General features: G+C 35.6%; 1 pseudogene; it reads left to right on the top strand.

Annotated features, from left to right (window-relative positions):
- The first annotated feature begins 30,259 nt into the window (after window positions 1–30,259).
- Window positions 30,260–111,475, top strand: LOC130681817 (uncharacterized; annotated as a pseudogene).
- The last annotated feature ends 32,704 nt before the right edge of the window (window positions 111,476–144,179 follow it).

Below are 144,179 nucleotides of genomic sequence, written 5' to 3'. Positions count from 1 at the left end.
GTAACACCTGTTGGAGTTCAGCATGCATCTGCCATCTGACAGGAGAGGATGGTAGATCACCCAGATTGGGCCACACAGCACAAAGTTCAGCCATAAGCCAATCAAGGAGGGAGTGACTCCCTGGGGTCTGATGTGCATTTTGTAATTGCTGCCTCTAAGACAGTATGAACTGTCAGGGAAGACAGCTTTCCCATCTCTGATCCCGGAAGAACAATTCCATCCACCCCTAAGTCCTACAGATGCAGGAGCCAAGCTGATATTGACTCTGAGGGCTTCTGCCTAAACCAGGAGCCCAAATCCACCAGCTCAGCCTGAGGATAGGGGCGGACCATAGAGTGTTTCTTGACCTGGGGAGGGGCTGCTCCTCTCCTTGGGGAACTTTCAGGTGCTGAGTCTTTATTTTCTTTACAACCACCAGGCATGCTTTCAATACAGGAGGGGCCAGTGCCTCCAGCACCACCCCTTCATCCTTCCCCAGCTCCTCCATTTTTGGGGCTGATGGAACCTTTATATCCCCTCCCCAGAGTGCTTCCTCTGCTACAACCTTTACCTTTCCTACTGTGCCTTGCAGCAATGCTACCTCTGTCTTCAGAAGCTCTCTTACCTTCACGTCAATGCTTCGCAGCTGACATTCTCCTGACACCTCTGCCTGTGCTTCCCTCAGTAGTTCGTCTTTTTCCTTGATGGCCTCTTCCTCTGTCAGAACACCTGACAGTGCTGCCATCTCATTCTGTAAAGAATTTGTTACCTCTCCAATGGCACCTTGCTGCCGGTGTTCTGTGCTGCCTCCTCTTGCATCAATTCCATTTCCTTCTTGAGGGAATACACAGAAGTTTGCAGCTTGCATTCTCATGCCGCATTTCTTGTGTCTCTTCTGTAGACCTTTTAATACTGTGAGAACCAGTCAACCCACAGTCCCTGCTGCCTCATGAGCACTCTGTTTCTCAAAAGACCTACTTACTATACCAAGAGCCACCCCTACTGCCTCAAGTATCACCTCCATTTGCCTCCAGTTCTGGGGTGGGGCCCAGTCCTCTAGAGGCAAGCCACCTCAAACCACATACCCATTGGGGGACCATCCACGGTCTCTCCATTCACAGAGGCAGCCCACTGAAGCACCCCTTCCACAAGGGCAGCCTGTCTTTTCCCTTGGTCAACAATGAACTCTGCCGACTCTCGCCAATTGTTTTGCCAATGAGTTTCAGCCCCAGGCAAGTTCGCTATGCATTCAATGTAACCAAAGAAATTGACAGCAAAACGTTCTTTGGGGTAAAAGGGTTTATTACCTGGCTTGTTCTCCTGGCGGTAGGTCTAGCACTAGCTGGACCAAGCTCTCAATATAGTGCAAAAATAGCTTATTGCCTAAAGGTGTGGAAGCGGTAGCCTAGCAATAGGCCATTTACATCATCAGGTGGTTTACGTTCAGTGAGGACCCTGGCCATAGGATCCCCAACTTCCCCACATCTTTTAAAGAATACATAGAGAAAATAAGCTAAAATATTTTGTACATTTATTTAGAGTTAAATATTTGAATACTGTGTAAGAAAAAAAATTACTCAATTCTGAAAAAATATTTTGAACCAGTTTGTAAATCAGGTACAGATAATTCAAAGTTCTGTTTTCATTGACATAGCAACTCAAAATACTCTTCTTAGAATTAGAGTGAAACCTATAGTTCCTGGAGTACAGCATTAAATCTAGTAGTTGTTTTGATATTATATATAACCCAGGTCCCATGGTCTCCCATATGTTTTTACTTTACAAGAAAGCTATGCAGGTGTTGGCAACTATTTATTTTCTGCTCTGGCAAGAGAAAAATTTCCCTAGGAAAATGGAAGAGGAAAGGATGATTTTAATGTAGTAAAAGTTATTTAATCGAAACATACTGTAAGAGTGGCAAGCTTCCATTGTTTCACTTCTTAAAATATAATCATTTCAAATTTTCTTGCACCCTCAGTCATTATTTTTAACTACTTGAAAACAAGAACCATGTCAATTCATCTCTATATCCCAGCACCTTTTCACTTCTTGGGCTCTACATCAATAAATCTCCTGGGAACTTCAAGGAATGGGAAAATGATTAATGAATAGCAGTACTAATATTCTTGGTTAAACCCTTATATAGTCAAGCTCCCTTAAATTATTTCCAAAGAACTTAAACACCTACTATAATGTGGGGGAAAGTGTTTGATACAGACTTCTAACTTATTATGAGTCACTTCACAACCCCAGGTGATTCAGATTGGTTTGTCAGAAAGAAGTGTGTATTGTTGAGACTTGTTCATATTGAACATCATAGCAACATCTGCCTTACTGCTCTATAGGTACTGGCTAAACAATTGGCATCCATTTATTCATTTCATTGTTTCAACAGATACTTCTTGAATGCCTTATATTTACTGGAGTTTAGGATTACATAAATGAATAAGGCACAGCCTTTTTTTTTTGATGGTCTCAGATATGGCAGAGGATACTGACATGTAAAAAAACTACAGTACAAATAGTGTGTGTATAATAGATGTAAGCACAATGTGTTATGAGAGCTCAGAGGAAGGAGCAAATATTTTCTCATATTTCATTGAGAAAATCAGTTAAGGTTTACAGAAGTGACATTTTAGATGGCTTTTGAGGATGTAAAGTATTTAATAGCCATATGAAAGGATTAAGGATTACATTTCAGTTATTCATAACAGGAAATCCTAAAAAGCTTGAAGATATACAAGAACGTAGTGCATTCCAGGATTAGAAAGTACATTATGACAGAACAGTGGTGTGTACGGATGATAGATTGAGCCAGAAAGACAGAAGAGGTCAGTATGCCAATACTCAAGGGAGACATATCAAACGGTTTACATTTTAGTGTGTATGTGGCAGGGGAGACTAAAGGTTTCTACAGGTGAGTGATATCAATACACTTGTGTTTTAGCTATTTTAGATGAGAGTTTGAGGTAGATCAATGAATATGACTTTGTAGGTGGAAAATTTTTGCAGTTGTCTATGTGAAAGACAATGAGAGACAAAATTATAAGAGTGTTAGATGGAACAGATTAAATAGAAATGTAAGAAGAGTTTTAGTCATAGAGGTTTAAATAAAACTGAGGTCTAGATGGAATATATACGAGAACTGAGGTAGTGAGAATTGAAATAATTAAAGCAATGAGACCATCGCTGAAGTCAATCAGAACGATAAGTATAGCACCTTGAAAAATAGCATCAGCATGTAAGAAACAGTAGGAGTAAAGAGGAAAGGATCCAAGGAAGTGATGAATATTAAGTCATAGTGCTTAGAGATACTGAGATAGAGCTAGAATGAAATAGTTGTGTAGGAAGCCAAAAGGGGAAAGACTTCCACAAAAATGACAGCAATGTCAAATGTGAAAAAAATGTTATAAAAAATGAAGTCTGATAAAGTACCGTTGAATTTCACAAGTAAGAAGTCATTGACTGATGTCAGGGTGAGCAGTTTAAAGATCTAAGACCAAAACTAATTTGGAGTGGGTTGCAGAATGTTTAGTAGATGAGGAAGTGGAGACAAGGTGAGACGTCTGCTTTCTTAAGAAGTTTGTGTAAGGAAGGAACTGCATCAGTAAGTTAAAGAGAAACACAGTTGAGAGGTTTTTCTTCCTCCTCTTGCAATTGCTCATTCATTTCCTTCTTTTTCTTTTTTAATAGGAAAACCTAAGCATAATTATAGACTGAAGGGAAGGTACAACTGTAGAGTCACTGAAGATAGTGGGAGTGGTGGGAAACCCCATAACTGATGCTTCTAGGTCACAGAAAAAATAGGCAGGACAGAGATTGATAACACTATGATTTAGCTTTGAAGACCCCAAGCTCTGGAAACTGGAAGACCTAGGTTTATATTCTGGCTCCCCATTTAATATTTGTGTGAATTTAGAAAGTTATTAAATTTTTCAAGTCTCAGTTTCTTCATCTGTAAAATGGTAGCAATAGCAACCACATCATAGGGCTATTATGAGAAGAAAATGAGAAAATAGAAAAATCATGATATGCTCCCTGGTACATAATAGACTATTATTATTCTTATCATCATCATCATCATTATTTCATGATCAGAGGTTTATCTTTACAAAGGAGATAGTTTACCTATTTTTCTGAAATAGAATGAAGGAATATAAGAATGATTATAGACATAGATAATTTTGTAGGTAACCAAAGACAATGTCAAAATTGTTTAATTTCAGAGTTGTGTGTATGCATGTACACATGCTGTAGGGATAATATGCACATTATATACTTGGGAGTGAGTAGCTTGGAAGGCCAAATTAATTATCTGAGCCATCTTCTCTTTGACCAAATATTTAGGTCCTTGCCCAAATACTTCAGACATTTAGATTCAGATACAAAGTTTGGGGTTAACAAAGACTAATACAACACCCCATTTCTAGTTCTCACCTGACCCTCCCCATGATAGATAAACTAACATATTTTCTTCACATTTGTAGTAATAGTTATGGACTGTGCTATCTTAAACAAATTAATTCTATGCTAAATTAATCATAGATATGTGGCACCTACTACCCTGCAATTATATTTTGATTTTCTCTCCACCCATGTTTTGTTCACCAAATAATTATTTGTACAAATATTTCTCTCTAGTATTTGGCTACTTTTTCCAAGTGGTACCCTGATGCGAGCAGCCAGAGCTTCAGGACCACTCCTAAACCTACTGGAAGCAGTTACTGGCAAAGTGATTGCATGTCCACGTTCCACTAACAAACATGCATATTCACCAAATTGTAGTTTGGAAGCCACTTATGGATTTATCACCTGTTCTACTGTAAAACAGGTCAATGTCTTAATCTCCTGCCTATGCGGTAGATTAGCTACAAGTTGAAGCTGTTAATGTGTAATTTTGAGAATTAGTATTTTAGCATCCTATTTTATTTGCCCTATATTCATTCTGAAGCAACTGTGACAAAAATGGCTTTCCTTGCTATAAGGAGATCCTATTTTGTTACATTGCATCTGTTTCTGAGATCAGGGACACTTGGTGGCAGTTGAGGCAGATAAATCTGTCAGAGAAATACGCTCAAGGGTCCAGGGACCCAGATGATCTCTGTCCCCTGGGTCAGTGTCAATAATGATTACAATATTGATAAGCTCTAGTGAATTCACCTGCTCAGACCCTTCTCCCATATTAACTGTTCAGAATTGGACATCCATGATAAAATTTTCTACAACAACAAAAATTGTCATTCTGCCAGCTTGATAAATTGTAGCCCCAACTGGCAGAGTCATTTGCCTTGGAGTAAGCACAAAATGACAGATCTTTTATGAATACAAACTATAATGCTTGGGTCTTGCACAGCTAGTTTAGCTTGTAAACACAGCAGAAAAAAAGAATTTGATAAAAATTGATGGTTATGTACAAGTAAGTCCCCACAGGTACATTTTTTTTCCAGTTAAAGGGTATCACTTCTGTTATTGAAAGCTGGCCTAAATGAATACCCTAAAACAGTTGATGATGATGGTTCAGAAATTGCAACGGCACAGTAAACTGTTCATATCCCACACATTTTCAACTAGTTTAACTTTCAAAAATTTGCTATTTATTAATTGCAAAAAGGTCTCTTTTCATCTTTCATTACTTTTCACACAGAACTCGAGTATTTACTAGTACTTTATAACTATATAAACGCCATACCATTGCTGATATTGGTGTCTCTCCAATACCAAGTAATTGTAACATTATTTTATGCAAACAACCATCCTGTGTACTATCAAAAAAGAGAGAGGTATGGACGTATTTTTAAAAAATTAATCATGGCATTATGTGATACACCAGAGTAATCCCTAATCCTACTCTTTTTCCTCATTACTGACTGGATACCAAGATATTTGAGCTATAATTCTACAACATATCCAGAAAATACTGTTAATCTTCCCCTTTGAAGCCTATCTAAATCTATAAGCATGAGTTTAATACCTTCATCTATAAAAAGAAGAATTCCTTATTCATAAATTTAAGCTTTTTTAGCCAACAATTATCTTAAAATTCTAATTCAAACCAAATATATCAAAACCAAGAAACTTCCAAGTTACATGGTTGTTACTCTAATCAGTCCTTATCATCCTGGTCCCTTCTGACTTTAGTCAGAATTAATTGTTAAATAAACTTGAAGGAAAAGACTTAGCTGCTTTCACTCTGCTCTTTTGTAATTTTCATATTGAACTGATTTGTCTGAGGCCTCTTTGTTCTTTGGTCACCAACCATTCTCAGCCTTATATTTTTCAGAATTTTCAAATCTCAGCTGTTATAAGGAAGAAAAAATATTGTGAGAAAATAAGACTATGTTTTTCTTTAAGACACTGCTTTAAGAACTTTTTTTCATCCAATAAGATGGAAGTATATTTGCCAGAAGATGTCTCCTACTTTATTTTGTAAGTTTGAGTAAATTTACATAAAGGAGCTTAGATTCACTTAACTTAAAAGCCATTTTAAAGTTTAAAAAAGAGTCTTAGTAAAACAAACAAGTCAGGTAATAACAACAGCAATAATATTTTTGATTTATATATAAATACAGTAAAGGGTACTAATCTTAAGTGTACAGACTGGTGAATTTTTACATAGGCATATGCCTCATAACCACCACCCTATTCAATTTATTACATGTTAGAGTTCCCTTATGTTCCTTTTAAATCAATCTCCCTACCACAGAGCCAACCACTGTGCTTATTTCTCTCACCACAAATTTTCTTTGCTTCTTCTTAAATATTATGGAAAGTACTTACACAGTATGTATTAATTTGTACATAGTTTGAGTGTGGCTTCTAGCAAACAATTTAATGCCTGTGAGAGTCATTCACAGTGTTATGAAAATGCAGGTGTTTTCTCTTTATTATTGCTGTAGACACAGACCAAAATTTATTAATTCTACTCTTGATGGGCATATAGTTGTTTCTAATTTGGATGCATTATAAATAAATTTGCTACAAACTTTTTTAATTTGCATTTCAGAGCACACATGCACTGCTGCACACATTTGTCTTGAAGGTGGACTCATTTCTCTAGGAGTGGGATTGCTGAGTTGCAGCGTAAGTGGGAATATTGTTGGCTTTGGTAGATTCTGCCAAAATCATTTCCCCCCAAGAGGGTTGTACCATTTCCCATAACCAAAACAAAATATTGGAATTCTAGTGGTTCTGCATCTTTACCAAGCTTGGGATTGCCAGCCTTTTTCATTTTAGCTATTTTAGGATGAATATAAGATAGCTCAGTATGTTTTTATTTGCATTCCCCTAATGAAGAATAACATTGATCACCATTGGGAAAAATGGAACCAAACATAATTAGATATCACTGCACATCTATTAAAAAGGCTCAAATTGAGAACAAAATCCCAAAAATACCAAGTGTTGGAGAGGATGTAAAACAACTGGAATTCTTAAACATTCCTGGTGGGAATGTAAAATGTTATAGCCACTTTAGAAAACAGTTTGGCAGTTTCTTATGAAGTTAAATAATCACATACCATATGTCTAGCCATCCAAATTCTAAGCACTTATCCAAGAGAAATGTAAATTACATTCAGACAGAAACTTGGACATGAGTATGGAAGCTTAATTCAAAAACTGACCAAAACTGAAAGAACTCAGATGCCTTTCTAAAGGTGACTGGCTAGACAAACTGTGTTACATACATAGAATGGAGTGTTCCTCAGCAGGAACAAATAAGCAAACTAGTAATCCATTCATCAACTTGTATAATTCTTTAAATGCACTTTGCTAAAAGAGAGAATCCATATCCTAAAGACTATCTTTGATATGGTTCCGTTTATATGACATTCTGTAAAAGGAAAACTATAGGGACAGATAACAGTTCACTGATTGGAAGTGGTGGAAGGGTGATGAAATGTTAGACTGCAAAGGGACAGCTTGTGGAAATTTGGGAGGCAGAGAAACATTATGTAAGGGATTCTGGTGGTATTTACTCTGTATTTGTCAAGACCCATAGAACTCTACATCACAAAGAGTGAAATTTACTATATGCAAATTTAAAAAAATCTACCAGTATGTGGTAAGATACCAGGATAAATGCAGACTGTGACAAATGAATCTGTCTTACAACTGAGTCACATAATTACACGGACGGAATGGAGAGGGAAGGAGATGGCTTAAGTAACTTTGAAAAACAGTGTTTTTTACTTGGTAATGCAAGGTTATATGAAAATAATTATACACAAACACTTTACTCTTGTTTCTAACTTTGTTTCCCAGAAGGGTATGGGATAGAAATTTTAAAACTGTTTCATTCACACTCCAGCATTGAAAGAATAAGTGTATGTAGTGAAGATAAGAGCCAGTTTTCTTACTGTTGTAGAAATAAATTACAAATATAAAAAAGAGTAGGCTAGAAGGAAGCTGGTGATTCTCGATTAGAGTGAGAGGTATTAGTATGATTCTATGTATGTTTGTAAACACAGAGATAGATACAGAAATAAAAAAGAGATGTGTGTATGCATGAGATAATATCAATACTTATATTTTCTAGCTATACCCTTAGAAGATTACTAGAAGCAATAACTCTAATAGGAATGAGCACATCTAGCAATCAGATGTTAGTTTCTATATGTCATTTGTCACTAAAAGAAGCCTAGCCTCTTTGGAAAAGTTATTGATTCCAGGTTGAGGAGGGGATGTACAATCTGAATTTGGAGCATCTTTTAATTCCAGAAATAAAGATATGCCAAAAACCAAATATTAGTGAAGTTCTATCAAAAAGGCATAGAAATCAACCTAAAAGAGTTTACAAATGGCTAATTTGGAAAAACTTGAGCAACAAAATAAATAACACTATTATTGGATTATAACCCCTCCCAAATAAAATATTCATGAGGTCATGATATAATTAAATAATTGAGGAGGATGGGATAACTGCTTATTACAGAAGAATTCCAAGTAATATGTATAGAAAGAATGAAGGAAATAGAATTCACGATTAGAACACAATATCAGTAATTGCTGAGGCAAGATACACCAAATGATAAATTTGGTGAGCAAAACTTTAAGGAGAAACAGGATATTTGTGTGGCCTTAAATTACTTACCCCAACATATTCGTTAATTACAAAGAGAAACCTGCTCAGCACCAAGAAAATCAAGGGATCAAAGTTAATATCCTCAATAATAAGAAATATTCGCATCATATAATGCCTGATATTATGAACAGAGAAGGGTACATTACCTCTAGGATATTCTTACCAATAGTAACAGTAATGGAGTATCTCAATGTAATCATGGAAAAACATTATAAAGACACAAATTGAGGGGCATTGTACAAAATAACTGACCAATACTCTTCAAAAGTGTCAGAGTTATGACAACTACAGCAATATTGGATCTCTGATTAGATCTTGGAACAAAAAAAATACATTAGAGGAAACTAGTAAAATCCAAATGAAATCTGTTAATTTAGCTAATAGTTAAGATACCAATGCTTATTTATTAGTTTTAATAATTGGGGGAGATGGGTAAAAGATATGTGGGATTTCTTTGTACTATTTTTGCAGGTGTATGATTAAGTTTAAAATGGTATCAAAAAAGTTGAAAAGAAAAGAAATTAAAGAACAAATACCAAGATCACAGGTTTAAAACCAAAGAGACAATGCTTATAATTAATATAAATGAATAAAATATTTCATTTAAAAGACAGATTTTCAAAATGAATAAAAACAAGAGTTAACTAAATACTATTTACAACAAAGAAAATAAAGACCAATTGCTTAAGAGTTAAAAAGTGGAAAAGATAACACCATTCATACCATGAGCATAAGAATTTGAATGAAGTTCTATTAATAGCAGATGAATGAGATTTCAGAACAAAGAGTATCACCAGACAGAAATAGGAATACAGCATGTTGATATAGATGGTCAATTAAGAAAAGATAATGATATTTATCCAGTATGCACACAACTGCTGAGTTTCTTAATGCATGAAGCAAAAGCTGACATCAGTGAAAGGAGAAATAGAGAAATCAGCAATCATAGCTGATGTTTTTAATACTCCTCTCTTAGTAATTGGTGGATAAGGAGACAAAAAGTGAGAAAGGATAGAGAATATTGAGCAAACTCTCAAAATTGATGTAAATGACATTCATAAACTTCTACTCCAACAAACCCTGAGTACATTCTATTCCACAGAACATAGGACACTGAAAAATATCAGTATAGTCTATAGAGAGACTATGTACAGAGACTATACCATAACACATGTTTTAGTAAATTTAAAAGGATGGAAATTAACAAGTATATAGTGTGATTACAATGGAATTTAAATTGGCACCAGGAACAAAAAGATCTGGAAAATAGCCGACCGTCAAAAAGTAAGCACTGTACTTCTATATAACCCATCGATGAAGAAAGTAATCACAAGGGAAATTAGAAAATGTATTTAAGTGAATGACAATGAAAACAAGGATGGATATACAGGAAAATTTAAAATGTCTAAAATAAATTAAGTCCCCAATTTAAAAGACTATAAAAATAATTTCAAATAAATCCAAAGTAAGGAGATGGAAGAGAATAATAAACTACAATCAGAAATCAATGAAACAGGAAACAATATAAAAAATTATTGAAGCCAAAAGAAATTGTTCTTTGAAAAATTTAATGAAATTTATAAAATCTTAAAAGAAATAAAGACCAAAAGATGAGTGAAAGTGAGATTTCACTACAGTCTGGCAAATATTAACTGTAAGGGCAATCAGAAAAATGGGGAACTAGGAAGGTCCAGGCTCTAAATTCCCCACAGGAAAAAAAAAAAAACAAAGCAAGTAGGACTCTCCGAACCATCTTTGCCAGAGCTCTGGAGAGCAAAGGTTTACAGAAACCAAATGTTCCCCCGCCTTGAGCCAGAAGGAGTAGGCAGACCTTATTTGCAAAATACTGTGTACATCTGTTCTGGCATTTTTAGGGGATACACATGAAGCAAGGTACTCATCACTGTTTCTCCAAACTCAGACCACAGCTGGGGACAGCAGCAAGCACTTCTCTTAAAAGCTAGAAGATGACTATAGATTCACAGATATCTAAAGCAAGGGGTTTAGGGCAGAGACGTGCAATAGACTAGGTCTATTGCAATGGGCAAAACCATTCCACAATCCTTTGCCTGCAGAAGAAACTAGAATGAGACTTTTTAGGGAATTAGGATATTCAGAAGCAGCCATCTATATGGGAAATTTGTTTTCTTCAAAAATTAGTCTACAGTTTTAACCTCTGTTAATAAAAATGATTTTCATTTTGTAGCTACTCTCCATTAATTATCAACTTCAGTGTTAAAGCATTCTTATAACATCCCATCTTTATCTTTTTTATTTACTTTGTCAATTCTTTTACTTGATTTATAAATTGGACATTTACATCCCTACTTTTTTTTCTTTACTAACATGCATCTGATAGTATTTTTTTCAATCAAATTTTGTATAGTTTAATTTTAAGTATTTTTAAAAAATCCTTATTTATTTTCTATCCTGTGATTTATTTAGACGAGTGTTTTAAATTTTTGAATTTGGGAAAATTTCAGCTACACTTTGTTTCTAATTTAATGTATTGCTGTGGAAGAATGTGGTTAGTTTGAGTTTGATTTGCTCTGTGGCTACTTTTATGGCCATTTATGTAAGTGTTCCATAAATTCTAAATAAACATGAATTCTGTAAATGGTAGTTTCAGTCTACATATCTTGATTAGATTAAACATATTTATTGTGTTATTTGTATCTTCTATAAACCTTGCTACTTTTGACTCCTTGATGAATCAATTATTGGAAAGTATGTGTTAAATCACCTTAACATATTTGCAGGTTTATAACTTTCATAATTTTATCTTTTGTATTTTAAGTGTATATTATTGTTTATAAACAGTTTCATAATTTTAATAGCTTATTAGAAAATATGCTTCCTAACATTAAGTAATGACTAACATACTGGATAATGCCTCTTTCCTTCATGTTTATTTTATCTGGTATTAATATCAAGACCACATTGGTTTTTTATTTGTAATTATTTGTTATGTACTTCTTATATTTGTTTCCCTCAATATTTCTATGATTGCAGTTTAAGTATGTCTGTTTTAATGAATGTATATGGCTTTTAAAATCCAGTTTTATGTTTTCTTTCTGTTGTTGAGTTTAATATACTGATATTTATTATGATTATTGATTTATAACCATGCATTTATTTAATTAATCTCTTGTCTAATGTTTAATTCATTGGGGTAATTTTTTTAGAAATTTTACTTTATCTATTTAGATATTCTACATTCTACTTTAAGTTTTTTTTTTTTTTAAATAATTATTTTTTATTGAAGGGTAGTTGACGCACAGTATTACATTACATTAGTTTCAAGTGTACAGCACAGTGGTAGAACATTTATATACATAATTCTAGGTTCCAGCTATCACCCTACCAAGCTGTTACAATATCTTGACTATATTCCTTATGCTATACATTACATCCCGGTTACTTATTTATTTTACCATTGGAAGTCTGTCCTTTTTTTTTTTTTTTTTTTTGTGAGGGCATCTCTCATATTTATTGATCAAATGGTTGTTAATGACAATAAAATTCTGTATAGGGGAGTCAATGCTCAATGCACAATCATTAATCCACCCCAAGCCTAATTTTCGTCAGTCTCCAATCTTCTGAGGCATAACACACAAGTTCTTACATGTAGAACAAATTCTTACATAATGAATACGTTACATAGTGAACAGTACAAGGGCAGTCATCACAGAAACTTTCGGTTTTGCTCATGCATTATGAACTCTAAACAGTCAGTTCAAATATGAATACTCATTTGGTTTTTATACTTGATATATATGTGGATACCACATTTCTCTCTTTATTATTATTATTTTTAATAAAATGCTGAAGTGGTAGGTAGATACAAGATAAAGGTAGAAAACATAGTTTAGTGTTGTAAGAGAGCAAATGTAGATGATCAGGTGTGTGCCTGTAGACTATGTGTTAATCCAAGCTAGACCAGGGCAATAAAACATCCACGTATGCAGAAGATTTCTCTCAGAACAGGGGGGGTGAGGTTCTAAGCCTCACCTCTGTTGATCCCCAATTTCTCACCTGATGGCCCCCCTGCGACTGTGCCTGTCTTAGGTTGTTCCTCCCTTGAGGAATCTTACCCATTTCTGGCTAACCAGTCATCTTCCGGGGCCATACAGGGAAATGTGAAGTTGGTAAGTGAGAGGGAAGCCTTATTGTTTGAAAAGGTTAGCTTTTTACTTCTTTGCATATTTATGCCCTGTGGCTTCTATGCCCAGCATTTGTCTTGAGGTATCTTTACCACTTGGAGGAGTTATGATACTCGGTAAATTTGATATGAGGCACGAATTCTATTTAAGGGTTGTAATTAGGAAGGAAGAAGAAAAGCTATAGAAGTAGCAGGCGGAAGAAAACATGGGAAGATTGATTATTTCTTTGACATATCTTCTTGTAGAGTAACTTCAGCATATATAGGTTTTAAGCTACTACTTAAATTGCACACACACATTAACATAATAGGAGTATAGTTACATAACCAAAGCATATCTGTAATTACCAGCCATCTCCAGTGAAACCAAGAAAGCCAGTTAGGCACCTTAGGCATTTGTGAAAACTTATCTATGATATGGTGGATATTGTCCAACTGAACTTGAACAGTCTGAGAGAAATCAGACAAATTAAAACAACCCATTCCTGGGGACTGTTCACATGCCATATGTTCTTTTAACAGCAAATAGTCTGTAGTTGTAAGACTTTGGAGCGCTACAATTTGCACTTCTCCAAATTCTTGGTTGAGTTCCAACAGTATAGATCCAGTCAAATTTGTTGTTTTACTATATGCACAGGCCAGCTTAGATATCTCCTTCCTCATTCCCATGGCAAGTCCAGGAACTGGTGGGATGAGTGCATCTACAGCTGTAGCAGTGCGTGGATCTTTGTTGGGGTTTTTTGATGATCATCTTCTGGCATGAGTCTTCCAGAGAGTGCAGATGTTGGAAGTTCTTTTTCATATCGTATCTTAGTTCATTTTCGGGGTAGCCCAATTAGGCTTTGATCCTTTGTATAAACACAAACAGACCTTTTGCCTACACTTTTATATGCCCTTTATACCCTTGTGTAGAACTCGTTGGAGGTTACCACACAGGAACTGCCCTTTTTTTTTTTTTTTTGCTTTGTTTTTGGTATCACTAATCTATACTTACATGACGAATATTATGTTAACTAGGCTCTCCCCTATACCAGGTCTCCCCTATAAACCCTTTTATACTCACTGTCCATCAGCATAGCAAAATGTTGTAGAATCACTACTTGCCTTCTCTGTGTTGTACAGCCCTCCCTTTTCTCCTACCCCCCCCATGCATGTTAATCTTAATACCCCCCTACTTCTCCCCCCCTTATCCCTCCCTACCCACCCATCCTCCCCAGTCCCTTTCCCTTTGGTACCTGTTAGTCCATTCTTGAGTTCTGTGATTCTGCTGCTGTTTTGTTCCTTCAGTTTTTCCTTTGTTCTTATATTCCACAGATAAGTGAAATCATTTGGTATTTCTCTTTCTCCGCTTGGCTTGTTTCACTGAGCATAATACCCTCCAGCTCCATCCATGTTGCTGCAAATGATTGGATTTGCCCTTTTCTTATGGCTGAGTAGTATTCCATTGTGTATATGTACCACATCTTCTTTATCCATTCATCTATTGATGGACATTTAGGTTGCTTCCAATTCTTGGCTATTGTAAATAGTGCTGCAATAAACATAGGGGTGCATCTGTCTTTCTCAAACTTGATTGCTGTGTTCTTAGGGTAAATTCAAAGGAGTGGAATTCCTGGGTCAAATGGTAAGACTGTTTTGAGCATTTTGATATACCTCCATACTGCTTTCCACAATGGTTGAACTAACTTACATTCCCACCAGCAGTGTAGGAGGGTTCCCCTTTCTCCACAGCCTCGCCAACATTTGTTGTTGTTTGTGTTTTGGATGGCAGCCATCCTTACTGGTGTGAGGTGATACCTCATTGTAGTTTTAATTTGCATTTCTCTGATAATTAGCGATGTGGAGCATCTTTTCATGTGTCTGTTGGCCATCTGTATTTCTTTTTTGGAGAACTGTCTGTTCAGTTCCTCTGCCCATTTTTTAATTGGGTTATTTGTTTTTTGTTTGTTGAGGCATGTGAGCTCCTTATATATTCTGGACGTCAAGCCTTTATTGGATGTGTCATTTTCAAATATATTCTCCCATACTGTAGGGATCCTTCTTGTTCTATTGATGGTGTCTTTTGCTGTACAGAAGCTTTTCAGCTTAATATAGTCCCACTTACTCATTTTTGCTGTTGTTTTCCTTGCCCGGGGAGATATGCTCAAGAAGAGGTCACTCATGTTTATGTCTAAGAGGTTTTCGCCTATGTTTTCTTCCAAGAGTTTAATGGTTTCATGGCTTACATTCAGGTCTTTGATCCATTTTGAGTTTACTTTTGTATATGGGGTTAGACAATGGTCCAGTTACATTCTCCTACATGTAGCTGTCCAGTTTTGCCAGCACCACCTGTTGAAGAGACTGTCATTTCGCCATTGTATGTCCATGGCTCCTTTATCAAATATTAATTGACCATATATGTCTGGGTTAATGTCAGGATTCTCTAGTCTGTTCCATTGGTCTGTGGCTCTGCTCTTGTGCCAGCACCAAATTGTCTTGATTACTATGGCTTTATAGTAGAGCTTGAAGTTGGGGAGTGAGATCCCCCCTACTTTATTCTTCTTTCTCAGGATTGCTTTGGCTATTTGGGGTCATTGGTGTTTCCATATGAATTTTTGAATTATTTGTTGCAGTTCATTGAAGAATGTTGCTGGTAGTTTCATAGGGATTGCATCAAATCTGTATATTGCTTTGGGCAGGATGGCCATTTTGACGATATTAATTCTTCCTAGCGACGAGCATGGGATGAGTTTCCATCTGTTAGTGTCCCCTTTAATTTCTCTTAAGAGTGACTTGTAGTTTTCAGAGTATAAGTCTTTCACTTCTTTGGTTAGGTTTATTCCTAGGTATTTTATTTTTTTTGATGCAATTGTGAATGGAGTTGTTTTCCTGATTTCTCTTTCTGTTGGTTCATTGTTAGTATATAGGAAAGCCACAGATTTCTGTGTGTTGATTTTGTATCCTGCAACTTTGCTGTATTCCGATATCAGGTCTAGTAGTTTTGGGGTGGAGTCTTTAGGGTTTTTTATGTACAGTATCATGTCATCTGCAAATAGTGACAGTTTAACTTCTTCTTTACCAATCTGGATTCCTTGTATTTCTTTATTTTGTCTGATTGCCGTCGTTAGGACTTCCAGTACTATGTTAAATAACAGTGGAGAGAGTGGGCATCCCTGTCTAGTTCCCGATCTCAGAGGAAATGTTTTCAGCTTCTCGCTGTTCAATATAATGTTGGCTGTGGGTTTATCATAGATGGCCTTTATTATGTTGAGGTACTTGCCCTCTATTCCCATTTTGCTGAGAGTTTTTAACATGAATGGATGTTGAACTTTGTCAAATGCTTTTTCAGCATCTATGGAGATGATCATGTGGTTTTTGTCTTTCTTTTTTTTGATGTGATGGATGATGTTGATGGACTTTCGAATGTTGTATCATCCTTGCATCCCTGGGATGAATCCCACTTGGTCATGGTGTATGATCCTTTTGATGTATTTTTGAATTCGGTTTGCTAATATTTTGTTGAGTATTTTTGCATCTACGTTCATCAGGGATATTGGTCTGTAGTTTTCTTTTTTGGTGGGGTCTTTGTCTGGTTTTGGTATTAGGGTGATGTTAGCTTCATAGAATGAGTTTGGGAGTATCCCCTCCTCCTCTATTTTTTGGAAAACTTTAAGGAGAATGGGTATTATGTCTTCCCTGTATGTCTGATAAAATTCCGAGGTAAATCCATCTGGCCCGGGGGTTTTGTTCTTTGGTAGATTTTTGATTACCGCTTCAATTTCGTTGCTGGTAATTGGTCTGTTTAGATTTTTTGTTTCTTCCTGGGTCAATCTTGGAAGGTTATATTTTTCTAGGAAGTTGTCCATTTCTCCTAGGTTTCCCAGCATGTTAGCATATAGGTTTTCATAGTATTCTCCAATAATTCTTTGCATTTCCGTGGGGTCCGTCGTGATTTTTCCTTTCTCGTTTCTGATACTGTTGATTTGTGTTGACTCTCTTTTCTTCTTAATAAGTCTGGCTAGAGGCTTATCTATTTTGTTTATTTTCTCGAAGAACCAGCTCTTGGTTTCATTGATTTTTGCTATTGTTTTATTCTTCTCAATTTTATTTATTTCTTCTCTGATCTTTATTATGTCCCTCCTTCTGCTGACCTTAGGCCTCATCTGTTCTTCTTTTTCCAATTTCAATAATTGTGACATTAGACCATTCATTTGGGATTGCTCTTCCTTTTTTAAATATGCTTGGATTGCTATATACTTTCCTCTTAAGACTGCTTTTGCTGTGTCCCACAGAAGTTGGGGCTTAGTGTTGTTGTTGTCATTTGTTTCCATATATTGCTGGATCTCCATTTTGATTTGGTCATTGATCCATTGATTATTTAGGAGCGTGTTGTTAAGCCTCCATGTGTTTGTGAGCCTCTTTGCTTTCTTTGTACAGTTTATTTCTAGTTTTATGCCTTTGTGGTCTGAAAAGTTGGTTGGTAGGATTTCAATCTTTTGGAATTTTCTGAGGCTCTTTTTGTGGCCTAGTATGTGGTCTATTGTGGAGAATGTTCCATGTGCACTTGAGAAGAATGTATATCCCGCTGCTTTTGGATGTAGAGTTCTATAGATGTCTATTACATCCATCTGCTCTACTGTGTTGTTCAGTGCTTCCGTGTCCTTACTTATTTTCTGCCCAGTGGATCTATCCTTTGGGGTGAGTGGTGTGTTGAAGTCTCCTAGAATGAATGCATTGCAGTCTATATCCCCCTTTAGTTCTGTTAGTATTTGTTTCACATATGCTGGTGCTCCTGTGTTGGGTGCATATATATTTAGAATGGTTATATCCTCTTGTTTGACTGAGCCCTTTATCATTATGTAGTGTCCTTCTTTATCTCTTGTTACTTTCTTTGTTTTGAAGTCTATTTTGTCTGATATTAGTACTGCAACCCCTGCTTTCTTCTCACTGTTGTTTGCTTGAAATAAGTTTTTCCATCCCTTGACTTTTAGTCTGTACATGTGTTTGGGTTTGAGGTGAGTTTCTTGTAAGCAGCATATAGATGGGTCTTGCTTTTTTATCCATTCTGTTACTCTGTGTCTTTTGATTGGTGCATTCAACCCATTAACATTTAGGGTGACTATTGAAAGATATGTACTTATTGCCATTGCAGGCTTTAAATTTGTGGTTACCATAGGTTCAAGGTTAGCCTCTTTAGTATCTTACTGCCTAACTTAGCTCGCTTATTGAGCTGTTATATACACTATCTGGAGATTCTTTTCTTCTCTCCCTTCTTGTTCCTCCTCCTCGATTCTTCATATGTTGGGTGTTTTGTGCTGTGCTCTTTCTAGGAGTGCTCCCATCTAGAGCAGTCCCTGTAAGATGTTCTGTAGAGGTGGTTTGTGGAAAGCAAATTCCCTCAGCTTTTGTTTGTCTGGGAATTATTTAATCCCACCGTCATATTTGAATGATAGTCGTGCTGGATACAGTATCCTTGGTTCAAGGCCCTTCTGTTTCATTGTATTAAATATATCATGCCATTCTCTTCTGGCCTGTAGGGTTTCTGTTGAGAAATCTGACGTTAGCCTGATGGGTTTCCCTTTATAGGTGACCTTTTTCTCTCTAGCTGCCTTTAACACTCTTTCCTTGTCCTTGATCTTTGCCATTTTAATTATTATGTGTCTTGGTGTTGCCCTTCTTGGATCCTTTCTGTTGGGGGTTCTGTGTATTTCCGTGGTCTGTTCGATTACTTCCTCCCCCAGTGTGGGGAAGTTTTCAGCAATTATTTCTTCTAAGATACTTTCCATCTCTTTTCCTCTCTCTTCTTCTTCTGGGACCCCTATAATACGGATATTGTTCCTTTTGGATTGGTCACACAGTTCTCTTAATATTGTTTCATTCCTGGAGATCCTTTTGTCTCTCTCTATGTCAGCTTCTATGCGTTCCTGTTCTCTGATTTCAATTCCATCAATGGCCTCTTGCATTCTATTCATTCTGCTTATAAACCCTTCCAGAGTTTGTTTCATTTCTGCAATCTCCTTTCTGGCATCTGTGATCTCCTTCCGGACTTCATCCCATTTCTCTTGCGTATTTCTCTGCATCTCTGTCAGCATGTTTATGATTCTTATTTTGAATTCTTTTTCAGGGAGACTGGTTAGGTCTGTCTCCTTCTCTGGTGTTGTCTCTGTGATCTTTGTCTGCCTGTAGCTTTGCCTTTTCATGGTGATAGGAATAGTCTGCAGAACTGGGACGAGTGACGGCTGGAAGGACTTCCTTTCTTGTTGGTTTGTGGCCCTCCTCTCCTGGGAGAACAGCGACCTCTAGTGGCTTGTGCTGCGCAGCTGCGCGCAGACAGGGTTTCTGCTTCCTGCCCGGCTGCTATGGAGTTAATCTCCACTGTTGCTCTGGGCGTGGCCTAGCTCAGGCAGCTACTCCAAAATGGTGGAGTTGCGTTGGAGGAGGAGCTGCTGGGAGGCTATTTATCTCTGTAAGGGGCCTCCCTGCTCCCTGCAGCCCAGGGGTTAGGGTGCCCAGAGATCCCCGGATTCCCTGCCCCTTTAAGACTTCCAAAAAGCACCCGCCAAAACAAAACAACGCCCACCAAAAAAAAAAAGAAAAAAAAATTTTTTTAATAAAAAAAAAAAAGAAGTTTTTAATTAAAAAAAAAAGGTGGTCGTTCGTTTTTCTTTATTCTCCTGTGCCAGCCTTAGGCCTCTGCTCACCGGTCTTTCTGCCCTGTTTCCCTAGTATTGGTGTCCCTATCCCTTTAAGACTTCCAAAAAGCGCTCGCCAAAACAAAACAGCAAAAAAGCAAAAAAAAAAAATGGTCGCGCGCTTTTCTTATGTCCTCTGTCGCCCAGCCTCCAGTGCCTGCTCACTGTTCTTGCTGCCCTGTTTTCCCAGTATCGAGGTCCCTGCTCTCTGGCCCGGATGGCTGGGGCTGGGTGTTCGGCAGTCCTGGGCTCCGTCTCCCTCCCGCTCTGCCTGCTCTTCTCCCGCCGGGAGCTGGGGGGAGGGGCGCTCAGGTCCCGCGGGGCCGGGGCTTGTATCTTACCCCCTTCGCGAGGCGCTGAGTTCTCTCAGGTGCAGATGTGGTCTGGATATTGTCCTGTGTCCTCTGGTCTTTATTCCAGGAAGGGTTGTCTTTGTTATATTTTCATAGATATATGTTGTTTTGGGTGGAGATTTCCGCTGCTCTACTCACGCCGCCATCTTCCGCCCCTCCTTCCTACTTTAAGTTTTTGATCACTCCTTTAAATTTTTTAACAAGGATACTTAGTCAAGTCTAAATCTATTAATTACATCTACCATCACTTTCACAATAAAAGCACAATAGAATTTAACTCCAGACACTGTGTACCCTCATCTCTTTGGCTATTTTTGTCTAGAGCCGAGATTCTAAAATGCTGTAGTTGGCATACTGATATGGTGAGAAATTTATATAAGTGTGTTGAGAGATTAATCCTGTAGGTATTCAGGGAAGCTAGAAGAGACCAGGAGCAGTAAGACTCCCAGAGCCAGTCACCTCCAGTTATGAGAAATCTTGATGATCTACTAGAGCATGACACAGAAATCACTATCTACTTGCTCAGCTACATGCAAATTTGTGACCTAGAATTTTATTTCTCCCATTTTATTAAGTATTTATACCTAGATCTTATCATTACTCATTTGTATAGGCAACACAAACTCAAATCTGTTCATATGTTTATTAATTTCTTTGCATACCATTGCTTCTTGCACCTTAATATTTCTGGGCTCAATTTTCATCCACCTGAGATACATCTTTCAATAGTTTATTTAGTAGTTTATGAATCATAATTCTTTTATTCTTTATCTGTAAATGATCTTAATTGACCCTAAATATTTTTAATTACTTAGTTGTATATGAAATTATTGTTTAGTAGTTATTTACCCTCAAAATGTATTTTAAAAGTAATATTTCATTTTCTGTCATTTATTACTATTATTCTGTGATGAGTAGTTTGGAGATTTTTCAACATTTAGCTCTTACTATATTGCTTCTACCCATTATTTCAAGTTTCTTCTTATGCATCTCTTTTTTAAAAATGTTTATTAAGTTATTATTGATATACACTCTTATGAAGGCTTTCCATGAAAAAACAATGTGGTTACTACATTTACCCATATTATCAAGTCTCCACCCATACCCCAATGCAGTCACTGTCCATCAGTGTAGTAAGATGCCACAGAATCACTGTTTGCCTTCTCTGTGCTACACTGTTTTCCCCGTGATCCCCCACACCATGTGTACTAAACATAAAACCCCTCAGTCCCCATCTCCTTCCCTCCCGAATCGCCCTCCCAAACCCCTCCCCTTTGGTAACCACTAGTCCCTTCTTGAAGTGTGTGAGTCTGCTGCTATTTTGTTCCTTCAGTTTTGCTTCGTTGTTATACTGCACAAATGAGGGAAATCATTTGACACTTGTCTTTCTCTGCCTGGCTTATTTCACTGAGCATAATATCCTCCAGCTCCATTCATGTTATTGCAAATGGTAGGATTTGTTTCTTTCTTATGGCTGAATACTATTCCATTGTGTATATGTACCACTTCTTTATCCATTCATCTACTGATGGACACTTAGGTTGGTTCCATATCTTGGCTATTGTAAATAGTGTTGCAATAAACATAGGGGTGCATATGTCTTTTTGAGTCTGAGAGGTGGTATTCTTTGGGTAAATTCCAAGGTGTGGGATTCCCAGGTCAAATGGTATTTCCATTTTTAGTTTTTTGAGGACCCTCCATATGGCTTTCCACAATGGTTGGACTAGCATACATTCCCACCAGCAGTGTAGGAGGGTTCCCCTTTCTCCACATGCTCAACAGCATTTGTTGTTCTTAGTCTTTTCGATGCTGACCATCCTTACTGGCATGAGGTGATATCTCATTGTGGTTTTAATTTGCATTTCAATGACGATTAGTGAGGTGGAGCATCATTTCATGTGTCCATTGACTATCTGAATTTCTTCTTCGAAAAATTGTCTCTTCATATCCTCTACCCATTTTTTAATAGGGTTATTTGCTTTTGGGTGTTGAGGCATGTGAGTTCTTTATATATTTTGGATGTTAACCCCTTGTCGGATATGTCATTTACAAATATATTCTCTCATATTATAGGATGGCTTTTTGTTCTGTTGATGGTGTCTTTTGCCATACAGAAACTTCTTAGTTTGATGTAGTCCCATGTGTTCATCTTTGCTTTAGTTTCCCTTGTTCATGGAGATGAATTCAGGAAGAAGTTCTTAATGCTTATATTCAGGAGATTTTTACCTATATTGTCTTCTAAGAGTTTTATGGTTTCATGACTTACATTGAGGTCATTAATTCATTTTGAGTTTACTTTTATGTATGGTGTTAAACAATAACCAGTTTCATTCTCTTGCTTGTAGCTGTCCAGTTTTGCCAACACCAACTGTTGAAGAGGCTGTCATTTCTCCATTGTATGTCCATGGCTCCTTTATCCTGTATTAATTAACCATATATAGTTGGGTTTATATCAAGGCTCTCTAGTTTGTTCCATTGGTCTATGGGTCTGTTCTTGTGCCAGTACCACATTGTCTTGATTAATGTGGCTTTGTAGTAGAGCTTGAAATTAGAAAGCGAGATTCCCTCCTGCTTTATTCTTTCTTCTCAGGATTGCTTTGGCTATTTGGGGTCTTTTGTGGTTCCATATGAATTTTAAAATGATTTGCTCTAGTTCATAGAAGAATGCTGTTGGGATTTTGATAGGAATTGCATTGAATCTATAGATTGCTTTAGGCAGGATGGCCATTTTGGCAATATTAATTCTTCCTGTCCATGAGGACGGGATGTGTTTCCATTTATTGGTATCTTCTTTAATTTTTCTCATGGATGTCTAGTAGTTTTCAGAGTATATGTCTTTCCCTTCCTCGGTTAGGTTTATTTCTAGGTATTTTATTCTTTTTGATGCAACTGCGAATGGAATTGTTTTCCTGAATTCTCTTTCTGCTAACTCATCATTAGTGTACAGGAATGCAACAGATTTCTGTGTATTAATTTTATATCCTGCAGCTTCTCTGAATTCAGATAAGAGATCTAATAGTTTGGGAGTTGATTCTTTATGGATTTTTATGTACAATATCATGCCATCTGCAAACAGGGATAGTTTAAGTTCTTCCTTGCCAATCTGGATACCTTTTATTTCTTTGTGTTGGTTGAATCCCATGGCTAGAGCCTCCAGTAATATGTTGAATAGAAGTGGGGAGAGTGGTCATCCTTTTCTTGTTCTGGATATTAAGGAAAAGCTTTCAGCTTCTCAGTGTTACGTATACTGTTGGCTGTGGTTTTGTCATATATGGCCTTTATTATGTTGAGGTACTTGCCCTCTATACCCATTCTGTTGAGAGTTTTTATTATGAATGGCTGTTGAATCTGTCAAATGCTTTTTCAGCATCTATGGAGATGATCATGTGGTTTTTGTCCTTCTTTTTGTTGATGTGGTGGATGATGTTGATGGATTTTCTAATGTTGTACCATCCTTGCATCCCTGGAATAAATCCCACTTTATCATGATGGATGATTGTTTTGATGTATTTTTGAATTCGGTTTGCTAATATTTTGTTGAGTATTTTTGCATCTATGTTCATCAGGGATATTGGTCTGTAATTTTCTTTTTTTGTGGTGTCTTTGACTGGTTTTGGTATTAGAGTAATGCTGGCCTCGTAGAATGAGTTGGGAAGTATTCCCCCTTCTACTCTTTGGAAAACTTTAAGGAGGGTGGGTATTAGGTTTTCATTAAATGTTTGATAAAATTCGGCGGTGAAGCCATCTGGTCCAGGTGTTTTGTTCTTAGGTAGATTTTTGATTACCAATTCTATTTTACTGGTGGTAATTGGTCTGTTCAGATTTTCTGTTTCTTTCAGGTCAGCTTTGAAGGTTGTATTTTTCTAGAAAGTTGTCCCTTTCTTCTAGGTTATCCAGTTTGCTGGCATACAATTTTTCATAGAAGTCTCTAATAATTCTTGGTATTTCTGTGGGGTCCATAGTGAATTTTCCTTTCTGATTTCTGATTCTGTTTATGTGTATAGTCTCTCTTTTTTTCTTGATAAGTCTGGCTAGGGGTTTATCTGTTTTGTTTATTTTCTCAAAGAACCAACTCTTGCCTTCATTGATTCTTCCTATTGTTTTATTCTTCTCGATTTTATTTATTTCTGCTACAATCTTAATTATGTCCCTCCTTCTACAGACTTTGGGCCTCTTGTGTTCTTCATTTTCTAGTTTCATTCATTGTGAGTTTAGACTGCTTATATGGGATAGTTCTTCTTTCCTGAGGTAGGCCTGTATTGCAATATACTTTCCTCTTAGCACTGCTTTGGCTGTGTCCCACAGATTTGCATAGTTGAAATATTGTTGTGATTTCTCTCCATATATTGCTTGATCTCTGTTTATATTTGGTCGTTGATCCATTGGTTATTTAAGAGCATGTTGTTAAGCCTCCATGTGTTTGTGAGTGTTTATTTCCTTGCATAATTTATTTCTTGTTTCATACCTTTCTGGTCTAAGAAGCTTCTTGGTACAGTTTCAATCTTTTTTCATTTAAAGAGGCTCTTTTTGTGGCTTAGTATATGATCTATTCCTGAAAATGTTCCATATGCACTTGAGAAGAATATGTATTCTGCTGCTTTTGGGTGTAGAGTTCTGTGGATATCTATTAAGTCCATCTGTTTTAATGTGTTGTTCAGTGCCTCTGTCTCCTTACTTATTTCTGCCTTGTTGATCTGTCCTTCAGAGTGAGTGGAGTGTTGAAGTCTCCTAGAATGAACGCATTGCATTCTTTTCCCCCTATTAATTCAGTTAGTATTTGTTTTGCATATGTAGGTCCTCCTGTGTTGGGAGCATAGATATTTATAATGGTTATATCCTCTTGTTGGATTGACCCCTTAATCATTATATAATGTCCTTCTTTGTCTTTTGTGACTTTCTTTGTTTTGAAATCTGTTTTGTCTGATATAAGTATTGCAACTCCTCCTTTATCTCCCTATTAGTTGCATGAAATATTTTTTTCCAACCCTGCACTTTTAGACTGTGTATTTCTTTGGGTTTAAAGCAAGTCTCTTTTAGGCAGCATATAGATGGGTCTTGTTTTTTATCCATTCAGTGACTATGTCTTTTGATTTGTGTGTTCAGTCCATTTACATTTAGGGTGATTATCTATAGGTATGTACTTATTGCCATTGCAGGCTTTAGATTCATGGTTACCAAAGGTTCAAGGTTAACTTCCTTACTATCTAAGAGTCTAACTTAACTCACTTAACATGCTATTACAAACACAATCTAAAGGTTCCTTTTTACTCCTCCTTTTTCTTCTTCCTCCATTTTATATATATTAGGTATCATATTCTTTACTCTTTTTCTATCCCTTGATTGACTTTGGGGGTAGTTTATTTAATTTTGCATTTGCTTAGTAGTTAACTGTTCTACTTTCTTTACCGTGGTTTTATTACCTCTAGTGACAGCTATTAAGCCTTAGGAACACTTCCATTTATAGCAGTATCTCCAAAATATACTGTAGAGATGGTTTGTGGGACTTAAATTCTCTCAGCTTTTGCTTATCTGATAATTGTTTAATCCCTCCTTCAAATTTAAATGGTAATCTTGCTGGATAAAGCATTCTTGGTTTAAGGGCCTTCTGCTTCATTGCATTAAATACATTATGTGACTCCCTTCTGGCCTGTAAGGTTTCTGCTGAGAAGTCTGATGATAGCCTGATGGCCTTTCCTTTGTATGTGATCTTATTTCTCTCAGTGGCTGCTTTTCATAGTCTGTCCTTATCCTTGATATTTACCATTTTAATTGCTATATGCTTGGTGTTTTCTTCCCTGGGTCACTTGTGTTGGGAGATGTGTGCACCTCCATGGCCTGAGAGACTATCTCCTTCCCCAGATTGGGGAAGTTTTCAGCAATTACCAAAGGTTCAAGGTTAACTTCCTTACTCAAAGGAACTTTCTATCTTTTCTTCTCTCTCTTCTTCTTCTGGTACCCCTATAATGAGAATATGGTTCCATTGGGATTGGTCACACAGTTCTCTCAATATTCTTTTATTCTTTGAGATCCTTTTTTCTCTCTGTGCCTCAGCTTCTTTGTTTTCCTCTTCTCTAATTTCAATTTAGTTTATCATCTTCTCCACCATATCTAATCTTTTAATACCCTCCATTGTGCTCTTCAATGATTGGATCTCTGACTGGAATTAATTCCTGAGTTCTTGAATATTTTTCTGACCTCCATGAGCATGTTAGTGATTTTTATTTTGAAATCCCTCTCCAGAAAATTCATGAGATCAATTTCATTTGAATCTATCTCAGGTGTTGTATTCACAATTTTACTTTGAACCAGGTTTCTTTGGCCTTTCATATTTGTATATGGTGCCCTCTAGTACTCAGACGCTCTACTCTCTGGAGCTGCTCAGCCCCTGAAGCAATGTCAGGGTTTTCAGGGGTGCTTTATTGATGCCTGGGGGGAGGAAAGAGCTGTTTCCTCTTCCCAGCTGCTATGCATGCCTCCAGTGCCAGAACCAGTTTACTGAGCACACAGGTATATGCCTCTGTGCTTTGCATTTGTAGTTGCTGTAAATGGGGCTTCCCTCTGGCTCACCTAATGCCAGGGTAGGATTTTCCAGTTTGCAAACCAGGTGGAGTTGGCTGGGAGAAAGGCACAGTGGGCTGAGTATCACGGAGGGTGTCCTTGGATCTGTGTAGCCAGCCAGGGAGCTGGAGCACCTGAAGATCATGAAAGCTCTCAACCTGTTGGGCAGAGTGCAGCCAGATAATTTTGTCTACCTGTCCTTTCTCCTGAGCAGTAAGCTCTGTACAATCCTTGCTCCTTTGTAGCCCTCTTGCTAAGGGCTTCCTTGTTAAAAGGTCTCTTAGACTGCCCGCCTTTCTTTTGTCTCAGAGCAACCGGATATGGATCCCTGCTTTCCACAAGCAGCTGCAATCTCAGTCTCTCCAGGTATTCTGCCTGTCTTAGCTTTCCAATTCCCTAATCACGAGAGTACCATGCAAGCACCATGAAATGTAGGTTTGTGCTCCCAGAACAGATCTCCAGAGTTAGGTATTCAGCAGTCCCAGGCCTCCACTCCCTTCCTGCTCTGTTTCTCTTCCTCCCACCAGTGAGCTGGGTGGGGGAAGGGCTTGGGTCCCGCTGGGCCACGGCTTTGGTACATTACCCTGTTCCATGAGGTTTATTCTTTTCTCCAGGTGTATGCAGTTTGGCACAGCCCTCTTTCCTGTTGCTCTTTCAGAATTATTCATATTAATTATATTTTCATATTATATGCAGTTTTAGGAGGAAGCCTCTGTCTCACCTCTCACGCCACCATCTTTAATCCCAGAACCATCTGCATCTCCTTTCAATGTATTGAATTAATTATTATTCATTCATCTATATCTTGTCAAATTTGTTTTATATTATTTTTAAACTCTTTGATTCTATGTTCTGCATTCTGAGTAACTTTTTGTGTTTATTTTTTTCAGTGTAATGATCATACATTCAGATGTGTCTAATCTGATATTTGGTCAGCTTATTGTTTTGTATCAGCAATTAACTTTTTCAGTCCTAAAAGTTCTCTTTTTCTTGTTTTAAATCTTATCAATTAGTATTGCAGCCATTTGCTTCCTGATAATATTTTCAAAGCTTTTTTTTTCTTAAAAAATATTCACACACTGATTTTACTAACAATATCTAATAAGACTTGTGAAGTGTTGACAGGACTGATTCTGCTGTTTTTTTTTATGATTTCTCTAATTCATAGAACTTGTTTCCTTTTAGGGTTTTCCATTTTATCTATGAGCTCATGTTCATTATAACTTCATCTGAAGGTCTTTTTGAGTTCTGTGTTGAAGTTATGTCCCTCTAGAGGAAATTTGCCTTTGTTTCTACGAATTTTATGTGGGTATTATGAAACTTGCACTTTTTGAGAATAAGTTCTCTATAAGTGTTCTCAGACAAAATAAAACTAATTCAAGACTGCATATTGGCATATGTTCTTGTATTAATATCTCTTGCTGAACAACAAATTATCTGGTAACTTAGTTAATTAAAAAATCACCCACATTCTTTATCTCACAATGAACATGGGTTACTAATCCACACACTATGTAGATTGAGTCCTCTACTTCAGAGTGTGACACAAAGCTGCAATCAAGGTATCAGCAGAGATTCATTCTTATTTGAAGACTTGATCTAGCAAAGATCCACTTCTAAGCCCACTCATGTATTTCTTGGCTGGATTCAGTTCCTCAAAAGTTATATATATATATATATATATATATATATAGTTATATTGTATGTTTATGTGTGTGTATTATAAGAAGTAATGTTCTATTGGTGCTGTTTCTCTGAAGAATCCTGACTAATACAGTTTTTGGTTCTGAGAGTGGTTCAAGTTAGCAGAATTTTAAGAATGAGTTTTCTGAGTTGCCTCTGGAGTTTCTGGAATTGTCTCTCTAATATAAGTAGATTTATAGATGCTAATGACTCATTTTCCAGTAGTAAAGACAACACTAATTGTCTGTGGTGTGATCTAGCAATGTAGACATGAAAAATCAGTACTGAATAATCCTAATCAAGCACACATAAGAAGCAAGGAACTGGGTGACTATTAATATAATACTTTTAAGGGTTTTTTGACAAATAAATATAATGAGACTATCTGCTTGCTTCTACTGTCTGAGCAAAGTGGGAAAGGAAAAGGATAAGCTCAAGGACTGAATTCCCAGCTCAAATGCTGAATATGCAATCTGAAATCTCCAAATATACTCTGAAGGAGATATTGCCTGTACTCACAGGGCTTAGATTTCTGAAAATCATCCCCAGAATCTCATCCTGCATCTGACTAATTTATAACACAATTTGAACATCCAGCCTAGTAGGATGATTATGATTACAGTGAGAGCATTGACTGGGAAGGAATGGGATGCTGAAAGTTGGAATCAAGGCATGTAAAAGGACACTGATGAAGCTGGAAGCATTGAGCCACTAAGTCCCGATGTCTTCTTTGCCAGTGGGAACACCGCTAGTGGTGTCAGTTGCCCTGAAAAACAATGCCGATGATTCTCATGACCCACCCCCATCATCCCTCTTTTCTTTAAGACTTATAACTAGACTCAAGTTCCAGCAGGTCCTTAAAGGTGAAGTACAAAGTATGACCCATGAGAAGTTGTGCTACACTCCAAAAGAACTATTTGAATTTTCTAATTTATACAGACATAAATTCTGGTAACATGTACGGGAATGGATAGTAAGGAAGTGGGATAATGGTGGAAGGAACATAAAGGTGCATCAGGCAAATTTATCAGTATAGGTTCACTAAGCAGTGATTCTTCATTTAATGTTGCAGCTTGAATAGTTAGCGTTCTAACAGTTTGTTGGATTGATTGGTGGAGTCACGGATCAAAAGATGCCACACCATGAGTGAGTTGGAAATACTGGACATGCCTTAGTTGTGTCAGTAGCCCTGAAAAACAATGCTGGACTACAATTGCAGCTGTGTAGAGGAAGGGATTCAGTGGCATTTGGAGATTGGAATGTTAGAGTGGATTTGTCATGTAAGAACTGTTTATCCACTAAGGAGAGTCTTGAAGACACACATTCCACCACAATTGTGAGAAACAAATTTCTGATGGAATCTCTAGCATCCTTGAAAACCCTATGATCACTTTTCTCTATAATCCAGACCTTGTAGTGGGAACTTCAGTCATTGAATTGGGAAACCTAAGTGCAATGAGAGTAATTGGATCCCATGGTGACAGGGTCAAATGGCAGCATTGAATTACCAAAGGCAAGGTGGTGTTGTTACTATAGTGGACATTAGAGTCAAACCAACAATTCAAATCATCTGATTTGCACAGACCTATAGTACTGGCTAGATAATCATGATGTTTGTTGAATTGAAATAGGTAGGAAGTTTACTAAATTATTACTGGATCCTATAAGCAGAAAAGTTCTAGCTCAGGTGGACAAAGTCTAACTTGAATCATAAAAACAGTCAAGGCTCCTCAGTCAATTCCCACACTTGAGCCAATTTGTATTACTTTGAATGAAGGGGAGATTGGTCACCTTGAAGAAGGACCACAAAACACTGCCCAAAATTTATCCTCTTAACATTGTTTTTGTGAACATTCCTCAAAGGGATCTATGAGTGTTTACCAGGATAATTGTGTATCAAAGAAAAGGAACTAATAAGACCTTTTATGGACTACTAGGCAATGGCTCTAAACTGACACTAATTCCAAAAGACCCAAGACTTCACTGTGGTCCACCGTTAGAGTAGAGGATTATGGAGCCATAGAATCAACAGGATTATAGCTCATGTTCATCTCAGAGTGGGCCTAGTGGTTCCCTGAACCCATCCTGTGGTAATTTCCTCTATTCTAGAATACACAATTGGAATAAATATATTCAGCAACTGGCATAATCCCCACACTGGTTCCCTGACCTGTGGAGTGAAGGATATTATGGTGGGAAAGGCCAAATGGAAGCCATTAGAACTTCCTCTACCTAGCCAAATAGTAAACCAAAAGCAATACTGTATTCCTGGAGGATTGAAGAAATTAGTGTTACCATCAAGGACCTGAAAGTTGAAGGGGTGGTGATTTCCACCATATCCCCATTTTGCTTGCCCATTTGGCCTGTGAAGAAGACAGGTGGATCTCAGAGAATGACAGTGGATTATTGTAAGCTTAACTGGATGGTGACTACAATTGGAGCTGCTGTATGATAAGTGGTTTCATTGCTTGAGTAAATTATCATATCCCCTAGTATCTTGTATGTAGCTACTGATCTGGAAAATGCCTTTTTCTCCAACTATGGCAATAAAGATCAGCATAAGCAGTTTGCATTTAGCTGGCAAGTCCAGAAATACATCTTCTTTGTCCTATAGCAGAGTATATCGACTAGTCAACCATATGTCAAATTTAGTTCACAGGGATCTTGATTGCTTTTATCTTCCACAAGGTATAACACTGTTCCATTACATCAATGACATTATGCTGATGTGACCTAATAAGGAATAGCAAATACTCTAGTCTTACTGTTAAAACATTTGTGTGTTAAAGGGTAAGATATGAATCCCATGAAATTCAGGGTCCTTCTACCTTAGTAAAATTACTAGGGGTCCAGTGGTGTGGGGCATGTCACATATCCATTCTAAGGTGGAAAATAAGTTATTACATCTGACTCTCCCACAACCAGAAAAGAGGTGCAATGTCTAGTGGGCCTCTTTAGATTTTGAAGGCAAGAATCCTCATTTAGGTGTATTTCTCCACTTTGTTTATGTAATGACCATAAAAGCTGCTAGTTTTACATGGGGCCCAGGAAAAAAGGCTCTAAAAATAAGCCCAGGCTGTTATGCAAGTTGCTTTGCCACTTGGGCCAATGATGCCTCAAATCCAATGGTACTTGAAGTGTCAGTGGTAGATAGGGAGGCTATTAAGACCCTCTGGAATGCTCCTGTAGGTGAGATGCAGTGCAGGCTCTTAAGATTTTTGAGGAAAGCTCTGCCACTCTCTATGGATAACTATTTCCCTTTTGAAGAAAAAGTTATTGACCTACTCTTGGGCCTTCATAGAGAATGAACTCTCAACCATGGGCCACTAAATTACCACACAACCCTAGCTGCCCATATGAACTGGGTGTTATTTGACTCACTCAGCTGGAAGTTAGAGCATGCACAGCAGTACACCTTCATCAAATGGAAGTGCTATATACCACCTCAGCTCATACCATTACTCTGCATATTTCCTCATTTTGTTATGTGTTTGTGCATATCTATCTAGCAATAATCATTTATCTTCATTTTCTTTTCTCTCCTATCCTTTTATCATGTAATATATGATGTAAATACTTTTTGGCAAAGTACTTAAGTATTGTTTTCTTTACATTTTAACATTTAAGTTATGGGACATGAAGGATAATACAAAACATCACTTAAGGACTTTATCCCCTTCTTGAAAAGGATTTAGTATGTTTTCAGTTATATACTGGTTAGTTATATTATGTCAAGTGAAAGTATTACCTTGTTATTGTCTTTATTTGGACATTAAGTATGGTTTAAGTCTATATGAATGGGTGTCATATTGACAAGGGGTGTACTTGTGATGGTTAAGTTCATGGCTCAAGTCAACTGGACTGTAGGGTACCCACACATTAAGTCAAACATTATTATGTATTTGTCCATGAGGATATTTCTGGATGAGATTAAAATTTTAATCAATAAAGTTACTAAAGCACCTTGCCCTCCCTAATGTGTGTGAGCCTCATCCAATCAATTGAAGATCTGAATAGAACACAAAGTGTGAGTAACAGGGATCTCATCCTGCCTAACTTTGAGTTGGGACATTGGTCTTTTCTTGGCTGTCGACTAGAACTGAAAAACCAGCACTTTTGCAGGTACCCTGAAAAACTAACATAAGATACACACTGTGCAAGGGGATTCAAGATGGCGGCATGAGAGCTGAGACGGAGAATTCCTCCCAAAACGATAAATAGTATGAAAATATAGTTAATTTCTAACTCTAAAACAGCAACAAGAAAGAGGGCTGAACCAGACTGCATGCAGACCTCACGAACAGAGCAGACCTCATGAACACAGGGTAATGTAGGAAAGCCTTTATCAGGCAGGACCCAAGCCCTTCCCCCACCCCAGCTCGCTGGTGGGAGGAAGAGAAATGGAGCGGGGAGGTGGTGGAAGCCTAGAACTGCTGAATACCAAGCCCTGGAGGTCTGCTTTGGGAGCAGAAACCTACACTGTGTGGTGCTCTGGACGTTGGGGAGCTCAGACACGTGGAGTGCTTGAGAGACAGATTGAGGCCACTTGTGGAGGACGGGATCCACACCCAGGCATTCTGGGACAAAGGAAAGACAGGCAGTTTGAGAGGCTTCCTATCAGCAAGAGGGCTGCTGAAGGAGGGAGCGGAGTTTGCAAGCAGCTTGCTGAGTGGGGGAGGGGCGAGCTGGACAAAGTTGTCTGGACGTGCTCTTCCCAGTTGGCTGGGAACATTGAGGAGCTTCAGGTGCCCCATCCCCCTGGCTGCCTACTCACCTCTGAGGCCCCCCACTGTGACATGCAGCCTGCTGCACCTTCCTCCTAGCCTGCTGGCACCAGTTCACAAACCAGCAATCACTGCACTTGTGTCAGGCCAGCCAGAAGGAGGCTCAGCCTACAATAACTATAGATGCAACGCACAGAGGCTTACACCTGTGTGCTTGGCCCACTGGCTCTGATACTTGAGACAGGCATGAAAGATGGGAAACAGGAAGCTGATCTTTCTTGCCCCCAGGCACAGCTCCACACCCCTACAGCCCCCAACCTCACTCTAGAGGCTGAGCAGCTCCAGAGACTGGAATTTCTGGGCACTAGTGGGCACCACACAGAAATATGAAACATCAAAAGAACATAGTTCAGACCAAAATCTCACAAACCCCAGAAAAAGGACCTAATAAAACTGAACTCACCAATCTGCCAGAAAGAGAGTTCAAAATGAAAATCATAAACATGCTTATGGAGGTACAGAAAAATATTCAAGAACTCAGGAACAAATTTAAGTCAGAGATTCAGTCATTAAGAAATTCCATATCTAAAATGAAACATATAATGGAGGGATTTAAAAGAAGATTAGATGTAGTAGAAGAGATGGTAAATGGAATAGAAATTATAGAAGAGGAATACAAAGAAGCTGAGGCAAAAAGAGAAAAAAGAATCTCTAAGAATTAAAGAATATTGAGAGAGCTGTGTGACTAATCCAAATGGAACAATAGTCATATTATAGGGGTACCAGAAGAAGAAGAGAGAAAAAGGGATAGAAAGTGTCATTGAGTAAGTAATTACTGAAAACTTCCCCAATCTGGGGAAGGAGATAGTCTCTCAGTCCATGGAGGTGACAGATCTCCCAACACAAGGGACCAAAGGAAAACAATATCAAGACATATACTAATTAAAATGGCAAAGATCAAGGATAAAGACAGACTTTTAAAAGCAGCTAGAGAGAGAAAAAAGATCACCTACAAAGGAAAACCTATCAGGCTATCATCAGACTTTTCAACAGAAACCTTACAGGCCAGAAGGGAGTGGCATAATATATTTAATGCAATGAAACAGAAGGGCCTTGAACAAAGACTACTATACCAGACAAGATTATCATTTAAATTTGAAGGAGGGATTAAATAATTTTCAGATAAGAAAAAGTTGAGAGAATTTACCTCCCACAAACCACCTCTACAGTGCATTTTGGAGGGACTCCTATAGATGGAAGTATTCCTAAGGCTAAATAGATGTCACCAAAGGGATAGATAAAGAGCACAGAATATGATTCATAATATACAAAGAGTGGAGGAGGAAGGAAAAGGAGGAAAAAATAAAGAAGAACCTTTAGGTTGTGTTTGTAATAGCACATGAAGTGAGTTAAATTAGACTGTTAGATAGTAAGGGAGTTGCCCTTGTACCTTTGGTAAACACGAATCTATAGGCTCCAATGGCAATAAGTACATACCTGTTGAAAACCACCCTAAATGTAAGCGGTCTGAATGCACCAATCAAAAGACATAGAGTAACTGAATGGATTAAAAAACAAGACCCATTTATATGCTGCCTACAAGAGACTCACTTCAAACCCAAAGACTTACACAGACTAAAGTAAAGGAATGGAAAAAGATATTTCTTGCAATTAACAGGGAGAAAAAAGCACGAGTTGCAGTACTTGTATCAGACAAAAGAGAATTCAAAACAAAGAAATTCACAAGAGACAAAGAAGGACATTACATAATGATAAAGGGGTCAGTCCAACAAGAGGATATAACTATTATATATATATATGTGCACCCAATACAGGATCACCTACATATATGAAACAAATACTAACAGAATTAAAGGGGGTTATAGAATGCAATGCATTCATTTTAGGAGACTTCAACACACCACTCACTCCAAAGGACAGATCAACCAGATAGAAAATAAGTAAAGAGACAGAGGCACCAAACAACGTATTAGAACGGATGGACCTAACAACATCTACAGAACACTCCATCCAAAAGCAACAGGATGCACAGTCTTCTCAAGTGCACATGGAACATTTTCAGGAATAGATCATATAATAGACCACAAAAAGAGCCTCAGTAAATTCAAAAAGATTGAAATTGTACCAACAAGCTTCTCAGATCACAAAGGTATGACATTAGAAATAAATTACACAAAGAAAATGAAAAAGGCCACAAACACATGGAGGCTTAATAACATGCTCCTAAATAATCAAAGGATAAATGACCAAATAAAAACGGAGATTAAGCAATATATGGAGACAAATGACAACAATAATTCAAAAACACAAAATCTGTGGGAGGCAACGAAGGCCATGCTAAGAAGGAAATATACTGCAATACAGGCCTACCTAAGGAAAGAAGAACAATCCCAAATGAACAGTCTAAACTCACAATTAATGAAACTAGAAAAGGAAGAACAAATGAGGACCAAAGTCAGTAGAAGGAGGGACATAATAAATATTAAAGCAGAAATAAATAAAACTGAGAAGAATAAAACAATAGAAAGAATCAATGAAAACAAGAGCTATTTCTTTGAGAAAATAAACAAAACAGATAAACCCATAGCCAGACTATTCAAGAAAAAAAGAGTCTACACACATAAACAGAATCAGAAACGAGAAAGGGAAAATCACCATGGGCACCACAGAAATACAAAGAATTATGAGAGAATACTATGAAAAATTATATGGTAACAAACTGGATAACCTAGAAGAAATGGACAACTTTCTTGAAAAATACAACCTTCCAAGGCTGACCAAGGAAGAAACAGAAAATCTGCTTAGACCAATTACCAGGAAAGAAATTGAATTGGTATTCAAAAAACTACCAAAGAACAAAACACCTGGACTAGATGGTTTTATGCTGAATTTTATCAAACTTTTAGTGAAGACCTAATACCCATCCTCCTTAAAGTTTTCCAAAAAGTAGAAGAGGAGGAAGTACTCCCAAACTCATTCTATGAGGCCAACATCACTCTAATACCAAAACCAGGCAAAGACACCACAAAAAAAGAAAATTTCAGACCAATATCCCTGATGAACATAAATGCAAAAATACTCAACAAAATATTACCAAACCGAATTAAAAAATACATCAAGAGGATCATACACCATGATCAAGTGGGATTCATCTCAGGGATGCAAGGATAGCACAACATTCGAAAATCCATCAACATCATCCACTACATCAACAAAAAGAGGGACAAAAAGCACATGATCATCTCCATACATGCTGAAAAAGCATTTGCCAGAATTCAACATAAACTCATGATAAAAACTCTCAACAGAATGGGTATAGAGGGCAAGTACCTCAGCATAATAAAGGCTATATATGACAAGCCACAGCCAACATTATACTTAACAGCGAGAAGCTGAAAGGTTTTCCTTTAAGATTGGGAACAAGACAAGGATGCCCACTCTCCCCACTTTTATTCAACATAGTACTAGAGGTCCTAGCCATGGCAATCAGACAACACAAAGAAATAAAAGACATCCAGATTGGCAAGGAAGAAGTCAAACAGTCCCTGATTGCAGATGACATGATACTGTACATAAAAAACCATAAAGAATCAACTCCAAAACTATTAGATCTAATATCTGAATTCAGCAAAGTTGTGGGATACAAAATTAATACACAGAAATGTTTTGCATTCCTATATACTAACGATGCACTAGCCGAAGACAAATGAGGAAAACAATTCCATTCATAATTGCATCTAAAAGAATAAAATACTTAGGAATAAACCTAACCAAGGAAGTGATAGACTTATGCCCTGACAACTATGGGACACTCTTAAAAGAAATTAAAGAGGACACTAATAAATGGACATTCATCCCATGCTCGTGGATAGGGATAATTAATATTGGCAAAATGGCCATCTTGCCTAAAATAATCTACAGATTCAATGCAATCCCTATCAAAACACCTACAGCATTCTTCAATGAACTAGAGCAAATAGTTCTAAAATTCATATGGAACAACAAAAGGCCCCGAATAGCCAAAGCAATCCTGAGAAGGAAGAATAAAGCAGGGGGAATTATGCTCCCTGACTTCAAGCTCTACTACAAAGCCACAGTAATCAAGACAATTTGGTACTGGCACAAGAAGAGGCCCACAGACCAGTGGAACAGACTAGAGAGTTCAGATATAAACCCAAGCATATATGGTCAATTAATATATGATAAAGGAGCCATGGATAATCAATGGAGAAATGACAGCCTCTTCAACAGTTGGTGTTGGCAAAACTGGACAGCTACATGTAAGAGAATTAAACTGGATTACTTTTTAACCCCATACACAAAAGTAAACTCAAAATGGATCAAAGACCTGAAAGAAAGTCATGAAATCATAAAACTCTTAGAAAAAATATCGGCAAAAATCTCTTGCACATAAACATGAGCAACTTCTTCATGAACATATTTCCCCAGGCAAGGGAAACAAAAGCAAAAATGAACAAGCAGAACTATATCAAACTAAAAAGCTTCTGTACAGCAAAAGTTACCATCAGTAGAACATAAAGACATCCTACAGTATGGGAGAATACATTCATATATGACAGATCCAATAAAGGTTTGACGTCCAAAATATATAAAGATCTCACACACCTCAACAAACAAAAAGTAAATAATCCAATTAAAAAATGGGCACAGGATCTGAGCAGACATTCTCTAAAGAAGAAATTCACATGGCCAACAGACACATGTAAAGATGCTCCACATCCCTAGTCATCAGGGAAATGCAAATTAAAACCACAATGAGATATCACCTCACACCAGTCAGGATGGCTACCATCCAAAAGACAAACAACAACAAATGTTGGCAAGATGTGGAGAAAGGGGAACCTTCCTACACTGCTGGTGGGAATGTAAACTAGTTCAACCATTGTGGAATGTAGTATGGAGGTTCCTCAGAAAACTAAAAATAGAAATTCCTTTTGACCCAGGAATTCCACTATTAGGAATTTACCCTAAAAATACAGCAGCCCAGTTTGAAAAAGACAGATGCACCCCTATGTTTATCGCAGCACTATTTACAATAGCCAAGAAATGCAAGCATCCTAAGTGTCCATCAGTAGATGAATGGATAAAGAAGATGTGGTACATATACACAATGGAATATTATTCAGCCATAAGAAAGAAACAAATCCTACCATTTGCAGCACTATGGATGGAGCTAGAGGGTATTATGCTCAGTGAAATAAGCCAGGTGGAGAAAGACAAATATCAAATCACTTCACTCATCTGTGGAGTATAACAACAAAGAAAAACCTGAAGGAACAAAACAGCAGCAGACTCACAGAACCTAAGAATGGAGTAACAGTTACCAAAGGGAAAGGGACTGGGATAGTATGGGTTGGAATGGAGGGATAAGGGGGAAAAAGGGGCATTACAATTAGTACACATAATGTAGGGGGTTATGGACATGGGGTAGGCAGTATATACAGAGAAAACAAGTAATGATTGTATAGCATGTTACTACATTGATGGACTGTGACTGTAATGGGGTATGTGAGGGGGGTACTTTATAATAGGGGGAGTGTAGGAACCATAATGTTGTTCAAGTAATTGTACATTAATGATATCAAAAAAAAAGATACACACTGTGCATATCTTATATGAGCAGGGTAAAGTAGTAGCAATGAACTAGACATTAATGTTAGAGATTTGAGTTTGTTGTTTATTTTGTTTTTAAATCAACTTTAGGGATGTATCATTTTTATATAATAAAACCCTTGCACTGTTCACCATGTAAGAACTTATTCACTATGTAAGAACTTGTTCACCATGTAAAAACGTGTTCATTATGCTTCAGAAGATTGGAGACTGTTGAGAATTAGGCTTGGGGTTGATTAATGATTGTGATTGTGTATTGAGTCCCCTATACAGAATTTTATTGTTGTTAACAACCATATGATCAATAAACATGAGAGATGCCCACTCAAAAAAAAAAAAAGAATCATTCACTTCAAAATAAAAAAAATTTTAAAAATGCATTTATTATTAAAAAATCAATTATTGGGTGTTGAGCCTGCTGGCTTTCAAACTGGAATTTACGCCATCATCTTTTTTATTTCTCATGCCTTCCTACTTGGACTGCAATTGCACCATTGGCTCTCCTGGGTCTCCAGCTTGTGACAAATATATATATGTATGTATATATGTATGCGTGTGTGTGTGTGTGTGTGTGTGTGTGTGTGTGTGTGTGTGTCTGTAGCTGATTTTGTTGGTTCTATTTCTCTGGATAACCCTTTCTGAAACTTTTACCTTTAGAGTTAACCCACACAGAGTGAGAGAACTGGATTATTTATTCACAAATTCTAGTCCCAGTTATTGGTTGAGGGCTGCCACTTTGGACTGCTAACTTCTGACATGTTGGTGTATCCTATATGCACACAGAGAATTTTCTAGAGGTCCAAAGAGCTCTCAAATTGTTACCAGGTAATGGTTGTACAAAGTTGCACCCAAATTCAGAGTAATGGTAAGAGCTGAGGTGATATAGGTAGTGCACTAAAACCATCTGCTACAGAAAACAATAGGATAAATAGTTCTGCAGCTCAATAGGTATGGTTTGACTACAGGTATGCATTTGGAAATCATAAGCTCATTTTAAGTCATTAGAATGGATTGAATTTTGAGATAGGTTTTGTATAATGATTAGAAGGCTGAAGTCACATCTAAAATAAAACCAATATTTAAGAGATACAAGCAAGATACAAACTAACAAAAGGGACAGAAGAGGATCCAGAGATGAGAAAATCAAGTTAAAGTATGCTATCATGGAAGTCAAGTAACCATAGTGATTTTTCTCCCAAAGAGTGTGTTTTCAAGAATCAAATTCTGTCATAAAGGCAGGTAAGGTCTGAAAAATGTACATTGGGTTTAGTCACTTGAGGACATGTATGATTTGGAAAGTAGTGTTCCACAAAGCTAGATTTCAGTATATGTGGTGTACTCAGTAAAAGGAATTTTGTTTCACAATTTGTGAAGAGTGGAAAAATTAAGTTAAGCAGACAGATGGGACTGATGAAATATTTTATTTACTTGATTGTTTCTATGACAGGAGAGATATAAGCATGCTTAACTGTTGATTGTAAAGGCAGTACATAGACAGTGATAAAAGAGAAAGAATATGGACAGGATAATTAAAAGTGCCAGATATCCAGAAGGAAAGAAATCATGAGATTCAATACACATTGAGGTACACTATTTCCACCTTTAACAAATGGAAAGTTGGATATTTAGATCAAAATAGAAAAACATATGTATATATCAGAGGCCTGGATATTGAGAAAATGGTTGGATTGGGTTGGGATGTATTGGTAGTTATCTGGTTGTAGACTGGAGATATAATGTGGTTCAACTAAGCAATGAAAGGTATGTATTTTATAGATTCATACATATTATTGTTTGTATGAATAGCTTCTTTTTTGTTACTGAGGAGTATTCCATTATATTTTATGGAAATAACACAATTTGTTTAACCACATGTTGATGGATACTTGGATCCAGAATATCATAAATCAAGCTGTTATAAACATCCTGTTAATCAGGAAAAAAGATATGAGCAGGGTGGAGAGTGAATTAAGGCCGGTAAAGTCCACCACAAGGGACTCAGTGTTAAACCAGATAAAACTAGATACCCAGAAAAGACTCAGACTTAATGAGTTAATCAGGTAAAGCTCAAAAGGCTAGGAGCAACTTGTCCTGGAATGTTTGAATATTTATCAGTATCTGAGCCCAGCCCATGTCTTCATTGTATCAATTAGGTCATGCCATTGTAAGATTTACTTTAGCCTGCTAAAAGGCCCAGCTTATTTTTTTTTAACTTTACCTATATGCTGTTTTTCCTCCTTCAGCTCTAATCAAGTAATGCAACCTGGGCAGCCAATTCAGCAAGCAGGCCCAGCCATAAACAACATAGTAGAAGGCAGGAAGGATTCCATCTTAAAAATAAGATTGCATTTTTTAAAACCCAGGAAGTTAAGAAATAAGATTCTTAACATACTCTTTAGCAAACAGACAATAACGCAGCCCACCTTAGAGGCAGGACAGGCAGTCTTGATTGATATGCTCCCAGACCAGGAAGCTGCTATCTCAGGGAGAAATCAGAACAGTAAATTTCTTGTGTTAATTTTAAATATTTGGGGACCACTTAACAAGTCTGCACCCTGAGCCCTTTGTCACATTCCTGAAAAATCCTTAAAAGGGAGAACCCCCAACCTTTCATTGTGCAACTCTCTCTGAGGTTGCTCACACTTTCTAAGTGCATAGACATTTTCTCAGTCTTTTAGTACACACTTCTCTCTGAGGTTGCCCACAATTTTTAACTGTGTAGACTTTCTCTCCAACCTTTCAGGGCATACCTCTCTCTGAGGTCACCTGCACTTTCTAAGGGTGTAGCCTTAAATGTTCTCTCTCCAACTTTCCAGGGTGCCTCTCCTCCCTGAGGTAGCCTGTACTTTTTCTCTTTTTAAGTAACTTTAAATAAAACTTTTATTTTGCTTCTCTACTGTGTCTCTGCCTTTCAATTCTTTGTTGTGATGGTGACAAGAACCAAGGAGAATAAACAATGCCCCCCTAACAATCCCTGTATAAGTCTTTGTCCATGCATATGTTTTTATTGCTCTTAGTTAAATACCCAAGAGCATTATAAGAAACTGCCCAACTGTGCCATCAGTGGCAGAATTGTTATTGTTTCTGGAGGACTTTTTATGCTAGTCCCTGTTTTACAAGCTAAACACTTTACAAAAATATCTGGATTAAATCCCTAAAACAACTCTGTTTGGTGGATATTATTCTTTTTTACCAGTGAGTAAACTGAGAATCAGAGAAACAAAGTCATGTGTCTAAGGTTACACAGCTAGTAATTGTGAAGTGGGGATTTGATTCCAAGGTGTTCTGATTCTAGAATCTGTGTTGTGACAGGAACATTCAACTAGTGTCATTCTTCACTTTAACTTTTGAAGCTTTAAAGATTTATGAGTGAAACTAAATTTTTATTTTTCTGTGTGGCTACTAGCAGGAATCAATTACTTGGTCAGTTATTGAATTTAGAGAACTTCAACAGCTCTTATTTTTTTTTATTATTATCTCATTAACAATAGCATTAACAAAGTGATTAAGAAACAATAATGCACCTCAATATGCCAATTGCTTGTGGTTGATGTACATAAAGAGATACCTATAGTCATAAAACTGAAGTTTAAACTAATTAAAGAGGGGAATTCAAATTCGGTAGTGGATTACAACTGTTGGGGAGGACGAACTTTCCTCTGCCCCTCAAGGTTCTTCTAGCTGGTCTAAGAATCAAATTGATATGAGACAGATGAATAGAAAAAAAAGTTTAATTATATACCTAAAGGGACTCCACAGATGCAAAATTCCAAGGACAGACAGGAACAATGAGGTATATATATTATTCTGAACTAAGGAGAATGGGTAAGGAAGAAAGGCAATTTACAAAAATATAAAAGAGTAAGAGTTTAGTAAACAAATGTTTGCTGGACCATGCAAAAACAATGGGACACAGACAGGAATTTTAACAGAGTTTGCTATATATCTAATAATATACCTAGTTTATATTATTATGTAGTTACCCGTGATAGCTCTCTTCCTGGAGCAATCCTTCCATCTAAATTCATTTTTATGCACTTAGGGTGGGGGTGGTCAAAATTTCTTTCTGAATCTTTTGGGCCTTGACTGTTTTTAGCTCCATATAATCTGCATGTCAAAGTGGCACATCTTGGGATAGTCTCCCTTGGCCACCACCCAACTTTGATGTGAATGAGGTAATCATGGGAAGCAAACTGTGAAACTGTTTTAACAAATGCTGAATCCAGTGCAAAAACTATTACACAAGTGAGAAAAAAAATAGTGGAGTTTGAATGGGCAACATAAGCTCTTAATGTCAATATTATTCAGGAGAAAGATAGAAGCCTATATAAACATTGTCATATTTATAAATCTGGTGAATGATCTAGTGTTGCTACCAAACTGATCTTTATTCTTTACTGCATTTCATGAAAGAAATCACAATAAACTATAACATTACTCAAGAATTTGGGGATTTGTGAGGTTCTGTTTGTCACATCCTTCACTATTTTTCAGTAGTCAATTTGTTAAAACTTTACATTTAATAGAATGAATTATAATGATATGTTTATGTGCCTGTCTTCTTCATCCCACTGTGAGCTCTTTTTATGATTGAAAGCCTATCTAATTAATCTTTATTTCCTCAGCAGTTAACACAGTACCTGTTCAAAAACTTATGGCACGGACTCAAATGTTTATTTAGTGACCAGAATGAATGTATAAATAAGTGAACAAGATACTCAGAGAAGAGTCTTTGTTCAGCTGCAAGCACAGAAGATTGCTGCATAAGTTAAAAATATAAAAATGTAGAAGAGAAAGTGTTAAGGAAAAATTCTGAAATGTCCTAAATTAAGTGACATAAGGGATGGAGAATGAAGGAGAGAAACAAGGCAAGGTAATCAGTCAATAGCCATGGTCTGTAGCTAACCAGTAACTCCATGTTCCTTCATGAAGTCATTTCAATAATCATCTAGAAGGTCCCCAGAACCACCACATCCCCCTTGAACATGACCAGTGTCTGACCATCATCAACAACCAATATGTTTTCAGGCAGTCCCATATGGGGAGGTCACACTGTTGGCTGGGTGAGACCTCAGCCCAGAAGAGGATTCTTGACTCTAATTGGGAAAGAACCTGTGAACAAGTCAAACAAGTACAAGCCAGAAAGGAATTCATTAAAGCAAAAGTAGTAGCGAGTGTCAGAATTGTATAGTGTCAGGAAGAGTGGCCCTTTTATTTGTGCAGCCAGGCAGGTAGTAGAAAGCAAGAAAGAACAGAGAGAGAAAAGGAAAGTTCATTGAATTCCTGCTTGGCATAGGGAATCCCTTGCCAACAACTAAAGCCAAGGTCACCTGGTGTCCAATGTCTAGCTGGATCTGCACACCATGGGAACTACATCCTTACCACAGAGCACTTCATGGATTGAGTTTATGTTCTTGGAACTTTCCAAAACAAAGAAAAGGAGATGTTCAGGCAGTCTGCTAAAAAACATGACCATACAGCCACAGTCCCATCAAAGTCACCCAGGCAATGGGAATGTGCAAGCCCACATAGAGGTCCCTGAAGCCACTTCCTTACTTGTCTAAAATAAAATGGGGAGAGAGAAATGGCTTGTGCTTAAGACTAGAAGGCAGAATGAAATAGCAAAGTGACAGAGAAACTTACCACCAATGATGGATGTCAGAGGAGCTCCCTTTAACCTGATTAAGGTCCAGGTTGTAGTCTTTGTCCTAAGAAAGAATTCAGAGACAAAGCACAATAAGCTAAGCAGTAAGAAAGTTTTATTTAAAGCAATGCACACACTCTCTTAACAGGGGAGTGCAGGCAACTTCAGAGAAGAAGTGAATTTAAAGGGTGTGGGATGTGGATTTTTGTAAACGTTTTTGAATATGGGGCAGTACAGGGCATGATATATACAGGTAAATAATATTTCCTTTGAAGTTTTGTCATAAAAATAGGGTTATCTAGGTAACCATGTTGATTTGTATCTCAGCATTCCTTATCCATCAAGATTGAGATGTAGGTTCATTTACACTCTTGAGGTCTGTTTTCTGTCATCGATACAATGTTACTTAATTGATTAATGTGACTGGAAGAAGGGAGAACAACATATTAAAAATTAAGTTAAAGAATAAACTAGGCCTTTTTTCAAAGGCTAAGTAGATTTTATAATGGCATGACACTTGCCCTATATCTCTGCTCTACCTCAAATCCACAAGCCTTCTCTTCGGACTAACCACCTATCCCCAAACTTGCACTGCTTTGCTTTATCCCACATTCCTTATCTATAGTCAATGTGAATTTACACAACTTTCTTTCCTTGAGACCCCTCATAAATGTGCCCTGTTTTTTGAGTCTGGAAGACAAGTGGTTTCTGTTAATTGGCTTTGCTGCTGTTGAAGCAGAAACTTACTGTCTGAAGACTCAGCCCTTTATCTGCTAGCATCTGTAAAGGCTCAATAAACCCTTTTATTTAGGAGATCTCTCAGTCTTTAAAGTTATTGATTTGTCAAATGGTTGCTTTAAGAGCAAATCATTTTAGACTTTACTAGGAAATGATATTGGCTGTTTCCTAAATGAAAGAAGATATTTGTAGGAGACCTTTTTGGCAGTGTGGATTTCAATCAAATGAATGACTAAAATTCTACTTCTGACAAGATGTATGTTCATGAAAGAATAAGTCAAGGTAAATTTGTCTGATGTTCCTTGAAATACAAATGTCTCATATAAATATCTATCTCTGAAATGATTGAGTATAAAAGAGAATATATCAAAATATAGTCATTCCAGATTAAAAAATGAAGTATATTACATGCCATTGGTTTTTTATTTGCTTTTTAGTTTGGCATTTCATTTATTATTTGAAAACTGTAGTTATATCTAGTAAAGTAGAAATATAAAATATAAAAGTAGAAAAGGAGAAGAGTAAGTTTTAGAAAGACCCCAACAAGTTCCCTTATTATCAGCCCCAATACACAAATATACATAATGGGAAAATACCACAATCAAAGAAGTAAACTCAGATGTTACTGGTTTCATGAAGCCTGTCTCTAAATCTAAGATCAGCTCTCAATCCCTATGTGAAAGTCTTGACCTTGGAAGTTGATACTGGTCATGGGTGTCTTCTTGCTTGGATATTTCACTCTGCTTTCCAACTAAGGAAGAATAATAGACTCTAACAATTTTCTTTTTCCTGTCCCTACCCAATCTAAGGTTAACTGTTGGGGAGGAATTCTGTTTGGAGATACAGGGAAGTCAGAGTACAAGGTGAGGAAGGAATTCATTATAGTGAGAATAGTAGGGAATGGCTGCTGCCTTGCAGGCAGCAGAGCAAGGAAGAATGGTGTGAGGTAAAGGGCAGCTCATTGAGCTCCTGCTCGGCATTGGGCAGATCCCTTGCCAACTCCTAAAGTCAGCACACCTCATCCACTGTCTGGTTGAATCTGCATGGTGTACAAACTAAGCCCCTACAACCCCAGGATTTGGGATTGCCATAGAGCACTGGATGGAGTGAGATTATGTCCTGAGAACTTCCCAAAGGCAAAGAAAAGAGAATTTCAGGCAGGCTACTAGAGAGCTGCAGTTCTCTCTGGGTTACCAAGGCCATGGGAACTTGCAAGCCCAAATCAGAGCTTTCAAAAGTCCCTCTCTACTTATCTTAAGTAGAAAAGAGACAGAGTGAAGACTTGTGCTTAAGTCTGGGGAATAAAATGAAGTAGCAAAGTAGCAAAGACACTTGCCACTGGAAGAGCACAGAGACAAAACGTAGTAAGTTGAGCAGTGAGAAGTTTTTATTTAAGGCAAAAACATGTACACTCGAAGAAAGGGGTAACCTCATATAAGAGGCACCCATAAGGGTTTAGGGTCTGGGGTTTCATATGGCTTTTTGGGTAGGAGTCAGCATAAGGCATGATGTATACAGGTAGTTTATAATTTCTTTGAAATTCTGTCTAAGAATAGGGTTATTTAGCTGAGTGTGCTGGTTTGGACTTCAGCATTATTTCTCCATATAGGTTTATTTACAGTTTGGAGATCTTTTTCCTGCTGTGGTTACAAAGTTACTTGATTAAGGGGCTAGAAGAAGAGGAAAAACGGTGTATAGGTTAAGTTAAAGGATAACCCAGGCGTTTTTTCAGGCTAAGTAGATTTTACAATAGCATGATCTAGTTGGTACAATGAAGACATGGACTGCACTTGAATACTTTTCGTTTCTAGGAAGTATCCGGACATTCCAAGTTGTTTCTGGTTTTGGGAACTTTAACTAATTAACTCATTAAGTCTGTGAGTCCTTTCTGGCTCTCTGGTTTTACCTGATTAATTCTTTGTATCCCATTTAATGGGGTCCACTGGACTTATTCTCCTTCTACCTACTCATATCTATTTTTCTGCCTAAGAAAACTAAATTTTGATACCTCAGCAGCAGCCAACTCATGGGAATCTGCCACCATTAAAAAAAAAGTTACACTGTATTAAGAGCTACAAATGTAATTCTGTCCTCTTTAGAAATAGAGTTGCTGGTGTAGACATCATTAAATTTATCTTAATAATAATTTATTATTATTAATGATCTTCTATGTAGAGTTCAAGGAGTGACCTCGCATATTACCTTAGAAACAAATGCATTATACAGAATATATTTTTATCTTCCTCCAAGTGCCAGTAACTCATTTAACTAGAATATGAAGAATAGAAGTGAGATCCAATAAATAATGAATTCTATTTGGTGGTTTTCCCCAAAGATGTATATACTGATTAAATAAAGAAAAGGGGGTCACCTTCTTCTTAAGTCATCCATATACTTTGTCTTCAATAAAAAGCATAGAGGTCACAAGGGGATATCTTCGTAAATCAAAGAGAACACTTGTCTCCACAGTTAATTAACAGAACTTCATAAGTGAAAAGAGCCTTATATTTGCGTGATTTGTTCAATTGTTTACTGTGCTAGAATTTTTCCATCTACATTTTGAACATGTTAAGATGAAAAAGAATTTTGACTACTAAATGAAATATTGAGAAGGCTGCTTCTTAAATTAAATTATTTGTTGCATTAGCATTTTTACATTTTAATGAGAAAGCAGTCACAAAGGAAATGGCATATCAAGGCAATCTGCATTATTTGTGGGTTCCCAAGCCAAAAAACCATGAGTGTTTTTCCACCAAGTTTTACAATGTAATTATCATGTGAGACTCCGTATTTCTTCAGCCTAGTTCATAGACTTGGAGCATTCCAGATATGATAATGGTAATTATTTAATATGAACTAGAACCAATAGAGTGCTCAGAGATTTCTTTAGCATCACTGTTACCTGAAATAGCCAGAAAGAATATTGTTCTGCACCTCTCCTCAAGAAAATGACCTAGCTATTCTACAGAAATCTCTGCAAATGGTACTGCTAGTTCACAAACTAATTCCTACCTCTAGGTAAGTTAAAGAGAGAAAATGATCCATTCTTAAAAGTTTATCAGGTAGAATTATTTGAAAATTATAATCCTGCTTGTAGAAGAAATGTCCTCCCAAAGGACAGGCCTAAAGAAAAATATTGTATTTCATTTATTTATTCAGTTGTTATAAAAGTATTTACTAGACTGTATGATACACATGGTGATAAATAAAAGACAGATTGAAAAGAATCCATGCTATAGAGGAGCTCACTATTCAAAAGAGATAAACATATACACAGAAATTTATTGTGATGTATGTAATAATACAGGTATGTCCATTGCAAAATGGCAGGATAAAGAATGTTTCACCAAACTAAAAAATGAATATTAGTTTGCCAGATGTATATAGGATGAAAAGCTGTATGAATCAAGTGCATGGAGGTAAGAATGAAGATGGTTCATGTAGAAAATGTCCAAGAGTCTGTGATGGTTGGAGCATTGGGCAGAAATCAGTCAGAAAGCTGCGAGAGTTGATGTTGAAGTTAGATTGTCACATCGAGAATAACTTTGTTTACATGCTTATGAAGAAAACGTAATCTTGTAGTAAGTGTGGAGCCATTGAATATTTTTAAGTACTATTGATTAAGATGAAATGAGCAGCCACTAAAGGTGTATTGAAGAGAGTAGATAGAGATATAACTAGAGACAAAGTAACTGATATTATTCTATAATATCTGTTGAAAGCTAGTTATAGGGCAGTAGCTGTGGAGTTGGAAGGAAGATCTTGATACAAAAGATATGGAAAAAATGTAGAACTGGACTTTCAGATTAGTTGACATCTAAAAATGTGGTATGCAACCCTTCCTCTATTAGATCCATTGGACAAAGAACAACTGAGTTCAAAATTTCCTGAGTCAGCAGTACAGAACTGTCAAATCAACCTGTGTATTACTTTCATATTGCTAATGTATCAAATTAGCAGATTAGTGGCTTAAACAATACAAATTAGAGTTCTGAAAGTCAGAAGTTCAAAATGAATTCTATGGACCTAAAGTCAAAGGTTACATTCCTTCTGGAAGCATGAGGCTGAATCTATTCTTTGGCCTTTCCAGTTTCTAGAAGCTACTTGTATTTCTTTGTTCTTGCTCTCATCACTCCAAGCTTTACTTCTGTTGTCATGTCTATTTCTCTCTGCTTCAGTCATAATGTCACCTTCTCTAGCACAGAGCCTCCTGTCACTCTTTTATAAGGACTCTGATTATGTCAGGCCCAATAGGTAATGCAGGATAGCCTTCCCATCTTGGAGTCCTTAACTTATTCACATTTATAATTTCACAGTGTCCCTCTTGTCATTAAAGTAATATGTTCACAGATTCCAGGGATTAGAAAGTGTACATTTCATGGTGTGGGAGTTGGGAGGCACTATTATTCAGCCTATCACAACTTGTCACAAAACTTGAAATATTTATGATCAAGATAATGAAGATAGAATCAGGCCAAGGTTTTTACTAAGAGATTACTTGAAACTCTCCTTCTTGAGAAAATTACTATAATCAGCAGAAGTAAGCAGAGGTATCTTGGCACAATCTTATTTGCATACTCTCATTTTTGAGGAGCAATAGCTGAAAATGGGGGAAGGCCATGGGTCAGGTAAGGAGCATTCCATTTTAAACTATTTCACTGGTATAGATTAAATCATCAAGATATTCAAAAGTTAGCATTGGAATAACCTAGGAGGAGCAAATCTACAATCAACTAAATGATTGTCAGGGTTCATTAGTGTTGCTGTGGCTATCAGTAACAGAAATGAGACCAGACGCTATCATTCTGTTTAAGTAGTATGCAATTGGATGAAAAATAAAAGGAATTTAAAGAAAGAAAAGGAAGGAAGGAAGGAAGGGAGGGAAGGAGGGAGGGAGGGAGGAAGGAAGGAAGGAAGGAAAGAAGGAAGAGAGGAAAGGAAACTAGTTTCCAATGACAGCAAACAGAATCTCCAAATAGGAAAAATTAAATTAATCTGCAGAAATAAAGCTTCCCCACTGGGAATGACTGATGACATCTGTTTCCTCCCCACTCTCTTCAGCACTCCTCTTAGGCTGCTCAAACTTTTAGCTGATAATATAAAGTGACATCAGTCAGGTTCCTACTTACGTCTAAGAGAATTTTAAAAAATTGAAGGCTAAACCTGAGAGTAACTGAAGAGAATATATTCATACTGCCTTCAAGCAAATATCAGTCTTGCATTGACCACCATGGTTCCTGAAAAAATAATTTGTCATATGGAACAAGGCACAAAATATGAACTCTAAACCTCAAGCAACTGCATACATTCGGAACAAATTTACTACAATTAACAAAATAATATTTTACATACCATCTGTGCAGTGAGTCCAATTTAATTATGACTTGTCGAAAACAATTTCCTTCTTTTGAGAACAATCCCCTTTTCTGGAATCTACTCTGTTCCTCACTGCAATCATGTGTTCCAGGGTGTTTTGTTATCACATGACCCTACCTACTCTGTTTCCCCCAAAATAATGTAAGCATGGACACCTCACTAAATCCAGAGTGAGTCATTTATTGTTTCTTCCAAAGTGGAACTAAGAAAGGGAGTGAGCCCTAGCTCACTAGTGGGAGCACTAAAATTTTAACTTGATAGCTGATTAGATCTGTCTGCAGTGAGTAAGAATGAAGGCAATACACAATGACAAGCATAAGTGAGAGTTGTGAAGAAAAGGGGGAAAGGAAGAGGAAGTGGAGAAGAGAAGCAATAACAATTTCTGATTCTATTCAAGACCTGTGTTCAAGTTTGTAGAATACAGTTACATTGCTGGACTTTCAAATTTCTTACTGTAGCCACCCAAGAACTCTATGAATGAGATCAGTAAATGACCATTTTACTTACTACAGTGACTTCTGCCACTTCAAAGCAAAAAAGCCTTTATCATAAATACAATTGTTAATAAAATAACTTTATAGAACAATAGAAGAAAGTGAAGAGATTAATGAAGCAAATTATTATAAGGAAGGGTAAGAATATTCTCAAATTAATTCTATAAAATAAACTAAAATTATAATTAGAGAATTAAAATTGCATCAAGCCTGGAATTCAAATAGTGAGATGAAATGCAAGCTTCAGAAACTTACACAAAATTCAAAAGAATAAGGCAAACAGAGAAATGTGGTGCGAATGATGAGAGAAATAGAAGAGATCAGGAATACAAATTAAGACATTTGTTATTCTTCAAGAAGATATCAAAGAAATAATACAGAAATAAAAATTAACCTGCCAAACAGGAAATATTTGATAGGCAGAAGAGGTAAGAGAATATATTATAATTTTATCAACATATGATTAAACAGTGAATTAATTAAAGTCTTCCCAGAAGTGTGTAGAACACCATAAACTGAACTTATAGAATTTGGCTAAAGCTACACCTAAAACATATCAGTATCTTTGAAATGATTTCAATATTAAATTAGAGTGAGGAAATATAGATAAATAAGCATTCAACTATAGAAGTAAAATAAGAGACAAACTTAATAAAAGCAAATTATGTAGTGTAAAATAATAAAAGCAGCAATTCATATACAAGAAAGGGAATATTAGAATTTATTAATAAATGTAAGAGATGTTTATTTTTTATTTCCAAAACAGTAAAATTGAAAACAAATCCTATAAAGAAAAGTGGAAAAACCTAAATATTAAACAAAATGACTACGAAATAAAGCAAAACAGAAATGGTTACACTGGTAAATTCTACCAAATATTTAAAGAAGAATAAATGCCAATTATTTACAAAATCTTCTAGGAATTAGAATAGGAAGGAACACTTGCCAGCTCATTCTGTGAGGCTATAATTGCCCTGATACCAAAACTAGATATAGATATCAAAAAAAGTACAAAAAAGACTAATATCTCTTATTAATATAGTTGCAAAACCATCAACAATATACTAATAAACCAAATCTAGCAATATATGAAATAATTAAATAGGGGAGGAGGAGCCAAGATGGTGGCATGAGTAGGACAGTGGAAATCTCCTCCCAAAACCATATCTATTTTTGAAAATACAACAAATACAACTATTCCTAAAAGAGAGACCAGAAGATACAGTACAACAGTCAGGATACATCTACATCTGCGAGAACTCAGCACCTCACAAAGTGGGTAAGATACAAGCCACGGCCTGATGGGGCCTGAGAGCTCCCCCCTCCCCCAGCTCCTCAGTGTGAGAAAAGGAGTTGGAGCGGGGAGGGAGTGGGAACCCAGGACTGCTAAATACCCAGCCCTAGTCATCCGCAGTGGGAGGGCAGACACACAGTGTGTGGTGTGCTGGATACTAGGAAAATGGAACAGTAAAATCTGCGAGTAGGTCCCCGCAGCTGGCGCCACTGGAACAAAGGAAAAGCGAGTGCTTTTTGAAAGCCTTAAAGGGACAGGGGCCTTACAGCTGGATGGAAGCTTCCTGGCACACTCAGCTCAGCGGCTGGGAATCCCAGGGAACTCCGGGTGCCCTAACCGTCTGGGAGGCAGCGCAACTCTGAGGCCCCTCATGGCAATAAACAGCCTCCGATCCATTACTCCCCCTCCCCTCTGGCGTGGCCACGCCAGAGCAGGGGAGAAGCCTGAGAACGGCCGAGCCCACAGCAACCGCCCAGATCATCCTCCCCAGCCCCCCAGGTCAGACTCAGAGGATGCATAGGCATGCAGCTGCCCAGCACAAACCCCTAGGGGTCGCCGTTCTCGCAGGAGAGGAAGGCGACCAGCAAGTGGGAAGGGACATTGTTCTCCCAGCTGACACACGCACCAGCTGCCCATGAAAAGGCAGAAAAACTTGATCCAGACCTGAATCATACAGACAATGCCTGAGGAGCCTGGAGAGATAGATTTAACCAATCATTCCGAAAAAGAATTCAAAATAAAGGTCGTAACCATGCTGATGGACCTCCAGAGAAATACGCAAGAGCTAAAGGATCAAGTTAGGAGGCAGAATACAGAAATAAAACAATCTCTGGAAGGACTTAAAAGTAGACTGGATGAGGTGCAAGAGGCCGTTAATGGAATAGAAATCAGAGAAGCTAATGCAGAGAGAGATAAAAGGATGTCTAGGAATGATAATGATAAAGGGGCAAATAAGAGGATAAAACCATTATAAATATATATGCACCCAATAGAGAAGCACCAACATATGTGAAACAAATACTAACAGAATTACAGGAGGAAATAGAATGTAATGCATTCATTTTAGGAGACTTCAACACACCACTCACTCCAAAGGACATATCCACCAGACAGAAAATAAGTAAGGACACAGAGGCACTGCACAACACACTACAACACATGGAAGTAATAGACATCTACAGAACTCTACATCCCAAAGCAGCAGGATACACATTCTTCTCAACTGCACATGGAACATTTTCCAGAATAGACCACATACTAGGCCACAAAAAGAGCCTCAGTAAATTAAAAAAGATTGAAATTCTATCAACCAACTTCACAGACCACAAAGGCATAAAACTAAAATAAATTGTACAAAGAAAACAAAAAGGATCACAAACACATGGAGGCTTAACAACATGGTCCTAAATAATCAATGGATCAATGACCAAATTAAACTAGACATCAAGCAATATATGGAGACAAATGACAACAACACAAAGTCCCAACTTCTGTAGGATGCAAAAGCAGTTCTAAGAGGAAAGTATATAGCAATCCAGGCATATTTACAGAAGGAAGAACAATCCCAAATGAATAGTCTAAAGTCACAATTATTGAAATTGGAAAAAGAACAAATGAAGCCTAAAGTCAGCAGAAGGAGGGACATAACAAACATCAGAGAAGAAATAAATAAAATTGAGAAGTATAAAAGAATAGAAAAAATCAGTGAAACTAAGAGCTGGTGCTTTGAGAAAATAAACAAAATAGATAAGCCTCTAGCCAGACTTATTAAGAGAAAAAGAGTATCAACACACATCAACAGAATCAGAAACGAGAAAGGAAAAATCACGACAGACTCCACAGAAATACAAAGAATGATTAAAGACTACTATGAAAACCTATATGCTAACAAGCTGGAAAACCTAGAAGAAATAGACAACTTCCCAGAAAAATACAACCTTCCAAGACCAACCAAGGAAGAAACAGAAAATCTAAACAGAACAATTACCAGCAACAAAATTGAAGCGGTAATCAAAAAACCACCCAAGAGCAGAACCCCTGGCCAGATGGATTTACCTCTGAATTTTATCAGACATACAGAGAAGACATAATACCCATTCTCCTTAAAGTTTTCCAAAAAATAGAAGAGGAGGGAATACTCCCAAACTCATTCTATGAAGCCAGTATCACCTTAATACCAAAACCAGGCAAAGACCCCACCAAAAAAGAAAATTACAGACCAATATCCCTGATGAACATAGATGCAAAAATACTCAACAAAATATTAGCATATCGAATTCAAAAATACATCAAGAGGATGACACACAATGACCAAGTGGGACTCATCTCAGGGATGCAAGGATGGTATAACATTCGAAAATCCATCAACATTATCCACCACATCAACAAAAAGGACAAAAACCACATAATCATCTCCATAGATGCTGAAAGAGCATTTGACAATATTCAACAACCATTCATAATAAAAACTCTCAACAAAATGTGTATAGAGGACAAGTACCTCAACATACTAAAGGCCATATATGATAAACCCACAGCCAACATCATACTGAATAGCAAGAAGCTAAAAGCTTTTCCTCTAAAATTCAGAAGAAGACAGGGATGCCCACTCTCCCCACAGTTATTCAACATAGTACTGGAGGTCCTAGCCATGGCAATTAGACAAAACAAAGAAATACAAGGAATCCAGATTGGTGAGGAAGATGTCAAACGGGCACTATTTGCAGATGACATGATATTGCACATAAAAAACCCTAAAGACGCCAGTCCAAAACCACTAGAACTAATATCAGAATTCAGCAAAGTTGCAGGATACAAAATCAATAGACAGAAATATGTGGCTTTCCTATACACTAACAATGAACTAACAGAAAGAGAAATCAGGAAAACAATTCCAATCACAATTGTATCAAAAAGAATAAAATACCTAGGAATAATCCTAACCAAGGAAGTGAAAGACCTTTGTCCTGAAAACTACAAGACACCCTTAAGAGAAATTAAAGAGGACACTAACAAATGGAAACTCATCCCATGCTCCTGGCTAGGAAGAATTAATATCGTCAAAATGGCCATCCTGCCCAAAGCAATATACAGATTCGATGCAATCCCTATCAGACTACCAACAGCATTCTTCAATGAACTGGAACAAATAGTTCAAAAATTCATGTGGAAACACCAAAGACCCCGAATAGCTAAAGCAATCCTGAGAAGGAAGAATAAAGTGGGGGGGGGGATCTCGCTCCCCATCTTCAAGCTCTACTACAAAGCCACAGTAATCAAGACAATTTGGTACTGGCACAAGAACAGACCCACAGACCAGTGGAACAGAATAGAGACTCCGGACATTAACCCAAATGTATATGGGCAATTAATATACGATAAAGGAGCTATGGACATACAATGGGGAAATGAGAGCCTCTTCAACAGTTGGTGTTGGCAAAACTGGACAGCTAAATGTAAGAGAATGAAACTGGATCATTGTCTAACCCCATACATAAAAGTAAATTCGAAATGGATCAAAGACCTAAATGTAAGTCATGAAACCATAAAACTCTTATAAAAGAACATAGGCAAAAATCTCTTGGACATAAACATTAGCAACTTCTTCATGAACAATTCTCCTGGGCAAGGGAAACAAAAGGAAAAATAAACAAGTGGGACTACATCAAGCTGAAAAGCTTCTGTACAGCAAATGACACCATCAATAGAACAAAAAGGCATCCTACAGTATCGGAGAATATATTCATAATTGACAGATCTGATAAAGGGTTGACATTCAAAATACATAAAGAGCTCTTGAACCTCAATGAACAAAAAGCAAATAATCCACTTAAAAATGGGCAAAGGAGCTGAACAGACAGTTCTACAAAGAAGAAATTCAGATGGCCAACAGACACATGAAAAGATGCTCCACATCGCTAGTCATCAGAGAAATGCAAATTAAAACCACAATGAGCTATCACCTCGCACCAGTAAGGATCGCCACCATCCAAAAGACAAACAACAACAAATGTTGGCAAGGTTGTGGAGAAAGGGAAACCCTCCTACACTGCTGGTGGGAATGTAAATTAGTTCAACCATTGTGGAAAGCAATATGGAGGTTCCTCAAAAAGCTCAAAATAGAAATACCATTTGACCCAGGAATTCCACTTCTAGGAATTTACCCTAAGAATGCAGCAGCCCAGTTTGAGAAAGACAGATGCACCCCTATGTTTTTCACAGCACTATTTACAATAGTCAAGAAATGGAAGCAACCTAAGTGTCCATCAGTAGATGAATGGATAAAGAAGATGTGATACATGTACACAATGGAATATTATTCAGCCATAAGAAGAAAACAAATCCTACCATTTGCAACAACATGGATGGAACTACAGGGTATGATGCTCAGTGAAATAAGCCAGGCGGAGAAAGACAAGTACCAAATGATTTCACTCATATGTGGAGTATAAGAACAAAGAAAAACTGAAGGAACAAAACAGCAGCAGAATCACAGAACCCAAGAATGGACTTATAGTCACCAAAGGGAAAGGGACTGGGGAGGATGGGTGGAAATGGAGGGATACGGTGGGGGGAAGGGGCCATTAAGATTAGCATGTATAATGTGGGGGGGGCACGGGGAGTGCTTTGCAACACAGAGAAGACAAGTAGTGATCCTACAGCATCTTACTACTCTGATGGACAGTGACTGTAATGGGGTTTGTCAGGGGGACTTGGTGAAGGGGGGAGTCTAGTAAACATAATGTTCCTCATGTAATTGTAGATTAATGATACCAAAAAAAAACTAAATATGATGACCAAGTGGAATTTATCTCAAGAATGCAAAGTTAAGTATTACACTAAATAAAAATAATATGGGCCAAAACCACATAATCATCGAAATAGAAACAGAAAAAGCATTTGACAAAAATTCAACAGCTCTTCATGATAACAATAATTTACGGTAGAATTAAAAAGAAACTTCTTCAGCATAAAAGGCATCTATGAAAACCCCACAGTTAACATTTCACTTACTAATGAAACAATGTTCTCCCCCTAAGATCCAGAGCAAGACATGGATGTCTGCTCTTACCACTTATTTTCCACAATATGCTGGAAGTTCTAGCCATAGAAATTATTGCAAAAAATGACATAATACACATCCAAACTAAAAGGATGTACTGAACGTATCTCTATCCACAGATACAATGATCTGATGCACAGAAAACCCTAGAGAATCCGTACAAAAACTAGAAGCACTAATAAACAAGTTCAGCAAATTTGCAGAGTGTAGAATCCACATGAAAGTATAAGTTGCATTTCTGTAGAATATGAAAAATGAAAAATCTAAAAGAAAAATTTAGGAAAAACTCCATTCACAATAAGATTGAAAATAATAAAATACTTCTGAATACTATTGCACAAAGAGGTTCCAGGAACCTAGGTATATACCCAAGAGAATTCAAAGATGTGTCTCCCCACAGAAACTTGCACATGAAATGTTCACAGCAGCATTATTTATAGAAGCCAAAGGTGGAAAGAAACCATGTCCATCAAATTATGAATGGATAAACAAAATGGTGTATCCATACAGTGGAATATTTCTCAGCCATAAAAGAATGAGGTACTGATACATATCACAATAAGAATGAACCTTGAAAACATTATGCTTAGTGAAAGAAGCCAGACACAGAGGGCCACATCATTTATGATTCCATTTATATGAAAAGCGAGTGGATTGAAACTCAAGTGATATTGTCACTGTTCTTACTGAGATTGAGTACATTTTCTTATATAAGGGTTTACTTCCTATATGCCCTATAGATAATTTTCTGATAGTATTAATACCTGTTTTATTAGAATTTTTACTAATTACAGTTTCTTCTCTGGAGAATAGGCCTGCTGAGCTCCTTGGCCATTCCAAAAATGGATTACTATATATATATATATATAGCAGATACAATGATCTGATGCACAGAAAACCCTAGAGAATCCGTACAAAAACTAGTAACATATATAAATATATATACATTTAGTGTGTGTGTGTGTGTGTGTGTGTGTGTGTGTGTGTATATACATATATATATATATATACATTTAGTGTATATATATATATATATATATACTGATTCAACAGTTATACACAGTATTAATCCTCACCAAAGCTAGTGTAGTTACTGTCAGCACATAAAGATGTTATAGAACTATTGACTATATTCTTTATGCTGTACTTTCACCCCCATGACTAATTTATATTAGAGGGAATTATGCTCAGTGAAATAAGCCAGGTGGAGAAAGACAAATACCATATGATTTCATTTATATGTGGAATCTAAAAAACAAAATAAAACAAACAAAACAGCAGTAGACTCGGAGATACTGAGAAGTGACTGGTGGTTACCAAGGGGGAGGGATTTGAGTGCGTGGATAATGGGGAGGGTGTGGGGGGAGAGGCACAAAAATCTCAGTCATAATATAAATTAGTCCTACATATATTTTTATGTTCATTTTAAAATTCAGATTAAGAATGTATTAAATAATTTAATCCCTGCTGTTTTCACATACTCTAACACGTTTTGATTCATAGAGAACTTGACATAACCAACTACATAAGAATATGATTTCATATACCATAATACAAAAATATGCCTTATCTTTTAGAGAAAATAAAATATTAGTGTTTGTATAATTTTTAAAGGGATAGCTTGGACAATTAAAATATTAAAAATGGCACAAATTTACATTATACTGCAGGGCAATAACTGAACCCATCATCATCTACAATGAATTACATTGTTTCTTAATGACTAAAAATATAAGGGAAACAGCCTCTATTTTTATTCAAATTTGCCTTAGAAGAGGAAAGTATGAGAATATGTCCAAAGTAAATCTTATATACATAGGTTCCAATTTTCACATTTCATTCTATCAAGCTCCACCAATAACCTGGTGCACTTTGAACTTATAGGTGTGACCAGAAGAAAACTCAGAATCTATCATGTAACATCTCTTATATATTGGAGAAAAGAACAGTTATTGAAAATTCTCCTTTACTAATAGTGGAGTATAATTGACTTCCTTGAGGATATTCAGAAAATCTGTGGGAGAAGTAACACTAAAATCTCTGTTTTTTATTCCAAATATAGCCCTTCCCCTATAACATATGCTGTTCTCTGAATGTGCCAAGTAATATACTGTGAAAATAATTTAAAAATTCAGTATAATTACCATTTTTTCTAATGATGTGCTCATCACATACTAAATAGATTATGAAGAGTTTGTGTGATGTCAGTGTACTAAATAAAGGCAATATTACTGTTCATAATATCAAGTTTTCCAAGATCTGGCTCATTGTAGGACTTCCCTTTCCCTTTCCCCATGAATTTATGAAGAGGCTGGGACTCACTGTGGCTGGTTAAATAAGAACAGACATGACATGTGTTAAGCTGATGCACAACTCTCCAACCCAGCTCTTCCTCTACTGCAGAAATTTTGAATCTTTGTGTTGAGTGGAATCTCTACTAGAATAGGTCCTGAGTAAGTACATTGAGCAAGAACTCTTGGCAACTCACATTGGACATGTATTATGAATGAAAAATTAATGTTTGTGGTTTGCAGTACTGAGATTTTGAGATCATTACTGTAGCAAATTCTAAACTTATCTTGACTTGTTTCATTGATATTTACTTGTAATTCAAATGGATTCCTCATTGCATTTATCTATCTACACATATAGATTTATATATAACTACAACTATGTATATACAAATATGTATATAATATACTATATATATATATATATAACTATAACTACAACACATATACATATGTGTGTATATATATAGGTTAGACTTCCCATTTCGGTCTAATCTTACCACTTCTCAGTTTACAGGTTAGATATCACTTCTTCCAATCTAGGCTAGGGGCCTATCTTATGAATCTCACTCTAGCATTTATATACTGTATGCTGTATTTGTTTAATCATATTTCAAGAACCATATTCTCAGATTGTGAGCTACATGAGGATCATGAATTTGTCTGCCTTTTCCAAATAGCACAATAGCTGGTATATATAAGGCATTTAATACAAATTTTTTATCTGAAAAATAATGTTTATGATAAATGTGTTGGATAAATGATGCACCTATCAATACTACATGTAATTATTCCCATTAATTACTTACAAAATCTAACATAGAAATAGAGTTAGAAAATCTAATTCTTGTGAAATATATTTTAATCTGATTTCTTCTACAAATTCTACTTTTGTCATGCATAATTCACTATAATCTTGTATAAAAAAGAAGCTTTGACAAGCTTTGACCCAAATGATGTTGTGTAGATACTTCCTAGAAAGATTTAAACCTATTAATTTTCCTTGTTAAAAAATAATTTCAAGTCAGATACCTAATACATTGTGAACCTTGTTTCCAAAATTTAGCAACAATTGCACTATGAAGAAGAATATTAGATGTCATTCTAACATTATGACAGATGATTTGATTAAGGTATTCAAAGACATGTAAGAGCACAGTGAAGTCAATTCCTTGAGCTCCATGGCACTTACAGGCAACAGACATTAACTGAGGAAAATGCAGGTTTAAAATCTTATATAATCATTCAACTTTTCTCAAAAATATTTGACAGTTCCTCCATTGAAAATTATCTTGATATCCACTTGTTGAACTCTCCTAATATATCATACTTGAGTTTTGAAGAGAAAGAGAGAATCTTATTAATGAAGATCACATTTTTAGCCATGTGCTAATTAAACAGTCTGCCTGAAATATACAATTATTTCTTTGGATGATTTACTAGGGAAATTGTTTTGAAATTTTGCAGGGGAAGGGTAATATAGGAAAAGAATTCAATTTTCTGCTTAAGTGACTATATATGATACCAAAATACCTAGATATGAGTGAAAAATTCAGTAAGTCACCCATGATGGCTTTCAGGCAACAAAAATGATGTTCACTATGCATTTTCATTTCTCAATAAGATTATACATTTAATCGGTACAGCCACTAATGGAAAAAAGTATGCAGGTTTCTCCAAAAATTAAACATAGAGCTACTATATGATCCAATAATTCCACTTCTGGGTATATATCTGAAGGGAATGAAATCACTAGTTCAGAGCTATCTGCAATTCCATGTACATTGCAGCATTATTTACAATAACCAAGACATGGAAATGGTCTAAATATCCATCAACAGATGGATAAAGAAAATGTGAAAAAATACATACACACACATATGAATACTATTCAGCCATAACAAAGAAGGGAATCCTGCCATTTGTGACATATATGGACCTTGAGGGCATCATGCTAATTGAAATAAGACCGAAAGACAAATATTTTATTATCTCACTTATATGTGGAATCTAAAAAATCCAAACCCATAGCAATAGAATACAGATTGGTGGTTACCAATAATGGGGGATGGTGAGGGTGAGAGAAATGGGTGAAAGAGGTCAAAAGGTACAAACTTTCAGTTATAAGATAAATAAGTCCTGGGGATGTAATGCCCAGCATGGTGACTATAGTTAATAATACTGTATTGTATTTTGAAAGTTGCTAAGAGCAATTTCATCTCACACAAAAAATTCTCATCACACACAAAAATCTGTAACTATGTGAGGTGATGGTTGTTAACTAAATGTAATGTAATCATTTCACAATATATACATATGTGAAATCATTATCTTGTACACCTTAAACTTATATAATATTATATATCAATTATATCTCAATAAAACTGGAAAATCCATATATAAATTTAAATTGATAAATCTACAATTCTATTCTAAATAATTTCATTGTATAACTTTCTTAGATTATTGTATAGAATCACAAACTATAAGAGCAGGAATAACCCTTGAATAGTTCCTGGAATTCTCCCTTCCTTTTTTCTTCACTCCTAACTTTCCACTCATTTCTGTTGTGTTAGCTTTTTAGCATGATTATTCCTGCTGTGCATTCTCATCTTTTTTCCTTTATTGAGACTTTAATGACAGTTTTAAAACAGTCATTTTTTTATTGGCTCAAAATATATATTAAAGACTAGGTATCAGGTTTTGATACTGTTCATGGTTGCTTATTTGATTGTCTCCCCAACAACTTGTAAGATCCAGTACAACAATGATTTTGTTATGCATACAGCCCCAAATGAGTTAGGTTCGACTGAGTGTTAGTTTACTAAGGCTGCCATAAGAAAGTACCACAGACTAGGTGTCTTAAGGAACAGAAATTTGTTTTCTCATAATTCTGGAAGTTTTGAAGTCTGACATCAAGACGTTTGCAGGGTTGATTGTATCTGAGGCCTCTCTCCTTGGCTTGTTAATGGTCGCCTTCCTGTGTCTTCACATGGTATTCCCTCTGTACACGTCAGTGTCTTAGTCTCCTTCTCTTATAAAAACGCCAGTCATGGGATTAAGGCTATCCCTAACGACCTCATTTTAACCTAATTATCTCTTTATAAATACTATCTTCAACTACAATCACATTCTGAGGTACTAGAGGTTAGCACTTTAACTTGTGAATATAGGAGTGAGGGGTGGGGGACACAATTCAGCCCATCACAGGCTACATGGAAGCAAAAGCAAAAAATAAAAATAAAAATAAATGGAATACAAATGTTATGAGATAATTGTCTCTTACGTAAAAGACTAGAAGTAGAGAATCCAAGAAAGGTATACCGTCTTTGTTCATCTCTTCCAGTGTTGTCCACTAGCTTTAGAACCTCTCCTTATTCTCCACTCTCAAAATGGTTGTCAGTACATCAGCTGTTATATTTATATTGTAGTCAGAAAGAAAAGAAATCCCCAAAACAAGATACCAACTAAGTGTACAACCTTCTGACAACTTCTATTTCTTTCTCTTTAGCTACAGCTAGTTTACATGGCCTAAACTTCTCTGACTTTCACAACATTTGATGAAAATGAAGTAGGTATGCTGTATAATAATGAAATCAAATTCCTTTTACATTGCAATATGATTGTCATTGTAGCATTTGCTAACATCTTTATCACACGACAAAGACTCGTAATTTTAATACAGGGGTTCTCAAAGTCTGGTCCATAAATAAGCAACATTAGTACCACTTGGGACTTGTTAGAAGTATATCACTTGCTATGAAATAAGAAACTTTGATGGTGGGAGTAGCAGTATGTGTATTAACAAGCCCTTCAGAAGATTCTGATACTTAGGCATGCTAAAGTTTGAGAACTTCTCTTTTAATGGAAAGGAATTTATTGTGATGTTGTTACCTCTTTCTCCTAATAGAATAGCTTCCCTTTCTCTCTCCATCTTTTCAAATACTAACCAGACTTTGAAGACCAACTTACTTATATGGTGTATGTTTGTGTGTGTGTGTGTGTGTGTGTGTGTGTGTGTGTGTGTGTGTGTGTGTGTATACAGTATTATATATCACTACATATTATATATAATAATTAGATAATAATACCTAATTTTTTCAGATATTCCTTGTTATCTGCTATAACTGACCTTGTTTAACTGCTATAGTTAAACTCTACTCTGCTTCTCAGGTAAAAAACTAAATATTTATGGGACCTGCATATTTCTGGATACTGGGTTTAAACCTTTAAGGACGGTGGCTCCTATCTCTGCCCAGTCTCACATAGCACAGCCATTCTTCTGGTCAGATTTCTTGTTTCATAAGTTTTTGTATTCATTAATGTGGAAGCCCTCAGTATAAACATGCTTAATAAATTCTGTCTGCGTGTTTGTCTGTCTCTCCCCTCCACTCCCATTCCTCTTCCACTTTCCTTCCCCTAAAGAAAGTAAAACTTTCAGGAATGAGGAGGAATATCTCTCTCTATCCCTCTCTGTCTCTCATTCTCTCTCTGTGTTTTTTCCTCTCTTCATTCTTGAAGACTTTACTTGGCAATATGACAACAAATTGTCTTTAACGCAGGCTGGATTTCAATGTAAAGACTGAGTTTGTTTATAGAGAGAGCAAGTTATATGCAAATATATTAGTAAGGCTCCAACTTGCAATTCTGTGGTAGCAAAAAATAATTCACTGCCTAAATGCTTTCGTGATTCTGAGAAAAATATTTTTGTAAGGCATATTAAGAAAGACTTTTTGAGAAAATGTAACATATAAACAATCTACACATATTTATTAAATTGAAGCACATCATGTCCCACTAACAGGAAACAACTGCAGTAAATAGATAAGGAGAAATCAATTGACGCAAATGAATTTTTAGTTGAAAACTGAATTGCAAACATGACCCACATTTGTACTATAGTGTAGATGTTCTATAATAAAAGTACAGTCACATTATATTTGTTACCCTGGTTTATTTTTCTTCTTAGCAGTGAACAATTTTATAATGTATAATTTGTATATCATCTGTTTCTCTGCCAAAAAGAAAGCTATGTGAGTGCAAGAGATAGTTTTCTTCAGTGTTATAAGTTCCACATCTAGAAAAATGCCTGACTCATAGTTTGCACTCAGTAAGTACATGTTGCATAAATGTAAAAGGATAGAAAGGGGATAGTCCTAGTACCAAATGATTTCACTCATATGTGGAGTATAAGAACAAAGGAAAACTGAAGGAACAAAACAGCAGCAGAATCAAAGAACCCAAGAATGGACTAATAGTTACCAAAGGGAAAGGGACTGGGGAGGATGGGTGGGAAGGGAGAGATAAGGCAGGGAAAAGAAAGGGGGTACTATGATTAGCATGTATAGTGTGGGGGGGGGTACGGGGAGGGCTGTGCAACACAGAGAAGACAAGTAGTGATTTTACAGCATCTTACTACGCTGATGGACAGTGACTGTGAAGGGGCATGTGGGGGGGACTTGGTGAAGGGGGGAGCCTAGTAAACATAATGTTCTTCATGTAATTGCAGATTAATGATACCAAAAAAAAAGTCCTTGGAAATTAAGATGTAATTTCTTTTAAAAGAAATCTTAAAATACCCTCTGATATGCTTTTTTAATTTTCAAAGTGCTAATTCAATACCAATATAATTACAACACATCTTTTCAATGATTGTGACAAACCACAGGATGTTAAATTAAATATCATGAACACTGACATGCCTGCTTCTGGGTCAGCCATACTGGCAACACTTACATGATTATTCTAATTACTATTATAATTTAGAGTAATTTAAACGAACTTAATAAACCAGCATTGAAGGTATGATCTCCACCTCTGTTTTAATGAACCAAACACAAAAATTGGAAGATAGTATTTTATTTACCTATTTTGAACTCCAGGGAAAAATGTAAGCTTCAAGAGCAGTTTTGTTTTTTCCTAAGGATTTTTTAAGTAATTAAAATGTTCAGCCAAATATTCATACTAAATAATAATATTCATGCTTTGCTGGGTTTCAAACTCATATTAGAAATATCCTCACAGAGGTAATCTGTCCAGATAAAGTTGAAATTGTTGGTTGCAACAGTGTATGTACATTATTATATCTTTATGTTTGCCTTCAAATCATGACCTTTTTATAACTAATTCCTATGAGATATTTAATTGTTTATGTGTAAAAATTATGTAATGTTTTGATTTTAGATATTTTATAGATCAAAATGAAGAGTTTGTTTTCCACTTGCTAGGTGGTTAGAACTATTAAATGAATTCATGAAAAGTGCAGGATACAAATCAATATGCAGAAATCTGTTACATTTCTATGCACTAATAATAGCAAATTATCAGAAAGAGAAACTAAGAAAACAATTCCCCTTACAATTGCACCAAAAATAATGAAATATATTTAAAATGAGCCAAGGAGGTAAAAGATCCCTACCCTGAAAACTATAAGACATTTATTTTAAAAAAATGAAGAAGACAGAAATAAATGGAAGATATTCCATGCTCATGGATTGGAAAAATTAACACTGCTAAAATATCCACACTACTCAAAGCAATCTATAGGTTCAATACAATCCCTGTTGAAATCCCAGTGGAATTTTTCATCAAACTAGAAAAAGTAATTCTAATATTTGTATGGAACCACAAAAGATCCTGAATAGCTAAATTGATATTGAGAAAGAAGAACAAAGCCAGAGATATCAGCAACCTGATTTCAAATGATACTACAAAAGTATAGTAATCAAAACAGTGTGGTATGGGTATAAAACAGACACATAGATCAATGCAACAGAATAGAGAGCCCAGAAATAAACCCACACATGCATGATCAATTAATTTATGACAAAGGACCCAAGAATATACAATGGGGATTGTCTTCTCAGTAAATGGTGTTGAGAAAACTGGACAGCCACATGCAAAAGAATGACACTAGACCACTATGTTACACTATACACAAATTAACTCAATATGGATTGAAGACTTGAATGTAAGAAGTGAAAATAAAATTCCTAGGTGAAAACATAGGCAATAAGCTCCTTGGCATTGATCTTAGCAATGTTTTTTTGGATCTGACTCCAAAGGTAAGGGAAACAAAAGCAAAAATAAACAACTGGGACTACATCAAATTGAAAAACATCTGCACAGTGAAGCAAACCATCAACAAAATGAAAAGCCAACCTACTGAATGGGAAAAAATATTTACAAGTCATATATCGACTAATGAGTTAATATCTAAAATATATAAAGAATTCACACATATGAACAGCAAAAAACAACCTGATTTAAAACTGATCAGGAAATCTGAAAAGACATCTTTCCAAAGAAGACCTACAGGTGGTCAACAGGTACATGAAAGCACATTCAGCATCACTAATCATGATAGAAATGCAAATCAAAACCACAATGAGATATTACCTCATACCTGTTAGAATGGCTATTATCAAAAAGACAAGAAATAACAGTGCTGATGAGGATGAGCAAAAAGGGGAGCTCTTGTATACTTGGTGGAAATGAATTAATGCAGCCACTATGGAAAACAGTATGAAGATTATTCAAAAATTTAAAATCGAATTACCATATGATCCAGCTATTCTACTTCTGGATACTTTTCCAAAGAATAAGAAAACTCTAATTTGAAAAGATATATGCAGTCCTATGTTCACTGCAGCATTGTTTACAATAACCAAGATATGGAAACAACTTAAATGTCCATAGTGGGTGAATGGATAATGAAAGTGTGGTATATATATATATATACATACATATATGTATGTGTGTGTGTGTGTGTGTGTGTGTGCAGTACTACACAGACATAAAATAGAAGGAAATCTTGCCATTTGCTACAACATAGATGGACCTTGAGGGTATTATGCTAAGTGAAATAAGTCAGACAAAGACAAATACATGATTTCCCTTATATGTGGAATACCAAAAACAAAAAAATGAACAAACAAAACAAAAACAAATTCGTATACATACAGAGAATAGATTGGTGGTTACCAGAGGGTAAGGAGATTGGGTGAAATGGGTGAAGGAATCAGTCAATAGTATGATGATGGATGATAATTAAACTTACGGTAGTGGTCATCATAGTATGTGCAGATTTTGAATTATAATGATTTACACCTGAAATGTATGTTATATACCAATTTTACCTCAATAAAAAATAAATTGGGCAAATCTTAAATGATCCTGAGCAACATAATATCAGACACTTCCACTTGAGACCATGATTAATTTGTGCCTAATAAATCATCATATCATAAATAAGTAGAAAACTGACAAAAATATAGAAGAAAATGTTTTTCAGGTATTGGAAAATAGTGCATGATTATGCTCCATGAGAAAATCAAAACAAATGAGATATACTCTACTATCATCCTGAATTTCTGGCTCAAGACATTTATTTGATCCTGGCTTAAAGAGAGGAAACCCAAGGAAAGGGCATACATCTCTCATTGAGCAAAGGAGAAAAGATACTGGATTTTGTAGAAACTGAAATAACTAGAATATGCAGGGCTAACAGAGAGAATGTGGCTATTCAGAGAAAGTGTTCTCAAATCTGAATTGTCTTGAATTGAGTGAATAAAAAAATCACCAGTTCTTAGGGAAAGTGTCTGGTAGACCAGGCAAAATATACTACTGGTTTAAAAAAAATAACTATCATGGAGTTCTAAGTGGAAAAAACTTGTCCAAGCTTGAATTGTTTGGGAGATTTCAAGTTCCATGAACCAGATTGAAGAGATATTTTTCATATCCAGGTCATGCAATAAATATCACAAAAAGTCACACCTTAGGAAAGAGAAAACCAGCCCTAGAGGTTATGTTACTAGAAATGGTAGAGTAGGGAACTCTAAAATTCTGTCCAGTCACTAAAGCAACAAATAAACTGGCAGAAACTTTCAGAATCATTTTTTTAGAACCCTACATTCTAACACAAAACTTAGGATTATAAATGCTAAATTAAGAAAAAAGCTACTAAATCTCAGTGAGAGATCATTTTGGCATTTTAATTTACCTAGTACCATCTCCCACTCCCTAGTTTGGTGGTGGTTATGGGAAGGGAGGCTTACATTCCTGGTGCAGATTGCTGGTACAGAGAGGGCAATACAAACTATGTTCCCAAAGAATAGTGATTGTGTGTTTAGAAATGTCTGGCAAATTTCTGAGGGATTGGCTCAGAAGTTTGCCTTTGTTTACCATGTGTGTCTCTTGGATTTAATCCAAAAATAAAAAGTGAAGATATTTATCTTCCATTTCCTAATCCAGCAAAAAGACTTCATAATGTCAATGTTCATTCCAGCACTGAGTCAAAAACATTGAGCTTAGCATCTGAGATATGCAAAGTATCACTTGGATGGTAAAAATAAAGAAATACACACATTCCATAGCTGAAAGAGGTTGACTATAAAACTCACCACTCAAGTGTGATCAATGATTTCTTCTTCAAAGGCAGATAAGAACAGTGAAAGATATAATTGCCTAAAAAAAGCACTAAATGATTGAAGTTAACTCAAAGTTTTTATACAATTAAGATACACTAATACAAGTAATTGCATTAGTAATGTATACTTATATATTTGAATGAAATATTCTCTCTTTGTAATAGGTTAGTTTCAGACTTAAAGGAAGAAACTAGTGTTTACTTCATTTATTTTTTCCTTTTCCTCTGAAAAGACACTGATTTAACAGACAGTTAAATGGACAGACATAGGAATCTATGTTTATGTAACTAGATACTTTACTTATCTATCATGCACATGATATATACATGTTTATGCAATAGACAGTTATAAATACATACATACATGTAAATATGCATATAGATAGGCATAGATATATATATATATATTTAAAGGTGTATCATTGTTTTATTTAATCTATTTTCCATAAACACAATCAGATTATTTGGTAAAAGAAAACCAATGAACACATTATGTTACAAATTTTAAATAGAATGCAAGTAAATGAATTAAAACAAAATGCATAAATATGAAGGTACATAAATATAGACTTCTTTAGTATACCCACAATGTCTGGTACAGTGCTGAATATATAGTAAAGGCTGCTGACACAATGACATTTGCTATATTTAACACCTAACACATGTGCTCTCAGTCTATATTACTTTAAATTCTAAAGATCTATGATTCGTTCTAATGGGTTAGCTTCTTTTTGCCTTTGAAACTTCAAATAAGCAAGACTTTTTCCTCTGGCCAAATAACTCCTAAGGGGAAGCATAGCAGATGGTGGCCTGTTATGAGGCTCATGGAAAGGTGTGGTTTCCCTGGGTCCCTAGGAGGGTTTTCACTGGGCCACTGAGTAACTTCCTAGCTGGGAGGAATTGGCTCTGAACCATTGCTGAGAGGGGACAGAACTAAGTCACAGGGCTACTTCAGGGTCCACAGACAGGACAAAGGTCTGCAGGCCTGACTCAAGGGAAACTGACAGGCATGTCCCCCTCCTGGTTTTTGGGTAGGCAGGACTGTTCTCTGGCTGTGGCAAAAAGGGACTGGAGCCAAGTCAGAGGGTTGTTTCTGTAATTTCAGTAGTAATGTTCCCACTTTCATGACTGATTTTAATAATTTGAATTTTTCTCTCTGTTGCTTGGTCAGTTTCACTAAGAGTAGATCAGTATTTTTATCTTGTTAAAGAAACAACTTTTGGTTATGTTAATTTATCTCTACTTGGAGAGTTAATACATTATATTTAATGTGCCTGTTGACAAGCTAGGCCTTACCTCTGTCTTACTGTTTGTTTTCAGTATGCCTAAATCATTTTTCATGTTCCTCACTTCTTCCATTATTGCTTTATTTCATGTTAAATAGGTATTTTCTGGTGTATCATAATTCCCTTGACATTCCTTTAGTTACGTATGTTTAATTTATTTTCTTAGTAGTTTTCAGGGGATTTTAATTATCTTAGTTCACATCAACTGTGTTTGGATTAATACAATTTAGTTTCAATAATATGTAAAACATTTGCTTTTATATAGATTTATCAACCTCTTTATGCTTTTAATTTTGCAACTTACATCTTTATACATTATGTGACCATCAACATAGATTTATAAGTATTGTTCCATATGGTTGTCTTAAATTAGACAGAAAAACTTATAAACAAACACCACATTTATACTTTCTTGTATATTTGCCTTTACTTTTATATTTACCTTTGCTGATGTATTCTTTTAAATTTTTTTCAAATACTGTCTTCTCATTTCAGCTTAAAGGACTTACTATATCATTTTTCACAGGTCAGAACCAGCTAGTGACAAACTCAGATGTTGTTTATCCAAAATCTTAATTACACCTTCATTTTTGAAGGATAGTTTTGTGATGTATATCATTCTTAATTGACTTTTCCTTTTCTTTCAGCACATTGAATAGATCACCTACTGTCTTCTTTCTTCAATGGCTTCTGATGAGAAATCAGCTATTTATTTTATTGATGATCTCTTGTAGAAGATGAGTTGTTCTCTCTCACTGCTTTCAAGATTCTATTCTTTGTTTTTGATGTTTGACAGATTATCATATGTCCTACTGTAGCTATTTTTATCTTACTTGGAGTTCGTGGGTTTCTTGGATGTACAAGTAAGGGTTTTCATCAAATTTGGGTTTTCTCAGCCATTATTTCTTCAAATATTTTTCTTCCCCCTTTTATTTATGCCCATTCCTTCTGGGACTTGTGTTATGGATATGTTGGTACACTTGATGATGCCCAACAGTACTCTTAGACTGTTCATTTATCTTCTTTTTTTCTGTTTTTCAGAGTGGATAGCCTACATTGACCATATTCAAATTTACTGATACTTTCTTCTTCCTGCTCTGATCTTCTGTTTATCTAATCTAGTGAAGCTTTAAGTTCAGTTGTATTTTTCAACTCCAGAGATCATATCTTTTTAATGATCTCAATTTTGTGATACATTTGTCTCATATTCTTCTTTAGTTCTTTAGACATGATTTCCTTTAGCCCTTTGAACACATTTACAATAGATTACTTAAATTATTTCTCTAATATGTCCAACACCTATGCTTCTTCAAGTATAGTTTCTACTGACTTACTTTCCTGTGTATGACCTATACTCTTACTATTTTGCAGTCCTTGTAATTTTTTATTGAAAACCAGGCATTTGTAATACTATAATGCAACAATTCTGGAACTTAGATTCTCCCTTCTCTCCAGGATTTGATTTGTTGCTGCTTTGCTTTTGTTTTTGTTTTTTGTTGATATAGTAACTTTTCTGAACTAATTATATACAATCTGTATTCTTGTTTGGCCACTGAAGTCTTTCATTTATTAGCTTTACAGTCAGCTAGTGATTGGACAGAGATGTATTTAAATTCCTAGAAGCTCAATCTCTCCTAGATTTTGTATGTCTCCTTGTGCAAGTTGGGTCAGTCCTCAACACTCAGCTGGGAAGTTTACAACTCTGCCTTAGCATTCACTTCCTGCTTGTTCACAGCCTCAGGGTTAACCAGAAGTGAGAGCTTAGAGTCTTCTCAGGGCTTTCTTGAGCATGTGTACAGCTCTGGTGATGCACATTGTCCTCTATCACTAAAATATTTGCCTGTAAATGTTTCAACAACCCCCAACAGAGTGGCTTAAGCATATAATGAGTTCTGACCTGAAAAGAACAATTCAGTTCTCTTCAGGTGGTCCACCAGTGAGCCATCAACTCAAAAATAACAATTCTTTGAGAATAAGGTCCATATTTCTCCCTCAATTACTGGGAATGTGTGTGTTATTTTCAGTGCTGCTTCTGAGCTGAGGAGTGTGGGATCAGACTAGAGCAAGTTAAAGTTCTTTAAAATTCACTCTTCTTACTGATTCAATCATATTTCTGAAAAGTGTATTGCTGCAAGCTTTTGGGTGGCTTCAGGATTTTAACTCACCTCCCAAATTTAATTCTGACTGTTTGTTTTTAAATTATTTTTAAGGATGGGTAGAATTTCAGAGTTCCTTATTCTGCCATTTCTCTGACATCTCCATATAACATTCTTAAAAATACATTGTCATAGAAATGGAGAACTGATTAACAGGTATTAAGGTATGGAAGAGGGAAGGAATCAGGTATTTAGTCATTAAAGGGCAACGTTAGGGATCCTTGTGTTCATGGAACTGTTCTGTATTGATTGTGATGGTATATATAGGAACAAAACTGCATAAACCTAATATTAATGCACACAAATGAGTATAAGTAAAAATAAAGTCTGATTGAGATAGGTGAAATTTATTTACATCAACATACTGGTTATGATATTCTATAGTTTTCCAAGATGTTATTGAGCGGAACTGAGTAAAGTGCACATAGTTTCTCTATGTTTTATTTCTTACAGGTGTGTGAATATACAATTATGTACACAGGTTTAAAAATTCAATTAAGTAAACCAACAAGATGGTTGAGTTATAGGAAAGATAGAACAGAAAAAGATAGTTCTCTGAGAAATTTGGATTCCATCTGCTTCAAATGGTTAAATAAATACACTGCTTATATCTATTTTATCTAATATTTAGACTATTAAAAAGCAACAAAATACATACAGTGGATGATCTCTGTAAGTGCCATGAGTGGGTAACTGAAAATATATCAATAATGAATGCTTTCTTGGTGTGTGATTATATATTCAGTTTATAGAAAACTTTTAATATAAAAATATGTAAAGAAAAAGCAAAAAATAAAAGAGGAAAAGAAAAAAATAGCTATTGCCAAAATTTTGTGATGCAAATATGATATCCTGAATTCATCAGCATGAATAAAAAGTACTAAAATAATTTGTTAACACTTGGTAATGTATTTTAAGTTCCTTGAAATATTATTCACTTATTGGCTATTTTCAATTCAGATATGGTCTTTAGTATTAGGATTTGTTCTTATGTCTCAAGTGAAGAGTCCATACACCCTGTAGACAAATAATGTTTTTAGTCCTGTGGTTTCTGCTTATAGCTTTACTATCATTTTACTGGATAATTTCCACTTGTCATTACAATTGTTCTTGCAAATTTCTTTGGAAAGTATGCTTTTATTAGTTTGAAAGTCTCCTATCCCTTGCTGTGTGAAAACGGCTCTTGCTGTGATTAAATGAGGAGCAAAAAGTCACTCACGGCAGGTCTGGTGGCATTCAGTATCCTTTCATGCAGAGTAAATGGGACTGGTGGGCTTTCTACTGAACATTATTTCTGGGACTCTTCAGAAAGAAAGCAGACTGTGTGAACCCTACACAGATGGGTTCTTATGCCTTTTCAGACAAGCAGAAAAGAGAATTATTTTTCCTTTGGTTGACAAAGTTGAATAGATCCAGATTATTAGCATTAGTCACTTTTACAGCTGTCCTAGTTTCCTCTGTGTATACTCAAGCACAGATATTTCTTTCTTATGATTTACCTGTTATGCCTCATGCTGAACCAAAGCAACCAGAAAATTAACCCGAATACTACTTGTAAGGGGAGAAAAAGACCAGAAATGGATAGTAGATTATATTAATGATGAGATCTAATGGGGTAGGAATTCTTCCCCCACCTTTTACTCTCTCTCATGTACATCAGCACCTTCTCTTTGTGTGTGTGTTTCTGCCAGTGTAGCACTATATGTGATTAAACACAAACAATAGTCATGTTTTAAAAATAAGAAGGAAATAGTGAAAGAGGGAAAAGTGAAACAAATTCACTGTTTGAGATAATTGTAACAGATGATTATAGAGTCATATATATCTTCCCAGTCCAAATTATATACAGAATGTTATCACATATTCTGTCATAATGATCCAGTTGACAGTTGAGGAAAGCTATACAGTATTGGGCACATTTTAGAAACACAACCAGTGAAATATTCAAACAATATATTTTCGTATAATAAAAGGATAATACAATGTATCAATGAGCTATTTCTTTAGCTGTATTAACATTCATGTTTATCTAGCTAATTCTTAACTAGTTTTCCAAAATTGCTATATCCACTGGCTTGTTCTAGCTTGTTTCTAAATACACAAAATTGTCTTTTCTAAGTGAAAAGATATAAAAAACAAAAACAAAGAATATTCAACAAAAACTAAATGTGAGGAATATATTACTCAATAAGTTACAGATTAAAAACTAATAGGTTTAAGAAGGGTTAGATACATTAATCAGTATTTTTGATGGTTAGGAAACAAAAATATCTGGTATTTATTTGTGATCTCTGAGTATAATCATAACTGGCAACTTTTCTGTTCTAAAAAGTGTTTTTGTCCATTTTAAGAGATAAAAATAAGGATTATGTTAGTGAATAAATCTCCGTGGTAGGTTGAACTATAATTCACTAGCATTTCTTCCATCCTTGTCCTTGCACTATTGAGTTTGGTCATGGTCATGTGACATTTGCTGCATGGGAAAGAAGCTTCAATGTAATTGTGTGGTCTACAGCCTTCTTGCTCTCAATCATTAAAAGGTATAGCCCTCAATAATTAAAATAGTATGTCACAGATAATGGGTACATTGCTTTAATGTAGATTTCTGAATGGGAACACATGTGGAGACATATTTATCCCAACATAACTGAGCCCAGCATTTACTGGCCCAATAGATTTAGTGAGGCCAACACATGCCAACAAAACTCAAGAGATCTCAGCAGAGTTAAGGGAACCTTAAACCCTAAAGTAACAAAAGTAAGAAATAAATACTTTTTTTTGTAAACCTCTGAGAATATGGGACTGTTAAACCACACAACCTAGTAAAATCATATGAATATGATCCTGTAATTCTACTTTGAAGAATTTTTTTAAATAGCCACAGCTGGACTGGGACTTATAGGGTCAACTCAGCTAGACTGGCTCACTGTTTGGTATAATTAATTGCTACATTACTAATCATAAAAATGGAAGAAAAGCCATAACTGATGTCCTCATAAATACTTTATCAGCCCCACACTTAGGGAACTACTATAGAATAAGCGTGAAATCATCATAGGGAGTAATGACAGCATTTTTGGCCTTACTTGTAATCAATAAACTTTATTACAAATAAAGTTTGGCAGAAGTAGTAAGAAAAACAAAATCCATGAGCAAGGCCTGAATTGTAGATTAGGACACATGCCATCAATATACAAGACATACTCTCTGAAGGAGTCATCACTAAAATTTTAGACACAATTTTTCTGACCTCTCAAATATTCATAATTCATAAAATTATTTGTCATAACAATGAGGCACTGTTGATAAAAAGCATTCTTATTTTTAATATACATGTTATCACAATTTCCATTTCTTTTCTTATGTCTTTAGTACATATTAAGCAGAATGTCCTGAAAACATTAAAAATAAATAGCATTAAGAATCACAAACATTGGGTAACAAACAAACAAAGAAACTACAATGATAATGAAAAGGTCAGTACTGGGAAAGGTTGCTAAAGAGTAGCTCAATAGAAACTTGGCCACTGACTGTTCCCAGAATCACAATGCTAATCTCTATCAGTGTGTAGCATTCAGGACTTCTAAAGTTAGAGATGAATGTACTCTCAGCAAGCAATGGAAGGCCTGTTGGGTTGCCTGAAACCCACCCGTGCCATGTAACAATAGTTTTTTAGTTTGGTATTCACTTTTTAAGTCTATCCTGTACTGCTTCCCATTGTTGGCTTTACATTTATTTATTTTTTAAGAAACTGAATCCAACAGAGATTGCATCCAACACTGACTGTTACAGATAATTTTGCTTAAATGCACAGCCATAGACTGAGAAATTTGCAACTCTTATTATTGATGCTGGCCTACATACTGATGAACTTCTATTTCAAAATCATATTTAGAGTGTTATTTACTTTGCAGGAGACTGTCATATCTTTAAGACAAATAAGTGGAAAATCTAAACCAAATCACAAGGTCACACAAACACTAAACAACAAATTTGCTGTATATTTCAGGTAATCCTTGGTGACTCATTCATCCATTCATTCAAAAATAAGGAGAGGATACCGAGTCCCAATCATTGTCCTAGGTGAAAGTGATACAGTGGTTAGGAAGACATACAGGTTTATGCTTTCATGGAATATCCTTCATTTTCTAGTTGGAAAGACACACACAAAAAGTAAACTAATTAGTTCATATTTCATGGTTATAAGATATATTAAATAAAACATATTGACTTAGGAATTGGAGAATGTTACATAAAGACCATGACAAATTTTTGATATCTGGCTTCCAGTCCCTCATGAAGGAAGCTTGGAAGTCATCACTCTATTTTAACAAGTAAAAAGTTGAAAAACTGAAAACCAACAACCTTTTTAGATCTATCATAAAATTGATATCACAGGGTAAATCACTGTCCCCAAAGTTGGAGAAACACCCAGTCACATATATGGATCACAACTTTTCTGAGCACAGAACCATAAGTAGAAACCTAAATAGGAGCCAGTGCCAGAATAGGAAAACTTAAACTATAATTGGCAAATTGCTGGAAGCTCAATGTGAATAAAACTGAGAGGTACCAGTCTTAGGGGGCATGTATATGCTTTTATGAGTTTTATCTCTAGGAAATCCATCAGGTTCTCACAGTTAAGCTTAGAGAAAACTCTTCTTATGACTCTGGCAGAGGGAGGGGAAGTAACCATTTTGAAATATACCAGAGGATTATGTTTTTCTTAACAAGGTGTGCCCCCAAGAAAACTATTTTACTAGAGCCTAACCTACTGGAGTTTTATCAAAGCCTAACTGACCTAAGGTAAATGAAATATCCAACTCCAGGTCCCTCTAGCTTTCCCAAATAGGAAAATGGAAATACCCAACTCCAGCCCTCTCTAGCAATAGCTTTATACCACCTAAAGAGATGGGAATCTGAAAACATTTGTGAAGTTCACAGTCCAGGGGCACAGGCTCAGTAAAAGACCAAGACCTAATCATAGGACTAAAGAATACTTTTTCTCTCCCCACACCTCACCATTTTATTACTAAAAGCCCATTTACCACAGTTCCTTTTTCCCAGTACATTATATTCAGCTTTCAATAAACAAAAAAGAAATACTAAAAGGCAAAAATACAGCTTCTGGAGACAGAGCAAGAATTGAGTCAGAGTCAAATATGGCAGGAGTGTTAGAATTATTGACAAGCAATTTAAAATAATTATGATTAATATGCTAAGGTCTCTAATGGTAAAATTAGATAACACACAAGAATAGTTGGGTAATCTAACAGCAAGTTGAAGATTCAAAAAAGCATAAAAAATGTGAAGATTATAACAGAAATAATGAATGTCTTTGATAGATTCACAAATAGACCAGACACAGCTGAGGTAAGAATCTCTGAGCTTGAGGATATGTCAAGATAATCTTAACTGAAAAGCAAAGAAAAAACTGACCGAAAAAACAGAACAGAATATTCAAGAACTGTAGGAAAACTATGAAAAGAGAAACATAGGTGATAAGAATATCAGAAGGAGAAGAAAGAAAGGAACAGAAGAAATATTTGAACTAATAATACAGAATTTCCTCCAAATTACTCTCAGAAAGCAAACCACAGTACCAGGGAGCTCAGAGAATGCCAAGCAGGATAGCTGCAAACAAAACAAAACAAAAACTCAAAAAAGCCTACATCTGAGCATATCATATCCAAAACTTCAGAAAATCAAAGAAAAACAAACCTTGAAAGAAGCCAGTGGAATGGGGGAAAAAAACCCTTACCATGAATTGCAGTGCATTTCTCCTTAGTGACCATGCAAGCAAAGAGAATAGTATGGGCTGAATATTTAAAATGTAGAGAAGAATAAAGCCCACTAAGTCAGAATTTTGTATCCAGAAAAATTATCCTTGAAAGGCAAAGGAGTAATAAAGACTTTCTCAGACAAATAAATATTGAGGGAATGTGTTACAGTAGACATGTCTCACAAGAAATGCTAAAAGAATTTCCTTAGAAAGAAGCAAAATGATATGGGTCAGAGACTTGCATCCACACAACAGAAGAGCACCAGAGAAAGAAAAAGTGAAGGTAAAATAAAATTTTTATTTTTCTTATTCTTAATAGATAACAGTTTGTTCAAAATACAAATAGTGACAATGTTTTTAATGATTATAACATGTATAATTGAAATGAATGATAGCAATGGTACAAGGGGTGGAAAGGGAGAATTAGGAATACTATGTTATTATAAGGTACTCTCACTAACTATGAGTCAGTATAGTATTTTTGAATGTAGAAACTGAATAGTTGTAAAATGTACATTGCAAAACCTTGAGCAAACACTAAAAAGTTGTAAAAAAAAAAGATATATAATTGAAATACCAGTAGAAGAGAAAAAATGCATTTATATAAAACACTTGAATAAAACTGCAAAAGGCAGAAATAGGAACAACGTTCAACAAGTGGAAAACGGTAACATGGTAGACATTAATCCAACCATATCAAAAATTATGTTAAATGTCAATAGTCTAAATACAGATAAATGATCAAAAAACAAGGTCCAACTACATGTTGTCTACAAGTAACCTATTTAAATATAATGTCAAGTGAAAGAATACTATCAGAGCAGAATAAAAGGGTTTTATTTGGGCAATAGGAATTGCAATTTAGAACAAGAAACTATGGCAAAATCATAAAAAAATCCAAAAGACAAAGGGAAGATCAGCTTTTATTAGATCTTAGTAGGAAATTTGGGAGGGTTGTTTTGAACAAAAGCTCAATGGAGAAGAATAAAAGTTTGAGGTTCTTGAGGTTTTCACTATGTAAGTGGCAGTTCATGTTTGCTGCTGGAACAGGGAGTAAAATTTCAATGTCAAAAGTGTCCTCTCTTGTCAAGATAAGAATTATCTTTCTGTCAAAATAAGGACTATGCAGGCTAAATGAGTGGTACATGCATGAAAGCTGCTCATTTAGGGCTTCCTGACTCTATTTTAAGTGATGTTTCCTTTACTCATTTTCACAATAAGTATAAAAAAATAAATTAAACATAGTATTAAGGTTTGTGTTCCCAAACATGGGGGTGCTTAATATCTATACTTCCTTCTTTGCTCATGTTCCCTCTACCCTATTTTAGGCCCCAACACTTGCCCTGAGTACCTCTATGTTAAACTTTTTCCACAGCAGATATGTACATTAAAAGTAAAAGGATGGATAAAGATATATTGAGATACACTAATCAAAAGAAAGCTAGCATAATCTGTATTAATTTTAGATAGAGCAGACTTCAGAGAAGAAAAATTATCAGGAATGAAGAGGAACATTACATAATGATAAATGGGTCTATTATACAAGAAGAAATACAAGCCTTAATGTGTATGTATCTAACAACATAGCATCTAAATATAAGGGGCAAAAAGTACTAGAACTTCAAGGAGAAATTGATGTAATCACTATTATATTTAGAAACTTCAACACCCCTCTTTCAGTAATGAACAGAGAATCAATAAGGAGATAGTTGAACTGAACAACACTATCAATTAACTAGATATTATTGACATATATAGACTACTTCATCCAATGACAGTGAATATACATTCTTCTCAAACTCACATGGAACATTCACCATGATAGACCACATTCTGAGTAATAAAACATACTTTATCATATTTAAAAGAAATGAAATCATAAAAATATATGCTCTCAGACAAAAATGGAACTGAACTAGAAATGAAAAACAGAGATACAACTGGAAAATCTCAAAATACTTGGAGATTAAACAAAACACTTCCAAATAACACATGGGATCAAAGAAGAAATATCAAGATGAATTTTTAAATAATTTGATCTAATTAAAATGTAAATAAATATTATCAAAATTTGTGGGATGCAGTGAAAGCAGTCCTTTGAGGAAAATTTATAGAATTGATCACATATATTATAAAACAAGACTGAGCTAAAATTGGTAATGTAAGTTTACACGTTAGGAAACTAGAACAGTAAGAATAAATTAAATCCAAAGTAAGGAGAAGAAAAAATTTAAAGCAAAAGTAAGTGAAAGTGAAAACAAGAAATCAATAGAGAAAAATCAACAAATCAAGAGTTGAATCTGAAAAGATCAATCAAATTTCTAAAAACTCTAGCCAGGCCAACTAGGAAAAAATAGAGACTACTGATATTATTGATCTCAAAAATGAAAGAGGAGGGCATCACTGAAAATTACATGGACATTTAAGGACCATCAAGGAATACTATCAGCAATGCCATGGCCACAGATTTCATAACTTAGATGAAATAGACCAATTTCTTTAAAGTCAGAATCTGCCAAATGTCACACAAGAACTATGCAATCTGAATATGCATAAATCTATTTAAAATTTGATTCAATAAATAACCTCCCAAAACAGAAAGTATCAAAGCCAGATGAATTCACTGAATACTACCTGACTTTTAAGCTATAAATTCCACCAATTCTCTATAATCTCTTCCAGAAGATAAGAGAAAAGGGACTACTTCCTAACTCATTTTATGAGACCAGCATTACCTTAATATCAAAACCAGACATTATAAGAAAGAAAACTACAGAGCAATGGTAACTCTCATGCACAAAGATGCAAAAATCCTCAACAAATTATTAAATCAAACCCAACAACATACAAAAAGAATTATACATTATGACCAAGTTGAATTTATTCCAGGCAAGTAAGACTGGGTCAATATTCAAAAATCAATTAATATAATTTTTCACCTCAAGAGACTAAAGAAGACAGGCACTCAATCATATCAATAGATGTAGAAAATTCATTTAACAAAAGCCAATGCGCATTCATTAAAAAACTCTCAATAAATGGAATAATGGGGAACTTCCTCAACGTAACAAAGAACATCTACAAAACCCAAACAACTAACATTATACTTAAAAAGGGAAAAGAAGCTAAAAGTTTTCCTGCTAAGGTCAGGAATAAGGCAAGGATGTCCCCATTCACTCTTTTCAGTACCAAATTAAGAACTGGTGAATGCAGCATGACAAGAGAAGGAAATAAAAGGTATTCAGATTATGAGGAAGAAATACTGTCTTTGTTCACAGATGACATGACTGTCTTTGTAGGAAATCTGAAAGAATTGAAAAAAAAACCTCTTGAAACCAAAAAGTGATTATAGCAAGACTTCACAATATAAGGTTAATATATAAAAGTCAATCACTTTCCTATATACCAGCAATGAACAAGTGGTATTTGTAATAAAAATGCAATACCATTTATATTAATTACATTATCATCAGACATGAAATAGTTAAAATCTAACAAAATATGTACAAGATCTATATGAGAACTACAAAATTCTGATGAATGAAATCAAAGAACTAAATAAATGAAGACTACATGGTAATGGATAGGAAGATTCAATATTGCCAAAGGTTCTTCTAACCTGATCTATAGATCCAATGCAATCCCAATCAAAGTCCCAGCAAATTATTTATTTTGGATATTGACAAAGTGATTATGAAGTTTATATGGAAAAATGAAAGACCCAAAATAGCTGACAAAATATTTAAGAAAAATAAAGTTGGAGGAGTAACACTACACAACTTCAAAACTCACTATAAAGCTATAGTAAAGAAGTGTGGTATTGGTGAAAGAATAATGGATCAGTGGAACAAAATGCAATCCAGAAATAAACCCACAAAAATACAGTCAGCTGATTTTTGAACGAAGAACAAAAGGCAACATAATGGAGAAAAGGTAGTCTTTTCAACAAATGGTACTGGAATAACTGAACATCCACATGCAAACTAAAAAATGAATTTAGACTCAGATCATATACCTGTCACAAAAATCAACTGAAAATTGGTCATAGATCTAAATGTAAAATGAAAAAGTTTAAGACTTCTGGAAGATAACGTAAGAGAAAATCTGGGTGACATTGGGTTTGGCATTGATTTTTTAAATGCAACACCAAAGACACAATCCATGAAATAATTCATACACTGGACTTCATTAAAATTAAACACTTTTCTTTGTGAAAGACACTGTCAAGAGAAACAGAACATAAACCACAAACTGTATTTATTGCAAAAATATTTGCAAAACATATCTGATAAAGGATTATTATTCAAAATATACAAAGAACACTTAGAACTCAACAATAAGAAAATTAACAACCTGATTAAAAAGTGGGCTAAAGATATGAATAGAGAGTTCACCAAGGAAAACATACACGTGGCAAATATGCATACAAAATGTTGCTCACCATCACATGTAATTAGAGAAATGAGAATTAAAACAACAATGTAATACCACTACTACATACTTATTAGAATGGAAAAATTCTAAGACATGGATAACACCAAATCTGGAGAGAATGTGAGGAAATAGGCACTCATTCATTGCTGGTGGGAACACAAAATGGTATAGCCACTTTAAAAGACAGTTTGGCAGTTTCTTAAAAAACTAAACATACTATTACCATATGATCCAGGTATCATGTTCCTTGGCATTTACTCAAATGAAATTGAAAATGTCCATGCAAAAACTTGCACATGGATGTTTATTGTAGCTTTACAATTGCCAAGATTTGGAACCAACCAAGATATCCTTCAATATCTGAACATATAAATAAACCATGGTACATCCAGACAATGGAATATTATTCAGGATTAAAAAGAAATCGGCTATCAAACTGTGGAAAGACATGGAGGAATCTTAAATGTCTATTACTGAGTGAAGGAATCAAATCTGAAAAGTGTATACTGTATAATTCAACTATATGGCATTCTGAAAAAGGCAAAACTATTCAGACACTAAAAGATCAGTGATTGTAAGAAGTTAGAGAAGAGACAGGGATGAATAGGCAGAGCACAGAGGAAAATTTTTAGGGCAGTAAAACTGTTCTGTATGATACTGCAGTGATAGATATATGTTAGACTTTTGTCAAAACCCATAGAATATACAACACCAAGAGTGAATCCTACTGTGGGTTTTGGGTGATAATGATGTGTCAATAGACATCCATAGCTTGTAAGAAATGTACCACTTTGGTGCTGGAAGTTGAAAGCGAGCGAGCCTGTGTATGTGTAGGGGCATAGATATATGAGAACACTTTGTACTTTCTGCTCAGTTTTGCTCTGAACATCACACTAAAAATAGTCTATTGAAAAACTTTTAAAAAAGAATCATTTCAGGAAAAGAGAACAGTAAGAAATAATCCCTGAGTTACTACAAGTTTTGTTCAAGGGATAGAAAGAAAAGCTGTGAGGCTGTAACAGGAGAATGAGTAGTAGTTGATGGTTCCAAAAGATAGAGGGTCCAATTCAAAGAGTGTCTTTTAAATTAGCAGTTGATATTGCAAAGTAGACTCATACCTTCTTATTAATCTGGTCTGTAAACACAACTGTAAAAATTGGACAAGTCTGTTTGTTTTGTTTTTTATTGTTTTTGAATACCTTCTACACATATGAAATACATTTCTGGTCTAAGAATAGTTAAAAATATGAATAAGACACAGTCCTTTCTCTCATGGAGCTAAAACACTAGTACAATACAAAGTATACAAATAAAACAGGTTAAAAATACATACTAAAAAAGAGGTAACAAGTGGAATACTCTAAGGATCAAGAGGGAGAATTTATATATTCATTTATTATATAAATATTGCTTGAGGAACTATCATTGGGTGCTAGACATTATTCTAGGCTCAGAGAATGGTCATTGAACAAGACAAAGATATCTATCCTCACAGAGATTATATTCTCATCAGGGGGACAGACAATACACAATAAGCTTAATAAATATATGCACTGTATAGTGTGTTGGGAGTTGACAAGTGTTGTGGAAATAAATAGAGCCATGCAAGGGAGAGTAGATGGCTTGACGTCATGTTTGGGTGAGAGTGAGTGTAATTTTAAAAAGGGTGTTTAGGTTAATTCTCACTGCAAAGGTGATATATTAATACAGACTTGAAACAAGTAATGGACTTAACTACTGAAATATCTGTTGGAAGGGTAACCAAAGCAGAGGAAACATCATCTGACTTAGCAAAACAATATAGGTTTCCCTGTTATTGTCAGAAACAAGACAAATTTTACTACTGTTTAATATTATGTTGTAGATAATTAGTCAATGCAATGAAATGAGAAAACAACTATAGAATACCAATCAGAAAGGAGAAGTTAATCTGACCCAATTTGTAAATTACATGGCTATTTATCTAGAAAACTAAAAGAATCCATGAATAAAACTGCTACAATAAACAGGAAAATTTAATAAGTATTAGGTAATGTAAGTAATTTATAAAAATTAACATTACTCATGAGCAAAAATAAAACCTAATTTGAAATCAAAGAGAATATTCCATTTACAAAAGAAATTTTACAATTGGCTATAAATGGCTAATTTCAGATTTAGGGCATGAATGTACAAGCTGACCCTAGAACATCTTTTAATACCAGAAAGTAAAAAAGTGCTAAAAAAAACCTACAAAGGTGTAAATATATCAAAGGGATGCAGAAGTCAATTGAAAGAGCTACCAAAGGCCAATTTGAGCAACTAAAGCAAAACTAGATAATAACCCATAATGTAAAATAACCCAAAGTATAAAATAAATATCCATGAGTCTGTACTGAAATAAATAAATTAATGAAGAAGAGACAAATCTCCTGTGAGGAAGAACTCCAAATAATTTATGGAAATTACACCCTCCAAGGAGGTGGAACATAAATTTCCACTCCTTACATGTTGTATGTACATACTGACTTCCTTCTGAAGAGTATATTATGGAAAGAAAAAAAAGAGTAACTTCAGAGTGAAAAAACTTGACAAACTCTACTTCAGCCAGACGATCAATGTCACCATCACCAGTGGTAAGTCAGGTGTATTGATAATACGTACCCTTAATATGTTGTGATGAAAATGGCTATCTCTGCGGTCTTCCTCTCAAAAACATATAACCCCCGTTGATTCATGAGAGAGATATTAGACAAACCCCAACTGAGGGACATTCTACGACATCTTGATTAGTACTTCTAAAAACTCTCCAGGTCATCAAAGTAAGGTCTGTGAAACTGTCACAGGAGTTTAAGGAAACACAATGACTAAAGGTATTGTGATATCCTGGATGGGATCCTGGAACATGAAAATTATCTTAGGTAAAAACTAATGAAATGTGAATGAACTATGGACATTAGTTAATAACAGAATATTAGCACTTATTCATTAACTGAGACAAATATACAATACTAATATAAGATGTTAATGATAGAGGACAGTGAGTATGGGTATATAGGAGCTTTTGTACTACCTTAATGTTTTATTTCAGTGAATCTAAAATTTATCTAAAATAAGAAAAACATATTTTAAAAAGTTGAGCATAAGCTTACCAGGAAATATATGAAGACTGTATGAGAAAGATATAAAAAACTTCAAAGGTACCCAAATGGCTTAAAAACAGGAAAATATATTGTATGGTTTTGAAAAAGAAAACTTTAATTCATAAATATTCTACTCATCCTAAGGTAAATTTATAAATTTTAGTCATCCTAGTAAATTTACCTCAGGTTCTTTTTCCCCTGGTAGATCTCAAAGAGTTTATAATAAACATGCTCAGAAGAACAAACTTACTAAAACAGTGAGAAAAATAGTATAAAAATATCTGATACTAAAACAGCCTATAAAGGCTATATAATTAAAATACATTAGATTTTTAATAGAGTAATATAACAAAATGGAAAATGAGGAAGTAGACCTAATGGATATGGTAATTTAGTGTGAAATAAAAGTATTTCAAATGACTGAAGAAAATATAAAAATGTTTTCAGTAAATATTAAGATAATTGGATACCCCATGGGAAAATATTATATTAGTTCTATTCCCTATATGATCCATCAAGATAAATTCAAAATCAGTGTGAGATTAAGTTCTACTTCCAAAATGGTAGTGTGAAGATTGCCACAGACACACTCCTAGGAAAAACAAAGCAAAGTTGTTGAAAAATGTATTTAAAAACTCAACCATTTAAAGTATCTGGAAATTATCTTTTTTCTTTTAATTTTGGTATCATTAATCTACAATTACATGAGCAACTAGACTCCCCCCATCATCAAGTCCCCCCACATACCCCATTACAGTCACTGTCCATCAGTGTAGTAAGATGCTATAGAATCACTAGTTGTCTTCTCTGTGTTGTACAGTCCTCCCCATGGCCCCTCCCCACATTATACATGCTAATCATAAGGCCCCTTTTTCCCCCTTGTCCCTCCCTTCCCACCCATCCTCCCCAGCCCCTTTCTCTTTGGTAACTGTTAGTCCATTCTTGGGTTCTGTGAGTCTGCTGCTGTTTTGTTCCTTCAGTTTTTTTCTTTGTTCTTATACTACACACAGCAAATGAGGAAACATCAACTTTTCTTAAAAAACTACTGAAACTCAAAAAGTATACTGAGAGTCTGAGACTTTTGAACCAAAACTATTCTCACAAGTTTCTAGTAAATTTAAAACTATTCTAGTTTTTAAAGGTTTTGTAAAAAATGAGCATAAACTTGAAAAGAAATTTATGATATTCCTGCCCCCCTCCTTCCCTTTCACCTTGTTCATTTTAAGGTAAATTCCATTTGGGTAGAGGTTGCCAAGAACATGGAGTTTCCTCTCCCCCCAACTCCCAATCAAGGGTTACTACTGGGAAAGGCATAGTGCCAACATTTATTCCAATGACCTGTGCTTCCAAACTGAAGACAGTAAATTCATAGGGACTGTGGTGAGATATTTGAAATTTCTTTATTCAGCCTATACCTATAGAATAGAGGCTCTATTTCAGGTATAGCAGACTGAGAGTATGGGGTCCTAATTGCCCTTACCCTAGCTTGCTTGTAAGGCAGAGATTTTATGCTGAGAGAAGCAAGCAGAGAAAACCAGAGGCTAGTACCCTACACAATTCCCTTAGTAGTGACTCAGATATTTTGCCCAGGTGGAGAATCTGTGCAGAAAAAGTACACCAAAGTTCTGCCCAAATGAACTGACTTTATCTGTAAGAGAAGTTCAAGACTAAGGGTGCTCTCAAATGTAACAGCTCCTCAATAGCTACTCTTTTCTCAAAGTCCTGCAAGTTGAACCTGGATGACGTGATATAAATTTCAAAGAAATCACCACAACAGATCACAGATGGACAACCTTCATGACTGCTTCTGTGTGGGCTACTCAGAAAGTTCACTGGAACAACCCTTGTTCATCAGGAAAGTCATTCAAACTACAAACCAGAAAATTCATCAGATCACCACTGTCATGCTTGAGCCCAGCATCTGGACTTGATTGGCTGTCCTATGGACTCAGAAAATGGGTTTCCACTTATTGATCTTTGTTTTTCTTTTACTTTCAGAGATATTCTCCCTCAGTAAATGCCTGGCTGTTTCTACCATCCAGCAAATATCTTCCACCAAATGAAAAATGGACTTACATTGTTCAGTGGAAAGAATAGACCTTCTTTTTTTTAGCGGGAGGAATAACAAAGGCTTTCTCCTTTGACCAAATTGAGTCAGTCTCCTCTGAGTCCTCCTCCTGACCAGAGCCTGATCTTGGGCCCTATGCTTGGTCAGTTTAATGCAGTTTTAGCAAGAATGCTGCTGAATCAGTTTAGTGAAAATCCCCCACCCTTGATATCTGATCAAATTCTTTATCACTCATTCTTGATATCTTATTACCCTAATTTGCCTTTAGAGAAAATCCTGTCAAGTTGGTTTAGCTTAAATTCCCCTTACTCCTTTTAGTAACCATGTTTCCTTTTAGTAATTTTCCATCCCGTGACCCCTACCCTGATCCTTGGTTAAGAATCTCCACTTTTCTTTGTTGTATTCAGAACTTAGCCCAATCTCTTTCCCCTATTATGACACCCCAACATAGTAGATCCCCTGAATAAAGTATAGGATACCATCTATAAAAATAAAAATAGTGCTCTAGGATTCAAGATGGCGGCGTGAAAGGTGAGATGGAAAATTCCTCCCAAAACCACAAATAGTACAAAACTAACCCTAAAACAGAAACAAGAAAGAAGGCTGAACCAGACTGCATACAGAACTCATGAACAGAGCAGACCTCATGAAACAGGGTAACGTATGGAAGCCTTAATCTGGTAGAACCCAAGCCCTTCCCCACCCCAACTCACCAGTGGGAGTAAGAGAAACAGAACATGGAGGGGGTTGAAGCCTAGAGCTGCTGAACACCAAGCCCTGGAGGTCTGCTTGGGAGCAGAAACCTACACTGTGCGGTGCTCTGGACATTGGGGAGCTCAGACAGGTGGAGTGCTTGAGAGACTGAGATTCCGGCCATTTCTGGAGGACAGGATCCACACCTGGCCACTCTGTGTTAGAGGAAAGGCAGGCGGTCTGAGAGGCTTCCTAGCAGCAAGAGGGCTGCTGAAGGGATGGGGTCTGCACAGAGCTTGCAGCATGAAAGAAGGGACAGGGGCACAAGGTTGTCTGGACATGCTCAGCCCAGCTGGTTGAGAACATTGAGGAGCTTCAGGAGCTCCATCCCCCTGGCTGCCTACTCAGCTCCAAGGCCCCCAACTGTGACATGCAGCCTGCTGTGCCTTCCTCCATGCCTGCCAGCAGCAGTTCACAAACTGGCGGTCACTATGCTGGCATCATGCCAGCCACAGGGAAGCCCTGCTTACAACAGCTAGAGACACAAAGCACAGAGGCTTACACCTGTATTTTTGGCCCACTGGCTCTAGCACTGGAGACAGGCACCACAGACAGAAATCAGGAAACAGATCTTTCCTCTGCCCAGGCACTAGTTGTACTCCCCTATGATCCCCAACCTCACTCTAGGGGCTGAGCAACTCCAGAGACTGAAGCTTCTGGGCATGGCACAGAAATATGAAACGTCAGAAGAACATGGTTCAGACCAAAATTTCACAAACCCCAGAAAAAGAGTCAAATGAAACAGAACTCACCAAACTTCCTGAAAGTGAGTTCAAAATAAAAATTATAAACATGCTTATGGAGGTACAAAAAAATATTCAAGAACTCAGGAATGAATTTAAGTTGGAGAGTCAATCATTAAGAAATTCATATCTGAAATGAAACATACAATGGAGGGATTTAAAAGAAGATTAGATGAAGTAGAAGAGATGGTAAATGGAATAGAAAATAGAGAAAAGGAATACAAGAAGCTGAGGCTCAGAGAGGAAAAGAATCTCTAAGAATGAAAGGATATTGAGAGAACTGTGTGACCAATCCAAATGGAACAATATTCGCATTATAGGAGTATGAGAAGAAGAAGAAGAGAGAAAATTGGATAGAAAGTGTCATTGAGGAGGTAATTACTGAAAACTTCCCCAATCTGGGGAAGGAGATAGTCTCTCAGGCCGTGGAGATGCACAGATCTCCCAACACAAGGGACCCAGGGAAGACAACACCAAGACATATAATAATTAAAATGGCAAAGATTAAGGAGAAGGACAGACTTCTAAAAGCAGCTAAAGAGAGAAAAAAGATAACATGGAAAGGAAAACCCATCAGGCTATCATCAGACTTCTCAATAGAAACCTTACAGACCAGAACGCAGTGGCAAGATATGCTTAATGCAATGAAATGGAAGGTACTTGAACCAAGAATGCTCTACCAGGCAAGATTATCATTTAAATTTGAGGGAGGGATTGAATAATTTTTAAATAAGCAATAACTGATAGACTTTACCTCCCACAAACCACCTCTACAGTGCATTTTGGAGGGACTCCTATACATGGAAGTGTTCCTAAGGCTAAATAGATGTCACCCAAGGAATAGACAAAGAGTACAGAATATGATTCCTAACATACAATGACTGGAGGATGAAGAAAAGGTAGGAAAAAAAAAGAACCATTAGGTTGTGTTTGTAATAGCATACGAAGTGTGTTAAATTTTTTAGACTCTTAGATAGTACAGGAATTACCCCTGAACCTTTTGTAACCACGAATCTAAAGCCTACAATGGCAATAAGTACATACCTACAGATAATCACCCTAAATGTAAATGGCCTGAATTTACCAACCAAAAGACAAAGAGTTACTGAATAGATACAAAAAACAAGACCCATCTATATGCTACCTACAAGCGACTCACTTCAAACCAAAAGACATACACAGAGTGAAAGTAAAGGGATGGAAGAAGATATTTCATACAACTAACAGGGAGAAAAAAGCAGGAGTTGCAGGACTTGTATCAGACAAAATAGACTTCAAAACAAAAAAAGTAACAAGAGACAAAGAAGGATAATACATAATGATAAAAAGGTCAGTCCAACAAGAGGATATAACTATTATAAATATGTATGCATCCAACACAGGGTCACCTACATATGTGAAACATATACTAACAGAATTAAAGAGGGAAATAGAATGCTATGCATTCATTTTAAGAGACTTGAACACTCTACTCACTCCAAAGGACAGATTAACCAGACAGAAAATAAGTAAAGAAACAGAGGCACTGAACAACGTATTAGAACAGATGGACCTAACGGACATCAACAGAATACTCCATGCAAATGCAACAGGATACCCATTCTTCTCAAGTACACATGGAACATTTTCAAGAATAGATCATGTAACAGGCCACAAAAAGAAACTTGGTAAATTCAAAAAGATTGAAATTGTACCAAACAGTTTCTCAGATCACAAAGGTATGAAACTAGAAATAAATTACACAAAGAAATTGAAAAAGCTCACAAACACATGGAGGCTTAATAACATGCTCCTAAATAGTCAATGGATCAATGACCAAATAAAAATAGACATCAAAAAATACATGGCAACAAATGACAACAATAATTCAACCACACAAAATCTGTGGGACGCAAGGAAGGCCGTGCTAAGAGGGAAATATATTACAATACAGGCGCACCTCAGGAAAAAAGAACAATCAAAATGAACAGTCTCAACTCACAATTAAGGAAACTAGAAAAGGAAGAACAAATGAGGCCCAAAGTCAGTAGAAGGAGGGATATAATAAACATTAGAGCAGAAATAAATAAAATTGAGAAGAATAAAACAATAGAAAGAATTAATGAAAGCAGGAGCTGGTACTTCAAGAAAATAAACAAAATAGATAAACCCCTAGCCAGACTTATCAAGAAAAAATGAGAGTCTACACACATAAACAGAATCAGAAATGAGAAAGGAAAAATCACTACAGAAACCACAGGAATACAAAGAATTATTAGAGAATACTATGAAAAATTATATGGTAACAAACTGGATAATCTAGAAGAAATGGACAGCTTTCTAGAAAAATATAACCTTCCAAGATTGATCCAGGAAGAAACAGAAAATCTGAATAGACCAATTACCAGCAAAGAAATTGAATTGGTAATCAAAAAACTACCTAAGAACAAAACACCTGGACCAGATGGTTTCACTAATGAATTTTATCAAACATTTAGTGAAGATCTAATACCCATCCTCCTTAAAGTTTTCCAAAAAGTAGAAGAGGAGGGAATACTCCCAAACTCATTCTATGAGGCCAACATCACTCTAATACGAAAACCAGGCAAAGACACCACAAAAAAAGAAAATTACAGACCGATATCCCTGATGAATGTAGATGCAAAAATACTCAACAAAATATTAGTAAACCGAATTTAAAAATACATAAAAAAGATCATCCATCATGATCAAGTGGGATTCATCCCAGGGATGCAAGGATGGCACAACATTTGAAAATCCATCAACATCATCCACTACATCAACAAAAAGAAGGATAAAAACCACAACATCATCCACTACATCAACAAAGAGGAGGATAAAAACCAGGTGATCATCTCCATAGATGCTGAGAAAGCATTTGACAAAATTCAACATCTATTCATGATAAAACCTCTCAACAAAATGGGTATAGAGGGCAAGTACCTCAACATAATAAAGGCCATATATGACAAACCACAGCCAACGTTACACTCATCAGCGAGAAGGTAAAAACTTTTCCTTTAAGATCGGGAACAAGACAAGGATGCTCACTCTCCCCACTTTTATTCAACATAGTTCTGGAGGTCCTAGCCACGGCAATCAGACAACATAGAGAATTAAAAGGTATCCAGATTGGCAAGGAAGAAGTCAAACTGTCCCTGTTTGCAGATGACATGATATTGTATACCTAAAACTTTAAAGAATCCACTCCAAAACTACTAGATCTAATATCTGATTTCAGCAAAGTTGTGGGATACAAAATTAATACACAGAAATCTCTTCCATTCCTATATGCTAATGATGAACTAGCAGAAAGAGAAACCAGGAAAAAAATTCCACTCACAATAGCATCAAAAAGAATAAAATACCTAGGAATAAACCTAACCAAGGAAGTGAAAGATCTATATCCTGAAAGCTACAAGACACTCTTGAGAGAAATTAAAGAGGACAGTAATAAATGGAAATTCATCCCATGCTCTTGGCTAGGAAGAATTAATATTGTCAAAATGACTATCCTACCTAAATCAATCTACAGATTCAATGAAATCCTTATCAAAATACCTACTGCATTCTTCAATGAACTAGAGCAAATAGTTCTAAAATTCATATGGAACCACAAAAGACCCTGAATAGCTAAAGCAATCCTGAGAAGGAAGAAAAAATCAGGGGAATTATTCTCCCTGACTTCAAGCTCTACTACAAAGCCACAATAATCCAGACAATTTGGTACTGGCACAAGAACAGATCCAAAGACCATTGGAACAGACTAGAGAGCACAGATATAAACCCAAGCATATATAGTCAATTAATATACAATGAAAGAGCCATGGATATACAATGGGGAAATGACAGCCTCTTCAACAGCTGGTGTTGGCAAAACTGGACAGCTCCATCTAAGAGAATGAAATTGGACTATTGTCTAACCCAGTACACAAAAGTAAACACATAATGGATCAAAGACCTGAGTGAAAGTCATGAAACCATAAAACTCTTAGAAAAAAATATAGGCAAAAATCTCTTGGACATAAACATGAGCAACATCTTCATGAACATATCTCTCCAGCAAGGGAAACAAAAGCAAAAATGAACAAGTGAGACTATATCAAACTAAAAAGCTTCCATACAGCAAAGGACACCATCAGCAGAACAAAAAGTTATCCTACAGTATGAGAGAATATATTCATAAATGACACATCCAAGAAGGGGTTGACATCCAAAATATATAAAGAGCTCACACACCTCAACAAACAAAAAGCAAATAAGCCAATTAAAAAATGAGCCGAGGATCTGAACAGACACTTCTCCAAAGAAGAAATTCAGATGGCCAACAGGCACATGAAAAGATGCTCCACATCACTAATCATCAGAGAAATGCAAATTAAAACCACAGTGAGATATCACCTCACACCAGTTAGGATTCCCAACATCCAAAAGACAAACAAAAACAAACGTTGACAAGGATGTGGGAAAGGGGAACCCTCCTACACTGCTGGTGGGAATGTAAACTAGTTCAACCATTGTGGAAAGCAGTATGGAGGTTCCTCAAAAAACTCAAAATAGAAATACCATTTGACCCAGGAATTCCACTCCTAGGAATTTACCCAAAGAATACAAGTTCTCAGATTCAAAAAGACATCTGCACCCCTATGTTTATCGCAGCACTATTTACAGTAGCCAAGATATGGAAGCAACCTGTGTCCATCAGTAGATGAATGGATAAAGAAGATGTGGTACATATACACAATGGAATATTATTCAGCCATAAGAAGGAAACTAATCCTACCATTTGCAACAACATGGATGGAGCTAGAGGGTATTATGCTCAGTGAAATAAGCCAGGTAGAGAAAGACAAGTATCAAATGATTTCACTCATCTGTGGATTATAAGAACAAAGCAAAACCTGAAGAAACAAAACAGCAGCAGACTCACAGAACCAAAGAAAGTACTAACAGTTACCAAAGGGAAAGGGACTGGAGAGGATGTGTGGGAAGGGAGGGATAAGGGGGAAGAGGGGGCATTATGATTATCACATATTATGTAACGAGGGGGAACATGGGAAAGGCAGTATATACAGAGAAGACAAGTAATGATTGTACAGCATCTTACTATGCTGATTGACAGTGACACTAATGGGGTATGTTGAGGAAACTTGATAATAGGGGGAGTGTGGTAACCATAATGTTGTTCAAGTAATTGTACATCAATGATACCAAAAAAAAAAGAAGGAAATATTCTTTTATGCTATATCATGGATGGACCTCACAGACATTACACTAAGCAAAATAAGCCTGTCACAGAAGGACAAATATTTTATGATTCCACTCATAGGAAGTCTATAAAGAAGTCAAAACCATAGAAACAAATAGTACAAATGTGGTTGCCAAGGGCCTGGAAGAGGGGAGTGGGAGAATTAATGCTTCATGGGTATAGAGTTTCAGTTTTGCAAAGTGAAAAAGTTCTAGAGATCTATTGCACGGCAATGTGAATAAACCAAGCAGTACTGAACTGTACACTTCAAAAACTAAACTAAAATAAAAATAAAATAAAATAAAGTAAAATAAAGTAATAAGTAAAATAATAAAATAGAAAAAAAAAGTAAAAATAGTTCCTCCTTATTAAGAGCAACAAGGTAAATGATAGACCAGCTATTTCACCAATGAGAACCAGAGAGAGAGAGCTAAAAGCCCTCCCGGAGTCAGTACAAACCTCAAACCTAACATCAAGGCTGGAGGTAATACAAAATGAAACAGGCCATTTAACAGAAAATAACAGAGAAAGTGGAAGAGAGCCCTACTAGAACAACTTTGCATCCCAGTGTGGTGATGTGCCTGTTCCCCTCACTGTGGAGGAAATAGACATTACTAAAATGGGCCAGCAACATCATTACATAAATAAACAAACAACAAAAACAAGAAATCGATGAGGAAAAGGGAAATTGGTATCTGTAAATGCTATAATATCTAAAATGTCCAGTATTCAATAAATTATGAGATATGCAAAGAAACAGGAAATTATGATACATGCACATAAAAAAGGAAGCAACAGAAACCGCGCAGGAGAGTGACCAAATGTCAAATTTAATGAAGATATCAAAAAAGATAATTTGAGTATGTTCAAAGAATTAAAGGAAACCATGCTTAAAGAAGTAAAGGAGGATGTGATGAGAATGTTTCATCAAATAGAGAATAACAATTAAGACAGAGATATAATAAATAAAATGGAAATTACGGAGTGGAAAATTACAAGAAATAAAATGAAAAATTCACTAGAGAGGTTCAATGGTAGAATTTAATTGTACAGGAAAAAGTCAACAAACTTATTGATTGATAGACAGTATACTGCCTGAACAAGAGAGAAAACAGGATGAAGAAAAATGAACAGATCCTCAGAGAAATGTGGGGTGCCTTTAACAGCAATAACATACCCATATTTGGATTATCAGGAGAGGAGAAAAAGAAAAGGGCAGAAAAAATACGTGAGTCAATAATGGCTTATAACTTCCTGAAGTTGCTGAAAAACATTCAACTAAACATTCAAGAAGTTCAGTGAGTTACACATAGAATACAAACAGGTCCATATCCAGATACAAAATATAAAATCTGAAAGATAAAGAGAAAAAGAAATTCTTAAAAACAGGAAGGGAAAAATAAATCATCATGTGTGAGGGAACCCTAATAATATTAACAGCTTATCATAAGAAAAAAAAATGGAGGCCTAACTGGCAGTGAGATGACACATTCAAGGTGCTGAAAGAAAAGACGGTCCAAGAAACTCATACACAGAAAAAACATTTTTCAAAAAAGAAGACAAAGTAAAGACTTTCCCAGAAGAACAAAAACAAAAAATTCATTGCTAGTAGACTCATATTACAAAAAATACTAAAAGTTCTCTGAACTTAAAAATAGTAAACCCCTGTGGAAGTTCAAAATCACACAAAAAGAAAGATCACTAGTAGGGGTAAGTATGCAATTATATAAAAAAACAGAATAAATGTCCATTTCTTCTCCATTCTTAACTTATATTTTAAAAGTATATAATTACATTACTGGGCCTATGGCATACAGAAATGTAACATATTTGACAATAACAGCAGAGTAGATGAGTGAAAACAAATATGCAATGGGGTAAGGTAATAACACCAAATGGTAAACTTGATATACTGGAACAAATAGAATGAGAAATGGTAAATAAGAAGTTAAATATAGCAAATCTTATAAATGTGTGCCTGCTCGCCTTTCTTTTATCAGCTCCCTTAATAGACATAAAATTTGCAAAACTAATAATGATCACAATATATACTTAGGTTTGTAACATATATAGGCATAATTTGTATAAAAATAATAGCACAAAAAGGGAGAAAATGGTATAGAGCTAAATAAGTGTGACATTTCTGTATCTCAGTAAAATTAAAGTAGATTCAAAGAATTTAAGACACATATGGCATACCCTAAAACAACCACTAAGAAAATAACTCAAAGATATAGTGAAAAATTCATTGAAGCAGTCAAATCTTAAAGCAGCATATGTTCACTTAGTACAAAAGAAAGCAGTGAAGGAGGAATAGAGGAACAAAAAAACTTGAGACAGAGAACAAAAGTGAAATGATGGACATAAATTCAACTATATCAGGAATAACATTAAATAACCCAAACAATAGGTGTAGTTTATCAAACTAGATTAAAAATTTAAAAACGGATTCAATTATATGATTTCTAGAGGAGATATACTTTAGACATCTTATCAAAGACATTGTATTCAAAGATAAAAGAAGTTGAAAATAGAAAGATAGAAAAAGATGTATCCTACAAAATGAAACCATTAGAAAGTTGGAGTGGCTATAAAAAATAGATTTGAGAATGAAAAATGTTATTAGAAACAAAAAATTATAATGATAAGAAGTCAATATATTAGGAAGTTATAATAATTATAAAAATATATGCACCAAAATAGCGGAACACCAAAATACATAAAGCAAAGACTGATTGATTTGTGGAGAAAAATAAACATTTCAATAATAGAAACTCAATACTCCACTTTCAATAATGGACAAAGTAACTAAGCACATCAGCAAGGATACAGAATACTTGAAGTATGAAAGAGATTACTTGAAGGTCATAGAATAAATAACCCAACCAGACTTAAATCACATCTATTGAGCACTGTACCTGACAAAAGAACACACATTCTTCTCAAGTGCACATGAAACATTCTCTTGGACAAATCATATGCTAAGCCATGGAACAGACTTCAATAAATTAAAAAATGCAATGTATGTGCTCCAATCATAATGGAGTTAAGTTGGAAATTAATAACAGAAAGAAATTTGAGAAATTCACAGACAGATGGAAGTTATACAACCCTCTACTCAATAACCAATAAGACAAAGAAGAAATCACAGGAGATATTAGACAATACTTTAAAGAAGAATGAAAACAAACCACAACATACCAAGACAATAGGATGCAGCTAACACAGTGATCAGAGGTACATTTCGAGTTGTAAATGCCTACAGTAAGAAAGAAGAAAGATCTCAAATTAACAACCTAATCTTCCACCCTAAGAAATGTGAAAAAGAAGCGCAAACTCCACTTAAAACAAACAGAAGGTAGAACATAGTTAAGGATTCAAGTAGAAATTATAGAATAGGCACTAGAAAAACAATTAAGAAAAATAACAAAACCAGATGTTTGTTCTTTGGAAAGATGAAATAAACTGACAGTCCTAGTATGACCAAGAAGCAAAGATAAAGATTAATGGTTAAAATCAGAAATGAAAGTGGGAACATTATTACTGACTTTACAGAAATAAAAATTATAATGAATAAATACTATGAATAACAGTATGCAACCAAATTAGATAAACTAGTTGAAATGGGAACATTCCTAGAAAGATGCAAACTGAAAACTGGCTCAAGGAGAACAAGAAAATCTTCTTTAAAGTATGAAAAGTAATGAGATTAAATTAGTAATTTTAAAAAAACACAAAAATCCTACACACAGATGGCTTCACTAGTGAATTCCACCAAATATTTAAAGAAGAATTAAAACCAAATCTTTGAAAACTCTTCCAAAAAATAGGAAAAGGGGTAACACTGTGTGAAAGAAACAAGATTCAAAAAGATTGTCATTTAATTTATATGACATGGAAAAGACAAAATAAAGGGACAGTAAATACATCAATGGTTGCCAGGGATTAAGTATATGGGGAGAGCTTAACAACAAATGTATAGCAATGAGGGAAGTTTTTTCAAGGTGATAGATCTGTTTAGTATCTTGATTATAGTTGTGATTATGGGACTTTATACATTTGTCTCACTGCATAATACTGTATTACAAAAAGTAAATTTTAGTATATGTAAATTTAAATAAATTTAGAAAATATCTAAAATGAGTCAATTGAAGGTTTCAACAATTTCAAATATATAGACTATAAATCAACTTTAAATATCATTATAAGCAATGCAATGAAAGTGTTTAAGATCATTCTAAAATATATATATTTTAGAATATGTATGTATATATTCTTCAGAAAATAACAGTGCCATAGTGTTAGAGGTATGACTAAAAATACTAATTAAAGAATGTGAATATGTCTAAAAGAATTATACTGATTATGCTATTTTATATTGAGATAATTAGTATAGTCTATAAAATATTTTGCTTTTGTGTGCATATATAGTTTTTGTTTTGTACTTGTGAAATTTATTTATGAAAATATTTTTAGATTAAAATATATTTTAGGTTCAACACTAAAGCAAATGTACATCACTACCAAATAAGTATTTCAAAAATTTTATAATCTTAATTTGTTTTAGTATTCCATTTTCACTTTCAAAAGTACACTGATTTGAATGACAAAAATACAATCACTCTGTAGAAGAGTAAGTTAGGCCTAGAGAATGTAATTTTCTCAAGATTATACAGCTTGTTAATATTCAGAATTTTAACCCAAAAGGGTCCTACTACAATGCTCTGCTCTTAACCACTATCTATGCTTCTCCTGGGCTTATAATTCTAATTACCTACATAAATTTAGAGCCAGAGTGAGTAAAAACATTTATCAAGAGTAAATACAGTCAATTCATCTGCCTTTTAGCCAGGTCTAAATTCAGAGTGAAAGATTCATCCTTCTTAATTGCATTTTCTTCCAAACTTCTTAATTCCAGGTGCTCTTCTTTATAGCTCTTGTTTATCAATAATGTACCTAGTGATGTTTTTTTTATATTATACAATTCATTGCTGCACCAAGAACATCAAGAGGGCTGTATGTATAGTTAGGTAATATTTTGCAAATAGTCTCTAGAAACACAAAGAAATGTGGATGCTAACTAGATGTTTTACTATAAAATTATTTTCTATTATGAATACGCAAGTATATCCCTTTTCTCTGAATCATGTTTAAAGTAGGTTTAGAGCCATAAAGAACAAGGTTCCTTTAATTTTATATATTTTCAATTTTCATTTAGTTTGCAGAAAGTTTTATTTTTAAGACATAGGTATAGCAGCTAAAAGGAACATTGAATAAAAGATAGATGATAGATACAAATAATTTTGATATCTAGTAAGACACCAACAACATAAAAACCCATAAAAATTTTATCTACTAAAATGCACTCAATGGAAAATTCTTTTTTTTCTTAGCCAAAACTATGCATTCAATCTTATGTACAGTCATTCTTGTGTGGAAACTGGTTGCATTATTCATTTTCAAACAATAATACTCATGTATAGTATTTATCTCTTTCACCCCTATAGTATTCATCTTTGTTTCTCAAAGTTAATGTTCAACTACCAATAAAGACATTCCAGCAAACTGAAGTGATCTGCTTTTTGCCTATATATTTATATTACAATGAAAGGATGCCAGAATTATGATATCTTCTTAATTCTAATTTGCATGCACTGTAGATTCTAAGTAGCTAAAAAGATTTACAAGTAGTGGTGAATGTTACACGTCTGTTCAGATAGCTCAAAGGAGAAAATCTAATACCCTTGTCCAGTTGTATAATGGATTTTACCTTTTGGAACAACATAAGTGGGTCAATTACAAATGATTCTTCTTAGCTAAGGATAATTTAGCATTACAAAACTAATTGTGAAAATTTTATGAGCCTGTAATAATCAACATGCATTTTGAATTTTTGAAAGAAGGGAGTTGTCCAAATCAACGTCTGCTTATGACAAAGTCTAATCAAATACCTTTTCATCATTTCAAGCTTAAAGTTTCAATAATCTTGATCACATCAAACCTGTTCTCTGTATGCACTTTAAGCATTCAAGAAAGTATGGAGACCTTTACATTTTCTGCAAATTTCAAGCAGCAGAATAATTTGTCAATATAAACAACTTCCTCTGATCTTGAAGTATTTAAGTGACTGAGAAATGCACAGAAAAAGGAAAAACAAGTGATACTGCCCCATTGTGTGTGCTTTTCACATTTAGACATCTAATGTGAACTAAAAACATGGTAAATTTTTCAAACCATCACAACTGGCACACTGATAAAAAGATACAATCCTTATTCATATAGCATTTATATAGGCAATATGTTTGTCAATTCATCAACCTTGAAGAGGAATTAAAAGTAATATAATAATATTTAGGTAGTATAGAGTGCAGCATAGTGTGAAAGTTCATTCTTTATTCCTTATCATACTAGATGTGATTTATGACTATGTAAATGATCCAATAACCAAATTTATTTTACAGTTAGAATGATCACTGTGCATCCCTCAAAACTGCTTTTTTTAGCAGCATGCAAACAACCATTATTTTATTTAGCTTGTCAAATAACATTTGACATTTATGCCTCATTTCAGGGTTTTCTCAGTCTTTGGAATCAAACAGAAGGGTTTAAAGTTGATTTTTAAACTACCTTCTTTTGTGAAGGCCTTTCTAACAATGAAACCAAATTTAAAAAGATAACAGATGTAAATGCTTTTTGTCCTCACTTGTTGAAGTTCATTTTTCTTCTGATCACCTAGAAGCTAAAGACTTCAATAAAAAGAAAACTGTTTTCATTTGACTTTGATTATACATGTGTGAACACCAAATTATTCTATTCGTTTCTCATTTCTGGTGAACAGTACTCTAAAGCATTTACAATTCTATTTGATTTTTATTTAAGCATGATTAGCAGTAAGTGGCTATTAAAGAGCCTTTGGCAGGTGGCAAAATGGAATTTATATAATTTTATTGTGTTTATTTTAATATGTAATTGCCTTAGGTGTATCTTCTCACTTAAAAAACACCCAGTATATATATAATAGATATAGATAGATAGATATAGGTGATATAGGTATAGATATATAGATATAGATAGCTAGGTACTCAGCCCGCAAGTTATATGGCCAAGACTCTTAAGAAGCCAGTGTACTTTCTCCAAGTTCTTTTCCCTTTCTGGCCACCTGGATCCAATCTCCTGGGTAACACTGGAAATCAGTTTTTAGGAAAAGCAGAACTAAGAAAATTGTAACCTCCTCCTTGGACTCTTAGGTGAACAAGAAATAAACTACATATTTATTGAGCCATTTCACATTTTAATCTGTTACCACAGTGTAGCCTACTCTAATTAATATACCCATCAAAAGTTTCTTTTTTCTATAACCAAAATGGAGCTACAGAACACTATTCTCTCATCACAACCCACCTCATAATAATATTGTTTTCAGGTCTACAGTGTTTTTCAACTGCTAGCTTCAATTTGTATTCAGTATCATGTGTTAGAAAGTATATATTTCTAGATGTCAGGAAGACTTCAGTTAGAACCCCACTTTGCCTCTTTGTAGGTGTGTTACTTGGTGTAATTCATAACCTTTATGCCTCAATTTCCTTATCTGAAAACTCTTGAATAATACATAATTCATAGTTGTGTTTGTGCATGTGTGTTGTGTGAAATAACTAAAAGAGATAGTATTTACAAAAGTTCCCAACACATACTTGAATATTAATTCAAAATGAATAGTCACCAATATTGACTTGAATAATAAGGTGTCAATAGAAATAAGCAGCCATTACCCCAGGATTTAGATAGAGAAAATGAAATCCAGAAAATTTAGCTCAGTGGCATTAATGAGATTAAGGGGAAAGGGTCACTTTTATTTTAAACATGTTTTGTTAGCACTTTTTCTGTGAAAATGAATAATTATTGGGATTAAAGTAAAGATTTAATGTAAAAACTCCTTGGGGATTAAAACATCGAACTGCTCATACATTAATGGAACTTGGGCAGCTTAGAGAGTTACTTAAAGGAAAAAAATCACAATAGGATTTGTTAATGGTATAGGTTGGCATTTCAGAGTAAAGATTCTGAAATAAGATTGCTTAGATACATAACTGTTTCACCACTTAACTATCTATGTAACTTTGGATAAGTTCTTTAAGTCTCAATTTCACAATCTGTAAAAAGTAGGTAATAATACTCATTAGACTTACTCATTAAGGCTTTTGTGTAGATCAAGGGAGATAATCCATAAAATCACTCATAACCACATTTAGCACATAGTAAGCTCTCAAATTTTAGTTACATTTATGAGTGAGAAGTGTGTGATACATATGAGAAAATACAGACTTTGACTGTTAGAATAACAGGAAGAGAATCTGTTGATTGTGTTAAAATCTGACTTATCATTCAGGTGGCTGAAAAACACCCAGTCAATCCAATGACTGATTAGTACCATCATCTCTAGTAATACCATTCTGATCACAGCTTTAATCTTCACCATGCATGGTTATGTAACTATAGGAAAGCTCCAGATAGATAAAAGTAGACAAAGGATGATGCTGACCTGTACCTGAGATGTCATTCCCAATGCCCAGTATAATCAAATGATCAGATGTTAACAACACGAGCATAATTATATTTGGATGATACTTTTGCTTCCTTTAAAGATTCATCTCCCTTTATGATAAGTCTAAATTATTGTTTCTTTGTTTATGACGATTAAACAACCATCTGCATAGTGACCAAAAATGATTTTTCTACCAGGGAAAGAGATTTGTAAAGTGGGAATTATAATGGATTCTTTGAAATTGTTGGGGGGAAACCTAGATCATTGTTTTTCTTCAGTCACTGGAGTTCTGCAGTACTTAAGTCATACATTGACATATGTAGAAAATAGTTGCAAATCGTGACCCTCTCCTCAAGAGTAGGCAACTATAACTGATCTATGAAGATGTGAACAGTTAAGTTATTCAAATCCCTAAGATTAATCTTTTAAAATATTTTAAGTATAATTATGTACAGTATAAAATATCAGACAGAAGACTCAAATTTAATTTTAACTTGTGAAAATACATGTACAGTGTATTGACTAAAAAGTCAAGTATGAGAAAAATTTCTACTGCCATACTTCAGAACATTCTTTTTATAAAAAGTTAATTTTCTGGTATAACCACTATGGAAAACAGTATGGAGCTTCCTCAAAATTTTAAAATAAAGCCATGATATAGTCCAGCAATTCCACTTCTGGGTATATAGCTGAAGGAAATAAAATCAGGATCTCAAACAGACATCTGCACACCCATGTTCATTGCAGCATTATTTACAATAGCCAAGACATGGAAAGAACCTATGCATCTGTCAATAGAATAATAGATAAAGGAAATGTATATGTACATATACATATAGACAAAACATGGAAACAGAGTAGAATGGTGGTTGCTAGAGGCTGAGGGGTGGTGAAATGGGAAGATGGTGGCAAACTTCCCTTTGTAAGATGATAAGTTCTGGATCTAAATACAGTGTAGTGACTATAATTAATAATACTGTATTATATACTTGAAAGTTGCTAAGAGAGTATATCTTAAATGTTATCACCACAAAAAAATAATTACATAAGGTGATAGATGTATTAACTAACCTTATTGTGATATTTTGCAGTATATACATGTATCAAATCATCACATTTTATACCTTAAATTTACACAATGTTGTATGCCAATTATATTTCAATAAAGCTGGAAAAAGTCAATTTTCCACAAAGTATCTATAGCACATATGTTTGGTTTCAGTTGCCTTAAGAATAGTTCAACCAACAATTCTATTCATGTGGGCACCTGAATATTTTTCAATTGCTTGTGTTTCATTTATAGGATCATTCTCAAAAAGCAGGTCTCTGTGGACAGTATTTTCTAAAAAAATCTCATTTGCGAACTTACTAGTGTTTGCAATCATGTATATCCTTTCCTTAAATTTTTATCTACAAATACCATTTCTTCTTGAAAATTGTTTGTAACTATTAGAATAACATGTATCTTTTGCTTTAGAGTAAAATAAATGATACATAGAAGGGAAAATATTTCCAAAATTATTTATAGAATTATTCAAACTTACTTGTAAAAAGATTCAGATTTTCTTTTCCTCTCTTTGCTGTGAGTGAGTGTAATGAATTCTTAAAAACTACTATTAGGTATCACTTTCCTTCCAACATCATTGTAACTCATTTAATTTCTATTCAAATGGTTATGTGATTTATCTTGGGGGATGATACTACTATCTCTATGTTACAAATGAGAAAATTAAGTAACACTTTAGGAGTTGAAATGCTTGCCCAACAGTTGCAACGTACCATGAACTTAATTGTGTTCTCTTAAAATTCTTACATTGAGGCCCTAAGCCCCAGTGTGAGAGTATTTGGAGAGGACGCCCTTGAGAGGCCCTTGAGAGGTCATGTGGGTAGGGCCCTCATGATGGGATTAGTATCCTTACTAGAAGAGGCACCAGTTTGTTCTCCCTTTCTCACTCTCTCTCCATCTGTCTCTCCTCTCCATCATCTCTATCACCCATGTGAAGAAACAGTGAGAGAGGCATCTGCCAGCTGGGAAGAGAGCCCTCACTGGGGAACCAATCAACTGGCACCTTGATTTTGGACTTCCCAGTCTCCAGATTTGTGAAAAATAAGATCTTGTTTTTTAAGCCATTCAGTCTGTGGCATTTTGTTTATGACAGTTTAAGCTGACTAATATCCTTTTAAATTTAATAGTAATTATATGTTTTGTACAAGAAGATGCAGAGAATATTATCAAACTAGTTTAGCATACAGAGTGTTTTGGCCTCAATCCTTTGTTTGCAGTAGAAATATTTGAGATCCACTGAATATAAATCAACCTTCTACCACATTTTAAAACAAACAAAAAATTCAGGAGCTGTATTCTTAAGTACACATATATCTTGCATCACATGCCCTGAAAAGTTTATCAAAATTTTAGTTAATCTAAGCCTAGTGACTTATCGTTTCTGTGGTAGACCACTGGGATCTACATTGGTAAACATTTCTTTTTTTTTTAAATGTTCCCTAAAATTGAATGCCTACCAATTTGGGGGATTAAGTTATAGGTACAGAAAATAAAGCAACTAGAAAACAAGTATCTCAGCAATCAGTCTTCACTGGAGGTCTTTGGTAAATCAGAAAAATTAAAGGATACGCTAATCCATAAACTAGTGTTGGTTGATCAAAGATCCCAGTTATAATGGCACATTCCCATTTATACATAACTATTTAATCTTTTCTTCTACTATAATTTTTTCTAATTTAACTGATAAATTCTTCATCCCCCAAACAAGCCAACCCTTGCCTACATCTAAGCCTTTGTTCACACTGCCTCTCTTTTTATTCTTTCATTCACTCATTAATTATTTACTGCTTTTCTACCATGTTCCTAACACTGTTTTAGGCACTAGGGATAAAACAGTTAGTGAGACAGCCAAGACCCCTAACTTTATGCAACTTACACTTTATTGCAGGCATGGGGCAGAAAATCAACATGTAATCAAATAAATAAGCAATGGAATTTATAATAAGACCTATGGTGTAAATGAAAGAGAGTATATTATTGAGAATGATTTGGTGGATGTGTAGTATATATTAGCCATGGATATTAGGAAAGCTCTCACTGTGATGGTAAAAATTATTTAATCTGAGAACTAAATAATGAAAAGTTCTATGTGAAGAACACTCTGGACCAAGAAAATACCTAGGACAAAGGACCTGATACAGGAAGAATCTTGGGATGTTTCAGGTCAGAAGGAAGTCCAGTGGTTGTACAATAGCAAATAAGATTGGGAGTCATAAAAGATAAGGAGAGAAAGATAGGCAGGGCCTTCTCTGCCCAGAAACTGGGACAATCTTTTCAAAATGCAGATCTAATCATGGAATCCATTACACAAAATACTTCAGTTGCTACCAAATTGCACATGGAAGGAAATAAAAACTCACTCCCTCCCTTGTTATCAGCTTCTATCTTTCCTTCCTTTCTTCCTTCATAAATATGTATTGAGAAATTACTATGTGTCTTGTAGTAAGGAAACACTTCCAAACAGTAAGGAAACACTAAATAAAAAAGATAAAAATCCTTGCTCATATTGGAATTTATAATCTAGTGGGAGGATTAAGATAATAAATGTATAATAAAATGCATAGCATATCAGATGGAGATATGGCATGGAGGAACACAATTGGGAAGAGGGGATAGAATGTATGTCAGGATATTCAAATTTAAATAGAGTGGTCATGAAAGACCATACAATGAATATGACCTCTGAGCGAAGACCTAAAGAAGGTTAGATCATGAGTCATGTAGCTACCAGCAGAAGAAAATTCCAGATAAAAGCAACCAGAGGTTCAAATGCCCCATATTGGGATTGTGCCCCAAATTTCAAGAACAAAGAGCCTGTGTGGCTGGAGTGCAATGAGCAAGGAGAGAACTGGAAGATAAGTTGAGACAAATAACTAGTGTTTCCTTAGTGCCAGTTAGGAGTGTCCTCAGGTGAGGTTTTCCCAGGGCCTTGTGTGTGGGCTTCCTGTTGCAGTCCTTAATGTAGTCATCTAGAACTGTATCTCTTTAATGCCCTCTGGTATTATCCACCTCTTTCTCCATGTCCTTCATCTTGGAGGCCCCACCCCAATACTCTAGGTGCTGTGGGAAAGGAGTTTCTCCAGAAGCATCTCATACATCTGAGGAAGCCAGGCACTCATTCACTGCTTTCCTTTCCCCTGAAGCAGAGGTTACCACCACGGGCTAGTTCAGCCCCATTCTGTGCCACCTTGGGGGTTGGTCAGCACTGGCAAATCTCTTCTATCTCCAGTGCATCTAAACTCGTGATTTTTTGCTCCAGTGGAGTGTTGGGATATCTTCTCAGGAAACCTGGACTTCTACAAAGGCTCTTTGTCCACGTCCATGGGTGTCTGCCCAAGTCAGCACTTTCCAAGTGCTCCAAACCACAGCTAAGAGCTGCCAAAGCCATTTCACGGGCTCCTGCTTGTTCCACAGTCCGGACTGAGATTTATGTGCCTATTGCCTGATGTGCAAGCAGGCAACTCCTCCCAGGTCCCTTGGCTTATGGTGCTAGATCCCACAACTCCTACAGGGGCACATTTTTTTGTGGACAGATGTCAGATTTTAGTTGTTAAAAAGGGAAGACAAGAAGGAGGGATGTCTTATACCAACATGATGCTGAATCACCTCTTACGGTGAATTAGCAATAATTTTCATTACTAGTAATACAAATAGGAAAAATGTCTTCCTATTTCTAGCCCTCTCAGCTCTTTGCTCAAAATCTTTCGCTATCTTCTTATCTCACCACATCCACCCATCCCTCTCAGGTTTCACCATCTATCTGCCACTACCCCTGCCCAGTTCTTTTTGTTCTAACATCCCTTAACTTATTTCTGTTCCTCAAAATTGCTAAGCGCATTTCCACCTGAGGATATTTCATTTTTATTCTCCCTTTGAATGGATCAACCTCATTAAAACATATACATAACTCCCTCATTTACTTCATTTCTGCTCAAATGCCACTTTTTCAGAAAGGTATATTCTAACCTTCCAACATATACGCCAATCTTCCCTACCCACTCTAACCTGCACAGCACTCCTATCTTCCTTTGTTTTAATCACTTCCTATACGCCCCATTGGTGAAAGAGGGACTCCCACTCTAGGGTTATATGATTGGCTGAACATACATCAGAGACTGGAGAGATGAAAACAACAGCAGTTTATTAATTACATATACCAACAGCTCCAGAGAAGAGATCATCACATACAATGTAGAGCCACAAGGAGGAACCGAGTGAAAAACCAGGGGCTCTGGGAGGCAGATTTTCAGTGTCAGGAAGACAGGGTGTCCATTGGTGCCCTCAGGAGGATGTAATTGGCTTATTTAAATAACTCTGCGGACTTGCAGGGAACTGAAATTTACAGAAGCAAGAACTGTGCCTGGTGACATTGATAAAGATGATTGGTTAGCAAGACGACTTTATGGGAACAGAATGTGGTGAGGCCATTCAAGATCCTCACATTTTCATAGGATGTCAAGGTAGCATGCAATATTGAGCATTAATTTGAGCTATTACAGCATACCACTCTTACTTTTCACCATAGCCTTTACTTATTGCCATCTGTATCATTTAGGAAAATAGTCCAGTCATTTTATATGTGTGTGTTTGCATGTGTGTGTTTCTGTATGTGTGTATTGTGATGGTTAATTTTATGTGTCAACTTGACTGTGCTAAAGGGTGTTCAGACACTTTGTTCATTATTATTCTGGTAATTCTTGGTGTATCTGTGATGTTTCTATATGAGATTAAAATTTATTTTGGTAGACTGAGTAAAGCAGAGTGCCCTCCCCATTGTGGTGGGCATCATTCAGTTTGTTTAAGTACTTAAGAAAACAAAAAGATTGTGTAAGGGAGAATTTACTCTCTGGCTGTCTTTGAGCTGGGATATCTGTCTTCTCCTGCCTTTGGACTCAGACTGGAATTTATACCATCAGTTGTCCTGGTCTCGGATCTTCAGACTCAGGCTGGAAGTATTGGTTCTTCTGGGTATCCATCATGTTAACTGTAGATCTTGGGACTTATCAGTCTCCAAAATAACATGAGCCTGTGTAGAGGTCAGATGGGTCTTGGAGAATAACAGTGGACTACTGTAAGCTTTACGAGGTGGTAACTCCAACTGCAGCTGCTGTACCAGATGTGACTTTATTGCTTGAGCAAATGGCCACATGCCCTGGTACCCAGTTTTCAGAGTACCCATTCCTGTTCTTTTAGTCTACCAGAAGCAGTTTGCTTTCATCTGGCAAGACTAGCAATGTATCTTCATGTCCTGTTTCAGGGATATAACAACTCTCCTAGTCCTGTTTCATAATTTAGTTCACAGGAATCTTGATCACTTTTCCTTCAACAAGATATCATATTCATCCATTACATTCATGACATTATACTTATTGGACATAGCTATCAAGAATTATCAGCTACTATTGACTCAATGGGAAGACATTTACAAGTCAGAAAGGAGGAAATAAATCCAACAAAAATTCAGGGTCCTACCTCAGTTAAATATCTAGGGCAGTGGGATGTGGGTCACGTTGATATATCCCTTCTAAAGTGAATATTATAGACTGAATGCTTTGTCTCCCCAAAATTCATATGCTCCAACATAATCCCCAATGCATTAGCATTTGAAGGTGAGGTAATTGGGAGCTTTTTAAGTCAAGAGAGTGGAGCTCTTGTGAATAGAATTAGTGCTCTCATAAAGGAGAACCCAGAGAACTCCCTCACTCCTTCCACAGTGTGAGGACACAGAAAGAAGATGGGCAACTATGAATAAGAAGGTGGGCTCTCAATAGACACCAAATCTGCCAGCACCTTGATCTTGGACTTTTCAGCCTCCAGAACTGTGAGAAATAAATGTCTGTTGTTTATAAGCCATCCAGTCTATGGCATTCTGTATAGTTGCCTGAACCAAGTAAGACAGGAAGGATAAGTTATTGTATCTGACTTCTCCTACAACCAAAAAAGGGGCATGATGGCCTAGTGGGCCTCTTTGGAGTTCACAGGCAACATGTTCCCCATTTGGTTTCTTATTGTTACACATTTATCAAGGGACCTGAAAAGCTGCTAGATTTGAGTGGGGCTCAGAGCAAGAGAAGTTTCTGAAACAAGTTCATGCCTCTGTGCAAGCTGCGCTACCACTTGGGTCATCTGACCCAACTTATCCAATAGAGGAGTGTCAGTGGTATGCTCTTAGGAGCCTTTGGCAGGTTCATATTTGTGAATCATGACACAGGTCCTCAGGATTTTGGAGCAAAGCACTGCCATACTCTGTAGATAATTGCTCTCCTTTTGAGAAAAAGCTCCTGACCTGTTACTGTGCCTTAGTAAAAACTGATTGCTTAACTATGCTTCAACAAAGTACCATTCAATCTTAACTGCCCATCATGAACTGGGTGTTTTCTGACCCACCAAATGATAAAATTGGGCATATAGAGCAACATTCTATCATAAAATGGAGACCATATCAATGACTGGCTTAAGCAGGCCCTGAGACACATATAAGTCACATACATGACTTGAAGAAGTGATCCAAATGCATATGACTTCCACTCCTGCTACTCTGCCTATTCTCTCCCAGCCCACATCTATGGCTTCATGAGGAGCTCCCTACAACCAGCTAGCAGAGGACAGAAGACTAGAGGCTAACTTATAATACGTGTTTTTCATGATATGAAAGTACTACCTTAAGGTGGACAGTTTCAGTATTACAGCCTTTTCTGGAATATTCCTGAAGGATAGTGGTGGAGGGAAATCTTCCAGTTGGGCAGAGCTGATTGTTCACTTTGCTTAGAAGAAGAAATGGCCAAATGTGCAATTACATACTGATTCACAGGCTGTGGCCAACGGTTTGGCTGGATAGTGAGTGACTTGAAAAGAACATAATTGGAAAATTAGTGAGAAAGAATTATGTGGAAAAGATATGTTAGAAATAGCTCTTTGGGCAAAAAAATCAAAAATATATGTGTGTCGATGTGAATGCTCACTGATAGCTGACCTCAGCAGAGGAGAATTTTAATAATCAAGTGGATAGCTTGGCTCAATCTATGAATACCAGGGAACCTCTTTCTCCACTCACCCCTGCTATAGACCCATGGGCTCAATAACAAAGTGGATATGGAGGTAGTCTTAGAAGGCTATGCATGGATTCAGCAGCATGACTTCCACACACCAAGTCCAGTCTAGCTATGACCACTGTTGAGTATCCAATCTGCCAGTAACAGAGACCAACACTGAGTCCCCATTATGGCACTATGTTCTAGGATATCTGATAGCTATCTGGAGGTTGTTTGGTTACACTGATTTGCTTCCATCACAGAAGGGGCAATGTTCTGTCCTTACTAGAATAGATACTTACTCTGGGTTTGGGTTTGCCTTCTCTGCATGCAATCCTTCTGCCAAAACTACCATCCGTGGACTTACAGATAATACCTTATCTGTGATCATAGCATTCTAAACAACAATTCTTGTGATCAAAGAACTCACTCTGCAGCAAAATAAGTGTGGAAATGATCCATGCTCATGAAATTCACTGGTCTTAACCAAGTTTGCCACTATCCTGAAGAAACTGTAAATATGATGGTACAACAGCTTTTTGGAGACTCAGTTCAGCACCAGCAAGATGACAATGCCTTGTAAGACTGAGGCAAGTTTCTCCAAATGGTGCATATGTTCTGAATCAGTATACAATACGTAGTGCTATTTTTTTCATAGCCAGGATTCAGGGAAGTAGACACAATGATTATATTGACCTAGAGGTTAAAACTGCTACCTGGTCACTTTGGAATCCTCATGACTCTGTATCAACAGGCAGAGATGGGAATAACTGCTGTCTGGGATGACTGAGCTTGACTACCAAGAGGAAAGTGGACTAATACTCCACAGTGGAAGTAAGGAAGAGTATGTCTGGAATACACGTGATCCCCTTAGTGTATCTCTTAGTGTTACCATGCCTTGTGATTAAGGTCAATGGAAGACTACAACAATCCAATTCATGTGGGACTACTAATGGCATAGTACCTTCAGTTCTTGCCAGATAAAGAACTACAAACAGCTGAAATGCTTGCTGAAGGCAAAAGGAATATAGAATGGGTAGTGGGATGAAGTAGTTATAAATACTAGCTAAAACCACACGCTCAGTTATAGAAATGAGGACTGCAATTGTCAGTATACCTTCCTTTTTTTGTTATGAATGTTTGTATGCTTGTGTTTGTGTGTATTTAGCAAATTTCTTTATTTTCTTCCCTCTCTTATTCCCTTATCCTATAAGATGTATTGACCTTTTATAATAGTATTTAAATATTGTTAATTTTATATGATCATATTTAAGTAATAGGATATGAAGGAAAAGTGAAAACGTCACTCAAGGTATTTATCTCCTTTCTGGGGAATGGGTTATTGCATTTTCAGTGATACACAGAATAGCTGTATCATGTTAGGTGGAAGGGTTACCTTGTTATTTTCTTTATTTGTAGATTAAATATGGTGTAAGGCAAAGCATATGCATGCCAAGTTGATAAGGGGTAGATTTGTGATGGTTAATTTTATGTACCAAGTTGATAGGTCATGAGTGCCAGATAATTTGTTTAAACATATGCTGGGTGTGCCTGTGAAAGTGTTTCTGGATGAGATTAGCATTTGAATCAGTAGACTGAGTAAGGCTCCCCAGTGTGGGTGGGCCGTATCTAATCCAATGAAGGCCTGAATATAACAAAAATGTTGAGCAACAGAAAATTCACTCTGCCTGAATGTCTTCAAGCTGGAATATCAGTCTTCTCCTGCCTTTGGAATCAGATAGGAACTGTATCATTGACTTTCCTGAGCCTCCACCCTTCCAAATGCAGATCTTGGGACTTCTCAAACTCAATAATGGCATGAGCCAATTGCTTGTAATAAATCTCTCTTTTTCACTCTCTCTCTACATATATCCTATTGTCCTATTTGTTTCTTTTTCTCTGGAGAACCCAGGCTAATGCATGCATGCATATTTGCTAAAATGTATTTATAATCACCAAGTCAGTACTCATGGCACTTTCATGGTCATTTGTGGAAATGCACAGAATGGCAAACAACTTAAATTGTGGCAAACAATTTAATTATCTGACAGTACATATTTCCAGCTGATATCAAACTACACAATGCTCTACCTCTTTGTCTGAGCTGTTACACAGCGATAACTAGAGGACGGAGATAGGAAGGGGAAGCTCGGTGTTGTGCAAGAAACTCTGACCTTAGGGCCAGGTCAGGATTTAATCCCAAGTCTAGCACCTGTTTATGGGAAAGCCTCACACTAATCATTTAACAATCTGGACCTCACTTTCTCTTTTGTAAGATAAACAAGTAGACTCTACCATGATGAATATTTTAGGGGGATTTAATATTATAATCTATGTGAGATGTATGTGTGTGTGTGTGTATCCCCTTTGAGTAATGGTTTCATATTTACTAATTCAGTGTTCAAAGAGACTTTACACAACTATAGCAAATAGTGAGAATCTACTGAAAATACACACACAAAATTTAAAAACCACAAACATATGCCGAACTTAGTTTAAATAAAAAAAATAATATGCATAGTGTTCTCCTTTCATTCATGTGATTAATTCTACATCTGTATATCTATATATGACATTTAACTTGTTCATAATTTTTCACTGTTTTAAACACTGCTGTAAGAAACAACTTTTCTAATTTGTTATATTATTTCAATTTCCTTAAAATGAAATCCTAGAAATGAAACTTTGGGTCAAATGTTGAAATATTAAATGTTGGTTAAACAGCATATATAAAGCCATATTGGTAAACTACCCTCCAGAAAGGACCCACCAATCTGTACTTTGGCTACTAGTCTTTAAGTTTTATTTCTCCACACTTTCACCATTACTGATTACTGAAATTTCTTAAATTTTTGTCAATATTTTAGTGGAAAAAAATTAAACATTTTAAAATTAGCATTTATTTGTTTACTAATGGCATTCATTATCTCTTCTTGTTCATTGGCCATCTAAATTGATATTTTATGACTTTCATATTTATACCCCTTAAAAGTGAGTTTCTAAAAGTGAGTTTCATAAGCTACTTTTAAAAAAGGATCTGTTCTATAATTAATTTATTTTTCCAACTAGAAAGTTATGTATTTTAATCAATTCCAATAATAAAGTTGGTAGAAATTTTTATTACTTCTCTCCATTTCATTTTACACCCATAATGGAGAGAAACAAACCAAACACTTATAGAGATATAACATAAGCTTCTTGCATCATCTGAAATGTTAAAAAATAAGCTTTTAAATAAAATAAAAACAGCTGCTTTAGCTCTCTAGGCATATATATTTCTGTCTTCATCAATCAGCCCTCTGCCAGGGACAAATGCATGGTTACACTTTACCCAGATTGCCCATTGTTTAAAAGAAGGCTATTTAAATAATTTAATGTCCAGTTTCACCACTTCAGACATACTTTGAGCTGGGTACATAACTATGTTAGTACATTATTTTATGGAACTTGTCTTTAGGGAGAATTCACCCAATCATCCTGTTCTTTATAAACAGTCTAGAAGGAATTTGGATGCTGTATAGAGACTAGAGTAAGACCCAGTGTTATTCATGTCACCTGTTTTCACTCCAGTTGGTTCAGCTGATGATAAAAAAAAAGTATGCAAATGGACTTTGGAATACATAAAAATTGAATATGAAGAAAGGTGACTTTTGTTTGATATTTTTGTTTTGCAAGAGACACACATTTGTCTATTACTAGAACTACTCAAACAGAACAAAATATTTGGATAGGGTTGTGCCATTTAATATAATTTATAACTGGTGGATATATTTTGCATTACAGCTATTTCTCAAGCTCAAATTTGTAATATCAGCACACACATCTATATAAGTACACAGTTCATTTCTGAATAATCTTTCTATTTCTGGCTCATAATTGTTAATGGCATTCAAGTCAATAAAACAGTTATGGAGAGAATGGATGCTATATGTTCCTGAACTTGCATCCTTACACATTGTTCTTTTTTGAAAACTGCTCACTTTCTCAGTAACATAGTATTAAAATACTGTGTAAAAAATTGAAAACATTTGTTGGAATGCATAGATCACATAACAATCTGCCTTTGCCTTGTACAGTGATTTTCCTACTTGACACTTAAATAATTTGTAATTGTCAACCTTTTCAACCTTGTGAATTAGAGCAACTCAGGTATCATTATTCCCATTAATAGAAGAAACAGGTACAGATTGGAAGTAAAAGGATGGAAAAATATTATCATGGAAAGACAAATATAAGAAATTTGGATTAGCTATTTTAATATCAGACAAAATAGCCTTTAAAGGTTGTTACTAGAGATAAAGGGGATGTTTTATAATGATATAAGTGTCAATTCATCAGGAATATAAAACAAGTATAAATATCTATGCACCTAATAAGAAAACACACCAAAATATGTGAAGAAGAAACTGACAGAAATGCAGAGAAAAATAGGCAACTCAACAATATTAATACAACACTTCAACACCTATCTTTCAATAATGGATAGGATAACTGGCAGGATATCAACAAGGAAATAGAAGACTTGAACAAGACTACAAATCAACTAGACCTAACAGACATCTACAAAACACTCCATCCAATAGCAGCAGAATATACATTCTTCTCAAGCATACGTGGAACATTCTCCAGGATAAACCATATGTTTGGCAATAAAATAAACAATACATTATAAAGTATGTAAATAATACAAAGTATGTTCTCTGACCACAATGGTGAAATTTGAAACCAATAAAAGAAAGAAATTTGGTAAACTCCTAAATATATGAAACTTAAATACACTCCTAACTAACCAAGGTCAAAGAAGAAATTGAAAGGGAAATCAGAATACATACAAAACATTTTATCCTCAAGGATAAGACAAGAAAAAGTATTTGTACAGATATTTCATAAAAGGAGATATTCAAATATCAAGAAAAACACAAGGGAATATGTTCAATAACACTAACCTTTAGGGAAATATAAATTAAAAGCACAATGAAATACCACTACACCACATTAGAATGACTAAAATTAAAATGACTGATAAGACCAAGTGTTGATGACAATGTAGAACAACTGGAGCTCTCAAACATGGCTGGTGGGTATGCAAAAATAGTATAGCCACTTTGATAAACAACATCACAGTATCTTAAACCTTTAAATATATACTTTAACATACATACTATATGACCCAGAAATCTCATTCTTAGTATTGCCCCATGATAATTAAAGCTTATGTCCACACAAAGACCTTTACACAGATGTTTATAGTAGCAATAGTTATAACAGTCTCCTAAATGGAAACAATCCAAAGGTCATTAAACTGGCAAATGTATAAACAAACTGTGATATATCCATATTAGAGAATATTGTTAATCAGTCAAAAGGGAGAAAATATTCATACATGTAAAAGTGTGGATGGATGTCAAAGACATCATGCTACCTCAAAGAAGTCAAATATAAAAGGCAGGATACTGCATGAATTCATTTATATAAGATTATATAAAAGATAAAATATAGTAACAGAAACTTGGTCAGTGGTTGCAAGTCATAAGGTTTCAGGTATGAGTTCAACAGCAAAGGGGTAAGAGGAACCTTTTGAAGGATTTGGAACTATTTTTTACTTCAATTGCATTTATGGCAGCCAGTTTTCTATTTTAATAAATTGGACTTTAAGATATATAATTAATTTCTAGAAAGACATGAAGTGATTGGAAATAAACACTATCTCATTACTCACCATTGGAAGTGAATATGGAATGATTTATGCACCTATGTATTTCTTAACATAAGATGGTAAATTCTATATATTCTATATGGAATCTAGTAAAAAGTATATATGTATATTATATATATATCACATGTATATGTGATTATGGCTTTAGAAACAATAATGAAATAAATACCCATGTAACCAATACTCAGCTAAGAAATATAATATTACCAGTGTTTTTAAAACCCTTTTTTATGATATGATCCCCCTTCATCCTACCAGAGTAACCTCTTCCAGAATATTTTGTACTTTATACCTTTTCCTTTCTTTATAGTTTTGTCACAGCTGTGTGCATCCCTAAGTATATGTTATTTAAGTATGCACTATTACTATGCTAGGTGCTGATCTTAGAAATTTCAATGTGCCTAACAATGTCTAAAATTAATCAATATATTTTAACATTTCCTGAAAAAATATATTAGAATTACTCAATTCCAATAATCTCTACCCCAAATTTTATGTTACTGCTCAATGTTTAATTTTTTCTTTTTCAACCTTAAAAGATAGACATCATTAATATTATTTTATTATTTTTTAAAGATATACCCATTTGAATGGTGTGTTTGCTTATTAATCCTTTGTGTTTCTTTAAAACCTATCCTGAGGTTATTTTTCTTCCTCCTGAAGACTACCTTTTTTAAAAGTAAATCTTAGTTTTTTTTACCAGAATATATCTTTATTTACCCTTATTCTTGAAAGATTGTTTCAATGTCTATATAGTTTTAACTTGACACTATTATTGTCTTTGATTTTAATACAGATATTTCATGGCCTTCTGTCTTCAATTACTGCTCCTGAGAAGTAACTGTATTAGTATTTTTAGGTTAGCTGTGTCCTATCTAGCTATTTTTTCACTTTTTTTAAGTGTACTTTTTTACTGAAGTATAGTTGATATGCAATATTGTGTTCATTTCAAATATAAAAGAGTGATTCAACAGTTGCACACATTATTAAATCCTTACCCCAACTAGTACAGTTACTATCTGTCAACATAGAAATATGCTACAGAATCATTGGTTATATTCTCCATGCTGCACTTCCATCCCTGCGACCCACTTATAGTATGATTGAGATTTTTGTGCCTCTTTATTCCCCTGACACTCACTACCCACCTACCACAACACCTCCCACTTGTTTATGAGTCTAGCTGTTTAGTTCATTTTTTTGTTTTTAGATTCCACATGTAAGTGAAATTATATGGTATTTGTCTTTCTCTGCCTGGATTATTTCACTTAACATAATAGCATCCAGATTCATCCATGTTGTTGCACATAGCAGGATTTCTTTTTTATGGCTAAGTAATAAGCCATTGTGTATATGTATCACATCTTCTGTATCCGTTCATCTACTGATGGATACTTTAGTTGCTTCCATGTCTTGGCTATTGTAAATGATGCAGCAGTAAACATAGGGGTGTATATATTTTTTTCAAAACAGAGATTGTGGTTTTCTTCATGTAAATTCCTAGAAATGGAGTTACTGGGTTGTATGGTATTTCTATTTTTAATTTTTTGACGAACCTCCATACTGGTTTCCACAGTGCCTGCCCCAGTTTACATTCCCACCAACAATGTAGGAGGGTGCCTTTCCTCCACATCCTCCCTGAAACATTATTTCTTGTCTTTTGGATGTTGGCCATTCTAACTGGTGTGAGGTGATATATCATTGTGGTTTTTATTTGCATTTCCCTGATAATTAGTGATATAGAATATCTTTTCACATGCCTGTTGTCCATCTGTATGTCTTCTTTGGAAAAATTCTGTTCAAATCCTCTACCCCATTTTTTCAGTTGGGTTATTTGTTTTATTGTTATTGAGGCATATGAGTTTTTATATATTTCGGATGTTAACCTCTTATTAGATAAATCATTTATAAATATATTCTCCCATACTGTAGGTTGCCTTTTTGTTTTGTTGATGGTGTCCTTTGCTGTACAGAATCTTGTTAGTTTGATGTTCATTTTTGCTTTTGTTTCCCTTGCCTGGGGAGATGTATCCAGAAAAAAAATTGCTCATGTTTATTTGCAAGAGATTTTTACCTATGTTTTCTTCTAAAAATTTTATGGTTTCACGTCTTATATTTAGGTCTTTAATCCATTTCAAGTTTACTTTTGTGTAGGTTACACAGTAATCCAGTTTCATTCTCTTATATGTAGCTGTCCAGTTTCCCAAACCAGTTATTGAAAAGACTGTTTATCTCCATTGTACATTCATGGCTCCATCTGGGTATTGATTTATAGGTCTGTTCTTGTGCCAGTACCATACTGTTTTGATTACTTTAGTTTTGTAGCATAGCTTGAAGTCAGAGAGCATAATACCCCCAGCTTTGTCCTTCTTTCTCAGGATTGCTTTGGCCATTCAGGGCCTTTTGTGGTTCCATACGAATTTCAGGATTATTTCCTCTAGTTCACTGATAAATGTCATTGGTATTTTAATAGGGATTGAATTGAATCTGTAAATTGCTTTGGGCAGATTGGCCATTTTGACAATATTACTTCTTCCTATCCATGTATATAGGACAGATTTCCATTAATTTGTATTTAATTTCTTTCATGAGCATCTTATAGTTTTCAGAGTACAGGTCTTTTACCTCTTTGGTTAGGTATATACCCATATATTTTATTCTTTTTGATGCAATTGTGAATGGAATTGTTTTCCTAATTTTTCTTTCTGCTAGTTCATTGTTTTTAAGATGTTATCATTTTGTGTTTCCTAACTTTACTGTGGTGTAGATTTATTTAATTTGTTTTTTCTTATCAGATTCTGGCTTTCTCGCTCTTTAGATTGTTGTTATTGATACATTTTTGGAAATTCTGTCATTCTAGATATTTCCTTGGAATAGTCTTTCCTGTTCTGATACTCTTGATGAGATACATATCAGAATATTCCACTCCTTTACATGTTTCCTAAACTGTGATACATATTTTTTCTTCTTTTTGTCTCATTGTTATGATTTTTTGAGAATTTCTTCAGACTATACTCCTTTTTAACAATCTTCTCATCATTTCTGTTTAATCTGCTTCATAAGTCTTCCATTACCTTTCTAAATTCTATTTTTCATTATAAGTTCTTTTGGTTCTCCATTCAAATCTGCTTCAAAATTTGCAGAAGTTCTTTCCTCAGCTTTCATAGTATCAGTAAATATTTTCATGTCCTTAAACATTTGAAACATTCATATTTTATGTTCTGTTCCCTATAACTATAATCTACACTAACTAAGAATCTGATATTCCATTACATTTTTCTTTGCCTGTTCTCATTCATAAGTGGCTTCCTTATATATTTTTTAAATCTCGATTTTTAATTTTTGTTATTTAGAACTTTGTGGCAATTTTTTTGTGGCAGTCTCCCAAGGAGGATGTGCTTTGCATGTTGCCAGGTGTCTTAACATGTTAAAATACTTTAAACATTTAATTTAGGATTTTTTAAATTTCTTGCCAAACAAATAGTGTGAATTGAAACCCCATGATCAGGTGAGGATTTATTCTCCACTTCTTTAAATATAGGCAGTTATTCATCTTCCTTTATCAAGTCTGTCTCTGTCTCTGTCCCTGTTTCCCTCTCTCTGCCTGTTTGTTTCTCTTTCTCTTTGTCTTTCTCTGTCTCTCATCTCTCTCTCTCTTACACACACATACATTCTTTTTTTTCCTCCTCTATGAAATTGTAACCTTTTGGCACACCACCTTTATCCAGGGCTTTCAATCTAGTGAAGGTCATTGGACTTGTCTTTTCATTCATGCCCTATTAAAATTCAAGTTATATCCAAAAGGGTTGGAAGAAATCCCAGAGAAGTATCTGGTTTTAGGGCTCATTTACCAACCTGTATGCCCACTTTCTCATTAATCCTGGCCTGTAAGTGTTTCACTTCCATTTTCAAGAATTCATGCATTTATAAGGATATTTTTACACATCATCTAGCATTTTTAGGTGTTCTTAATCAGGGAATTTCCTCCTCCTATGTTGCTAACTATATTCTCAGAAACCGATATCTGCCACATATGTTTTGCAATTTAGTTCATATAGCTTCATGATATTTTTATCATGATTCTATAGTCATTGTCAATGCCAAGTTAAATTATAAAAACTGCAAAGGTAATCTGTATGTCTCTGCATGATCTATTCTCAGCCTAGTTCACCTGCCTTATCAATCTCTCCTATAAGCTCCAGTCACATTGACTATTTCTTGAGTCCTTCAAAGATATTATATCATGATCATCTTAACCTAAGAGTCTTCACACATGTTGTTTTTTCTCCCTAGAATAATATTCCTCTGCTAGTTGCTTACTGTATCTATGCTTCATCAAAAAATACCTTAAAACATTATGGCTTAAAACATCAATGATTTATTATTTCTCATGATTCTGTCATTTGGCTGGACTCAGTTGGGTAACACTTCTAATTCATTTTGTTGCTGTGGTCACTCAGGTGGGTGAACTGAGTTGAGAGCTTGAGTTGAGTTGAGTAGACTGGCTACATGATACAAGAGTCTCAATCACCTGTCATTTGGTGATCAATTAGTGCCAGTCTCCCCCAAGTAGTCCTTCTAGCAGAGTAGCTAATTTTTTATAGTAACTCAGAACTTGAAAAGGATGAATGCAGAAGTTGCAAGGTCTCTTCAGGCCTAGTCTCTGGAATTTGCTGTTTAGCTTTCTATTACTGTTGTAATAAATTACCACAAAATTAGAGACTTAAAACAGCACATTTATGGGAAAAGAAAGGTATACTGCAGGGAAGATTAAGAAAATTCATCACGTATTTTGAACTTTCTGGGGCAATTGCAATTAAATCATTGAATTTGATTCTATTGGTCATTGGAAAGATAGGACACAACTAAATTTTCCAAAGCTAGGAATTGATAGAATTACCTGGAAAGCTACTAAACTATAAAGTTAATTCTCTCTCCAAAGTGTAGCTATGATCACAGAAAACTGATTTCTGTTTTCTTGAAGTAAAACTTAAAGAAACTTTGTGTAGGGCAGTTTAATGAGTCAACATATTAAGATGAAAATAGGATCTCTTTATTATAAAGCCAAGACTAAGGTTTGTGAACAAATGCTCAGCTTGGGACAATTTTATTCCATTCCATTTCATTTCATATATTTTGAATGAGCCATTCTTCTTCTTTGATCTGCTATATCTCTCTCCTGTGATGGTTGTTTGTTATGAATCTGCTACCAAAAAATGCATTGCTTATGTTATCCCTTCAAAATAGGCTTTTTTTTCCAAAGAGGAAACATGAAGAGAAATTAGGAAAGAATGTTTTCTTTAATGACCGAGTGCTTCTGAAGTTTTCATAGAAATACAACTTTTACTCAACATTTATTTTTTTAACTTCTACTGGTGTTTTAAAATGCTATTACTTATGCTTTAAGTAAGAAACACTTATTTACATAGTAAAAGGGTTTTTTCCTAGCTTAACATCTCAGATTTCATACTTACATAACTTTCATTCCTTTTACTTTAGTGTTATAATGGAATACAAGCAAGTATTAACTGTAGGAGATAATTTGATAAATAATTGTGTATAAAATTAACTTGGTTAAAGTCATACAACTTTTATCAATTACCTTATATATGTACATAAATATTGAAACTAGAACAGAATTTCAAGTGTTTTTTAATGTATAAGTGATATATTTATATCAAAATTTTCAGATATCATAACATGCAATGATTGGCATTTTCGACTGAGTAAATTTAGCTGTTTTTTTTGTTCAGAAGTTGTCACAACCTGGAGTTCATGTTTCTATGCTTATTTTATTTAAATAAATGCTTCTATGGTTTTATACTATCAAGAGTATAGTTTACTATAGACTTTCGGTAGTTACCTTTTATTAGGTTACTGAATTTCACTTTAATGCCTATTTTTATAAAATATGTTTGAAAATGGGTAGAATTGTATTTTCTAAATTTTAATTTATCAGACTGTTTTTCTTAATCTAGTTAGTCCCAGAATACAAAAGAGTACAGTGATGCAGTTGCTCAGACTTGACAAAATTCTGCCTTGTATGGATGGTGTCAACAGCAGGATATATCCCTTGTAGATACTTTGGAGGCCAAATGAAAGTATAGTGAAGCATGCTGCATCTGATCCTGCACTTTGTGACTTTCCCACCTCCCATAAATGTCTGAAATAAAAAAATGGAAATTTACTATAACTTGTTATTCTGCGTGTGTGTGTGTGTGTGTGTGTGTGTGTGTGTGTGTGTGTGTTGGCCCCATACATCTAGAGCCCACCTGAAATGCTGCAAATGGAAACAAGAGTGCTTTTGTCTTTAATTATTTTTATTGCAAAGAATATAGACACAATTAAGTTGGTTCAAAATAGAGAATATTATAGATAAAGGGGAATCTTTTAAAAATCAAGCTAATGAGCCTTTATAGAATTTGACTTTCAGAGTGGCTTTTAGACTTGAGCTAAAATGTGGCTCCAAATTGCTGCAGATTTTAAAATTTTTCAGCAGTTATTGTGGGACTTCAATGTGATGTTCCACTAATAATCTTTTTCCAGTATATTTCAAATAACTGCCTTTTTATTTCACACTACCAATTGGCCCTCTCTAATAACTCATAGTTTGTATTCCCTTACATCTTTGAATTTCACCTCATGGTACTCCATTTTTGTATTTCCTCATAACCATTTAGTACAATTTTCATTATTAAGTGGCAGTTTGCTTCTATGTTTCTTCATTCAAGTTTCCAAAATAGGTTATGTGACTTTTTGCACTTGATCCAGGACCAGAAAATGAATTTGTCAGCTCTTGGGTCAGCTGTTAACTCTTCATAGTCCAATTGGCTCTGGATAGTGTGGGATGAGTGTAGGGGGACATATAAACTATGACTGTCTAGGAGCCATGGGTTTTTATTTTTATTTTTTTATTTTGATATCATTAATTACAATTACTTGAACAATATTATGGTTATTAGACTCCCCCTATTATCAAGTCCCCCCCACATACCCCATTACAGTAACTGTCCATCAGCGTAGTAAGATGCTATACAATCATTACTTGTCTTCTCTGTATATACTGCCTTCCCCATGTCCCCACCCCGCTACCTTATGTGTGCTAATAGTAATGCCCCACTTTCCCCCTTATCCCTCCCTTCCCACCCATCCTCTCCAGTCCCTTTCCCTTTGGTAACTGTTAGTCCATTCTTGGGTTCTGTGAGTCTGTTGATGTTTTGTTCTTTTAGTTTTTTCTTTGTTGTTATACTCCACAGATGAGAGAAATCATTTGATACTTGTCTTTCTCTGCCTGGCTTATTTCACTGAGCATAATACCCTCTAGCTCCATCCATGTTGTTGCAAATGGTAGGATTTGTTTTCTTCTTATGGCTGAATAATATTACGTTGTATATATGTACCACATCTTTATCCATTCATCTACTGATGGACACTTAGGTTGCTTCCATTTCTTGACTATTGTAAATAGTGCTGTGATAAACATAGGAGTGCATATGTCTTTTTCATACTGGGTTGCTGCATTCTTAGGGTAAATTCCTAAGAGTGGAAATCCTGGGTCAAATGGTATTTCTATTTTGAGTTTTTTGAGGAACCTCCATACTACTTTCCACAATGGTTGAACTAGTTTACATTCCAAAAAGCAGTGTAGGAGGGTTCCCCTTTCTCCACATCCTTGCCAACATTTATTGTAGTTTGTCTTCTGGATGTTGGCCATCCTAACTGGTGTGAGGTGATATCTCATTGTGGTTTGAATTTGCATTTCCCTGACGATTAGTGATGTGGAGAATCTTTTCATGTGCCTGTTGACCATCTGAATTTCTTCTTTGGAGAAGTGTCTGTTCAGATCCTGTGCCCATTTTTTATTGGATTATTTGCTTTTTGTTTGTTGACGTGTGTGAGCTCTTCATGTATTCTGGATGTCAACCCTTTATTGGATCTGTCATTTATGAATATATTCTCCCATACTGTAGGATGCCTTTTTGTTCTATTGATGGTGTCCTTTGCTGTACAGAAGCTTCTTAGTTTGATATAGTTCCACTTGTTCATTTTTGCTTTTGTTTCCCTTGCCCGGGGAGATATGTTCATGAAGAAGTATTCATGATTATATCCAAGAGATTTTTGCCTATATAGGTTTTTTTTAGAGTTTTATAGTTTCATAACTTACATTCAGGTCTTTTATCCATTTTTAGTTTACTTTTGTGTACGGGGTTAGACAATAATCCAGTGTCATTCTCTTACATGTAGCTGCCCAGTTTTGCCAACACCAGCTGTTGAAGAGGCTGTCATTTCCCCATTGTATATCCATGACTCCTTTATCCTATATTAATTGACCATATATGCTTGGGTTTATATATGGACTCTCTAGTTTGTTCCACTGGTCTGTGGGTCTGTTCTTGTGCCAGTGTCAAATTGTCTTGATTACTGTGGCTTTGTAGTAGAGCTTCAAGACAGGGAGTGTAATTCCCCCTGCTTTATTCTTCCTTCTCAGGATTGCATTGGCTAATCAGGGTCTTTTGTGGTTCCATATGAATTTTAGAACTATTTACTGTAGGTATTTTGATAGGGATTGCATTGAATCTGTAGATTGCTTTAGGCAGGATGGCCATATTGACAATATTAATTCTTTCTAGTCAAGAGCATGGGATGAATTTCCATTTATTAGTGTCCTCTCTTAATTTCTCTTAAGAGTGTCCCATAGTTTTCAGGGTATAGTTCTCTCACTTTCTTGGTTAGGATTATTCCTAGGTATTTTATTCTTTTTGATGCAATTGTGAATGGAATTGTCTTTATGATTTCTCTTTCTGTTAGTTCATCGTTAGTGTATAGGAATGCAACAGATTTCTGTGTATTAATTTTGTATCCTGCAACTTTGCTGAAGTCAGGTATAAGATCTAGTTCTTTTGGAGTGGATTCTTTAGGGTTTTCTATGTGCAATATCATGTCATCTGCAAACAGGGACTGTTTGACTTCTTTCTTGCCAATCTGGATACCTTTTATTTCTTTTTCTTGCCTGATTGCCATGGCTAGGACCTCCAGAACTATGTTGAATAAAAGTGGGGAGAGTGGGCATCCTTGTCTTGTTCCCAATCTTAAAGGAAAAGCTTTCAGCTTTTAGCTGTTAAGTATAATGTTGGCTGTGGGTTTGTCATATATGGCCTTTATTATGTTGAGGTACATGCCCTCAATACCCATTCTGTTGAGAGTTTTTATCACGAATGGATGTTGAATTTTGGGAAATCCTTTTTCAGCATCTATGGAGATGATCATGTGGTTTTTGTCCCTCTTTATGTTGATGTGGTGGATGATGTTGATGGATTTTCGAATGTGGCACCATCCTTGCATCCCTGGGATGAATCCCACTTGGTCATGATTGATGATCTTTCTGATGTATTTTTGAATTCTGTTTGCTAATATTTTGTTGAGTATTTTTGCATCTTTTTTCATCAGGGATATGGGTCTGTAATTTTCTTTTTTGGTGGGGTCTTTGCCTGGTTTTGGTATTAGAGTGATGCCGGCCTCGTAGAATGAGTTTGGGAGTATTCCCTCCTCTTCTACTTTTTGGAAAACTTTAAGGAGAATGGGTATTAAGTCTTCCCTAAATGTTTGATAAAATTCAGCAGAGAAACCATCTGGCCAAGGTGTTTTGTTCTTAGGTAGTTTTTTGATTACCAATTCAATTTCTTTCCTGGTAACTGGTCTATTCAGATTTTCTGTTTCTTCCTGGGTCAGCTTTGGAAAGCTGGATTTTTCTAGAAAGCTGTCCATTTCTTCTAGGTTATCCAGTTTGTTACCATATAATTTTTCATAGTACTCTCTCAAAATTCTTTGTATTTCTGTGGTGTTTTTGTAGTGAGTTTTCCTTTCTCATTTCTGATTCTGTTTATGTGTGTAGACTCTTTTTGTCTTTATTAGTCTGGCTAGGGGTTTATCTATTTTGTTTATTTTCTCGAAGAACCAGCTCCTGCTTTCATTGATTCTATTGTTTTCTTCTTCCCAAGTTTATTTATTTCTGTTTTAATATTTATTATGGAGCCAAGATGGTGGCATGAGTAGAGCAGCAGAAATCTCCTCCCAAAACCACATATATCTATGAAAATATAACAAAGACAACCCTTCCTAGAATAAATACCAGAGGACACAGGACAATATCCAGACCACATCCACACCTGAAAGAACCCAGCGCCTCGCGAAGGGGTTAAGACACAAGCCCCGGCCCGGCGGGAGCCGAGCACCCCTCCCCCAGCTCCCGGCGGGAGAAGAGGAGACGGAGTGGGAGGAAGATGGAGCCCAGGACTGCCGAACACCCAGCCCCAGCCATGCGGAACAGAGCGCGGGGGGCCCTGGATACTAGGGAAACAGGGCAGCAAGAACAGTGAGCGGGCACTGGAGGCCAGGCGCCGAAGGACACCAGAAAAGCAAGCGACCATTTTTTTTTTTTTGCTATTTTGTTTTGGCGAGCGCTTTATGGAAGTCTTAAAGGGATAGGGACCCCAATACTAAGGAAACAGGGCAGCAAGACCGGTGAGCAGATGCCTGAGGCTGGCGCCAGAGAATAAAGAAAAACGAGCGGCCAGCATTTTTTTTTTTTAATTTAAAAATTTTTTTTTTTTTTTTTTTTGTGGTCGTTTTGTTTTGGCAGGTGCGTTTTGGAAGTCTTAAAGGGGCAGGGCGGGACACTTAATCCAGAGGTAGGGAATCCGGGGATCTCTGGGCACCCTAACCACTGGGCTTCAGGGAGCAGGGAGGCCCCTTACAGAGATAAATAGCCCCCCAGCTGCTCCCCCTCAAATGCAACTCCACCACTTTGGAGCAGCGGCCGGAACCAGGCCACAACCACAGCAACAGCGGAGATGAACTCCATAGCAGCCGGGCAGGAAGCAGAAACCCTGTCTGCGTGCAGCTGCCCAGCACAAGCCACTAGAGGTCGCTGTTCTCCTAGGAGAGGAGGGCCACAAACCAACAAGAAGGGTTCTTCCAGCCGTCACTCGTCCCAGCTCTGCAAACTATTCCTATCACCATGAAAAGGCAAAGCTACAGGCAGACAAAGATCACAGAGACAACACCAGAGAAGGAGACAGACCTAACCAGTCTTCCTGAAAAAGAATTCAAAATAAAAATCATAAACATGCTGACAGAGATGCTGAGAAATACCCAAGAGAAATGGGATGAAGTCCGGAGGGAGATCACAGATGCCAGAAAGGAGATTGCAGAAATGAAACAAACTCTGGAAGGGTTTATAAGCAGAATGGATAGGATGCAAGAGGCCATTGATGGAATTGAAACCAGAGAACAGGAACACATAGAAGCTGACATAGAGGGGGGCAAAAGGATCTCCAGGAATGAAACAATATTAAGAGAACTGTGTGACCAATCCAAAAGGAATAATATCTGTATTATAGGGGTTCCAGAAGAAGATGACAGAGGAAAAGAGATGGAAAGTATCTTAGAAGAAATAATTGCTGAAAACTTCCCCAAACTGGGGGAGGAAATAATCCAACAGACCACGGAAATACACAGAACCCCCAAGAGAAAGGATCCAAGGAGGACAACACCAAGACACATAAAAAGTAAAATGGCAAGGATCAAGGGCAAGGAAAGAGTTTTAAAGGCAGCTTGACAGAAAAAGGTCACCTATAAAGGAAAACCCATCAGGCTAACATCAGACTTCTCGACAGAAACCCTACAGGCCAGAAGAGAATGGCCTGATATATTTAATACAATGAAACAGAAGAGCGTTGAACCAAGGATTCTGTATCCAGCACGACTATCATTCAAATATGATGGTGGGATTAAACAATTCCCAGACAAACAAAAGTTGAGGGAATTTGCTCCCCAAAAACCACCTCTACAGAACATCTTACAGGGACTGCTCTAGATGGGAGCACTCCTAGAAAGAGCACAGCACAAAACACCCAACATATGAAGATTTGAGGAGGAGGAATAAGAAGGGAGAGAAGAAAAGAATCTACAGACAGTGTATATAACAGCTCAATAAGCGAGCTAAGTTAGGCAGTAAGATACTAAAGAGACTAACCTTGAACCTTTGGTAACCACGAATTTAAAGCCTGCAATGGCAATAAGTGCATATCTTTCAATAGTCACCCTAAATGTTAACGGGCTGAATGCACCAATCAAAAGACACAGAGTAATAGAATGGATAAAAAAGCAAGACCCATCTATATGCTGCTTACAAGAAACTCACCTCAAACCCAAAGACATGTACAGACTAAAAGTCAAGGGATTGAAAAACATATTTCAAGCAAACAACAGCGAGAAGAAATCAGGGGTTGTAGTACTAATATCAGACAAAATAGACTTCAAAACAAAGAAAGTAACAAGAGATAAAGAAGGACACTACATCATGATAAAGGGCTCAGTCCAACAAGAGGACATAACCATTCTAAATATATATGCACCCAACACAGGAGCACCAGCACATGTGAAACAAATACTAACAGAACTAAAGGGGGAAATAGACTGCAATGCATTCATTCTAGGAGACTTCAACACACCACTCACCCCAAAGGATAGATCCACCGGGCAGAAAATAAGTAAGGACACGGAAGCACAGAACAACACAGTAGAGCAGATGGACCTAATAGACATCTATAGAACTCTACAGCCAAAAGCAACAGGATATACATTCTTCTCAAGTGCACATGGAACATTCTCCAGAATAGACCACATACTAGGCCACAAAAAGAGCCTCAGAAAATTCCAAAAGATTGAATTCCTACCAACCAACTTTTCAGACCACAAAGGCATAAAACTAGAAATAAACTGTACAAAGAAAGCAAAGAGGCTCACAAACACATGGAGGCTTAACAACACGCTCCTAAATAATCAATGGATCAATGACCAAATCAAAATGGAGATCCAGCAATATATGGAAACAAATGACAACAATAACACTAAGCCCCAACTTCTGTGGGACACAGCAAAAGCAGTCTTAAGAGGAAAGTATATAACAATCCAAGCATATTTAAAAAAGGAAGAACAATACCAAATGAATGGTCTAATGTCACAATAATCGAAATTGGAAAAAGAAGAACAAATGAGGCCTAAGGTCAGCAGAAGGAGGGACACAATAAAGATCAAAGAAGAAATAAATAAAATTGAGAAGAATAAAACAATAGCAAAAATCAATGAAACCAAGAGCTGGTTCTTCGAGAAAATTAACAAAATAGATAAGCCTCTAGCCAGACTTTTAAGAAGAAAAGAGAGTCAACACAAATCAACAGTATCAGAAATGAGAAAAGAAAAATCACGACGGACCCCACAGAAATACAAAGAATTATTAGAGAATACTATGAAAATCTATATGCTAACAAGCTGGGAAGCCTAGGAGAAATGGACAACTTCCTAGAAAAATACAACCTTCCAAACTGACCCAGAAAGAAACAGAAAATATAAACAGACCAATTACCAGCAACGAAATTGAAGTGGTAATCAAAAAACTACCAAAGAACAAAACCCCCAGGCCAGATGTATTTACCTCGGAATTTTATCAGACATACAGGGAAGACATAATACCCATTCTCCATAAAGTTTTCCAAAAAAGAGAGGAGGAGGTGATACTCCCAAACTCATTCTATGAAGCTAACATCACCCTAATACCAAACCAGGCAAAGACCCCACCAAAAAAGAAAACTACAGACCAATATCCCTGATGAACGTAGATGCAAAAATACTCCACAAAATATTAGCAAACCGAATTCAAAAATACATCAAAAGGATCATACACAATGACCAAGTGGGATTCATCCCAGGGATGCAAGGATGGTACAACATTCGAAAGTCCATCAACATCATCCACCATATCAACAAAAAGAAAGACAAAGACCACATGATCATCTCCATAGATGCTGAAAAAGCATTTGACAAAGTTCAGCATCCATTCATGATAAAAACTCTCAGCAAAATGGAATAGAGGGCAAGAACCTCAGCATAATAAAGGCCATCTATGATAAACCCACATCCGACATTATATTGAACAGCGAGAAGCTGAAAGCATTTCCTCTGAGATTGGGAACTAGACAGGGATGCCCACACTCCCCACTGTTATTTAACATAGTACTGGAGGTCCTTGCCACTGCAATCAAACAAAACAGAAAAATAGAAGGAATCCAGATTGGTAAAGAAGAAGTTAACCTGTCACTCTTTGCAGATGACATGATACTGTACATAAAAAACCCTAAAGACTCCACCCCAAAACTACTAGAACTGATATCGGAATACAGCAAAGTTGCAGGATACAAAATCAACACACAGAAATCTGTGGCTTTCCTATACACTAACAATGAACCAACAGAAAGAGAAATCAGGAAAACAACTCCATTCACAATTGCATCAAAAAAATAAAATACCTAGGAATAAACCTAGCCAAGGAAGTGAAAGACTTATACTCTGAAAACTACAAGTCACTCTTAAGAGAAATTAAAGGGGACACTAACTGATGGAAACTCATCCCATGCTCATGGCTAGGAAGAATTAATATCGTCAAAATGGCCATCCTGCCCAAAGCAATATACAGATTTGATGCAATCCCTATGAAACTACCAGCAACATTCTTCAATGAACTGGAACAAATAATTCAAAAATTCATATGGAGACACCAAAGACCCCGAATAGTCAAAGCAATCCTGAGAAAGAAGAATAAAGTAGGGGGGATCTCACTCCCCAACTTCAAGCTCTACTATAAAGCCATAGTAATCAAGACAATTTGGTACTGGCACAAGAGCAGAGCCACAGACCAATGGAACAGACTAGAGAATCCAGACATTAACCCAGTCATATATGGTCAATTAATATTTGATAAAGGAGCCAAGGACATACAATGGCGAAATGACAGTCTCTTCAACAGATGGTGCTGGCAAAACTGGACAGCTACATGTAGAAGAATGAAACTGGACCATTGTCTAACCCCATATACAAAAGTAAACTCAAAATGGATCAAAGACCTGAATGTAAGTCATGAAACCATTAAACTCTTGGAAGAAAACATAGGCAAAAACCTCTTAGACATAAACATGAGTGACCTCTTCTTGAACATATCTCCCCAGGCAAGGAAAACAACAGCAAAAATGAATAAGTGGGACTATATTAAGCTGAAAAGCATCTGTACAGCAAAAGACACCATCAATAGAACAAAAAGGAACCCTACAGTATGGGAGAATATATTTGAAAATGACACATCCGATAAAGGCTTGACGTCCAGAATATATAAAGAGCTCACATGCCTCAACAAACAAAAAACAAATAACCCAATTAAAAAATGGGCAGAGGAACTGAACAGACAGTTCTCCAAAAAAGAAATACAGATGGCCAACAGACACATGAAAAGATGCTCCACATCACTAGTCATCAGAGAAATGCAAATTAAAACCACAATGAGGTATCACCTCACACCAGTTAGGATGGCCACCATCCAAAAGATAAACAACAACAAATGTTGGTGAGGCTGTGGAGAAAGGGGAACCCTCCTACACTGCTGGTGGGATTGTAAGTTAGTTCAACCATTGTGGAAAGCAGTATGGAGGTACATCAAAATGCTCAAAACAGACTTACAATTTGACCCAGGAATTGCACTCCTAGGAATTTACCCTAAGAATGCAGCAATCAAGTATGAGAAAGATCAGTGCACCCCTATGTTTTTCGCAGCACTATTTACAATAGCCAAGAATTGGAAGCAACCTAAATGTCCATCGATAGATGAATGGATAAAGAAGAGGTGGTACATATACACAATGGAATACTACTCAGCCATAAGAAAAGGGCAAATCCAACCATTTGCAGCAACATGGGTGGAGCTGGAGGGTATTATGCTCAGTGAAACAAGCCAAGCGGAGAAAGAGAAATACCAAATGATTTCACTTATCTGTGGAATATAAGAACAAAGGAAAAACTGAAGGAACAAAACAGCAGCAGAATCACAGAACTCATGAATGGACTAACAGGTACCAAAGAGAAAGGGACTGGGGAGGATGGGTGGGTAGGGAGGGATAAGGGGGGGAATAAGTAGGGGGGCATTAAGATTAGCATGCATGGGGGGGTAGGAGAAAAGGGAGGGCTGTACAACACAGAGAAGGCAAGTAGTGTTTCTACAACATTTTGCTATGCTGATGGACAGTGACTGTAAAGGGGTTTATAGGGGGGACCTGGTATAGGGGAGAGCCTAGTAAACATAATATTCTTCATGTAAGTGTAGATTAGTGATACCAAAAGAAAAAAAAAGGCAGTTCCTGTGTGGTAACCTCCAATGAGTTCTAGACAAGGGTATAAAGGGCATATAAATGTGTAGGCAAAGGGTCTGTTTGTGTTTATGCAGAGGATCAAAGCCTAATTGGGCTACCCCGAAAATGAACTAAGGTACGATATGAAAAAGAACTTGCAACATCAACACTCTCTGGAAGACTCATGCCAGAAGATGATCATCAAAAAACCCCAACAAAGATCCACGCAGTGCTACAGCTGTAGATGCACTCATCCCACCAGTTCCTTGACTTGCCATGGGAATGAAGAAGGAGATATCTAAGCCCGCCTGTGCATACAGTAAAACAACAAATTTGACTGGATCTATGCTCTCGGAAATCAACCAAGAATTTGGAGAAGTGCAAATTGTAGCGCTCCAAAATCTTACAACTACAGACTATTTACTGTTAAAAGAACATAAGGGATGTGAACATTCCCCAGGAATTGGTTGTTTTAATTTTTCTGATTTCTCTCAGACTGTTCAAGTTCAGTTGGACAATATCCACCATATCATAGATAAGTTTTCACAAATGCCTAGGGTGCCTAAGTGGTTTTTTTGGTTTCACTTGAGATGGCTGGTAATTACAGGTATGCTTTGGTTATGTAACTATACTCCTGTTATGTTAATGTGTGTGCGCAATTTATGTAGTAGCTTAAAACCTATACATGCTGAAGTTACTCTACAAGAAGATATGTCAAAGAAATAATCAATCTTCCCATGTTTTTCATCTGCCTGCTACTTCTATAGCTTTTCTTCTTCCTTCCTAATTACAACCCTTAAATAGAATTCGTGCCTCATATCAAATTTACCGAGTATCATAATTCTTCCAAGTGGTAAAGATACCTCAAGACAAATGCTGGGCATAGAAGCTACAGGGCATAAATATGCAAAGAAGTAAAAAGCTAACCATTTCAAACAGTAAGGCTTCTCTCTCACTTACCAACTTTACATTTCCCTGTATGGCCCCGGAAGATGACTGGTTAGCCAGAGACGGGTAAGATTCCTCAAGGGAGGAACAACCTAAGACAGGCACAGTCGCAGGGGGGCCATCAGGTGAGAAATTGGGGATCAACAGAGGTGAGGCTTAGAACCTCACCCCACCTGCTCTGAGAGAAATCTTATGCATACGTGGATGTTTTATTGCCCTTGTCTAGCTTGGATTAACACATAGTCTACAGGCACACACCTGATCATCTACATTTGCTCTCTTACAACACTAAACTATGTTTTCTACCTTTATCTTGTATCTACCTACCACTTCAGCACTTTATTAAAAATAATAATAAAGAGAGAAATGTGGTATCCACATATAAATCAAGTATAAAAATCAAATGAGTATTCATATTCGAACTGTTTATAGTTCATAATGCATGAGCAAAACCGAAAGCTTCTGTGATGACTGCCCTTGTAATGTTCACCATATAACTTATTCACTATGTAAGAATTTGTTCTCCATGTAAGAACTTGTTTGTTATGCCTCAGAAGTTTGGAGACTGACGAAAATTAGGCTTGGGGTGGATTAATGATTGTGCATTGAGCATTGACTCCCCTATACAGAATTTTATTGTTGTTAACAACCATTTGATCAATAAATATGAGAGATTCCCTCACAAACAAACAAACAAACAAAAAAGTACACACTTTCAATGGTAAAATAAATAAGTAACCGGGATGTAATGTATAGCATAAGGAATATAGTCAAAATATTGTAACAACTTGGTATGGTGATAGCTGGTACCTAGAATTATCATGTATATAAATGTTGAATCACTATGTTATACACCTGAAACTAATGTAATGTAATACTGTGTGTCAACTACCCTTCAATAAAAAATAATTATCTACAAAAAAAAAAAACATCATTTGTAAGAAACCTGCCACCTTCTGAAACGTTTATTTCTTTGTCCATCCATTCGTCCATCCATCTGTCTATCTATACCCCTTAAGGATATTTTCTCCCCTTAGCAACATGTCAAATTAAATAGCTTATAATTAAGCTGTTGAAAGCCAACTGTACTTCTATTAAAATGAAATTCATCAGGGTGCCATAGTCATATAGTTATTTTATCTTTTAAAGAGATATTTTATGGTAATACAAAATTAATGGGAAATTAGTTAGAAAATTTAATGGTAAGATTAATGACAAGGATATCTGGGTAAGCTTTACCTTAAAATGTATTTTCACACATGCAAAGCCTTTGTAAGTTTAAAAGCATTTGAAGTGAAAAATGACATACCTTACTTCCTACTGTGTACAACTAAAATGATCTTAAACTGCTCTTATTAAGACCTAAAAACACACTCCCCAGAAACATATACCAAGTGTCCCACCTATAATAAAGAACCATTTGCTGGTGTCCAATATTTGACCATCAGTGTTTCCTTTAAGCTAATTCTTATGAACCTTTACAGCACTTTAGAATTACCTGGGAGCTATTTAAAGAATCTCATGTTCAAGTTGCCTCTCAGACCAATTTAATAAAAATCTGTGGGTTGGGACTCATGCATCAGTCTTTTTTAAAGGGCTCTAGATGAATCTAATGCCTATTTCATGTAAGTGGAAGAAAGTGTCTCTACTATGCATTGCTCCTTCCTTTTATACTCTGTGACATTTTAAGTGTCACCAAAGAGATGTACTACTTGGATTTAACCAGAGATTCTTAACCCTTTCCTGGGCAAATAGGCCACTTTGGCAATCTGATTAATCTCATGGATACCTTCTAAGAATAACGTTTTTAAATGTGTAACATAAAATACTTGGAATAGCAATGGTAGAAAACTATCGTCATAATTATCAAAATATCAAAAATTGTGTTATACTAATATATATACTTAGTGATTTACTCACTTAAAACATATAGCAGTGAATCTATTATCAAACCTGAAGAAGTGATGAACATCAGTGGCATTTATTTACAACAGCCATAATGAATTAGAACAATATCCATCTTTCTGTCACTGAGACAATCACAGTTACTCTTAATAATATGTTAGATGGCTGTTGTACTTAATAATAGAATTAAATGCCGAATTTCAGTAACACTGCAGAGAAAAGAGAGATGTAATTTATTCCCACTCAAGCTTATGAACATTCTGAATTCTATAGGTCTGTGAACCCCAAATAAAGCCCAGGTGAAAAGTGTTTATTTTGTTGAACAGAAAATGTGCTTCAATAGGTATCACCCAATAATATCTTAATGCAGAAACTGATGTATAATTTTAAATTTAATTTTAAGTGGAGGTCCTTTATCATTGAGGAATAGAAAATTAATTTCCAGGGAAAAAAATGTTTGAGTTATGAAGCTTTATCCAGGGCAAAAATAGAAAGTTTTACTTGTTGGCACTTAGGCAGCAATCAGATAGCATGAAGACTTCAAGAAATCAAATATTGAATGAAAAGTCAAGTAAAGATAGAAGAGGAGTAGAAAACCACTAAAAATAAATTTTTCCTGGCTTACAATTTTTGTTCAGGGTTGGGACAGGTCAAAGTGGTTTATTCTGGCAATTACAGACTGGTGTATGGACACATAATGTAAGCATAAAGGGGGAGTTCAGAGAAAATATACATTTGTATTCATTCCTGTGTGTCAGAGATCAGAAAAATAAAAAGGTGGGTGATAAGAAGAGGATATAAGTGGTTATGAATGGTAATACATACATTAAACAATCAACTTTATTTACATTGATTTACTTTTTACTCTACTCTTTAGATTACTTTTGAACAGAACTGTGAAGTGATAGGTGTAAATCTTTTGTTGCATGCTGCAAAGAGCAGCTCCCTCTTGAACATTGTTTAATGCCCTCTGCAACTATTATCTATGTATCTATAACTTGGGGGCCGGGAGTAAAGATTTGATTGCCAGGCCTTAATAATTCACAAACAGAAGCTAAAGGCTAGTACAATAGGGATAGTCACTGCTACCTGCTAAATGCACATTTATTTTTGAGTGATTTAGAGGGAAATAATCAAATTAGTGATTTGTTTATATGGAAAAATTCATGAATCACTTGTGTTTAAGCAGAAATAATGCAGACTAGATTAATGTTGATTGATTAATCAGAGACTAAGAGATGAGGAGCGTGATAAATGGAAATTCCAGAAAAGTTAAGGGTTATGTTGACTATTGTTTGGATAGCCTATTTGTAAATCACCTTTTGACAAAATCATATTAAAGATTAGATTAGTGAATAGTTCGAGTTTTGTGTTTTATTTATGAGTTGTTTATTCAGTGTTTATTTCTTTTTTGTAGTCCTCTCAACTTGTAAACAACTTTTTATAAGAGGTGAAATACCGTTAAAGTAAGAGCTAAAAGAAAATCTGGCATTTCGTGATACTCCAATTCAGGTAATAATTGCATTTCAGGTCACTTTATTACTCCTATAATGGATAGGCTGCCACAAATTCTACAGGTATTGCATAGAAAAATTATAAATAATTGTGAGGAATTGATAGCTTTATTGAAAAGTATATTGTTTTCAGTAAGAAGTCTTCATTTTGTGTTTTTCATTTTAAAGTACATTGCTAATGCCTTGTACTTTTGTTTCTCTAAAGGTTATGTATGTTGATTAACAAGTTATTTATTTCTGTTAATAATTTTAAATGTTTCTTATGATAAATAAAATGCTTTTACTGCTACATGTAGGTACGAGAAGAAAAAATTAGGGAAGTGGAGGAAGTAAAGAGTAAGAGATAGCTTTAGGAATAACTATATATCAGGATTCACTTTCTAGGTAAACACAGGATTATCTTGTATTCTAAATTAGTTTATGGGTATGATAGAATGTTTCAATAATTTTATTTTTGTGTTAGAATTTTGTAGTAGAATATTGTTTTCCTTGACAAGAAAATAATATTGAAAGCTCAGAAACAATCATAAAATTATCAATTTAAACAATTATGAAATACATTTACCTATTAAAATTACAAATATTTTTAAAGTGACGGTAGTTGTGATTTTCCATCCATGTTCATTGACCTTCTAAATTCAGTATTTCACATTCCTAATTTGTGACAAGTTAAAAAAAATTTGCCAATATGTTACTGATGAATGTATACATTGGAAGCTCTTTGGATGATAAGTTGGAAATACCAAGAGAAAAAGGAAAATACTTATACTTTAGAAATTCAATGACTAATATATTTACCAGCTACATGTGTTATTTTTAAAAGAACTGAGAACTTATTCCAGCAAAATTTAAGTAATCCAAGAAAAAGGATTTCATGAGATTTAACAAATAGTCACAGAGATGACATCAGCAAAACTTACGGAATAAGGAATACAAAAGGTCTGTGTCTCCATAAAAGTAAAGATAACCCTGGAAAAGATTGTCAGAATCAACTTTTTGGAACTCTAGACGGTAACTAAAAGTTTGCAGCAACAAGGAGAATGCTTAATAAGGAAAAACTGGCTGAATCTTGATAGGAAGAGCAAGTTGTGTGGCATTTTAACTTAACACTCTCCAGTTCAATGTTAGTCTTGAAAATAACAGCATGCACTTCTAGAATTGGTACCAGTACTATAGAGAGCAGAATGAGCCTCAGTTGCAAAGATTTGTCATTGGTTGATCTGTCTGGTGGCTCCACAGAGAACCAGATCAAGAGGCTTGCATTCATCTCACCAGATGCAGATGTTGCTCTACTAAAGCTGCTACATGGGAAATCTTCCTTGAAAATTTTACAGGCACAAAAGTTTTAGTCACTGATAGCTGAGGCAATTGATAACAGGTGGAGCAAATAATAAACTTAACAAAAAAGCATGAGGAAAGTCTAAACAATGAGATGGCTTGGGGAGTAAACACTTTGAAATAGAAAAATAAAAATAATAATTTTTAATTTTGTTATTGGAGTATAGTTGATATAGTTAAATATTGTTTGGAAAGTAAATCATCATGTCAATGTGCAAGTTTATGCATATGCTCAGAGAAGACCTGAGAAGACCATAACATTTCTCCTCTGGCTGACCTCAAGTCAGTGTACAAGGAGGAAGTGGACACTAAGGCATTCCCCAACGCTCATGCTGAGTCTGTCTGCAAAGACTAGAAGATGTTTTGGTTCCAGGCATTTAGGAAATCTCTTTTCAGTAACTAGTTGGTTATTAAACTAATGAAAGAGAGAGTCCAGTGGCTACACAAATAAATGAATGCAAACTTAACAAAATTACTACAGAAAAGTCACTAAACAAATTATAAATATTACAACAATCAGCAACAACAAACCCAGGGAGGGGAAGAGGAGAATTTAATTACCAGAATTGCCACATTGTAATAAATACTATCTAGCAATCCCACTTCTGGGTATTTACCCAAAAAAATAAAATCCCTGATTCAAAAAGATATATGTACCCCTATGTTCATCACAGCACTATTTACAATAGCCAAGATATGGAAGCAACCTAAGTGTCCATCATTATATGAATGGATAAAGAAATAATGGTATATATATAGTGGAATATTATTTGTCCATTAAAAAGAATGAAATCTTGCCATTTGCAACAACATAGATGGACCTCAAGGGCATATGCTAAATAAAATAAGTCAGACAAACACAAATATCATATGATCTCTCTTATATGTGGAATCTAAAATCCATCCATCCATCCATCCATATGTACATACATACAAGCTCACAGATTCAGAGAAGAGACTATTGGTTGCCAGAGGCAGAGGTCTGAGAGAGGGAGAAATGAATGAACTCTGTATACTATATACTAGACTCCAGCCACTAGTCTCCTTGAAATCCCTTGAACATGCCAAGTAATCTCACTGGGGCCATTGTACATTATGCATTCTTTGCCTACAATGCTTTTTTTTTCCCAGACATCTTCAAGATTTTCTGACTCACTTCATTCAGTAGGTGCTCAAATATCACTTCCTCAAAAAGAACTTTGCTGCCTACCCTACCCAAAATAGCATTCCCAATTCCCATACCTTCCATTGGCATTGTTTCCTTTTCCCTGCCTTATTTTTCTTCATCATTATCTTACATATATAAATACATTTATTGTTTATTTCTCCTTAAAAAATTTAAGCTACATGAGAGTATGGATTTTCCATCTGTTCCTTGTTGTGTCACCAATGCTCAGAACCATTACACAGTATATGGCAGGTGTTCAATAAATATTTAATGAATGAATAAATGAATATTAGTAAATTAGTTGATACTTACCTTTCAGACTTTGAAAAATGTTAAAATAGTATATTTAGCTCTTTCCCCATTTCCTCTCTTCTCCAACTCTTCCTCATCAGTTTCCTTTTTCCTTACATAAGGATATAATACAAATATGAAGTGTACATTTTAAAACTTTCTTTTAGGAATTGGATAAAGCTTTTTATTACTGTCCTTTACAATTAAAATTGAACATTTAAGATTTATTTCTCCCACCTTGGAAAAATGAACATATGTTTTATTGATATATGTATATATATATAATTTCCATTATCTCAGGTTTTTGGCCTGCTACATTGATAATGAAGCCATCAACTTTGATTTTGCACTTATTCTCATTGTTTTACGTTGCCCAGAAAGGAAAAAAAAATGCAGGTGGTTTACTAACCTGCATCAGCCATTTCACATGCCTATATTGATTAAAGAAGCAAGGACATATGTGTAGCTCAAAAGTAAACATTTTTTTCCTAAGAGCCTTTCATTTATCATACCTGTAATTTGTGGCTGTGAGCTACATAATCAAAACTCACAGAGCATTTTCTTAGTTTGTAAACTTTTCTATTATTTCTCCATGACATCTCTATGAAAAATGAGTGATATTCTTTCTCACTGAGGCATTACTGGTCCTAGCATATGCATCAATGATATGGGAAACCATTCTGTCCTGAATTCAGATAAACACTGACTGACCTCCCTTACTCAGCAGTCATTCATCTTCTTCTGTTCAACTTTTATTTATTCATTTATTTTTAGGTATATCACTACAAAACCTGCTCATCTCTCTCAACCATAAATTCCACACTTGAAATTAAGAGAATCTGATTTTCCTCAATGAACTTTTTCAGGCATGTAAAAGATTAAATGATATGAATCAGTTCCCTGGCACAATGATAATATTCAAAGGTCATTCAGAACCCTCTCACATCAGCAGCTTTTTAATGTGGATCCCTTTGGTCTTCTCTTGGATGAGGTGTAGCCTTGTTCTGATACCAGCCATCTTCTTTTTAGAGAGGACGAACTTTGAAATTGGCAACCATTTTAACTCACTGATCAGAGCATGCCATGAATTGTTTCCAACCACTATGTCTGCATGTATGAACACTGGCTTCTAAAAGATATTTCCTAATGCAAGACCAAAATTGCCTCTAACACTGCTCACAAGCCAACTACCCCCAGTGTTGCTCCTCTCATGGCTTCTATCAAAAGCCTTTGAGCAGTTTTCAGTAGCACTCTGGCTTCTTTCATAACTCAATGTAGAAGAAGGGCATCTTCTATGAATACATCAATTTAGAAGTAGCAAGGTCACTGCTTTCAAGCCAAACAATCATAATAAATGCATGGTATATATAAAATATTTTTCAGATGTTGAAAAGTGCTTCAAGAGAAAATTATTTTCTAGAGAGAAATAGGTTTTCAAAATTGAATTAACTAATGTGTTTGTATTTCAATTTATATTTATATTTCAATTAAAAGACCTATATAAAGATATACAAAGTTCTAACTTGTGCTTCTATTGAAATCTAGTTTCCAGGTTGTTTATTATTTTGACTGATGGCTACTGTCCTATGGTTATAGTTGTCCATGTTCATGTCAGGATTAAACATACATTAATTAGCTTCTAGAAAGAAAAAGTAAAAATCATATATCAATTTTCTAGAATGAGAAATGACCCCCAAAATGTAAAACCTCTAATAAGAAAAGTAAACAACCAGAGAGTAAATTCAATACATGTGAAAATGGACATCATTTATAGGTATTTTCTGTGGGTCCACTGATGCTTGATACATACTTTCCAAAGTAAATACAGATGGACATGTAGATACTCTATCACTGTGCAAAACAAATGATTAAGACTTGCATTCTGTTTCTATACAGATCTTAAGTGCATATTTTGAGCTCCAAATGTCATATAGACATAATCACTCAGAACCAAGTAGTGTTCTCCTGAAGAGCCATCCTTCCCAATTTTGGAAGTGATCATGCATTCTAATGAAATTAATTGCAGAAAAAAGTCGATATAAAAAGTAAAATCTGCAGATAAAATGATTTTTTACATTTTAATTAACTCAAGCTTAACTTTCAAGCTTTTAAATGTCCTGTCATAAAAACATTTATGTCAAAAGCTATTTGTTTTCAACATATCAAGAGAAAAATAATGAAAAGATTTGGCCTTTAGTTTTGTTAAGGACTGAATATTTGTGTTCCTCCCACTGCCTGGAAATTATATGTAGAATCCTTAACCCACAATGTTTTGTTATTTAGAGATGGGAATTTGGGGAGGTAATGAGGGTTAGATGAGGTCATGAGGGTGGGGCCCTTATGACAGGACTAGTGTCAAAAGAGGAAACATCAAAGAGCTCACTTTTTAAAAATTTATTTCAAATTTTTAAAATTTTTTAAATTGAGATATAATATAATTGATATTGATTTCAAATATACAATATAGTGATTCAACAGTTATCTATATTATTAAATGCTCACCTCAACTAGTGAAGTTACTGTCAATGAAGAAAGGTATTACAGTATTATTAACTATATTCTTTATTTTGTACTTTCATCCTCCTGACTAATTTACATTATGATTGAGATTTTGTGCCTCAAAGAGCTCACTTTCTCTCTCCCTCAGTCTCTCTTTCTCTCTCCTCTCCTTCCCTATTCCCTGTGCACACACACTGAGGGAAGAGCATATGATTGCACAGTGAAAATGCAGTCACCTGGAAGCCAGGAAGAGAGCTCTCACCAGGAATCAAATTGGTCAGCACCTTGATCTTGGACTTTTCAGCCTCCAGAACTGTGAGGAATAAGTTTCTGTTGTTTAAAACATCTAGTCTATGGTATTTTGCCATGACAACCTAAGCTGAATAATATAGTTTTGTAAGAAGTATGGAGGAAGAAGTAAACAGAACATCTTTTTCACTTAATTAAGACTTGGGAGTCCCTATTTCTTTTGCTCCACACTCTTCAGGGGGGGCATTTTTGTTTTGTTATGTTTTGTTTTAAATCAATGGTGAATAACTCTTTAAAATGCTGTTCTAAGAAAAACCACTAATACTATTTTGTTGTTCCATGAAAAACACTGGCTTGCTGTAGTAAGACCAAACAAAATACTTTAAAGATGGTTATTGAATACAAATATCTTTAAGAAGCAATAGAAGAAGTTGGTATTAATTGTTATTTTCCAATACTGCAGTAGCTGTTGTAATATGTATTATATGTTTAATCCTTAAATAGTCCCTGAAGATGGATATCTCCTTTTAGGGATGAGCAATGGAAGATGAAAAGGTAGAGTAGCTTATAAAACAATAGGTCTAATACATGAAACTCAGGAATAGAATTTGTGTTATACAAAGCCTTGTTTTCTTTCTACCAAACCATGTTACCTCTCAAACCATGCATATTATATTTTAGTGCTCAATCTATCACACAGTAGAGAGATCCTGTGGGGCTTAAGGTTTTCATCTCTAAAATGAACCCTAGAATTAAATTAAGTTGATTTGGGATACTACTTTTCAAGTTTCATTGTATTGATTCTCAATTAGTCAAAGTGAATATTGTCTTGAGGTTATTATGCCATTTAATGTAGTAAAGAATGAGGACTGATGCAGACCTCCTGGGTTCAAAT

The sequence above is a fragment of the Manis pentadactyla genome, chromosome X (genome assembly GCF_030020395.1).
Source record: "Manis pentadactyla isolate mManPen7 chromosome X, mManPen7.hap1, whole genome shotgun sequence".
In the NCBI taxonomy this organism is placed as follows: domain Eukaryota; kingdom Metazoa; phylum Chordata; class Mammalia; order Pholidota; family Manidae; genus Manis; species Manis pentadactyla.
Note: the sequence above shows the minus strand (reverse complement) of the source record. Positions and strands in the feature narration are given on the sequence as shown.